This window comes from Bombina bombina, chromosome 8, assembly GCF_027579735.1.
Source record: "Bombina bombina isolate aBomBom1 chromosome 8, aBomBom1.pri, whole genome shotgun sequence".
NCBI lineage: Eukaryota > Metazoa > Chordata > Amphibia > Anura > Bombinatoridae > Bombina > Bombina bombina.
Window position 1 is genome coordinate 310,013,558 of NC_069506.1, and position 144,179 is coordinate 310,157,736.

Here is a 144,179-nt window from a genome sequence, read left to right on the forward strand (position 1 = left end):
CTGCTTGACCCGGATGAAGAAAAGGCAACTGGTGATCCGAAATAAATTCAGATCAGACTGATGTGCATCTAGCCAGCAGTATTCACGCTGATGCCAGATGTCCTCACGCTGCAAACTCACTGGTGCTGGGAACCTCATGAAACACTGTACTGTAAGGTGCAGCATCTGATGCAGCTGTTTGTTCTGCTTGACCCAGATGAAGAAAAGACAACTGGCAATCTGAAATAAATTCAGATCAGACTGATGTGCATATGGCCTGCAGTATTCGCACTGATGGCAGATTTCCTTCAAGGATTTTTATATTACTAAACTGTAAGTATCTAAGGTAAGATTTTCTGAGATTAACAAGTTTGTTAGCTCTTTGAGCAAGACATCCCATTACCACACTAGATTGTAAATACAGATCCTGCTCCAAGAGCCTACAGACATGTGCAGTGAGGTCAGATAATTTCTCACGCTTTTTCTTTACTTTCCCATTTCACAGAAATCTTTAGCTTTAATTTGGTTCTGTATGTTTAAAGCTTTCTGTACTTTTTAAGGCTTATTGATATACAATATACAAATCATCTCTGTGACACTAGAACTTGAGTCATAACACCAACAATAAAGCATAATTACACTTACACTGCTATAACTTTAATAAACTGATATTAAATCAAATTACTGCACATATCTGTCTAATGTAATAATGTTAAGGATCTTGGTGAAGAGAATACAATGATATGATTAATATGTTTGCACTTATATACTCAATGCAATGCCTTGACGTAGGGACACCAATAAGCACCTTGCAGCTGGTTTACAATTTTATCTGAGAACTGCAGTAACCTGGAACAAGGACTACTATATCTGTGAAACTAAACTTAAATGTCTACAGTCACTGTGGGACAAGTACTACTGTTGGATTTTTGAAGCAGAGAGTCCTAGTGAAGCACACAATTTGATAGGTCATGGGATGGTCCTGTATTTTATACCTCAGATTAGAAATGGAAAAAAACTGCATTATAAGGTACAGTGTGTCATGTCACCTATGTTCTTGCATTGGATGAAAAATCCTTACAAGATGTGCATAGACTGATTCATATCCGGCAAGCAGTATAACAAAGACTGGAATACTCTATGGCAGTGGCAGGAAGATTGAAGATTTCAGAGGGACTAGTGTTATGTCACATTCTGAGTACAGTACCCAGAGGTAAGTTCTCCTTAAATACAAGAATGTAAGCTCTTTGAGCAAAGCACTGAAACACTAGATTGTAAGCTCCTTGGAACAGGGTCTGCACTTACATCCATGGAAATCCTTTAGAGCAGGGACTCCCATTGTACTAAATCAATGCATTGTTGTTAATAGAGTGAGATAAACCCTCCATTTAATTAGTTCAGCAAGGAATAAATATACAATGCATAGAATATACAAATTATCCCATAGAGTATTACTGATTCAAAATGCATTTTAATATGGCACCCCTTACGCTCCTGTCAGTTTAAACCAGTAGTATATCAAACTGTGAAATACATGAGGCTTAAATAACACAGCATCAACCATAGGCAGCCTGTTTCACTACTTTGGGACTCTTTCTCACTCAAGTCATTATGGTTGATGCTGATGTCCTCGAGAATTCCACCCTTTTCTACAGAGCTGCCCATTATATTGAAATGGATTTTGAATTGTAAGTGTTGCAATTTTGCACAGATAAGTACATTTATTTTTTTCTAGGATTAATAGAATGGAGAAATGAGCCCCAAATGGGCCAAACAGGCTGTCTATGGTTGGTGCTGCTGTTCTGCTCAAGCATTAATTTCACGCTTTGTAAGTGTGGTTACGAAAATTAATGTAATCATCAGCAAAACTGGCATATAGCCATAAACCTAAAATCAATGCTTGAGTCCAATAACATAGCACCTACATCATACTGAAGAGCCCCAACAAGGGCGAAACAACGTGCCAATAGTGAAAAAAATCCTTTGTAGTATTACAATATATTATTCCCCTGCAAGACACCACTCTTTTTGTACTGGGTTTGTATGTAAGCAGAACTACTACAGAATAATAAGGCTTCCATATATCATAAGATTAAAAATTTTGCCTGATTTCCAAGTGCCCTTGTGAACAATGGAAAATAGAAAACAAACTTCACCCAGACCGGCTCCAATATTTGTAGGTAAAACGACAAAACTTTATTATGAAAATCTATTAAAAAAGATAGCTCACAAACCATTGGCAAGGGAACACCGCCCACACACCCAAAGGGCACACAATACGAAATAGGTGAACACATACAGCACAAGATATCCGGTGGGACTGCCCGGAGGAGCAGCAATTCAACAGCCGGCAAGGTGAGATGCTGAGTGAAGCTCAGCCAGTAGCGGTTATAAAAGACTGTTCTTTTTCAAGTTTTGTCTGGTATGTAATTTCCACCATCGTGAATGTATAAGGAATATGCGACAGTTTGGTGGAATTTATGAGAAGGCTTGGTATGCTTTACACATCAACATTACTATTATATACCGCTCTTATTCTCATATGTTTTAATGTATACTTATCGTTAGCTACCCCCCCTTTTTTTCTATGTTTCCAAGTGCCCTTGACATAGTAAAAGTGTTCCTACCTAAAACTATTAAATGGTCAGATGTTCTGCACATATCTGCAATAAATATGTTTGTATATTTAAATATGAAGACACAAAGAATATCTCTTAATGATAGCAGCAACTGGATCACCCGAATCACCCAGCAGTAACTGGATCACCCTGGATCACACGAAAACCTCTAGCAGTTATGTCCATGCTTAATTCAGTGCAGGCCTCCATTTACCAAGTTTCCTACAAGCTCATCATACTGTAACACACCTAGTAAAGAAGGCTTATTTACAGTATACTGAGAACTTGAAAACAGCCCTATTAAAACTTAGAAATCAGCTATTTAGATATTTTAAATTGCTCTTTTATCTGGTGTCAGATCAAAGTAATTGCCAAAGAAAGAGGATAACTACATTATTTGTTTACAAACTGAATAATAAAGTATGCATTTTTGTACATGTCTAGTAAAGTATTTGCCTTGTTAAAAAAAAATATAATGTTCTAATTCTTGAGAGCATTTATTTTTAAATGTTTGCAGTACACTACAGGTTACATTGTATGGGACCTACTAAAGGGATATAAAACCCATTTTTGTTCTTTCCGGATTCAGGCAATTTTAAATGATTTTCCAATTTACTCCTATTATCAAATGTGCTTAATTCCCTTGATATACAATGCTGAATTTACAAAACACATCAACATTTAAAAGTACAGTTACACTCATAATAACACTATCTGATACAAAAATATTAAATAAAAATATTGCATTAAAAAGTTATAAGGGCTCAAAGATATGAGGTCTCAGGTGTTATATAAAAAAAGACTGCAAAGGGCTTTAACATAGAGATACTGTACATTCATACACATGCCTAAATATGTATATGTATGTATATGTGTGTGTGTATTTATATTTGTATATATACGTATTTACAGAATATAAACACTTAAATACATATGCATACATATATAGACATATATATATATATATATATATATATATATATATATATATATACATACATATAAGTGCATTGGAGCCCTTTGCAGTTAAGTAGATGAAAACATGAAAAACCTATTTTTGCAATATTCATAAGTGTTTAACTATGTATTTACTATATAAATTTCCCATTCCAATGTTTTTTCGCAATGGGGAATATGTTCTATGTATTTTTAAATAGATAATCCTATATATCTGTATACATCTAGACCTATATATAATCAAGTTTTTTATATATATATATATATATATATATATATATATATACAGTATATATATATATATATATATATATATATATATATATATATATATATATACAGTATATATATATATATATATATATATATATATATATATATATACAGTATATATATATATATGTATATGTATGTATAAATATATATTTGTGCAAATATCCATCAGATATACATTTAAATATCTCTTTAAGAATACATAGAACATATTCTGCTATCCGCAGAACATTAGATTATGAAAGATGCACTATTATCTTCTTATGTTATGCTTTAAAATAACCGCCATCGTGTTTATGTGACTTGTGGGTGCTAGGTATTTTTTAGCTACATTGAAGTCTATGGGGGGAATGCGATTTTGTATTCACAACTTCTCAAAGTCTATTTTTTACTGTGACGTTATGAACACGAGAGAGCAAACTTTTTACTTTCAATTCATAATATGAGCCTGAAACTCTGAGAGCAAAAAATAATTAAGCAGTCATTTTATCCCCTTGGTTGCCAGTAACACATGTACAGAGCAGTGATATATTCCCCTTGGATGCTAGAGGTAACCAACCCAGCAACGATTGACCACCCTCATGGTTGCCGGTTGCCTGTAACCCATATAATAGAAAATGCACAGTGTAACTTCTTTTTGAGCGATATTTCTAATGCATAAAGGCCTAGAAGGTCCTTTACATTTAGCTGACAGGGGTCTTTAAAAATACTGAACATTTAAGTGTCCAGTATTTTTGTACAGATTTTGCTGGACAGCCTGTTAAAATACTGGACTGTCCGGTTGAATACTGGACACTTGGCAACCAAAAATGTGTGTGTTATTAGCACCTAAAATCTAGAATTCACCCACATTTTATACTAATGTTATTTTCTTAAATGTTTGTTTTTATAAAAGCTTATGAGCAGAAAAAAGCAACCATTTATTACAGAAATCAAATTGATTTATCTTATGTTGGATTTCCATTTATTTATCATAGTAAACTCCAAGGCAGTTATGTAGCTTTAATTGTAGTTACACACTTTCTCTCAAAACTGCACATCCACTTTATTTCTTTAGATATATCATAGATATGAATACAATGTCCTTGTTTCAATGAAGCCCAACTTGTAAAACTAATATTGTCACAACATAGCAACTCAAAAATGGCACAATTCAAACAGATTTGTACCTGCCCCTAGTCATATCGCCTATTTGTGAATGACTTTCCATTATAATAAATTGACCAGCATCTATCTTGACATTGTCTACCTCTCAGCAGATAGAATTGTAAAGAATAAAGGCATTATGAAATGCATCCAAAACATTACAGAACACATTTATTCAAGTGAGAAAGAAAAACCTTGTAAAACAGTCCAGTCTAACATATGCACAAAAGAAAAAAAAAGTAAGAGAAAAAAAAAAATCAAGATAACATTGTTAGTTTTGAAATAGAGAGACATAGCTGTCAGACAAGATATGTAACAGATAAAAAATAGAATCTTTATGAGTTCTGCATGTTCGATGTAGTGGAAAATCCTGACCGATCTCAGAGAATGCCCCCAGATTGCCAATGGTCAGCCCTTCTCTCTATCCAGTGACGCTACACTTTCATAACAAAACAGACAAGTGGATATTTTAGGCACCATTTAGCAAATCACAATAGAACTAATCCGCACATAATCACATGATGGAAGAATTTTCAAACATTGGGCGAGATTACATATGCTGTGTTGGCCACAAAAGTTGGCGTTGCCTATTTTTAGTCGGATCGAGCGATCACATACACAGTGCCGCATAAAAGTTAGGCACGTATATTTCACCCGTCACCAGCTGTTTTTACCCCCAGCAATAATTAATAACATGTAATAACCTCTAAACCGCCGTCCCTCACAATGCAAACTACATAATAAACATATTAACACCCCTAATAAACATATTAACCCCCACAATGCAAAGTGCTTAATAAAAGCATTAACCCCTAATCTGCCAACCCCCCCACAAGGCAAAGTACATAATTAAACTATTAACCCCAAAATCGCCAAATACCCACAACACAAACAACTAATTGACCTATTAACCCCTAAACTGCCAAACCCCACAACACAAAGTATTAATCTAATAGATAAGCACCATAACCTAATACCCCTAAGTTAACCCCAATTAAAATCAACTAATATAATAAAAAAATACTAGCTAATTAAAAATTAATTACAAATTACCAAAAATAAAAAAATGAATTACTAATAAAAATAAACCCTAATCTACCCATTGCCCCTAAAGGGGCATTTGTATGGGCATTGCTCTGAAAAGGCAATCAGCTCTTTTACTACCCATAAAAATATAAAATAAATACTCATCTAAATCCCCCCCCCAAAAAAAACAACCTAACACAAACCCCCAAAAATTTACTTACCATTACTGAAGTCCAGACATCCATCTTCTCCAGATGAAGAAAAGTCTTCATCCAGGCGGATCCATCTTCATCCATTGCGGAAAAAACTTCTTTCTTCTTGCCGGTGGTGCGGATCTGGAGTGGTGGTAATCCTCGGCGGAATCGGTCATCAGTGACGTGGAGGTCCTCTTCATGCGATAGTCTGTCGCACACTGATTTGAACAGCCAATAGGATGTAAGCAGCTCTTATCCTATTTGCTGATTTGAAATTTTCAGCCAATAAGAATGCAAGGTACCCCAATATAAAAGTGGTACCTTGCATTCAATCTTCAGTGTGCGGCGGACAATCGCATGAAGAGGACCTCCATGTCAGATGAATGCACTGCCTCCCCTCCAGCTCCGCGCTGCCAGGATGAAGATGGAAGATAATTCCGCACTGGGAGAAGACCTTCACCGCGTGGAAGAAGCCTTGACATCATCAATGGTAAGTACCTATTTCAGCGTAAGTGTTAGCTTTTTTGTTGTTTGTTTTTTTGTTTTTTTGGGGGGGCAGTAAAAGAGCTGATTGCCCTTTTAAGGGCAATGCCCATACAAATGCCCCATTATGGGAAATGGGTAGATTATTTTTATTTTTCAGTTAGGTCTTTTTATTTTGGTGGGTTGGGTGGTGAACTGTTAGGGGGTACTTTGTATTTTTTTTCCTAAAAGAGCTGTTAGGTCTTTTTATTTTGGTGGGTTGGGTGTTAAACTGTTAGGGGGTACTTTGTATTTTTTTCCTAAAAGAGCTGTTATCTTTAGGGCAATGCCTTACAAAAGGTCCTTTAAGGACTATTGGTAGTTTATTTGATTAATACTTTGCGTTGTGGGAGGTTGGTGGTTTTAGGGGTTAATAGGTAGATTGCGTGGGTTGGGTTGGTGGGGGATTCAACTGTTAGGGGGTACTTTGTATTTTTTTTTCCTAAAAGAGCTGCTATCTTTAGGGTAATGCCCTACAAAAGGCCCTTTTAAGGGCTATTGGTAGTTTATTAGATTAATACTTTGCGTTGTGGGAGGTTGGCGGTTTAGGGGTTATTACTGTTAATAGGTAGATTTCCTTGTGGGGGGTTGGCAGTTTAGGTGTTAATAATGTTAATAGGTAAATAGCATTGTGGGGGGTTGGCGGCTTAAGTGTTAACGTGTTTATTAGGTAGTTTGCATTGTGGGGGGATGGCGGATTAGGGGTTAATAACTTTATTAGGTAGTTTGCATTGTGGTGGGTTGGTGGATAAGGGGTTAATAGAGTAATTAGTTTGATTGCAATGTGGGGGTGGGCTGCTTAGGGGTTAATACTTTTATTAGTAGTTGCAATGTAGGGGGATGGTGGATATAGGGGTTTAGATGTGTCGGTTAGATTTTTTTGAGGTGGGTTAGATTTTTAGGTGTATTTGCCCTTTTGTTGTTTTTAACTTAGGTATCGGCAGATGATATACTGCCGTAAGTCTCTTGTGACGCCAGATATGTGTATTTCCGCACATTTCTGAATGTCGCCGGTTTCATCGACTTACGGCAGAATATCACCTGTATAGGTGATTCACTCGATGTGCAAAGTCAACTTACGGGCGATGTGGGGTTCAGCACTTGTGCTGAAACCTACGCCGCATATGTGATATCGCCCCTGATCTTGCCTTCACAAGACTCCTTGTAGTAATCAACCCCTGTAAAGTTCTACCTGTAGATGTTCTTTTCATAAAGAGTATCCCTACTGTATTACATGCACTAGCTTCAGTAATAAGACTTATGAGCAATTTAGTATTCTATTCTAAAAATCTTGACTTATTGGAATTGCTTAGAGACATCAGTGGGGCACATATGACTTTGAATATATGCAAAGTAACCTGGTATCCAGCTAAACAAGATCTTTGTAAATCACCTGAATGTAATGAGATCGGCTGAGCACCTAATTAACAAAACAGTATCCTAAAATCTTGGCCTGCTATATGGTGAACACAACCTAATCACACTAGTTGTTTTCAAACACAGCTCCTAAATAGAGGCTCTTACATTTACCTAATATCATTGATTCTTCCCCTCCTCATATGTGATAAACAACCTAAAATCAGCAACATTGAAGTACTTTATACAAGTCACAGTTACAGAGCTGTGTTTTTTTTACAATATATCTTTTTATTGTTTTCAACAAAGGAATAGTTTCTCATACAATATACAACTGGATTATATGTCATTTTTTTAACAACAACTTAATATGATTCAAGGAATGACAACACTTAGAATTACAATGTTTGCAGACTTTTCTGGCACGCTAGATATAATTTCTATTTCTGCTGCCTTTTTTAACTACAACTAGTAAAAGTAAAATTTTAAGTGGAAAAATATAAACTTTATGTGTAGAAAGAGCATACTTTCCCTATTCTCTTAATAGTTTTTTTTTCTTTGTTTTATATATATATATATATATATATATATATATATATATATATATATATATATATGATACTTGAGAAAAGAAAATGAGGAACCGGGAACTTGAATACCAAGTGGTTTATTGAGTACACAGAGTGAGTAGCACTATCACAGGTGTGCAAGGGGTGCTAGATCTGACGCGTTTCGCGCATGCTCACATGCGCTTCATCAGAGATCGAAGAGAGATATATATACATACAGAGATCGATATATATATATATAAGGAAATCTGTAAGTGCATATGCTGCTGATTAACATAATTAGAAAATGTTTCTACTGTACCACTGGAATTGGTCTTTTGTATGTAATAGCTCTGCAGTAACATATCTACAATACGTATCTGTACAATAACTAACTAGTGTCACTAGCTATTTTGTTCTTGGTGTTTTGGTAACTCAGAGAACTTGTGACACACAGCTTTTTAGGGGTGTATTGTTTTTTTTTTAATTGTATTGTGTTTCTGAGGGTTGCTATACAGTTCAAAGGAAATAAGAAAATACATGATGGACCTTTTGGTTCTTATCTGGCACCAAAAAATGTTTCTATATGGGATGAGTATTATTACTTGTAAGTTCTTTTGGTTTCTAAGTGACAACTGCACAGAACAAGGTAGATAAATTAGCTGAATTTGGGAAACCTTTTTGTAAACATTCTATTCACATGACAGAAGTAGATATGCAGAGTTTGTGACACTGCCTAGTTGGTTGATTAGCAAGTACTTTTATACTAGATTTCACATTACACCTGCATGGTAATATACCATTTTTCAAATCATGCTTACAATATATTTAAATTCCCTAACATAAAATCTACACATTCACTGTATTTTTAAAATGAAATCTAAACTCTTTAAAAATATGTTTATTTGTTTGTTTGTTTGTTTTCAGATTTAGATTTTCTGAAAACCACTAAATTTATGTTGATTCTTGCTTCCACAAGTCTATAACTCAATATCCCATAGGTTCATAATGCCTTCTGCAGATATGTAACTTGACACTCGCTATTGAAAGATAAATTCTCTTCTTTCTGCATATATTTATTTACACAACAGTGTACACAGATAAATTTATGATGTCTTAGGGAGCTCTCCAAATCACAGAGTGCTGGTAACTTCTTAAACTGGTATGCACTAAACTTGTGATGGTAAAGCAAAGCTGTGTGCATTATGCATATTCATTTAAATATGCTCTACGGAGAGCCACATGCTACAGTACCCTTGTCTGTCTTATCAGGCCCAACACTTGTCACTTCACAATTTACACATGTCACCCAGGAATCATCCTTATTAGGACAAAAATGGAACACTGTTAATTAAAGCACTGGAAATCAATTAACCTCAGCTGCAAACATGACCCTTCTGAAATGAAGGCAGGAGCCGTGAAAAGGCTTCTTCCTCCCCAAAGATGAGAAATATGAATGATTAACTCCATATCAGCAAATATAGTTAGATTACAATGATTAAGCTTCAGTATACATAAAGTCACAAGGCACAAGTGTATGCAGAGTACACATGAATAACAGAAAGAATAAAAAAGCAATATACAAATTGCTATAAATAAGAACAAAAAATGTATTTCTGGAAATGTTCCTTTTATGTAATCAAATAAGTTTACTGATCTAGCCCAATTTGTTTATTGCTATTATATTCTCACACTTGGGGCTGCATTTATGAAGCAGCGGATCTTGCTTTAGAGGCTCACCTGAAATGGAAGTTAAGAAGCAGCGGTCATAAGACTTTTAGGTGGCGGATTGAAATCATCTCAATACGACCGGGATGATTGACAGCCTCTGCTAGAGGCCAATTGGCCGTCAGTGAGCAAGGGGCGGCATTGCACAAGCATTTCACTAGAAATGCTTGTGCAATGATAAATTCTGACAGCGTATGCTGTCTGCATTTAGCGATGTTGAGCGGACATGATTCGCTATAGCAAATCCTGTCCGCTTGACATTTAGTAAAACAGCCCCTATATGTACACTCATTGCTGTACACTTGTCAATCACCCTGGATAAATCAGTCTGGGATGTTTGGCATCTACAACCTCTGACAGGATAAGAAGCAGCAGTTTTACTGCTTCTTAAAGGGATAGTATAGTCAAATTTAAATTTTAAGCAACTTTCTATTTTACGACTATTATCAATTTTTCTTTGTTCTCTTGGTATCTTTATTTAAAAAAGCTGGTTCAGCACCTGAGTAGCACTTGCTGATTGGATGGCTACATTTAGACACCAATCAGCAAGCATTACCCAGGTGCTGAACCCAAATTGGGTTGGCTTCTAAGCTTACATTCCAGCTTTTTAAAATAAAGATACCAAGAGAATGAAGAAAATTTGATAATAGGAGTAAATTAGAAAGTTGCTTAAAATTGCTGCTCTATCTGAATCATGAAAGTTAAAATTTGACTATACTATCCCTTTAACTTGGGTTTTGCTGGCTCTCATGAGAATGCTTGCACCATGAGGACTCCAACGCTGCATCCTCAGCTTAATAAAAGGAGCCTGGAAGTGAACTTGTTCATTTGAGGTGATTGACAGGCCCTGCTCTTATGCAATTGGTCACGTGAGAGCATGAGGTGGCACTGCACATTCATTTTATTGTGCAGTGATGACTGCAGGCAGATGGGCCGCAATCCCTGTCTATTTACCACAATGACAGACAGATTCCTATCTGTGAACCCTTTTCTTCCCATATCATGATAAAGCCCCCAAAGCCCTCTCATTGTTATCTAGACTAGGATATGGTCAGTGTTTGGAGGCTATGGATGTATGCCTCCTCATTTGCTCACCAACTGTATTCACATCTGGTGTGGCACAGCAGTACAACTTTGTATATGAATTTAACTCCTTTGCATGACTTTACTAAAATAGTCTAACAGAGCATTTTACTTTTGTTCTTGAAATCCATTTATGTTAATACAATTCAAAGAAAAATATATACAGGTAGAAAACTCTTTTTAAAAACTGCCTGTAAGCGGAAAAGGTTTAAATTTCAGAATAGTTTTAATTTTGGAGTATCTGCATCTTTAAAATGGGACAGTGTGGAGAGGGGATGGAACCAAGTGTAAACAACATATCTTATGTCATTTAGGCAACATTTACATGTCATTATACAGCTTACACATGCAACCTAGATTGTTTTATATAATTGTAATACTTTTCTATATATAGTGCTATCAGATAATACAGTGCTGTAATCAGTAAGGTAATGTTTGTTGTTTCGAATAACTATATGGACTAACATTACATAGTAAAAGACAAGCTTTCAAGAGTTACTTCTCTTCCTCAGGTGTTAAACAATATGGATTAATATGATAAAATCTGTTCATAGATATCTTGAACAAATTATATCATATTAACCCCTTAAGGACCAGCGACGTACCCTGTATGTCGCTGGCCTTTTTTTGGGACTTGATTGTTTTATAGCGTGGTCTTTCCACCAGCATTGAGACTGCTCTATTCCACAAAGCCTGCTGGAGGGAGTGCATTAATAGTGTGTTCTTGCTAGACTTGTGCTATTATGTCCTGAAAAACCCTTTAACGACCAGTGACATACAGGGTACATTGTGGTCATTAAGGGGTTAACCAGTATTGCTTAAGACCTGAGAAAGAGAGGAAACTCTTGAAAGCTTGTCTTTTACTATGTAATGTTAGTCCAATAAATAAGGTATTACTGCATACTGCAATACTCTTGTTATTTTAATATTCAACTCTTGGGCCTCTATTTAACATGGTCTGGCGGACCTGATCCGACAGTGTGGATCAGGTCCGCCAGACCTCGCTGAATACGGAGAGCAATACGCTCTCCGTATTCAGCATTGCACCAGCATACTACCTGCAGGCTCGCCAGAAACACGGGGCATCAAGCTCCATTCGGAGCTTGATAGATAGGCCCCTTGGTCTAAAACGGCTACTACAATCTACTTGTGTGTATATATATATATATGTGTGTGTGTGTGTGTATATTTATCTGTTTATAAATGTATATATGTATATACATACATACAGTATATACACATGTACATAAATACACTTATATAAATACTTTGGAGCCCTTTCCAGTCAAATTCCTTAAAATATATATTTCTATATATATATTTATCTAGATATATAGGTATAGATATATACTTTACAAAAAAAAAACTTCACACACACACATATATATATAAAAATATTTGTTACGGAAATGTAATCCAAAACAAAATTTTCTTGGTTGCACAAGTACATTTTCTGGAAAAAGAGTTGTTATTAATAAGTTTTATTTATGAAGTGTCAGAATATTTTACAGCACTGTACATATGTATTATAAGTGCATCAATGTTGTAATGTAACAAAACTGCATATTAATAAGAATTTACAAAAACATTATAACAAGTGATACTTTTTTAAAAAACCCTTATAAATAGGCTGATAAAATATTTCTGGATCCATGCACAGAAAGTCATTGAGATGCCAGAACACAATCCCAAACAAGCAGGATCAAAGGCACTTGTGAAGACTTTACTCATCCAAACAGCACATAAAACATCTAAATATTTTCACTGATCTGCAGAAAACTAGAGCCAAAATGAGAACAAGCTTTAGTTGTTGTACATCCATTTGAGTCTTTAAAGAGATGTAATCATGAAGCTACTTTATCATCTGTGCCCCAAGAGATATAATAGGAGAGCATTAATGTGTGAATAAAATATGTGCCATATAATTTTCTTTAATAAAACTTTGATTTCTGTTTGAAAGCTTTTAAGATTTCCTGCAATAGATGGTGAAGAGGTGTATGCTCTCTGTGTTTTGTACTTCAAGGGACATTAAACAAACAAATATAAAAAATTCCATATAAAATGCTTCTTTAACCATCTTTAAAAAAAAAACATTGTAATGTGCATTATTTATGTTTCCTGTTTACCTTGGACAGTTGAGAATTGTCCATTCCCCTAGAAGTATATAATGCAGTACAATACTACAACATTCCTTAGATTCATAGATACCAGTGAGGTTGCCATGAAGATTTGTTGTAAAATTAAGGTAATGGACTTTCCATTTATCATTTGGCTGGAGGACAAGATTTTCTATCATGAACCTTGTCCGCCCAGCCTCACGGTGAACTGATTGTGTAATGCTACCTCCTGCTTGAGCACAGCCAATAATGCACAAGCAGGGGCATCATCTTGTTTGGATCTGATCGGGATGATTGAAACCTGCCATACTTTAGGTGGCAAAGAGGTTAAGTAACAGCGACCTGAAATGCTGGGGCTTCAAACTGCTCTTGCATCTTGATAAATGGAGCCCCATGTTTGTAATTCATTGAGCAACTGCCTATCTTGCCCTTTGTTTTACTAGTGAGTGTTTCTATAATTGGGCGAGTTGCCCAATACATGATGTTTAAAAAGAACCGCCAACAATAGGGAAATACAATATTTACAACTGCAACACTTAGGAAATACATTGCAAAAGGGTTAATGCACATGTTTGTAAATGTAAAATATTGTCATGTCTGTTTTGTTATGGTGAAGGAATTTCACTGGATAGAACGAAATATGACTCCAAAAGTTGGCCATGAGAGTTTTGAGGTGATCAAATGGGATGGTTGTGAGGTTTAACTTACTACTCAGTGTGCATAATTAATAGGGATTTTATAAAGATTCTTGTCTCATGGTCATATCTCACTATTTTAAAACTGATGAGATTGTCAATGTTTTCTTTAAACTATTTTTGAGTTTTCTTTTGTGTAAGTCTTGGGGGCTGAATTATTAAATGCCAGGCGGACATGATTCGCTGCAGTGAATCATGTCCACCCGGCATTGCTGAATGCTGACAACATATGCTGTCGGCATTTAACATTGCACAAGCATTTCTAGGGAAATGCTTGTGCAATGCCGCCCCCAATTTAGAATAGCTTCAATATCTCTTATAGGTATGATTAGGTTTGAAGGTTGTCATTATTTTATATATTTATTATCTAATTGTCTATTTGCTGTCCTCTTCTTTCCTGACATTACAGGCTTTATTATTCTTACTTTTTGTCTAGTTGTTTTCATTCCTGTCTTTTCATATAATACAAAAGTTAGTATGTTTGCATTGCTGAAAAAGAGTTGTATGGCGATATTAGTTTTCCATGATGTTATATAGAAACTGTATTCTAAGCTACATTATTTCTTACTTTTTAATTTCATGTTCATTTAGGTTTCAATTTTTTTTATAACACGATCGGGATGATTGCAGTCCGCCACCTCAGAGGTGGCGAACGAGTTAAGGAGCAGCGGTCTTATGAATGCTGCTTCTTAACTTATGTTTTCGGCGAGCCGGAAACATCGAGGGTAGATTGCAGCATCTGCTACTTGGTAAATCTACTAATCGGCCGCTAGCAGGGGGTGTCAATCAACCCGATCGTATTTGATCGGGTTGAGTTTCCTCGATGTCTGTCCTCCTCCTCAGAGCAGGCAGACAGGTTATGGAGCAGCGGTCATAACTGGTGTTTCTGGCGAGCCTGAACACTCACCAGAAACACAGGGCTTTAAGCTCCATACAGAGCTTGATAGATAGGCCCCTAAGTGTGGACTGTTATAAAGAATTTTTTTTAATGTGTGTGTTCTGTAGTACTTTGAAGGCTTTCTGTGATGCTGGTGTTCTTCACCAAGAGGGGAACAAGTATGAGATAAGTTTAACTCCACTGATTAAAATGGTGCTTAACTAATAACTTACAGATGGGATATGGAGCAGATATGTCATTATGCAACCTATGTTGTAGCAATTTATTTCAATATATATTAGTTTCACAAAAAGGTTTTATTGAATCTAGGTTATTGATTTGCAAGTACCTCTTACAATAGTGCAATAGCTTCTTTATGTGTGGCCACTCACCAGCTACAGCCAATGGGACAAAATACACTCAATGCAGAATTGGTTTACAACTAAATTAAAAACATTTTTTTAGGAATAATTTTACTTCTCACTTTAAAGACAAGTGATTTTGTTTCTTAAAATTGATTCTGATTTCCACAGGAATACATTAATGAATAACTAAAGCATTAATTAATTAATTAATTAATGATAACCATCTTAGGTCTATTCACTATAGATGAAATCTAACCACAAATAAAGCCTTAGGGGACAATTTATGAGAGTGCGAGCGGACATGATACGATGTAGCGTATCATGTCCACCGCACATCGATAAATGCCGACAGCATATGCTGTATTTATCATTGCACCAGCAGTTCTTGTGAACTTGTGCAAATGCCTGAAGGCTCACACGGAAACAGAGGCAACAAGCTCCATTTGAAGCTTGATAATTCGACCCCTTAGTCCTTAGTATACTGCTTTTCAGGAAGTGCTACAAAGCAGAATAAAAAATAGCTATTTTACCTTTTTGTAATTGATTGCATATCGGTGCTAACTGGGCTTTGACTGATAAGTATGCACCATGCATTGTGTTGGAGTTCTGGTAACGCTGTTACAATGTTTTTACAATAATTAAATATTTATGTGGTTTTATGGATACCAATTAAAAATTGATGTTTTTAATATTGGATTGATTTTCCACTATTGCAAGCAGAACACGGACTGGGTGCGGATACTTAAGTGTTACATGTTGACGTAAGGGCTGAATCTACCAGAGTAGATTCTATCTATGGATACTCATTCAATGGGCGCTTGAATGGCACTCATAAAATGCATAACAAATGCTAAAGAAGCTTTTTTTTAACTAATTTTGTATTGCAAACTATCAAGCAATCATATGCTCGAAGATAGGACGTTCATGTTTCTTTAAGTTTTACAATATATCCTGGCCAAAATGCACAAGTACAGTAGAGATTTTCATAAGGAACTTGGAAACATAGCACATAAATGTCATCTCTGCATTAAACACTTCTGTATTTTGTAGATATTCTTTTTTTTTTTAATAATTAGATATGACTATTGATATAGTCAGTTCAAAATTGTATTGCCTTAGGGATAGTCAACAGAATTAAGACTGGAGAACATCTTCACTTGAGTACAGTCACAACATCATTACAGTAGGTACAACTTCATATCTTGGCCTGTTTCTAGGAACTAGACCAGACAGATGCACACACATAAATTGGTCTTGCAAAATACGTCTAATAAAAAAACATGCTCAGTTCTCAATCAATACAGCGAAAATGTCAGATTTGTATTCTGTCAGCTGGTATCATATTTTCAAGCCATTTTACTTAGACATCGCAGACCATAATGATTAATCCCCACAGTGTCATTTCATTGAAAGGAGACACGGTGCCCATGAAGGTCGGGTTGCTCTGTAAAATCTATTAGTCCTTCATTACCAAGTAATATGAATATTTAGCAGGCACAGGATCAAAACAATACAGTTATAATTGTTCCCATCTCTCTTGAAAAATACATTAACTGACTAAGGAGACCCTTCACACATAAATTCCTATGCATATTCAGGAGGTTCTTCTATAAAGAAATCAGTGATCATAGTATTCTCCTACTGAAGCAGCAGTCATTTTCAGTAATAGAGAACATATATTTTGTTGGCAGTTAAGAGTCAGTAAGGCTATTTATTCTAGCCATTAAACTAAAAAAAAATTAGATTAAATTTAACTTGAAAAATGGCTGTGTGCATATCCCATTCATTTTGAATTATTTTCCTGTAATGTTCTCAACATTTCCACTAAAAATATTCTGCACATATGAACTACTTTGTCTGTAAAGTAATGCAGGTTCAATCTTATTTATTCCTATAGTGCTACACACATAAAATGTATAATCATACTGTGAGATTAAAAAGATTTATACCCCATAACATATATGGGATTAATACACTGGGGCCGATTTATCAAGTTCCGTATGGAGCTTGATTACCCTGTTTCGGCGCCAGTCTTCAGGTTCGCCGGGAACAGCAATTATGAACCAGCGGTCTAAAGACACCACTGCTCTATAACTTGTCCGCCTACTCTGAGGCCGCGGACAGAAATCAACCCGATCGAATACAATCTGGTTGATTGACACCCCCTGCTAGCGGCCGATTAGCTGCGTAGCTGCAGAGGGCAGCATTGCACCAGCAGTTCACAAGAACTGTTTGTGCAATGATAAATGCAGACAGTGTATGCTGTCGGCATTTATCGATGTGCAGCAGACAAGATACGCTACATTGTATCATGTCTGCTCGCACTATGATAAATCTACCCTACTGTATAGTGATACTCAAGTGTCGGAAGCATTTATTATTTAACAAAACATAAAACTAAAGTTAAATAACTTTCTACTGAAACTTTTGAAATGTCTGAATAAACTAGTCGGTCTATAGCTCCAGACTTTAATGTAGTTTCAAGGGGCATGTATATAATATCTGTAATTATACAGTGACAAAAAACAAGAATTTGTTATAAAAAAAATCATGCAGAACTGCATCAAAACCTAGATGAACATAAAATTAAAAAGTAAGAAGTAATCGGCCAGATTACGAGTTTTGTGTTAGGATCTGTGCGGTGCTAACGGTGCTAACGTGCAGTTTTTTCTCACCGCTCACTAACCTGCAGCGCTGGTATTACGAGTTTTTACAAACCCGGTGTTAAAAGGCAAAATTGTGCTCCATTCCGCACTTCAATACCAGCGCTGCTTAAGTCAGCGGTGAGCTGGTCGTATGTGCTTGTGCACGATTTCCCCATAGACATCCATGGGGAGAGCCTGCTGAGAAAAAGTCTAACACCTGCCAAAAAGCAGCGTAAAACTCAGAAACGCAGCCCCATTGATTCCTATGGGGAAATAAAAGTTATGTTTACACCTAACACCCTAATATGAACCCCGAGTCTAAACACCCCTAATCTTACACTTATTAACCCCTAATCTGCCGCCCCTGACATCGCCGAAACCTGCATTATACTTATTAACCCCTAATCTGCCGCTCCGTACATCGCTGCCACCGACATATTTATTAACCCCTAATCTGCTGCCCCCAACATCGCCGCCACCTACATTATATTTATTAACCCCTAATCTGCCACCCCCCATTGTCGCCACAACCTACCTACACTTATTAACCCCTAATCTGCCGCCCCCAACGTCGCAGCCACTATTCTAAATGTATTAACCTTCTAAACCTAAGTCTAACCCTAACCCTAACCCTAACACCCCCTAAAATTATTATCTAAATTATTCCTATTTAAAACTAACTGCTTTTTCATCTTAACGCAAAACTTGTAATCTAGCCGAATGTAATTTAGAATACAGTCTCTATATAACATCAGAAAATTAATATGGCTATACAACTCTTTTCAGCAATGTAAACATACTAAAACAACTAGACAAAAGGGGAGAATGTAAGAAGAATAAAGCCTGTAATTACGGAAATGAAGAGGACAGCAAATAGAAAGATAATCAGAGAAAAAATATATAAAATAATGATAACCTTCAAACCTCATCATACCTATAGTAGATATTGGAGCTATTCCAAATACTAAACCATCCCCAGTTCAAAATGTAGGAGACATAATCCCAGCTGTTAAATTGATAAACATGTTAAAATCTAGTGTGAGTAATTTTAACCCTTATAGGAAAAATAAATGCTATGTATACAGCTATGCCATTAGATCAAACCATTGCAAGAAAGCTTATAATTTTGAATGAATTCAGCACATTGGACAACTGTATGTAAAGCATTTCGAAACTTGGACAATTGCAGTTAAACAATGCACTTTATGCAATGTCCGCACCATGGGCACATACAGGGCACTATATAAGTTTAGGTCTATTTTTTAGCACCATGGATATTGACAAAATGCAGCAAACTCAAACTTCAGCACCTTGGATAGTTACAGAAAACATGAGTGTGAAGTGACTTCAGTGCTTTCGACTGTCACAGGGCAAAATAGGGTCACTGCTATTTCAGCACCACAGACAGTGATCAGTGATCTACACTTTTGTTAGTTATAGAAACGGAACGTGCAGCAACTCCAGCACTATAGATAGTTACAGAAAATATGCAGTGTAGAGCCAAATCAGCACCTTGGACAGTTACTGAAAATATTCAGGCTTGGATTACAAGTAGAGCACAATTGAAAATCAGATCCCCAATTGAAACCTTTTACCTGATACCTTCAAGATTTATACAGTATATGCAGTTCAGTCATTTGTTCTGTTAAGAAACAACATTCCTTGTACATATATACCAGTATCTGGGAAGGTAACAGGAAAATAAAGTGCACATCCACTTAAAGGGATAGTTTACACCACTATTTAATATATAGATATAACTGCATGTAACAGACACTACTATAAAGAAGAATATGCACAGAGGCTGATCTAAAAATCCAGTATAAAAACTTTAAAAACTTGTGATGAGGAAGTCTGGGTCACCCACTGAAAGGGGCTGGGTAAACAAAAAGAGCAGACACCCCCCGCCTCCCCCCTTTCCCTGCATATGAAAAGACAGATAACATAAACAGGAGCCTGCAGGAGTCTGTAAACGCGCATATACATCTGGCACTTTGAGGCTTGGTTAGGATTCTGAAAAGAAGCACAATGTTCTTAAAAAATAAGCATAACTATGCATTTTTATAAAAACAATATTAGATGGATTATATAAATGGATCATCTACAAAACATTCATGCAAAGAAACATCTAGTGTGCAATGTCCCTGTAAGCACTTTGAACAGTTAGAGACTACTACAGCTTAAAGCCACATTCACACAATTGATAGTTTGACAACATACCTTGTACACACTCTGGAGTCCTTTTACACTAAACAGTAATACTACTGGCACTAATAGTGTCAAGTCAACTGTAAGTATTTAAAAGAGTTACTGGCAAATCCACACTGTAGAGACACTTCAGCATATGAGACTGGAAGGCACAGCAGAGAATGGCAAGCAATAGTATAAGAGGGCTCCTTATCCATTCTTAAAAGTAGCATATTATACTTTACCTTTACAAATGTCTTAAAATAAAAAAAAGTGGACTAAAGGAGGAAAAGGGAATGCAAAGGTAGTTGAAGCATTGTTGTGCAGTAAAACCAATGCTTTGCCCCCCTGCTCTTGGGATACTTAGGTTATATTAAAGGGACGCCCAATTTTCTAAAAATAAAAATATTAGCCCTTGTGCAGTAATAACAAAGTGCCACTTCTAAAGTGGATCATTGACAGTTTCCTTTCGGGGATCAGCAATGGTCTGGTAATTAAACTATGTGTTTAACACCTTTGCTGGGGTTAGACAGACAGTAGTGCAGGCTCAATAGTGTTAAATTACATGCTCTAACAAATTTGAGAATGTAAGACTATTATGGCCCTTTAAACGTGTATATATATATATACTAAAGTAAAACAGTTTAATTTTGAAATAGTATTAATAAAGGCACTGCAACATTAAAAGGGCCCTTATTTATCAAGCTATGGATGCAGCTTTGGGGTGCCATTGATTCAGGCTTGCATGAGTGAGCCTGCCAGCGACAGTTAAGAAGCAGCGACCATCACACTACTGTTTCCTAATCTATCCGCCAGCTCTGATCTGGCAGTTTGCGATCACACTGGATCAGTCCACCCGGTGTGATTAACAGCTGGGCAGATGCCAGAGTTGCACAAGCAGCCACTTATGCAATGCTAATGTGGGCAGTGTATGCTGTCTGCTCGCCGCAATGCAGAGGGATCAGGTTCTTGGGAGCAAACCTTGTCCACCTAGGTTTTGTTAAATGGAGCCCAAAGTCTTAGAGGGGCAATAAACTTCAAAAATTGTGTATCCTGTATTTTAAGAGCAGCACTTTTAGATGTTAAAATAGTTTTGTATAAAAGAGGTTAAAACTATTTAAACTTTGAATGAAATATGCTGTTATATGCAACTGAAACTGATGAATCTTCTACTGATTGGCTGGCAAAAATACATATCTTACAGCAATACTGGGGGACTAAGAGATGCCCTACAAGCATAAAATAAAAAAGAATCTTTCATTATCTATTCATTATTTTTATACTGTACTTCAAGTAAAGAATGCTCTTCTCACTATAGAGGTTTTATTTGAAGTTTTTCCATTAATTCATAATGCAAGGGACCTCATTGTAGCATCTTGTTAGGAAAATAATTTTGAATTAATCTTGGCCAGAATACCTGCAGGTACTTCATCATATTAGATAGTTATGGGCAAATATGTGTATGTTGTGACATATTATTGTTACAAAACACTTGTGAGAGTGTCACAGGGAAATAAAATGGCATAAAAGGAATAATATGTCACAATCTTACAAGTGTTCAGTTTTTTTGTGTATAATAATACTTGCACAAGTCCAACTCAATGTTGCCTGTTTTCCTACCACTAGCCCTGCACTAAACAAAGTAAACTTATAAATCAATAATCAATAACACTTGTCTTGATTTAAAATCAAAAGTGCTGAAATTGAAATGATGAATTTTAATAAATATTTCACACCTGAGGGGTATATTTATTATAATGCGGACGGACACGATATGATGTAGCGTATTATGTCCGCCGCACATCGATAAATGCCGACAGCATATGCTGTCTGCATTTATCATTGCACCAGCAGATCTCGTGAACTGCTGGTGTTTACCGCCCCTGCAGATTTGCGGCCAATTGGCCGCTAGCAGGGGGTATCAATTAACACAATCGTATTTGATCGGGTTGATTTCTGTCCACGGCCTCAGAGCAGGCGGACAGGTTATGGAGCAGCGGTCTTTAGACCGCTGCTTCATAACTTCTGTTTCTGGCGAGAAATACGGGACATCAAGTTTCGTACAGAGCTTGATAAATTGACCCCCAGGTCTCTTTAAGGATGAAAATATGTTTGTAAATGTAAAATGATTTGATAACAAATTTAAATATTTACATTTTACTATGGGAAGCATGACAAATACTGTATATATTTAGGGTTGTTACAAATAACATTTATGGGGGGCTGTGATATAGAATTCTATATTTCACACACATGCATGCAGTGTACAACCACTTAAAGGGACACTGAACCCAATTTTTTTCTTTTGTAATTCAGAAAGAGCATGCAATTTTAAGCAACTTTCTAATTTACTCCTATTATCAATTTTTCTTCGTTCTCTTGCTATCATTATTTGAAAAAGAAGGCATTTAAGCTTTTTTTTGGTTTCAGTACTCTGGACAGCACTTTTTTCTTGGTGGATGAATTTATCCACCAATCAGCAAGGACAACCCAGGTTGTTCACCAAAAATGGGCCGGCATCTAAACTTACATTCTTGCATTTCAAATAAAGATACCAAGAGAATGAAGAAAATTTGATAATAGGAGTAAATTAGAAAGTTGCTTAAAATTTCATGCTCAATCTGAATCACGAAAGAAATTTTTTGGGTACAGTGTCCCTTTAATTGCTTCAGACCTGCAGTGTATGCTTCTTTCGGCTTTCTGGACAGTTATAATCAAACATACAGTTTATAGACAAATTTACAGTTTACAACAATTTCAGAACTTTGGAGAGTTACGGCCTAACCTTTATTGAAATGTAATGGGCCAGATTACGAGTGGAGAGCAAACATTTGCACCCGCGCAATAAGGGGTTTATCGCGGAGGGTTGCACTTGTCAGGCTTACCACTGGTATTACAAGTTGGAAGTAAACGTGATCGCTTAATCGCAATAGTCATTTACGCTAGAATGATTACTGTGACTTCAGAGCTGGTGAACTGTTTTGTGAAACATAAAAGTTGCACAAAACACATCAAAAATACAATACAAAGTATAGTTACCTTCATAATAACACCATCTAATAAAAAGTATTAAATATATATATATATATTGCACAAAAAAAGTTTGGAAAAAAGGCAGGCAGAGGGCTTTAACATAGAGATACATACATATACATGTCTAAATATGTAAATGTATGTGTTTATATATATATATGATGTATTTATATGTGTATACATGTATTTACAGACATATATACACAAACACATAAATACATATGTATACATATATAGACATAAATATATAAGTACATTGGAGCCCTTTGCAGTTAAGTAGATGAAAACATGATAAAACATATTTATGCAATATTCATATGTATTAGTGTTTAACTATGAATTTAATGTAAATATTTCACATTCCAATGTTCTGCACATAACAGAATATGTTCTACGTATTTATAAATAGATATCCCTATATATATCTGTATATATCTAGACTTAAATATAAATCATGTATATATAAAGCTATAGGTATATATATATATATATATATATATATATATATATATATATATATATATGTATATATAGTATATATATATTGTACCAAAATATCATCAGATATATATAGAAATATGTATTTATGAATAAATAGAATATATTCTTGTATGTGAAGAACATTGAAAAGTGAAATATTAATATTTTCATGTCGGGTTAGCGCAAAGGAGATTATGTGATCGTTAGTGTGGATTCTGTTTATGACAAAAAAAACATATTGTCAAATAATTATTCAAATAGCTTATGCTATTTGAATGCTGAGCTAAACAATACCTAATGTAATAGGGCTATTACCTAGGATGTGAGTAACATGCAGTAATAATGAGTGTGGGAGTGATTCAAATGAATGAGATATTGTAGAAAAGACATGGCACTCTGTAGGATATAGGCTTAGTTATTTCAAAGCACTTTCAACCACTTCACTTACAGGTGGTTCAAAGGAATTCTTTTTAGACTATATGATTCCTGTGCTTTATAAACAATCCTCCCCAACTTACTGCAAGGTCTCTGTTCTTTTACCCAGTGATACTTTCTGGGTCACCAAATCTTCTCTTCAAAGCAAAACAAAAAAAATCATATTGCTAGTCTCTCTTTCTTTACCTATCATTCTTTAATATTTAGCAATATCTAATACACATAGGGTGTTTAATATTAAACTGAGCTGGTTATAGCTGTGGCATTGTTATGCATTGGTTCCCTTGATGTATGTCTGCATTTCTGAATCACTAGACAAAGGTGCACAGGTCTTTGAATCATTTCTTTTAAGAGACATATAATTGCACAGGCATATAAATATGGCATAAGGCAAAATAAATAGAAATATGCAGAATTTAAACTTCATTGCTTTGCAAGTTTTCATATTTAGTTTAAAACTTCAAACATTATATTCTTTCACCCTCACATTTATTAGCATAGGCTAGGAGTGATTAAACTTTAGTTTGTAATTATGACCTACTATATATATCTGTGAACTTGCATGTTCTGTACATAATATTCCTGTAGTAAATGATAAATTATTAATGCAAAATACTTTTTTTTTTATACAGAGATAGGTTACATATTTCTTCTAATTTAAACAAATATTACTGCTAGTGACCAGCTAGTTTGCTATTTTTTTTCATTCTACTATTTAGGCACATTGGACATAATCATTTGTTTTTAGATATCTTTCTTATAAATACAAATTCACTTATTAAATTTAAATAAATATAAATATATATCTATACATTGACATGTTTTACTTCTCTAGTACATATCTTCAGATGTAATTGTATATGTGACATTTCGTAATACTCTGCTTCAGTATAGCTATAATGTAATAATATAGAACCAAATATATCGGGTGAAGATTATTTTAGAACTATTGGATGAGATATAAGTTTTCTATCTGGCTTAAAATCATTCCTGTCCATTGAATGGTTAAAGGCAAGTTTGAAGACTTCTATTAGGATGAAATTCCAATTGCATGAGGACATAGCTGAAGAGCAATTTTACAAAAAGCCATCCCAGGAGTGCAGCCATTTGAAGGTTAGTTTTACAGCCCCATAAATTATTTACCTATGCCGAAGGTCCAAAGGGTACATAAGTCCATTCCCCTTTAAATCAAACACACGTCCTCAGGGTAAATACTTTCATAAAGTTATTTGCCCTTGCAATGCTATTCATATGTACACTAACATGGTTATATTACATTCTACAGCCATTTTAAACTAAAAATAAGGTTTTGCTTGCACTGCTGAAATGGTTTCTCTTAAGATAACATAACTTAGTATTAGCTAATCAAGCCTATTTAAATATAAGTAAAGATTAGATCCATACTTCCTATTAGGAGATAAATCATGATTTAGAAGGAGAGAGAGATTTGGATAAGGTGAAATCTATTCTGTTAATGGCATTTACTTTGAAATGTAAGTGTATACAGGAGAGCAATAAAAATATGCCTGCTTAAAAGATAATTCACAAAACTCGCTACTTGCACTATGATGCAATGTTTCCACTTCCAAATTCCAATCAATAACCTTTTCCCAAACATTAAACTAAGAACAAGACAATTACCTTTAGCAACACTTTATTTTTAAAAAACTATTTCTAAAATGTTGACCTATTAATCTCTGTTTTACACATTCTTTGCTATACAAATTATTTTAAAAGCTGGCTTATAAAAGCCTTAGATATGTGCATGATTGAAAAATTTGTTTCGGTTCGGTTCGGATCGATTCAGAGTTTTTCGAATTTCGTTTCGGATCGATTCGAATTCTGAAAAATTCAAATGAATTTGTTTTGGATTTGTTTCGGATTCATTCGGATTCGAAAAAATTTGGCTGGATTCGGTTCGAATCGGTTCGGAAATTCAGAATTTCGGTATGTGTTAGGTGGGATATGCTGTGTATTAGACTAGTATTATGTATTGTATATTAGGTGTAACCCATAGCAGAGTGATATAACCTTATATACTGTACAATACTAGAGTAATCCATGGCCATCCGAATTTACAGAATAAATCTGAACTAATTCGGATTTATTCGGTAAATTCGGCAGTATTTTAATTTGGAAATTTGAATCGATCCGAATCTCCGAATTTGCCAAATTTTCTGAATTTCCGAATCGATCTGAAACGAATCGCACATGTCTATTTTCTACCACTCATAATGATAATGATAATAATAATATGAATATGAATAATAATAATTAATACTACTACTACTAATAAAAATAATAATAATATATCACTAAAGTTTAAATTACATTTTTATGATATTTATGGCAGATGATGCAATTTGGGGAAAACATCTACTTCTATTATTAAATTATTTTGGTATTATTTGTTGACGACTACATCTAGGCAAGTTCAGCAGTGTGCACGGCTTTGACATTCTATGACAGTAGTGTGTATCATTGTAACAATTTTTATTTTCCTAGACAGCTAAAGACACAAGCACGCTCCTTAGCTCCTATGAGTCTACATACACTAGGTCTACTCTTCAATAAACCATGAAAGTTACATTTTGAATTTGCTGTCTCATAGCTGCAATCCAAATGTTAAAAAACAAGGTTATATCTGGTTTCAGCTCACTTCTAATAGCAATTATAAACATTAAACTCTGTGCCTCTTCTCAATACACTGCCTGCAAGAACAAATAAATCAAATGACTTCAGCATGATATCCAAGGATTCTTCACCTAACAGAAGGTTCACGTTTTTTGTTTCTTTTTTTTTTTATTCTTTTTTATTGAGGTTAAATAAAAAGAAAAGTATACACGTATAGGTACAATGAGTAAGTACAAAGTTATACAATCAGCATTCTTCATGACAGAATAATGAAATCTATATTAGTAAATACAATAGTATCAAAAACTGTCTTATTAGAACCTAAAGGCTAGTATAGAAAATCTTTTTCCCAGAGACTTCTTATTGTTTTCATAATCACGTCTACAAAAAACGTAACATACAATTTCTCCGACCCTGAGTCAGCAACATGTAAGAATACCAATCGGTCAACCGTTTACACAGTACCTGGCTCCTCTGTACCATGCCAAGGTATATTAGCAAAATAGCAGTTGACAGTACATTTCCATAATCATGTCTGCCATATTAAATCTCCTATATCTTATCTATGTGGATCAACATACATCACAAAATAATACATCACAAAATAATCATCATTTATAAGCAAGATTTAAGCAATATATTACATAGTGATATTGATACTAACATATAGCCTAATAATTCTTATATATCACAACTAAAAAGTACCCACATGTTGGTTTTAGTACAAAACTGAGGGCAATGTCGAATCACCCGAAAAAAGTAAGGAAAACCTTTATTCTGTCCATAATAAGTTATATTCTCAACTAAGCAGAAAGTATTTCCCGTAACCTAAATAATTTCTTAAACAATGACCTGTACGTAATCAGATTCTGAATTTGTTTCCCTCAACTTATAATAACTCCAACATGATATCTTCTCACATCCTAACCTCCTGTATCTAATTTTTCATCTTTGATTATATCCTCAACATATTCCTAGTGGCTCTAATCCCACTTCCCTATTCCCTCCCTTTCATACCTCCTTAATCTATTATATCTATTAGAGCATTGGAGCCTAGCAAGACAAAACAAAACAAAACACAAAAAAATTCAACAAAACACAACAAGACACAATAAAACAAAACAAGACGGAGAGGGGAATATTCCTACTTCTCATCCCTCACCTCCCCCGGGCCGCCCCCCACCCTCTTAGTCCGCCCAGGAGCAAGGCAATCTGCCTGTTAGTATTGCCATACTAAGATAGTCCGATTTCCTCAGTGGGGCTATTATCTGCTTTTGTAATATTTCTGGGAGGGATCTTAGCACCTCTAACCATTTCTGAAAAAACTTACATATATTTTTTCCTTTAGGGAGCGTAATCTCAAATTGCTCCAGGTGAATCTGTGAGAGAATTTTGTTGTTAAATTCCCTCATAGAGGGGCCCTTTTTACCTTTCCAAGACCTTAGCAGCAGATTGCGTCCTATCAGGATTGCTGTATTTATTAGGTCTATATTCTCACCGGCTTGACACTTCTCCCGCAAGAAGAGAACTGCCTTGGCGTCCAACCTGATTTTTTTTGTTTCAGAGAGCAGAGTATAAGTGTAAACACACAAGGGTCCTTATTGTAAAATAAAATGTAACAAAGCAGAACATTGTATTATTGCAATAACGTATCTATTGGCTTTTTTTTATAACCCTTCAATGCATTTTAGGAATTTAGAGGCTTTGAAATAGTTTTTTGGGTCCCAGAATACATCTAGCTGTCTTTTTAATGCTTTTCCCCCCTCTGCTTTTATCAATTACAATTTTCCTTTTCTTCATCTTCTTTATCAATTACAACCCAGCTCCTGTTTTCGGTACACTGACTGCCTACCTATAATGACTCACAGGGCCCTTTTCTGTAACAGCTGACCTTTTAAGAGCCACTAATCCTGTACTCTAATATAAGATCTGTGTGGCTCAAACACATGGATTTGTTGGCAATACTTTGTAGTTTTCACTCGTTTGACCACTCTTCTAATCTGTATTAATTGTTTTGGTTATCCTTCCTTGAAAATAAAACTGGTGCAGCGATCTGTACTAAGCCAACAGTAAAATATGCTCTCAAAGTTCCAGACCATTTGTAATCTTGCAAACATAAATATTTAATGGCACAGTTGTGTTATTTTATTTGTTCATGTGTTTAGGAAAAGTCTATTTATCTAGCTACACCGTCACCTGTTCAAACAATAAAATGAGTGATTGCTAATTTCATACACAATTCAATAATTATTTGTTAATCTTGTGTTAGATATTTGGATGCACAGTAATATATCGCCATATGTTTTTATTTATCTTTTTTTTTTTTATATTTCTATTAGAAAGACCTTCCATGCATTTTATTCATTTGCAGATAGGGCTGCAACACATTTTCAAAAGAAACCCACATAGTCAAACACTGTGTCACTGTTTTTACTAATAAATGAATATAGAAGTTGGAATTCTACTTTCAAGATTGAAATAAATCATAAAATGATAATATGTTCTTAGTAAAAATATGATCAAATTTACTCTTTGTTGATATCCTTTGGTGAAACATAGCTCAATTCCACAATAGCACGATGCTTAGAAACATCTATGTATTTTGAGGAATATATATATATAATAGAACTCAGGAGAGCACTCTCACTTCTCAACTTAACTGTCAGGGTGCTAGTACAAGATAAATAAAAGTAACAAAAACTTGCACTCGCTGGTCTTTTTAATACACACATTTTACTGTGAATAAATAGTGACGTCATTATTTATTGACAGTAAAAAGTGTGTTTTAAAAAGACCAGCGAGTGCAAGTTTTAGTTACTTTTATATATATATAATATTGCTACAAACATGTTTCAAACACTGCTGCTTATTAAGACATATTCACATGTCTACTTAGGTATGCTCTCAAAGAAAGGAGGTACACTTTAAAAAATGATGCTAATAAAAAGATTTACATCTGATAATCAAAGAGTCAAGTTTGTGTGTTTGTTTAACTGTATTTTGTATAAGAATTATGAAAGTTTAATTTAATCTTCCATGTCCGTTTAATAGCTGAAGTTGAAAAAGAAACATTTATGTTTAAATTATTTTTTATTGATTTTACAAATAAAAGACAAGACAGAAATCAATTGAAATGAAAAAAGAAACATTTATAAAGTATTTAATTTATTTTACCTCTCAGTATTAGATATTGAAAACTCAATTCTATGAACATAGACATCATATAATCAGATTACCCTTTTTATACTGCAATGTTGTGGTACAAAAGAAAATGGATACAGAAAGAAAACCAATCTGCCAGGAATGAACAATAGTTTAATAACTTGTTCTATTCCAGTTATCACCTGGGAGTAGCTTCTTTTAGCCCAATTGTGTCTTTCACAGAAGAGTACTTTCCCGAAGTATATTAGGCGTATCCCACCTAACAAAGTCAGTCAAGCCTTAAAATACCAGGTAATTCTCTACTAAACAAGGAAAATGGCAACCCCAGAAGACCGTTTCGGCCTCTTTTGGGCCTCGTCAGTGAGGTGCAGTCAAAAAAAAAATGGTACATCTTAATAAACACAGTTCATTAAGGCTAACAGGTTCAGCTCTCACATGTAGTCTATAACATATAACATCAAAGATAATCTTTAGTAACAAAGTATATGATACTTCATCAGTTTTAATCTAAGCCATGCATACCAGCATGTGAAGTCAAGCATTTGGCTGCGGAATCTGTTGGCGCTCTACAAATACCTGATAATAATAATAATCTTTAAACTACAATGTCAACAAGAAAAATATCAGTAGCTGTGTTACAATGTACCAACATTTTTTTTTTTTTTTAGATAATATTAGTAAATTAGAAAGCTGTTTAAAATGGCATGCACTATCAACATCATGAATGAAACACTTTGAGTTTCATGTCCCTTTAAGTAAATGTGTTAGGGATAAGGGTGGGGGTTGTGTTAGCATTATGGGTAAGGAGAAAGAATTAGGACTAGAGAGCAGGATTAGTCTTGAGTGTTTGGGAGTTTTGGAGCCTTGGTTTTAAAAGTATTATTAGAGTGTATTTTACATTGAAATAAATAAGAACAAATATATATGTGCGTGCGTGTATCTATGTGCATATGTATGTGTGTATATATATATAAGAGTGTGAGACAAAACAAGCGCCCAGAGGCACACTTCGTGTAGTACGTTTAGATAAATAACTTATACTTTAACAGTTGGAAAAAATCCGCTCTCACCTGATTCAACCTCAGCTTATGAGGTATGTAATAAGCGCTTCTGTTTATATACTCAGGTCTCGTATCGCCCTCCTATAGGTCCTCAGGTCTCCAGTTCCTCCTTGGAGTCTGCAGAGTGTTCCTGGATCTCTGCAGCCTATATCTAGAAGGGGACTAGGGCATAGGAGTACGATAGTGTGTACTGTTTAAAATATACAACTACCAGGTTATAGTGATAAAAACAGGTGTTTATTTATATATGTACACACAAAAAGATATCGTTTTTAACAGTGCAAGATAAAAGCCCCTACAGGTATTTCTTTGTAGGAGAAGAGAGAGAAATATTCCACGTTTAGCAGAAAAAACACTATAGAGCTGTAGTCATACAGGTGTTACATCCAGCATGCAGTGCTAGAAACACAAGTGACTAAATTGCTCTGATAAATATATAAACAAGTATGGAGCACCAAAGGATATTCGCAGATCTGCTTATATAAGTAGATATTAAAGCAGTCCAATCCTTTATGCAGCTCCGTGTAGGTGTATAGGCACAGCGTGCAATGTCAGCGTGTGGCGGGGGGCGGAGCCTAACGCGTTTCGTAACCAATGGGTTACTTCATCAGAGGTGTGGGCCGCCCCCCTACCTTGATCTATTTATACGCATTAGTGAGGCTAGTCTGCCTCCTGTGTGCCCCTCTATCGCCATTTTGAATAAGGGCAGACAAATTTGTGCTTATTTCGTATTTACATAAAGTGTGCAATATTACTTAGACACGCAGTAGTATCCCAAACATATAATCCATTGTGTACATGGTCTACATGTTCTTTCAGAGAATGCTAAAACATATTAGTCTCCTCACATGTTTAAATCCTATGTCAAATTCCTTCAGCTGCAAAGCATACCAGCTGGTGAATTTACATAAGACAACATAATCTTAGAGGCATAGTTACACGTTTTAAGTTTTACACAGATTAAATAAAAAGTGATTAGATAAATAGAATCTATATATATAACATTTTAAAACTTTATAAAATTATTTAAAACTTTAAAATAGTACATTGTAAAGAAGCATGTTATAAAATAATGTTTCATAGGGTTCCCTGTTTTTATTATTATTACAGGACCACTTAAAACCGCTGTTAGTTTGTAAGTAGATGATGGGTATATTGTTTTTGTATTTAAAACAATTTTTCTATAACTATCACAGCCTTTGTGTATAAAAGCTGATCATTGTTTATTATATTAGTATGTGTTTCTGTTTCTATTAACACGTATTAAGAATGGACACAATAAAATACTATCTTGGATTATTACAGAAAGGCTGCAAGGTCAATATCTCTGTTTAGCCCTTTGGGTTCTAGAGTTTCTAGTTTATGAATCCACATCGTCTCCCGTTTGCGTAATTCTAGGAGTCTACTACCCCCTCTTTTACCTGGTAGTATGTGGTCTATTGCTTTAATAAAAAATTCCTTGTTATTTTTTCCATGAACCTGAGAAAAGTGGGTTATTAGTGGGTTTTTTAGTATACCTGCCTCAATATTTTTCATATGCTCAAGGCAGCGAATTTTAAGACCCCGTGTCGTGCGCCCTATATACCTTTTAGGGTTGCTGCATGTGCATTCTAACATGTAAACAACAAAGTCTGATTTGCAGTTTAGTAAGCCTTTAATGGGGTAATTGTCTCCCTTTGTCCCGCTATCAATATATTTGTTATACTTTTTCTCTTTGTGTGTATGTGCACAACAGACGCAGTTCTTTCTATAGCACTTATAGAAGCCTTGTAGATTCGTGATCTTACCACTACCTTTTTTCTTTGTTAATTGTGTATCGCTAGGTGCCAAGAGGTTTTTCAAATTTTTATTTTTCTTATAGGTAACATTTGGTCTATTTCCTATAGTATCCTTAAGTATAGGGTCATTCTTTAGTATTGACCAATTCTTTTGTAATATATTTTTGATTTTCCAGTGTCCTTCATTGAATGTAGTGACAAAGTTAATTCTATTATCCCTTTTATGTCTGACAGTACTTCTACTTATGTTGTTCATATTAGCAGCTGGTTGTTCTTGACTAATATCCTTTCCTCGTATGAGTGTCTGCCTATCCAGTTTAATTACTTTCTCATATGCACCCTGGACTGTCTCTATAGGATAGTGTTTCTCTACAAACTTATCTTTCAGGGTATGTGCTTCTATTTTAAAATTATTGATATCAGTGCAATTACGCCTCAGTCTTTGAAACTGACCGTAAGGGATGTTTTCTATCCACTTAGGGTGGTGGCTGCTTCTTGCGTCTAGATAACCATTAGTATCCGTAGATTTCCTATAAAGTTTGCTGCATATTTTTCCCTCAGAAATATATAGTGTAATATATATATGTGTGTGTATCTATGTGCATATGTATGTGTGTGTATATATATATATATGTGCGTGCGTGTATCTATGTGCATATGTATGTGTCTGTGTGTATATATATATATATATATATATGTGTGTGTATCTATGTGCATATGTATGTGTGTGTATATATATATATATGTGCGTGCGTGTATCTATGTGCATATGTATGTGTCTGTGTGTATATATATATATATATATATATATGTGTGTGTATCTATGTGCATATGTATGTGTGTGTATATATATATATGAGGGAAAGGCATCAGTGTGAGCTGCTAGGTCATGTGTGGCCACCTCTACTAAACAAAACTATTCAACCGGAGGAATACCATACTCCTGAGAGATCACAAGCAAGTTCTTCCACAGAAGGAAAAGATCCATTGGAAGTTTCCATCCAACAAGCGGCACGCACAAGAACAGAGTATCCACACTTTCCTGTTGAAAATTATCAAAGACAAGGCATCACCGCCGTTCCAGAATTACCTGAGTTTACCTTTTGAGACCATTCATTACCTCATATGATTGAGGGTAAATTCGGTAAGAAGACACCCATTATAGTGAATGCTGTAGATTTTATTCGACATTAACATCGGAAACAAAATAAGACTTTGTAGGCATTTTTACCACGAATAGTATATTTATACTAAGAATTTATACTAAGACTTTATTATTACTGGTACGCCTCTTAATAGAATTATTATTTTTATATGGTTTTGTTGCGCTGAACTGTTTATATGATTCACTCTCTTTTGTTTTTACATTTTTATAAGTGACAAGGGTACACTTTTGATCATTTCAAGCTGCACTACCATTTAAACAAACAGGCAGTTACATTATACTAGTCTCTGTCCACTCAGCACATTAGGTACAATTTAGCGCTGATAACATATCTTGCCTAACTCTATATATATATAAAGGTGTGTGTGCTTGTGTATATATACTGTATATATATATTTTCTATGGACTATTTTGTATTTTTTATCGTATTTATAATAATTTTAATAATTATTATTAATATTTTTTAAGATATATATATATTTCTACAATGCACCTTAAGATAACTAATTTCTGATGTGTGCACTAACCCGACAATGTGTTATACCTACACTGCAAAACCCGAAGCATGTTATCCATATTTAACAATCCTATGATCTTCACATTGTTTTCAGTGTAAAATAGATTGCTATACATATCTGATAATGTTACTGTAAAATATATATCTATACCTATATATCTATAGGAATATATATATATATATATATATATATATATATATATATATATATATATATATATATATATATATATATATATATATATATAGGTAAAGGTATATACAGCTATATAAATATATATATATATATATTTTATTTTTTTAATAAAAATAACATTGTCCTGTATGTGAAGAACATTAGAATGTTAAAGGGAAAGTAAACCTTAAAAATAATGTTATATAATTTTGCACATACTGTCACAGGAGCGAGCTGCACTTAGTGCTATGGCGCGGTCGGGCCGGGCTGTGACTATACAGCTGGCCCGATGCGCTGACTAAATATTACAGGCCCGCTCAGCAGAGAGCAGAGAGCGGGTCTGTAAAAGCGCTGTCATTTTTACATTTTAAAAGGTAAAAAAGGGTTTTATGGCTATAGCACCTAAATAATGTTAGATAATTCTGCACTATGTGCAGAATTATATAACATTATTTTTAAGGTTTACTGTCCCTTTAAATATTTACAGTAAATACATAGTAAAACACGTTAAATATTATTATGGAATTATTATTTAGACACAAATGCACAAACATACAGTACCTTAGAACCCTTTAAAATATTTATTATGAATATTTATACAACGCAGATTAAACTCAAGCAAACACTTATACTTTCAACATGTGATATTTGCTTAAATTAGCACGCTCATGAAATTCTTATATTGAGCGTGTGCTAATGTTAGTGCGCCACTAGTAATCTAGCCTTATGTCTGTATATTTATAAAGAAGTATATCTCTATATAATCCTAACTAAAAGCTAATTAGTTATTTCCCTAATAACAACACATCATTTGGCAACACCATACCATAATGACTAAAAATCTTATCTTTAATTAATATATCAGACTTGATAAATCATCTTCTTCCCCTGAATAATTATTTGCACATATATAAATTAATTAAATATTATGATATTATCTTGCCTGATATTATTAGTTATTTTCCATAATCAGCATAACTACTAAACTCTTTAAACAATAACATAATTATTTTGTTGTTAATTCATTGATTTAAAAAATATTTATTTTTCCAAACGAGTGTTAAGAATTTGTATTTGTGCATAAGAAGATATATTTGTGTGGCTCATTAACTTTTTCTAATTTAACAACAAATCTTAACAGCAGTAACTCTTCATCATAAAAGTTAAACAAACAATTCATTTTGCATTTCAAATTTTTTTTAAACATTATTAATATTTTTTTACTTACAAAAGAAACATATTTCCAACCTTAGCTACTTAAAGGACCAATGCATACAGTAGATTTGCATAAACAACAAATGCATGATAACAAGCGTGAACTTCAAATGAGTAGTAGATTTTTCTACTTTGTTCTAATTTGTACTAATCAGATCATTGAACTCTTTTTTGTTTTCTATAGCATGAGTCTGCAAAGTCATAGGGTTACTTCAGCAATAAATCGAGAACCAATGTTTTTCATAGATTTTGATTAATTAAACATTAATAACTATAATAAAGAAGGTTGTGAAAAAAAGGTCTTCACTGGAGGATTAATTGGGATTTTGAAATTGAAGGGTCAATCTAATTGAAAAATGTTATAATTTAAAAAGATAGATAATCCCTTTATTATCCATTCCCCAATTTCGCATAACCAACGCTATTATATTAATACAGTTTTCGCCTCTGTGTTTACCTTGTATCTAAGCCTCTGCAGACTGTCCCCTTATTTTAGTTCTTTTGAAAGACTTGCATTTTAGCCAATCAGTGCTGACTCATAAATAGCTCCACTGGTGTGAGTGCAATATTATCTATATGACACACATCAACTAGCGATGTCTAGCTGTGAAAAACTGTCAAAATGCATTGAGATGAAGCAACCTTTAATGGTTTAGAAATCAGTTTGAGCTTACCTAGGTTTAGTGTTCAAAAAATAATGCCAAGACAAAAAAGCAAATTTGATGATAAAAGAAAATTGGAAAGTTGTTTAAAATTGCATAACCTATCGGAATCTTCAAAGTTTAATTTTTGGTGGATACAGTTACTATCTAATAGAAGTTTATCTTCTTTCATTCTGGTATCTTTTACTAAACAAGAAATATTGGACTTTTGGCTACGATACTCCTTGTTTGTCTAAGGAGAACATTTGTTAGACAATTTGCAACTATTAAATCATAGACCACAGGCATTTTATATTGTGTTCCTTTTTTCCATTTTCATTGTTCTGCTTATATATATATATATATATATATATATATATATATATATATATATATATATATATATATATATATATATATATATATATATATATATATGTGATGAATATATTGTTTTAAAACTTTTTAAGCTTTTGGACTTAAAATTAAATGTTTATAGACCCAATTTTTCAGTGATGCATATGGTTTTCCAGATTCGAGTAGTGTATTTATTTAAGAAGTTGGAGTTAACTCATGTTTATAGTTGTTTAGAATGTGTATAGCTTATTGCCTTTAATCTTGGTGCAATTGCAATTGAAATCTTTGGTACTGAATCACAAAAGAAAATATTTAGGTTTCATATCCCTGTATAAAGTTCTGTATAAAGTTCTGAAAACTTCTATAAATATAGCGTATATTGTCACTGTATTGCAAAATGATTCTGCAAGTGCACAATTGACTCAAGCTAAATACAAATGTATAAAGTACATATACATCAACACTACATGGTGATGAGAATAATATTATATTAGCATTCTATGCAAGCACAGCTCTTAGACTACATAACCTTACACCTAAACTAATATATATAATAGCTGGTGTTAAACCCAGGTATTACATATAGGGTTGTCTCATGCATTTCATGCCTTCAATTGACACGTCCCTCTCATTTTAGAAATCAGGTACACTATGGGCTAGAATACGAGTGAAAGGATAATTCACACTTCTGCTTGCACATTAGCGCCGCTAGAAGTAAGCATTTTGCGCATGTTGGGTAGCGCGTGTATTAGAAGTTTGAAAGTAAAACATTTTTGCACAAGATCTAACCCTACTTGCACAAGTAGCAGAAGTTCGAATATCTTGACCCCATTAACGTGTTCCCCCAGAGACTTCAATGGAGCATGAAAATTGAAAAAAAAAAAAACAAGTCGTACAAACCAAATCGTATTTTCTCAAGTGCACTAACGCGGTATGAAATGTTTTTCACATAGAAGACTGTTATATTTATTCATAAATACACATTTCTGATGCTTTTTTATTTTTTGGGGTAAAAATATATATCATCATTAACTTTAAACCTGTAAAATACCTGTGCAGGAAGAAATAATTTTGGATGACATTTTTGTAATAAATATTCATGGAACATCATTTCCCAGAATATTCATTGGCTGCACTATACGGTTTTCGTTTGGTTAAAACAAAACAAAAAACGAGTTTTCGTTAAACATTTACATTTGTTTTCTTTTGCTTTTGCTAAAACGAATGTAAATGTTTCAAAGCTACCGGTGAAAAGTTCACGTTAATGTAATTTCTAAGCTATTAAAAAAAGGAAACAAATGAATCCCTACGATTTTCTTCATTATGTTTTTGTCTTTTTTTTAATTTTGCAGGTGAATTTTTTTTTTATTTTGGTGAAGAATGTTCATTCATCCGAAAACAAATGCTCATCTCTACTAAGCAGTGCATGTTTTGTAATGATATGGGAATTTTATTACGAGCTCTGAGCTATTATTAGACTGAATTATAGTTGGGTTTAAACTTTGCATTAAATATCTTCTTCAAAGCAAATCAGATGTGTATTCACACAAGTCCTTTTCTGCATGTGTAAAATTTTCATATATATATCTATTCATATATCTATATATTTTTTTATGTTTTGTATATGTTTGGGAGATTACATAAGCCTGTGCACCCTCCATTTTTTTCACAGTTGCTTTTTTTCAGTTGTTTGATTGTGAGCCTGCATTGTATGACTGTTTAGGGACCCAGGTTTTTTGGAAAAGACCTTGACGAGGTACCTGGGCTTTTCCCATTTGGCCAGATGCGGTAACTAACTATTCCATTGCTGCTTTTTCTCTTAGTTGAGAGCTTGTGAGTGAGTGCTGGACGTTTTTTGTGTGTTATATTAATGTATTCTTTTTTTTGTAATTTTCCCTGTTTGGGCCTTGCACCCAGGCCTGACTGGGGTTAACTGCCTGTGGCTCTGGTGACAGTGCAGCTTCCTGAGAGTGCTGGTTTGCACCCAAGGCTGTGCATGTTGCAGGGTCATAGGATGTGTACCCGGTCCTGCCTGAGAGTGCTGACCCCACCCGTGTTTTTTTTATATATATATATATATATATATATATATATATATATATAGTTTCCAAAAAATAATGCACTCTCACCGTTTCTGATCTGAAGAAAGGGACTTGAGTTCCCTGAAACTTCATCTATTAAAGCTGACTTTAGTTCATAAAATCCTGATAGTGAATTATTTTTCGTAAACTATACTACTGGCTATACTTGCACCCAGGTGGCTGAATCTGGAGGGAGGGTTCGTTCTTTCTGAAATTTTATATATATACATATATATATATATATATATATATATATATATATATATATATATATATATATATATTTATATATACACACATGTATATATATATATGTATATATATATATATATATATATATATATATATATATATATATATATATATATATATATATATATATATATATATATATATATATATATAAATATATATGCAAAGACAGAATTATCTAGTATATGTTCACTGACTAGACAATTAATTTGTCATAAAATTATGTCATTTTTATATACAGCCATATAATATAAACCTTTGTAGTTATTATATACAGCCATTAAATTCTTCAAATGTATATTAAACTCTTTTTTCTTTTCCAACTAACATGTAGCTGCATGAAAAATGCCATAATGGGCCCACCTATTAAAGGGACACTGTACCCAAAAAATTTCTTTCGTGATTCAGATTGAGAATTAAATTTTAAGCAACTTTCTAATTTACTCCTATTATCAAATTTTCTTCTTTCTCTTGGTATTTTTATTTGAAATGCAAGAATGTAAGTTTAGATGCCGGCCCATTTTTGGTGAACAACCTGGGTTGTCCTTGCTGATTGGTGGATAAATTCATCCACCAATAAAAAAGTACTGTCCAGAGTACTGAAACCAAAAAAAAGCTTAAATGCCTTCTTTTTCAAATAATGATAGCAAGAGAACAAAGAAAAATTGATAATAGGAGTAAATTAGAAAGTTGCTTAAAATTGCATGCTCTTTCTGAATTACAAAAGAAAATTTTTGGGTACAGTGTCCCTTTAAGTCAAAATGCTGCTTTAAAAACATAAATCTGCTATATTTATAATAAAGCCATATGCACAAGCTAATGTTATATTTTTTAAATAAATATCTTTACGTATCTATATGAATAAATACTGGTATAGATATATACATATATATATATATATATATATATATATATATATATATATATATATAGGAATATATATTTACAAATACTATGTTTTCTACTATGTGAAGAATATTGGAATGTAAAATATTTACAGTAAAAAACAGTAAAACAATATATATATATATATATATATATATATATATATTTTTTAATGGCATACATTAAGAGAAAAGAATAAGTGAGAAACATTAGATAGGCATCAACAATATTCACCTGTGTAGAAAATCTTTGAAATAAGCGGTACTCCACTTAAGAGATCAATCCAACAAAACAACAATATCTAATCTGTTGAAGTTATATTAACGTTGTGAGCCATAGGCAGTGTCCTATAAAATATATCAATATAAAATATAGTATTCATCTTAGTCATATTCTTGTTTTGGAATTTCGAGGCAATATAGGATTTCTAGTAATACATGATGTTATGATATATTGTACTACGTCTAGTCTTAAAATAATTGTATTCTTCTAGTTTCAACAATCCATTACATGTATCTATCCAACTGGCTATTTTAGGGATTTCTGTTGATTTCCATTTCCTAACTATTACATATTTTGCAGTGTTACATAAAACTTTAAGTCATTTTTTGTGTTCAGTTGGCATTGAAGAAGGCAACCCATGGAGCAGCCAAACATTTGTTTAGAATGGTTGATGTCTCAGATGCAACTTCTTGCCAGAATCGTAACCTTTTGTAATTCTACCAGATATATGCCATATTTCCTATATTACTTTTGCACCTCCAACATGTATGTGTCCCTAATGGAAATATGTTTTTATGTCTACTTGGGGTTGAATACCAACTGTGTAAGATTTTATGGGTCATTTCTAATTAGGTTAGGTTTTTCTCTGTGTTTATTTATGTATGAGTGACATTGATAATATGGGTACCATAGTTGAAAAAATGAACGACCAATATCAGATCATTATTGTTGTGTATAACTTTTTGTTTCGGTTGCCTATTGAAGTATATGTAAAGTTCTAGTCTTACCCTTTAAGGCTTTTCCTATATAGCCTAATTCACGTGTAAATTCCTGGTTTTCGATTATAGGACTAAGTGTGGGAAAATGGGACGAGAGATATGGAAATTCTATCAAATCTTTCTCCCAGATAATATATGTTTCTTTTATTAGTTCATTAGTGGATGTGTTTAATGGATTTTTATTTTTGGGTGTCCAACATTGTACACCCAGATCATCCAATTTTAATATATTATGTTCTATTTCCACCCAGATTTTAGAATCTTAATTAAGGAACCCGCCTACTATTCTCTGGAGAAATATTGTAATTCTGTATTTTTGTAAATTAGAAATCTCCATCCCTCCTAAATGTGTTGGGAGAGAGTCATTATATGTTTATTAATTCTGGCTTATTTTTTGCCCAGATAAAATTTAAAATTTGTTGTTGCAATTGTGATATGAACATAGGTGTATATATGAAATATTTTGATCAGAAAGTAAATATATGAGTGTAAAAATGTATTTTAATGTATTTATGTTGTGTTTGATGAAAATGTTTGTTTAACCTTTACACTACACAAGGTGTTCATGCTCGTTAAGACGATGAGCACAAATTTTGTTTATGCTCAAGTGCAACTATTTACTTTCAATTTGTAATATGCACATAAATTAGCACAGTTGTTATATTGCTTATCACGACCTGCGCTAACTTTAGCATACCACTTGTAATCTAGCCCTTAGATATATATGCACAATAAAATGTTTAAATATATGTAATAAAAAAATGGGGGGGGGATAAAACCCTTATTTATATTGTCCCATTTTTCTATCCTACACAACTATTATTTGCTCATTCTAGTAGCATCTACATATTACTCTCTGGCTAATATTTGCCTTAAATACATTGATATACTACAGGAAAGTTCTTTGTGAAAAGCTCATACTAGAGAGATATTACTGTACCTCACTGACGAGGCCCACACTAGGCCGAAACATATATCTGGGGTTTTGCCATTTCTCTTGTTCAGAGAGGGATTGCCTGGTATTTCGGGACTGGACAGCACTGTTTAGTCAGGATCAGACTCATATACAATAGGAAAGTTTTCTGTGAAAGACACATATTGAGGAAAAATAGTCTGTTCCTAGGGTGGTAACTATCCATAGAACAAGTTATTATGTTATTGTTCCTTCCCAAGTTGAGCGCTTCTCTCTTTTTATTTTTATATTGTCTAATATGCACTTAGTGTTTTCATCCTATTAACTCGTTGATTAAAATTGAAAGCTACAATATATTGTTATGGGTATTTTCTGAGAACAATAGTTAATTGTTATTCAATATTTTGTTTTCACCCTAAAAAAACACAACTCGGGTCTTGTGATTCCAGTTTGCCTTTTTTTTCTATTTGTCCTTTGGCAATCTCTTTGGGAGCACTGACTTTCAATTAGCTGAGCCATCGTGTCTTCTGGGATTTTTAATTACCCAGAGATGAGATTTACAGTATAAATTGTGCCCCCAGCTATGAACAGGTGCTGATACCCAGGAGGTAGGTTTTCAATCATTGGTTTGTTATAATCTCTATCCTATAGCAATTCTTAGGTGTTTCAATGAATTCTGTCTGCTACAATATTTTTGGGAACTTAAATTGCTTTTGAAGTAGAAGAAACACAGATGTTATCTCCAAATAAACTATTAATAATAGTCTGGGATTAAGTGGAAAATACAACTTCAAGCTCCAATGTATTTTATTTGTAAATAATAATGTAATATTTGGTACTGATGCAGGTATTAAAAATAAATCTTTTTTTCTATATACAGTTATCCCTAGTTTTACAATGGTTTATTTCACAACTCAGAATAACAGCCATTACAGCACTGACATCATATACATAGGACAGAAGAAATGGCATATTGCCCTTTATGTGACATCTTTATTGGGATTAAATTACTAGTGGTACATATTTGTTTGAAACTATGTGAGAGAGTATTATTTTTTCATAGGAAGTGTAGAGATCTCCAGTTTTAAAAAATGGAAGCCCATTTATCATTGATCAGAGAGACTGGGCAAAAATGGTTACCAACTATGGGGAGAGTAAAAAAATGGTTACATTGTTCATGTGTCTAAAACTGTTACTCTAGCCATGGAAAGGGTTAAAAAGTTTACACACTTCAGGCAGGAAAGGTTTCTCCAGCAATGGTCTGGCCAGTTGATTGATTCCTGTTTCAACAAATTGTTCTTGGCCAATTCTGACCCCATAAGAAAAAAAAAATACAATTTAAAAATGTTCTTTTTTTCATGCTATTGCTGGCTTGCAGTCGTATCAGCTACTATTATTTTAACTTTATGTAAGTTAAAGCTGTTTTTCAGCTGTTCTCTTGCTTCCCTGAAAATGTTACCTATAAGAAATAAGGGTTAACAAATTTACATTAACAAATTAATTATGTTGTCAAAATTTGGTCAAAATGAACAACCAAATGAGCAAATTTTGGATGAAAAAAAAAACTTAAATCATGCTTAAATCATGCTTACAGCCCGTATCGGGTTCTGAATGCGGTGAGCCATTCATCACCAGGTCTAATTCTTATAACGTTGTACGCCCCCCTTAGGTCAAGTTTTGTAAATATAGTTGCACCTCTCAACCTTTCGATTAATTCAGGGATCAAGGGAAGTGGGTAGCGATTTTTTATTGTTCTCTTATTTAATTCCCTATAATCCACAATTGGCCGTAGGGAATGGTCTTTATTCCTAACGAAAAAGATACCTGCTCCTGCTGGAGAGGTTGAAGGTCTTATAAAACCTTTTCGCAGGTTATCATTGATGTATGTTTTTAAGTGTGACAATTCTGATTCTGATAGCGGGAATATGTGCCCATATGGTATGTCAGAGCCAGGAATTAAGTCAATTGGGCAATTGTATGGTCGATGAGGTGGAAGTGATTCAGCCTCTTTTCTACAGAAAACTAATTCAAAATCTGTGTACTGTTTTGGAATTTTGATTTCTGTGATTGCGAGTAGAGGTATATGCGGTAAACAGGTGGATTTACAGTAACTAGAAGTAAATTGTATGTTATTGGATTCCCACAGTATCGTAGGTTGATGTAGTCTAAGCCATTGCAGCCCTAAAACAAGTGGAAATATGGGAGAAGATAACACATCAAATGTGATGAATTCATGATGATTGTTTTGTAAAGTAACCTTAATTGGAATAGTTTGATGTGTAATAGGCCCGGATTCTAATTGTTTACCGTCAATGAGACGCACTAATACAGGCTTTTGCTTTTTAACAAGTGGAATTTTATTTAGCAATACAAGTGCAGAATCTATATAACAAGAATATGCCCCAGAATCAATTACAGCTTCAGAGCAGAGGCGGTGGTGGTCCCACTGTAAAGAGAGGGGAATAAGACAGTTCGTTACCTGGGTGTTAGTAAATTTCAATGTTAACTCAGTGTCTGTTTTCTTACCCTTTTTAACTCTTTTGAGTACTGGGCAAATAGAGACATCATGATCCTTTGATGCGCAATACAGACATAGATGATTAAGTCTTCGTCTGATTTTTTCTTCAGGGGTCAAAGGTCCTTTGATGGCCCCTATATCCATAGGTTCCTCTGTTCCCTTTGTATACTGTGGTGATGCTCTTGCGTCATGATATCTGATGTTGGTGTCATGGGAAATCTTTTCTTGTTTTCTCTCTCTAATTCTGTGATCTATCTTAATACTCAGCTGCATTAGAGCTTCTAAGTCATCAGGTAAATCTAGTCTGGCAAATTCGTCTTTAATAGGTTCTGATAAACCCAATCTAAATTGACTCTTTAAGGAAACCTGGTTCCAACCGGAGTCCAATTGCCAGATTTTGAATTCAGAAATATAATCCTCCACAGCCCTCTTATTTTGTTTTAGACTTCTGAGTTTATGTTCAGCAGTACTTTTTCTGTGAGGATCTTCATAAAGGGAAGAAAGAGAGCTAAGGAAATTATCCAAAGAATTTATAATTGGACTGTTTTGCTCATAAAGAGAATCAGCCCAAACACGGGGTTCCCCTCTTAGATAGGATATCATTGTTAAAACCTTAATTTTATCATTAGAGAAGGTTTTAGGTTTTAAAGTAAAAAATAATGTGCAAGCATTTATAAACTGTCTGAATTGTTTCCTGTCTCCACTGAATTTGTCTGGTGGACTAACAGGCGGTTCTGGAAGAGACTCAGTGTGTTGTGGTGCAGGAGTCAGACCTTCTTTAATTATATTTTTCAAGGTCTGATTTTCTACCAGTAGGTCTCTGAGGCCCTGATTTAACTGATCTACTTTTTGGCCTAGAGTAACCACATAGTGGGAGAGCTCCACAGGGTTCATCACACCTTATTTAGTTTGGCTTGGTATTCTGTAATAATTCAGACATGATAGGTTCAGTAATGTTGTTTTAAAGTACATAAATTCACTAAGATTCATATATCAAATTAGATATGTTATCCCAATATTGATCATATAAATAATGACTTGTATTTATATGTTTATATATAAGGATAGATTTATATAGTTAAAGGGAAGCTCAGTATATGAGTCTGTGAATATACATAGCTATCAGCAAACAATTATAAAATAAGAAGCATAGGATGGAACAAAGATTATATGCAACCAACGAAGTAATGCTAAACGCATGTAATTCAAATAGAATAATGTTACTGATATAGCAGATAAGGATCGCTTACCAAGCGTTGAATAAGGATATATTAGGATGGTAAAAGTTTGTCAGAGGTAAAGTCGTTACTTTGCAGAGCAGATCCGAGCAGCGGGAAGCGGCCAGGCAGGAAGTCAGAAGCGTGGCGTGTGCGGAGATGAACGGAGCGGCCGTCGGTGACGTCACCCGCCTGTCAGCTGAGTGCTCCGATGCTGTTCAGAGGAGCCGGAATGGAGAGTTGAATAGCAGGTAATACTGTAAGTTGAGCAAGAGGGTTAGACCTTGTGAACACAGACAGGATCTGAATTAGACCGAGTCCAGGAGGTAAGAGCTGGATAGGCTAGTACTAAGAAGTATTCCTCAATACCAAGCAAAGACATTAAGTGAGGGCGTGCCTTATAAAGATAAATAACTTGAAAGAGAGGCAAAACAATTTAACCCTATAGTGCACTGAAAAGTTGTTACACTCCCCCACTTCCCTCATTCCCCAGTCATTCTGCCAAGGGAACAAGGAACAGTAGGAGAAATATTAGGGTGAAAAAGGTGCCAGAAGAACGAATGACAAAAAATTTTTAAGGCTGCCCACCGAAAGAAAACAGGCAGGAAGATGTGGACTTTCCCCGTACAGGAGAAAAGAAAATTATCAGGTAAGCATAATTTAAGTTTTTCTTCTTAAAACAGGGGGAGTCCACATCTGCATTTATTACTTTTGGGAAATCAATACCCAAGCTTATAGAGGACACTGAATAAAAAACGGGCGGGAACAAAAAGGTGGCCCATTCTGATGGCACCTTAGCCTTGTACAACCCAGATACCCGACAAAAAAACTACTTCCACAGAAGCAGGAGAAAATAAAACATGGAAAGAGGACAAGGTAACTGCCCATCAATTAGAATCATAAGGATACCTGTTAGCGAATATAAATTCTGGACTCTGTTATAAATTCTGGACTCCACTGAGAACAAAAACCTCTGAGGAGGCAAACTCAGAAGCATGCAAAAATTAAACCCTCTCCCTGAACAATGGCAAGGGAAACAACAAAAAAGCTCCCCCCACCACATTCTCCCGAACTAAAAAGAAAGGAAGAATCAGATAAGAAGGTCAGATAGAACCTACAGAATAATCCCTGAAGACTCAAGGACAAAACAGAGAGAGAAGCCCCTAGCATAAATCGAAAAAAGAGCAGACTACCAGGCTGCAAGAGGACAAAGCCCCGTAGGGAAGACCCTACCGACGGAGGAGAGAATATTCCAGACCACCTCCTACATGGAACCAAAAGGAAACAATGTAAAACCCTAACCAGAACCGAAGTCCCAGAAGAACAAAAGTAGAACTATCTTCTATAGACATCATTCTGGTACAGAGAAACTGAACACCCGGAGGTCCAAAAAAAAAACCTAGAGCAGAACAGGAACAGAATAGTAATATCCGTTTATGCCCAAAACAAATGCCGCAGGCTTCCATCGGATGGGCAGTGAGACTAAACATCAAACCATAATAACTAGCCAACCGAGTTGCTAGCAAACTTGTACCAGGGCATTCCAGTAAAGAAACAAGAGAAAAACTCAGAAAGCAGGGTGGACCAACTCCCCTCTACTAGAAAACAGTTACAGAAAGCGACTGGCAAGGTCCAAAGAACAAGAGAGATCAAAAGAATCTCATCATCGACAATGCCCAGAGATCAGAGAACGAATCTCCAGCCATGATTTCCAAAGGAAAAGAAGGAGGAAAGAGGCACGGACATCCAGAGAGACTTCCAGGATATTAATCCTTACTTCCCCTCTGAAACCCGAAGGGAGGGTACACTTCAGACAAGAAAAACCCTCAACCCACTGAGCTCCTAGAGTCAGATGGGGAAAACTACCTCCGGAGGAGCCAAAGGAAAGGCGCAATAGTCCAAATCCTTCCAAATAGAAGGAAAGCGAAGAAACCCAGGAATACTCCAGCAGAGAAAATCCCAGAAAAATCTTCCTCCATCTCTCCAGAAGAGAGAAAAAGAACCGCCCCAGTAGGAATAAGAGAAAATGAGAGTTCCCTAGGCCAGTGAGAAACCAAACTTTCTACTGGACTAGACTATTAAAATCTGGAAAACAGATTAATCAAAATGCCAAGTCAAAGACAAGGGCTAGGTTAAAAACCGGAGCAATACCAAGAGTCGGATCAAGCCAAAACCTTGTGTAACAACCACAAGTTACTCTGTCTGGAAATTAAATTGCATAAGAGTTGATGCAATCACTGCCAATCCCCATGGGGTCTTGAACTCTGATCTCTCAAGATGTATCCCAGAACTGTTCACTCAGCCCCATAGGGCTTCTAGGATCACACCTAAAAAGTCCAACAGACAAGGAAGGACCCAAAAGAGACCAGAACTCCAACCTTAGAAATTAATCCCTGATTGAAAGAATATGACAGTCTCCAAAGATCCAATCTGGATCAACCCTGGAAAACCTATAGCACAAGGAATTAACAAATGAACGAGCATCCTAAAAACTCCTAGCAGGCGATGGCAAGAGAGACTGCATAACAATCCCCCAGATCCCCAAGTATAAGGATCAAAAAGAGGATACTGCAAGAGAAAAAAATGTTCGCGAAGAACCGGGTCTCCTCAACCCAAAAAGCAGGGGGGGAACGAAAAGTACAGCAATCTTAAAAAAGAGGAGAAAAGCACTGGCAAAGGAGATCCTAAATTAGGACAAGTCGATCCACAAAGGAGTACCAACAGAGGGGAACAATCACCCCCTACACCAGGTACTGAAGATCTCCAAACAGTCATCTGATCCCCCTCAGAAGAGAGGACTCTAGCTCCTGTCCAAAGGACACTCAGGAACTACAAAGATACTGCCACCGCAGAATTCATAAACCCAGCTAGCCATGCAAGCTACGCAGGGACAAAACACTTAGTATTGAGTATGATGCTTATGATAATGATTACGTTCCACTTGTAATGAAGGTCTACATAAGTAGGTTCATTTTACAAAGATTCTTTTCCAAACCATTTATTCAGGATCAGAACCCTGACATAAACTGAGGACTACCTGCATATGCTTCAGTCGTTTAATCTGCAAACTAATTATTGAGAAATCAATCATCCGCTTTCTTATGACAACAATAATATGGACAGAAAGAAGCGTAATCACAGTTGCATAAAAATATCCAACAGATTTATACTAAATGTTTTTAACTCTAGGTTAGTGCTATCATTTTCTTACAGTGGCCTTTACTAGTCAATGTATATTTATTTATATGGTTGCATCAGTTCAGATGATTCTTCTCTAAACCACAAAGATACATTTGACTCCAGCATTTTTCACTACAGTGACTGTGATGTGCTCTACCCTGAATGACTTATTACTGTATTGTATCTGCAAACTTGCAGCCTTTGAAGAGCCAATACATATGTGAAGTTATTTAAGTGCACATTTTGAGGGCTTTGGATAGTACTGGAAGCAATGGCACCTTAGGAACTTTAAAAATAAAAAATAAAGGACAAGGTTTCGTAAAGGAAAGTAGCATATTTAGTTTTGTCTATAAACCCCTTTATAAACCTTTTTAACTATTACAGACATGTGTTTGTTTGATCTGCACAATATGCCACATATGGCTGAGAATGTATTGTTTTTTTTAATTAAAAAAATATACTTACGGTATTCATATCCTTGTTAAATCTTTATTTTTATTCAAATATTTATTTTGATTCTATTAAAATAATTTGTGATTGGTTTGGATTTGATTTATTATTCATTTAGATTCTATTATCACATGTGCAAAACACTCTGAAATGGTGGCTGGAGACATTGTAGAGGTGCATTAACACGCATGGGGGCATATTTATCAAGCTCTGTACGAAGCTTGATGTCCCGTGTTTCTGGCGAGCCTGCAGGCTTGCCAGAAAAAGCAGTTATGAAGCAGCGCTCACAAAGACCGCTGCTCCATAACCTGTCCGCCTGCTCTGAGCAGGCGGACAGACATCGCGGGAAATCAACCCGATCGTGTACTATCTGGTTGATAGACACCCCCCTGCTGGCAGCCGATTGGCCGCAAGTCTGCAGGGGTGGCATTGCACCAGCAGCTCTTGTGATTGCTCGCCGTATTCAGCGAGGTCTGTCGGACCTGATCCGCACTGTCAGATAAATGATAAATAGAGGTCATGGTATCAATTCATTACAGCTCTGTTCGTCACTATTGTATAGGCTGTGTACAGTGACCAGAGCACATATTTAAATATGTATAGTTTTATATGTGGTAAGTACATGATATCCTGTATAGCTAAGAGGAACTGAAGGAAAAATCATATCATAAATGGTGTGTTTTTATTTGTCTAACAGGCGTCTTCATAACCAGGTATTAAAATGAGACTGCACAATAGTGGATCTATTGCAATCCGCTTCCATCTGCAACGCTGCTAAACCATCTGGATGACAATTGTATGTTAGCATGATGGAGACAGGGGGAACCATTTTTTATTTGTTTTAAATGTGATCAGAACAAGCAAAGAACAAAAGTGAAGCTTTCATACTTATTCAATATCACAGGAATTAATTAATTGAAAAAGGACATTGCTAAATTGCTGTTAAATAGAATACATATAACTTTTAAAACCTTCTCCGCCGAAAAAGTGAAAATCTGAATTTTTTTAGAGACATTTTCTGTCTTGAGAAAAGCTTTTCTCGCTTGCATAAATACTTTTCCCCTTTATAGTAATGGTTTTAACTGCACTAACAAATGAACTAAACTTTCTTCTTGCATGCATTTAATAGTTTTTTTTCTCATTAAAGGACCAATTGTTTATCATTTTGGATGGATGCAACAGATATGGGAACATTTGAGTTTTTTTTTTACATTGGTCTGAAAATGAATGTGCAGGTCTATTAATTATATCATGTGTGTTCATATAATTATCCGATTATAAGAGAGATTTTGATCGTATTGAAGAATACATTGGAGTGAGGCTGACACGTCACAAAGAATTCTAAGGTGAAAAAACCATACAGTGGTATTCCCTTAAAAGGACATTCCAGTCAAAACTGAAAGGCAGATAGGTGAATTAAATCTTTGAATAGAAACATATTTACAATATACATAAATTGGCAAAAATTATTGCAGAAAACACTATGGGGCCAATTTATCATAGTGCGAGCGGACATGATACAATGTCGCCTACGCTGTCGGCATTTATCATTGCACCAGCAGTTCTTGTGATTTGCTGGTGCAATACCTCCCCCTGCAGATTCCCTAGCAGGGGGTGTCAATCAACCCCATCATATTCGATCGGGTTGATTTCTGTCCGCCGCCTCAGAGCAGACGGACAAGTTATGGAGCAGTGATACATTCGGAAGCTTGATAATTCGGCCCCTATAACTGTTTTAGTGTTAGCATTTTCTGCTCCACTTGCATGTGGAGCATAGCTAGATATTCTCAGTGCACCAGCATTTTAAATACTGCAGCTGCTCAGAGAGCCAGTGGGGCTTGTATCATGTCAGCAAAAATGTAAATTGTGTCATTATCAGATGATACAAGCACCTTAGACTCTCAGAACAAGCAAGTTAAATACTTTGAGATTGTAATATAAAATTACAAATTATATATATATATATATATATATATATATATATATATATATATATATATACATTGATATATACTTTTATTATTTATTTTGTCCCCTTTTCCTGTAATTCCACTCTGAAATTGTGAGCTTTTCAGTTCCTGTTAGAAATGGAAGTGCAGAACACTGTTATATTCCACACAACCATTGGCTGCACACTCCAGTGACCTATTTATAATGGTCTCTCATTGGTCACAGCAGATAAGGTAACCTAAGTTACAACATGGCCGCTCCCATTGTTTTATAGACACTAAAACTTATTTTGTCAATATTTAAACATGACATTTTGAAAAATATATATCTACATGTTATTCTCAGACTACTCTTTTCTTTGCATCATTTTACCTAGCATTTATTTAGTTCTAGATTACAAGTGGAGCTCTAAATATCACTTTCAATAAAGCAATATTAGTGCTCCACTGGGTAATAATAGTGCACGCTAATGTGCGCTGGTATTTCAAGTTAACAGCAATTGCTGGGAAGCATTGCGCTCACAAGAGCACGCTTCCATAGGCTCCAATGGGATCCTTGTTATGATGCCATCATACACGGCATCAGAACCTATGCACAGCGAAGAGGTTAAGTATCGCAGCGATTGCAGCATTTGTAAGTATACAATATATATTTATGTGTTATTATGTGTATATACAGATATATTTATGTGTTACTATGTGTATATACAGATATATTTATGTGTTATTATGTGTATATACAGATATATTTATGTGTTATTATGTGTATATACAGATATATTTATGTGTTATTATGTGTATATACATATATATCTATGTGTTACTATGTGTATATACAGATATATTTATGTGTTATTATGTGTATATACAGATATATTTATGTGTTATTATGTGTATATACAGATATATTTATGTGTTATTATGTGTATATACATAAGTATTTATGTGTTACTATGTGTATATACAGATATATTTATGTGTTATTATGTGTATATACAGATATATTTATGTGTTATTATGTGTATATACATAAGTATTTATGTGTTACTATGTGTATATACAGATATATTTATGTGTTATTATGTGTATATACAGATATATTTATGTGTTACTATGTGTATATACAGATATATTTATGTGTTATTATGTGTATATACAGATATATTTATGTGTTATTATGTGTATATACATAAGTATTTATGTGTTACTATGTGTATATACAGATATATTTATGTGTTATTATGTGTATATACAGATATATTTATGTGTTACTATGTGTATATACAGATATATTTATGTGTTATTATGTGTATATACAGATATATTTATGTGTTAGTATGTGTATATACATATATATTTATGTGTTACTATGTGTATATACATATATATTTATGTGTTACTATGTGTATATACATATATATTTATGTGTTAGTATGTGTATATACATATTTATTTATGTGTTACTATGTGTATATATAGATATATTTATGTGTTAGTATGTGTATATACAGATATATTTATGTGTTAGTATGTGTATATACATATTTATTTATGTGTTACTATGTGTATATACATATATATTTATGTGTTATTCTGTGTATATACATATATATTTATGTGTTACTATGTGTATATACATATATATTTATGTGTTATTATGTGTATATACATATATATTTATGTGTTACTATGTGTATATACATATATATTTATGTGTTACTATGTGTATATACATATATATTTATGTGTTAGTATGTGTATATACATATATATTTATGTGTTACTATGTGTATATACAGATATATTTATGTGTTATTATGTGTATATACATATATATTTATGTGTTAGTATGTGTATATATATATATATTTATGTGTTATTATGTTTATATACATATATATTTATGTGTTAATATGTGTATATACATATATATTTATGTGTTAATATGTGTATATACATATATATTTATGTGTTAATATGTGTATATACATATATATTTATGTGTTACTATGTGTATATACATATATATTTATGTGTTAATATGTGTATATACATATATATTTATGTGTTACTATGTGTATATACATATATATTTATGTGTTACTATGTGTATATACATATATATTTATGTGTTACTATGTGTATATACATATATATTTATGTGTTACTTACTTTGTGTATATACATATATATTTATGTGTTATTATGTGTATATACATATATATTTATGTGTTAGTATGTGTATATACATATATATTTATGTGTTACTATGTGGATACATATATATTTATGTGTTAGTATGTGTATATACATATATATTTATGTGTTACTATGTGTATATACATATATATTTATGTGTTAGTATGTGTATATACATATATATTTATGTGTTAGTATGTGTATATACATATATATTTATGTGTTACTATGTGGATACATATATATTTATGTGTTACTATGTGTATATACATATATATTTATGTGTTACTATGTGTATATACATATATATTTATGTGTTACTATGTGTATATACATATTTATTTATGTGTTACTATGTGTATATACATATATATTTATGTGTTACTATGTGTATATACATATATATTTATGTGTTACTATGTGTATATACATATATATTTATGTGTTACTATGTGTATATACATATATATTTATGTGTTAGTATTTGTATATACATATATATTTATGTGTTACTATGTGTATATACATATATATTTATGTGTTACTATGTGTATATACATATATATTTATGTGTTATTATGTGTATATACATATATATTTATGTGTTAATATGTGTATATACATATATATTTATGTGTTAATATGGGTATATACATATATATTTATGTGTTACTATGTGTATATACATATATATTTATGTGTTAATATGTGTATATACATATATATTTATGTGTTAATATGGGTATATACAAATATATTTATGTGTTAATATGGGTATATACATATATATTTATGTGTTACTATGTGTATATACATATATATTTATGTGTTAATATGTGTATATACATATATATTTATGTGTTAATATGGGTATATACATATATATTTATGTGTTACTATGTGTATATACATATATATTTATGTGTTAATATGTGTATATACATATATATTTATGTGTTAATATGGGTATATACATATATATTTATGTGTTACTATGTGTATATACATATATATTTATATGTTACTATGTGTATATACATATATATTTATGTGTTAATATGGGTATATACAAATATATTTATGTGTTAATATGGGTATATACACATATTAACGCATATATATTTACTGGGAACACACAGTTCCCATAGACCACAATGCAAAGGCACTTTTCAGTGCCGTTTTTTTCTAACACCCCACTCCCACCAACTTTAGACCCCCAAAAATTGCTACTTTTTTTTAATAAACACTATAATGCCCTCTATTTTGAGGTCATTTGGGGCACATTTATAAAATTAACCAGAGATCGGCTGGTTAATTATTGTGCACCCGCAAACGGGCAAATTTACTCATTTGCGGGCGCTCAATAATTTAGTGCTACACTTGTAATCTAGCCCTTAGAGTTTAATGTCTCTTTAAATACACTTTTGCAACAGTTACAGCTTTTACCAGAAACATTTTTTTGCTAATACTTCTATATTGCATAAATGCTTATATTGAAAAATCAAATGCACCTATTTACATTCCATTGCCTGGAATGCCCCTTTAACCTAAAACAGAGTAATTCAGACTGATCAGTTGTAACAGCAAGGTACCATTTGTACTTTTTAAATCATTTTAAATGGTTTTAAAGAATGGAATAACAATTTGCAGACATTGACAACTCACTAGTTTACTACTTGTGCACCTAGGGCTGCTATCTATAATGTAAGTACAAATTCAAGCTACCCACAGCTATTGCCAATTAATGAAATATTAAACAATGTGTTTTCTCCTGCCCTCTTCTGAGATGTATCGATAGGGCTTCATTTAAAGAATACTGAGAAGCAAAATGACAGACTCTAAGGATTGAATAACTTAAAAGAACACCGGTTTTGCTTTGTTTTAATTAGTAGGAAGCACACAGCTAATATAAGTATAGTAGTTTTACAATAGATTTTAAAAGTTTCTTTTACTTTTCTTATTGCCAATGTTTAAACAAATGGGTGAATATGTTTACAGTTAAGTGTCTCTTTAAGTTCTTAAAGGGATACTGAACCCACATTTTTTTTCTTACATGATTCAGATAGAGCATGCAATTTTAAGCCACTTTCAAATTTCCTCTTATTATCGATCCGGAACATCTTTGGTATAGCTCCTGGGTAGTGCTTACTGATTGGTGGCTAAATGTAGCCACCAAGTAGCAAGCGATATTCAGGGTGCTGAACCAAAAATGGGCCAGCTTCAATGCTTACATTCCTGCTTTTTCAAATAAAAAAAAAACAACAGAACGAAGAAAAATTGATAATAGGAGTAAATTAGAAAGTTGCTTAAATGTCATCCTCTATCTGAATCATGAAATAAAAAAAATGTGGGTTCAGTGTCCCTTTAATACATATAGGAGTTTGACAGTTTCTCTCCCCACCCACCCTCACAGAAAAAAAATAAAACTAAACTATTTCTTTCTCTTCTGACATTCCTACTTCACAGAGCAGTATTTAAAAATATAACTCTGAAATATCTGTCAGTACTTTTTCATATTTCTATGTATTCTATGGTTTTCTTTAACCCCCTTGAACATAATTTAATACAATATTCTGCAAATCTTTCCCTTTCAAATGAAGGGTCATTAAATTCAAAATTCAACCTTCATGCTTCATATATGGGACCCCATTTGAAAAGCTGCACTAGACAAAGCTCCCAAGCAAGCAACCTGTCCCCTGAAGCTGCCATCAAAGCAAGCTCAGCTAGTGGAAGTTATGATTGTGCAAGACCAGTTAAAGGTGATATGTAATGCTGCTGCTTAATTTGTGCTTGCAGGAGTTTGTGTAGTTTTTAAAAAGTTACTAATTTACTTCTGTTATCAAACTTAATGTTCTTTGGGAATCCTTTGTTGAAAAACATATGCAGATTTCTTGAGCACTATATGGCAGCAGTGTTTAACATTTTATTCACTCTTTACAGTTTTATTACACCTCAAACACTTGGAGAAGTTATTTGTTTAGTTGTTGCAGTCTGGTTGAAGACTTTTATCTGTAAAACAGATGATAGTAATCAAACAATTGCTATCTGCAACTGTTCATTCTTGGAGGAATGTGCTTGATCATATGTGCACACTTTCTGAGGATCCGCTCCTACTGAGCATGTGCAAACGTTCACAACTCATGTACATAATTGTATAATAGATGTCATGTGATATAGAGCACAGGGAAATGAAAGGTATTTTCGAATTGTAAAAATGTAATGCTATTGTATTTAATAGTCATTTAAGATATTCTTTATTGGATTGACAAAGGGTTTGATGTTGGCCTGGCTAGTTAGTTAAACTGGTATTGGGTGCTTGTAAAGCGTGGCTAATCATCTGTAAGGGTCTAAAGGTGCTGCTTATTTTATTGACCTCGGAAGGGAAAAGGCTGAGTGGACCTCGCCAGGGATCAAACCTGCAACCCTCGGGATACTACAGAGCGCAGCCACAGTGCATTAGCATGCTGAGCTATATGCCATGATACTCAAATGTTGAGCACTTGAAAGTGATTCAGAATAGCTGTAAATAGCTGACTAGAAAATATAACTTGAACATCTCTATGTAAAAAAAGAAAGATATTTTACCTCAAAATCTCAAAAGTATTCACACCCCATTATAAAGGTCTTTAAGAAGCAAATCAGTATGTCTGTCCGGGACTGGCAAGGGAGCGTGCCTCATGCACACTCATGTTATTTCCCTTTTCAGCTTAAGGAAGTTTACTATGAAATCTCATGAGATTTAAGTGAAATCTCATAAGATCACTGTAAAAGAGTTCATGACTTCAGCAGTGCTAATGCTGATTGGCTGCTGTTCATTTCTTCTTCCTTCTTTTTTTTTGTTTACCTGCAGCTGAGCAGTAACTGAAAGATAACTTTTTACACAACACTTACTCTGGTGAGCTGAGGAAATTGTGAGGTAAAATATCTTCCTTTTCTCTTGTTAAGTGTATCCAGTCCACGGATCATCCATTACTTATGGAATATATTCTCCTTCCCAACAGGAAGCTGCAAGAGTCCACCCACAGCAAAGCTGCTATATAGCTCCTCCCCTAACTGCCATATTCAGTCATTCTCTTGCAAGCCTCAACATAGATAGGAGGTCGTGAGAGTCTGTGGTGCTTTCTACTTAGTTTATTCTTCAATCAAAAGTTTGTTATTTTTAAATGGCACCGGAGTGTGCTGTTTATCTCAGGCAGTATTTGGAAGATGAATCTGCCTGCGTTTTTCTATGATCTTAGCAGACGTAACTAAGATCCATTTGCTGTTCTCACACATTCTGAGGAGTGAGGTACTTCAGAGGGGGAATGGCGTGCAGGTTTTCCTGCAGATAAGGTATGTGCAGTAAAATATTTTTCTAGGAATGGAATTGACTAAGAAAATACTGCTGATACCGAAGTAATGTAAGTAAAGCCTTAAATGCAGCGATAGCGACTGGTATCAGGCTTATTAATAGAGATACATACTCTTATAAAAATGTGTTTTAAAACGTTTGCTGGCATGTTTAATCGTTTTTTAACGTACATTGGTGATAACACTGTAATGTTGGTATAGCCTTAAATGCAGTAAAAGCGACTGGCATCAGGCTTATTAATAGAGATACATACTCTTGTAAAAATGTGTTTTAAAACGTTTTCTGGCATGTTTAATCGTTTTTTAACATATGTTTGGTGATAAAACTTATTGGGGCCTAAGTTTTTTCCACATGGCTGGCTTAAATTTTGCATAGAAACAGTTAACTGAAGCTTCCCACTGTTGGCTGTGGCAGTTTGTTGTGTCTGTTTTTAAAAACGTCTATGTCGTTTTTTTGATCTGTTTTTTGCATTAAGGGGTTAATCATCCATTTGCAAGTGGGTGCAATGCTCTGTTACCTTATTACATGTACTGTAAAAATTTTGTTTGTTTTACTGCCTTTTTTTCACTGTTTTTCAAATTTTGACAAAATTTGTTTCTCTTAAAGGCACAGTAACGTTTTATATATTTGCTTGTTAACTTGATTTAAAGTGTTTTCCAAGCTTACTAGTCTCATTATTAGTCTGTTCTAACATGTCTGACATAGAGGAAGCTCTGTGTTCATTATGTTTTAAAGCCATGGTGGAACCCCATCTTAGAATGTGTACCAGATGTACTGATTTCATGTTAAACAATAAAGATCATTTTTTGTCTTTAAAAACATTATCACCAGAGGATTCTGTCGTGGGGGTAGTTATGCCGACTAACTCTCCCCACGTGTCAGACCCTTCGACTCCCGCTTCAGGGACTCACGCTCAAATGGCGCCAAGTACATCAAGGGCGCCCATAGCGTTTATTTTACAAGACATGGCAAAGGTTGTGAATAATATTCTGGCAGCAGTATTAGTCAGACTACCTGAAATTAAAGGAAAGCAGTTAGCTCTGGGGGTAGATACAGAGCATACAGACGCTTTAAGAACCATGTATGATACTACCTCACAATATGCTTAGTCTGTGGGTGATTTTTTTTTTTTGACTCAGGGAAGATGATTTAACCTGATTCTGATATTTCTACATTTAAAATTTATGCTTGAGAACCTCCACTTGTTGCTCAGGGAGGCTTTGGCTGCTCTGAATGAATGTGTACAATCGCAGGGCCAGAGAAATTGTGTAGACTGGATAAATAATATGCAGTGCCGGTGTGTACTGATGTTTTTCCAATACCTAAAGAGGTTTACTAAAAATTTTTTAATAAGGAATGGGATAGACCAGGTGTGCCGTTCTCTTCCCCTCCTATTTTTTAGAAGAATGTTTTCTAATAGTTACCACCACACGGGACTTCTGGCAGACAGTTCCTAAGGTGGAGAGAAGAGTTTCTACTCTAGCTAAGCGTACCACTACCTCTGACGAGGACAGTTGTGCTTTTTAGATCCAATGGATAAAAAATGTTTATTCAACAGGGTTTTATCCTGCAGCCCCTTGCATACATTGCTTCTGTCACTGCTGCTGCTGCAGCGTTCTGGGTTGAGTCTCTTGATGAGGCTTTACAGTTAAGCGACTCCATTGGATGAATATATTTGACAAGCTTATGCTAGCCAATTCCTTTGTTTTCTGATGCCTTGTTCATTTGACTAGACTAACGGCTAAGAATTCTGTTTTTTACTATACTGGCGTGCAGAGCGCTATGGCTTATATCATGGTCAGCTGTCGTGACTTTAATAAATAAGCTACTTAACTTCCCTTCAAGGGGCAGACCCTGGTTTGAAGGAGATTATTGCTTATATCACTGGAGGAAAAGGTCATGCCCTTCCTCAGGATAGGTCCAAATCAAGGGCCAAAAAAAAATAAAAAAAATAAAATTAAAAAAAAGTCTAATTTTCGTGCCTTTTAAAAACTTCAGGGCAGGTGTGGCATCCTCTTCATCTAAGGCAAAACAAGAGGGAATTTTTGCTCAGTCCAAGGCGGTCTGGAGACAATCGGACCTGGAACAAAGATAAGCAGGCCAAGGAGCCTGCTGCTGCCTCTAAGGCAGCATGAAGGAACGGACCCCTATCCGGTAACGGATCCTATAGGGGGCAGACTTTCATTCTTCGCCCAGGCGTGGGCAAGAGATGCCCAGGATCCCTAGGCATTGGAATTTATATCCCAGAGATATCTTCTGGATTTCAAAGATTCCCCCCCAAAAAAAGGGGAGATTTCGCCTTTCACAATTATCTGCAAACCAGATAAAGAAGGAGGCATTCTTACATTGTGTACGAGATCCATCCAGTTCCAAGAGAGGAACAGGGACAGAGTTTTTACTCAAATCTGTTTGTGGTTCCCAAGGAGAGGGAACCTTCAGACCTATTTTGGATCTAAAGATCTTAAACAAATTCCTCAGAATTCCGTCATTTAAGATGGAAACTATTCGTACCATCTTAACTATGATCCAGGAGAGTCAATAGAGGACTACAATGGATTTGAAGGATGCTTATCCTCACATTGTGATGCATAAAGATCACCATCGTTTTTCAGGTTTGCCTTTCTAGACAGGCATTACCAGTTTGTAGCTCTTTCCATTGGGATATCTACAGCCCCAAGAATCTTTATGGAGGTTCTGGGGTCGCTTTGGCGGTCGGGGCATAGAAGTGGCCCCTTATTTAGACGACATCCTGATACAGGCGTCAAACATCCAAATTGCCCAGTCTCATACGGACGTAGTACTGGCATTTCTGAGATCACATGGGTGGAAAGTGAACAAGGAAAGAGTTCTCTATCCCCAATCTCAAGGGTTTCCCTCCTAGGGACTCTGATAGATTCTGTAGAAATGAAAATTTACCTGACGGAGTCCAGGTTGTCAAAGTTTCTAAATTTCTGCCGTGTTTTTTTTGTTTTTTTTTCATCCCATCCGCGCCCTTCAGTGGCTCAGTACATGAATGAAATCGGCTTAATGGTAGCGGCAAGGGACATAGTACCGTTTGCACGTCTACATTTCAGACCGCTGCAACTATGCATGCTCAGTCAGAGGAACGGGGATTACACAGATTTGTCCCCCTGTTAAACCTGGACCAAGAGACCAGAGATTCTCTTCTCTGGTGACTATGTCGGGTCCATCTGTCCAAGGGTATGACCTTCCGCAGGTCAGATGGGACAATTGTTACAATAGATGCCAGCCTTTTAGGTTGGGATGCAGTCTGGAACTCCCTGAAGGCTCAGGGATAGTGGACTTAGGAGGAGACCCTCCTTCTAATAAATATTCTGGAACTGGGAGTGATATTCCATGCTCTTCAGACTTGGCCTCAGTTAGCAACTCTGAGGTACATCATACTCAGTCGGACAATATACATGACTGTGGCTTACATCAGCCATCAAGGGGGAACAGAAGTTCCCTAGCGATGTTAGAAGTCTTACAATAATTCACTGGACAGAGACTCACTCTTGTCTATCAGCTATCCATATCCCAGGTGTTGAGAACTGGGAGGTGGATTTTCTAAGTCGTCAGACTTTTCTTCCGGGGGAGTGGGATTTCCTCCGGAGGTCAAGACCAAGCAGGAGAGGGCTTTGGTGTTTTTGACAGCGCCTGCGTAGCCACGCAGGACCTGGTATGCAGATCTGGTGGACATGTCATCCTTTCCATCACAGTCTCTGCTTCTGAGACAGGTCCCTCTACCTCAGGGTCCTTTCAACCATCTAAATAGAATCAATCTGAGATGGACTGCCTGGAGACTGAACGCTTGATGTTATCAAAGCATGGCTTCTCCGAGTCAGTCATTGATACCTTAATACAGACATGAAAGCCTGTCTCTAGGAAAATTGAACATAGATATGGTGTAAATATCTGATTGTTATGAATCCAAGGGTTACTCATGGAGTAAAGTCTGGATTCCCAGGATATTATCTTTTCTCCAAGATGTTTTTTTAGAAAAGGGTTGTCAGCTAATTCCTTAAAAGGGGACAGATTTTTACTCTGTCTATTTTTTTTGCACAAGCGTCTGGCAGGTATTCTAGACGTTCAGGCATTTGGTCAGGCTTTGGTTAGATCCAAGCCTGTGTTTAAAACTGTTGCTCCACCATGGAGCTTAAACCTGATTCTTAAGGTTCTTCAAGAAGTTCCGTTTGAACCTTTTTTGTTCCATAGATATCAATCTTTATCTTGGAAAGTTCCTTTTGGGTAGCTAATTCCTCGACTCGTAGAGTCTCCAAGTTATCTGTGTTACAATGTGATTCTCCTTATCTGGTCCTTCGTATGGATAAGGTAGTCCTGCGTACCAACCTGGGTTTTTTCCTAAGGTGGTATCTAACAAGTACATCACTCAAGAGATAGTTGTTCCATGCTTGTATCCTAATCCTTCCTCAAAGAAGGAACGTCTATTACACAATATTGGACGTGGTTTGTGCTTTAAAGTTTTACTTACAAGCTACTACAGTTTTCATCAAACGTTCACCTTGTTTGTTGTCTATTCTGGACAGAGGAGAGGTCAAAAGACTTCAGCAGCCTCTCTGTCTTTTTGGTTAAAAAGCATAATTCATTTAGCTTATGAGACTGCTGGACAGCAGCCTCCTGAAGGGATTACAGCTCATTCTACTAGAGCTGTGGTTTTCACTTGGGCCTTTTTTAAATGTGGCTTCTGTTGAACAGATTTACAAGACGGAGTCTTGGTCTGCGCTTCATACTTTTCAAATTTAACAAATTTGATACATTGCTTCTTCGGAGGCTATTTTTGGGAGAAAGGGTTTTTTACAGGCCGTGGTAACTTCCGTTTAAGTACCTGCCTTGTCCCTCCCATCATCCGTGTACTTTAGCTTTGGTATTGGTATTCCATAAGTAATGGATGATCCGTGGACTGGATACACTTAACAAGAGAAAACATAATTTATGCTTACCTGATAAATTTATTTCTCTTGTAGTGTATCCAGTCCACGGCCCGCCCTGTCACTTTAAGGCAGGTAATTTTTTCATTTGAACTACAATCACCACTGCACCCTATGGTTTTTCCTTTCTCTGCATGTTTTCGGTCGAATGACTGAATATGGCAGTTAGGGGAGGAGCTATATAGCAGCTTTGCTGTGGGTGGACTCTTGCAGCTTCCTGTTGGGAAGGAGAATATATTCCATAAGTAATGGATGATCCGTGGACTGGATACACTACAAAATAAATAAATTTATCAGGTAAGCATAAATTATGTTTTTTACATAGAGATTCTCAGGTGATATTTTCTTGTCAGCTTTTTACAGTTATACTGCATTACTTTCAAGTGATTTAGAATATGAGTATTATGTCCCTTTAAACTATAACATTAGATAGAAGAATTTTGGTATCAGCAAATTGCCAGCATTAATTAAATGTGTCTATAAAACAAATGCACAACTGTAGAATTTCAGACAATAATGAACTGTTGTTTATACATAAAGAGAGAAAGTGGTATAAAATTGCTGAGTATCACAGATTTAATAGAGTAAATTCCATTTACTGCTCACTGGAAAATAATTGCATTTCATTCTGTCTTGCAAATGTACGTGTTTTTAATCTTCAAGGCATACATTTTAAGTGTTAAATCAAGTTGTAAAATGCTAACAATATATTTGAACTTTTTGCTTTTTTTTTAAAACTCATTTTCAAACATTAAGAAGTGACAGACTCTGTTAGTTTAGGTAAATGATAATCATTTTAGGATTAAAACAATTTTTTCTCTAGGATCAATAAGTCAATTTATAATAGGCAGTGTTACGCAATGAGCATTCACACTTTATTAAGGTTAGAGACATTTGCTGTGTTTACATTGCTAATGTAAAATTGGAGCTGCAACGTGCTACACAGTTTGGCTGGTGTAAATGTTATCGGCGTCTGTTTTTCATTAGGTTTACATACTACCTACAAGTGCATTACATTATTGTCAGCTGTTAGGGTAACACTACCCCATTTTAGAAGAAAGTGTGTTACTAACAACTTTAACTCAATCTGCCAGCATTCAACACCAGTGATGCAGCATCCACTGCCAGAATTTAAGCTCCACCTCCTGCTCTTAACAAACCATTTGTTCCAGAGCACCAAAATGGCTGCCAATCTGTGCCTGCAATTTAATAAATAGAGCCCTATGTGTTATTTTACCTTCCCATAAAAATAAGTATTATTATTTACATCATCACTATTGCTTTGTAAAGCTCTCATCTTACTAGAAGTTAGGATATATGTCTAAAATTCAAATAATTGATCACAGTTTGCCTCTGTCCATTCATTTGAATTAATAATGTTGTACTAATTGTACGTGGGGATTATTTGAAAGGCTTATGGGGTAAATTGCCATGACAACACCATATAATTTAAAATGTTCTTTATCATATATATATATATATATATATATATATATATATATATATATATATATATATATATATATATATATATATAAATACAGTACAATGCATCTTTTATCATTTTTGCTTAAGCTCCACCCAAAAAAGTATATCTTTCAAAATTCCTTTTTTGCATGCACTCAATAATAACAGTTTTTACTGAAGTTTGACTGCTGATCGTTTACTGACATCTTTTATGAATTAATATGCTGAACATGAAAGATACAATTTTAAATAAAATAGCTTTGGGCTGTACAATATTAAGCATACAACAAGAAAGAAAAAGAATACCGGAGCCAGGTTGCCAGTTCAGACGTAGGTTTATTCAATATAAGAATAAATAGACTGCATACATACAGGTGAAACTCGAAAAATTAGAATATCGTGTAAAAGTTCATTTATTTCACTAATGCAACTTAAAAGGTGAAACTAATATATGAGGTAGACTCATTACATGCAAAGCAAGATAGTTCAAGCCGTGATTTGTCATAATTGTGATGATTATGGCTTACAGCTCATGAAAACCCCAAATCCACAATCTCAGAAAATTAGAATATTACATGCAATCAATAAAACAAGGATTGTACATAGAACAATATCGGACCTCTGAAAAGTATAAGCATGCATACTGATTGTACTCAGTACTTGGTTTGGGCCCCTTTTGCAGCAATTACTGGCTCAATGCGGCACGGCATGGAAGCTATCAGCCTGTGGCACTGTGCGGTGTTGTGGAAGACCAGGATGCTTCAATAGCGGCCTTCAGCTCTTCTGCATTGTTCGGTCTCATGTCTCTCATCTTTCTCTTGGCAATGCCCCATAGATTCTCTATGGGGTTCAGGTCAGGCGAGTTTGCTGGCCAATCAAGCACAGTAATCCCATGGTCATTGAACCAGGTTTTGGTGCTTTTGGCAGTGTGGGCAGGTGCCAAGTCCTGCTGGAAAATGAAGTCAACATCCCCATAGAGCTCATCTGCGGAAGGAAGCATGAAGTGCTCTAAAATCTCCTGGCAGGCGGCTGCGTTGACCCTGGACTTAATGAAGCACAGTGGACCAATACCAGCAGATGACATGGCTCCCCAAATCAACACAGACTGTGGAAACTTCACACTGGACTTCAAGCATCTTGCAGTGTGTGCCTCTCCATTCTTCCTCCATACTCTGGGTCCTTGGTTTCCAAATGAGATGCAAAATTTGATCTCATCAGAAAAGAGGACCAAGTCTGTTTTTCTTTAGCCCAGGTAAGACGCTTCTGATGTTGTTTGTTGTTCAGGAGTGGCTTGACAAGAGGAATACGACATTTGACGCTCATGTCCAGTATCCGTCTTTTTGTGGTGGCTCTTGATGCACTGACTCCAGCCTCAGTCCACTCTTTGTGAAAGTCCCCAACACTTTTGAATGGCCTTTTCCTGACAATCCTCTCCAGGCTGCGGTCATCCCTGCTGCTTGTGCACCTTTTTCTTCCCCACTTTTCCCTTCCACATAACTTTCTATTAATGTGCTTTGATACAACACTTTGGGAACATCCAACTTCTTTTGCGATTAATTTTTGAGGCTTTCCCTCCTTATGGAGGGTGTCAATGATGGTTTTCTGCACAACTGTCAGGTCAGCAGTCTTTCCCATGATTATGATTCCTACTAGACCAGACTGAGAGACCATTTAAAAGTCTCAGGAACCCTTTGCAGGTGTTATGGCTTAATTAGCTGATTAGAGTGGGACACTTTGAGCCTAGAATATTGCACCTTTTCACAATATTCTAATTTTCTGAGATTGTGGATTTGGGGTTTTCATGAGCTGTAAGCCATAATCATCACAATTATGACAAATCACAGCTTGAACTATCTTGCTTTGCATGTAATGAGTCTACCTCATATATTAGTTTCACCTTATAAGTTGCATTAGTGAAATAAACTAACTTTTGCACGATATTCTAATTTTTCAAGTTTCACCTGTATATAAGCAAAAATTATACAAATGTCTGTACAATAGCAATAATGAATTTGAACTTCTTTCTGTAATAGCCTTTATTTTATAGTGTCAATTATTGTAAATTATTATTCGAATATGAATGGATCCAAATAACGAATGAATCTAAATAACGAATGATCTGAAAACGAATTACAGAATAACGAAACAAAATGAAAAACTAATAAAACCACATAACTACTGGATGAATAACGAAACTAAACAAGAAATACCGCCATGCACATGTCTATTCTTTATTTTACTTTAGCAAAATCTCTAATTTTAGAAATAATAGCACAAACATAAATACATATTATGAAATCTAATGTCACAAGTTTATTTTACTTTCTAATTAATATATTAGTGCATTTTATGTGAAAAAAAACTCAATAAAGTTCTGTGTAATAACCCAGAAAGAAATCTATTTTTTTTCCCCATTTTTTAGTAGTATGATTTTACTGATCGTTATTGTGGTCTGGAATCCTGCAAACCTCCAGTACATATATTTTCTTTGTTTGTTCATATTCGTTTTTTTAGAGGTACACTATAGAGGTAATTTATTCAAATTTACAGGGTAAAAAAATGTTCATACACATTTTGGGCCAGATTACGAGTAGAACGCTAACAGTTACGCGCAAGGGGTTTATAGTGGCTGTTTTCGTGCATCAGGTTTTTTGCTTGTATTACACGTTAAAAGTAAACACGATAATTTGAGAGCAATTCACGTTAACGCTCATCAGGTTAGCTCATCCTCAGAGCTCTGGTTAACTGTTTTGCAAAACAAAAAAGTGTCTATATAAATTTTTTTAAAAATAAATACACTCATAATGACACTATATAATAACTTTTTTTTTTAAAAGAAAAATATTGCAGAAAAACGTTATAAGGGCTTAAAGACATGAGATCTCAGGTGTTAGAAAAAAAGGCCTGCAAAGGACTTTACATACCTGTACATACATATAAATGTGTAAATATGTATATTTGTGTATATGTATGTATAAATATATAATAATAATAATAATAATAATAATAATATATACTGTATATATATATATATATATATATATATATATATATATATATATTTATATGTCTGTACATATATGTTATATATGTTTATGTGTATATATGTATTTACAGACATCTACACATATAAAAACATTATAACATATGTATACATATAGAGTAATGCATTGAAGCAATATTCTAAATTCGGCTTTTTACTTGCATCGGGTTAGCCTGCCAGCGGAAACAGTTTACTTGTAATACAAGCAAAAAGCTTACTTCTAGCTGAATTAACGCTTGCGGGGGAGTGTTAAATACCGCTCCACTTGTAATGTGGCCCTTTATAGGTTAATTGTGGCAAAATAAACACTGGTTATAACATACACTGCATAATTTTAAATTCAAACATGATCTTTTAGCCAATCAGTCTCTGAGGCACGTGATAAAATGGAAAATGGAACCTTTTTGCAGATGCGTTTGTTCATAGTCTTCATAAAAAAGACCTAAGCAATTTTTCATCTTCTGCGATTCACTTCACTTTTGTTGTGTATAGAAATATAAGAAAGACCGCTGCTCCTTAATATGTCCGTTTTCTCTGAGACCGCGGACAGAAATCAACCCGATCGAATACGATCGGGTTGATTGACACCCCAGGGGCGGCATTGCACTAGCAGCTCACAAGAACTGCTGGTGCAATGATAAATGCTGACAGCGTATGCTGTCGGAATTTATCAATGTGCAGTGGACATGATCCACTATATCGGATCATGTCCACTTGCACCATAGTAAATAGGCCCCTTGGTCTCTTCTTCAGATGTAGATCTGCATCTGAAGAAGAGACCTGTGAGGTTTTGAAAGCTTATGGAAAAAAAAAAATATTTTGTTGGTTCAATAAAAATTTTACAATATACTAAAGGAATATTCTCTGTGGGACCAATATACCAATATGGCAACAACTCTTTTTCTATTAAGTACAAATAGAATATTAAAGAAATGATGAATTAGAAGCAACCATTTAAAAATACCAATGAAAATAAAACCACACATAAACTAAAACTGTAATGAAAGAGAAGTCACATAAAAAGCTCAGACATGCTTCTATTCTCATTAAATGTACACTTTTGGTACATGAATCGGTTACCTCCTGTCTGGAAGACTGAAAGCCTGAAAAACAGCTGGAAACCCATTAAGCACAAACCTGATTAATCACAAATCAGACATGAAATCCAATCACGAAAACCAACAGGTGTCAATGTAATAAAAAAATATGACGAAGGGCAATTTTTAGATCACACAGTGTTGCATTGCTGTGACAAGGAGTACAGAAGATTCCTTATAGTATTTACTTTGCTGGCAGAACATGCCTTTATGTTACCCACAAGTGGGGACTTCTATCTCTACAAATGATTCATAGTAGTCTATCTGAAGGATTTTTGTATCACTATTTGTTTGCTGAAAATTGTTACATGAAAAGTCCAGTGAACTATTTGTACTGGAATCCACAATTAAATCAATTAATCAGTTAGTGTGCAGCACAATCCCTGGCACAGATTGTATAACATGAGTATATCAGATATGATAATACAGCAGAGAATATAACCACAGACAATGCACAACCATTGCAAAATACCTATACCATGGGATGCACATCTGTGTCACTCAGGTGATACAAGACTCTACCACCATTACTTAACAAAATTATTTTGTCTTATAGATCTTTGATTTTAGACATTATTCTGTACATAATACTTTAATAAAGAATCAACAATATAGAAAGTAAACCTCTTCACTGTAAAATGACATATTACATATCTAACTAATTACCAACTCAATTTATGTACATGATTTTATTACAATGAAACTATTGCAGTTATTTTATTCGAATACAACCTACAGGCTAACACAGTACAAGGTATTCTTGGTGTATTTTCACTGTGTAGAAGTTATTAATGTTTTAGTGTAGTTTATCTATCTAAACATATACTCTACATAACATTATGTATATGAAGAATTCTGAATATTCCAGTAGTACATTACCCAAAGAGTTATATGAAGAACAGGGCACACTGGGAGTGGCCAACTTACCACTGGCATAAGAGCTTCTCACTCCGACGCTTGTTGTAACAGGAGTCTCTGTAAATGAGGAGAAAATATTTGATTAGTAAATAAAAATAATTCTGTGTAGAGGCAAATAACATAACCTTACTATGTTCTAATTCCTTATGAGAGCTAGTGATCATCGGATGGTTTACCCTTAATGCCCATAGACCATATAGGAGTACAATATTTTATACACTACCTACACATATTATACATAGCTCTCTATGGTGAGTGAGTTATCAATTAAGAGGTGAAGTTAATCTGACAGTTGTATTCATACTAATGAGGAGCAGATATTCTCATGGATGACAGGGATCTAGATAGATAAGAAGATGTTCGCTGATAAAGTTAGCTGAAATATCAGAAATGGGTGATTTTTTTATATGAAGAAGTAGAAGATATGTTTGGTAGAGTCACTGGATGTCAACTTGTGAATGATTTAATTAAGTAATCCAGTAGTTACTAGGTTTTACTATTGCATGGGGGTTGTTCAGACTAATTATTATTACTTGTGAAACAGTCCAGCTCAGCACAGAGCTCTCAGTGCATATCTTACAGGGTGTTGAGACTGGTGCATAGTAAGCAAAGAGGTAGGACCGCAGTGTATATGATTTTAAAACAACTGGTGTGTTGTTAAATCAGTGATCCCAGCCATCTTGCATTTTATGGTATCTACCATGGTATGGGAGCTCTTTCATGTTGTTTAACCCCTGCTTTATCATTGCTTCACGCTTCTGTTTTTCTCTTCCTTATGTCTATATAAAACCTGCCTAGAATTGTTTTACCATTCCCAAGACCATAAGCCACACTCATGGGCTCTTCTTACACCACCCAGGCTAAGCCACCTATTTCCTGGCTTGCCATGGTACAGTATTGTACTGCAAGGTCAGCTCCATTTTCTATCATGCATATAAAAGGGCAGAAAACAAACATGTTTAAATGTAAAAAAAAACCTAGGTTGTTACGTATTTTTTTATTCAATAACTGTCAATTTGAAAATGCTTGTCTCTTTATTGTGTAAATTTACAAACTGTTGGATAAAAGCTGTTGAAGATGTCTTAATTTTAGCATTAAATAGGTGTTCCCCAATGTGAGTTATAACCTCTTGGGAGCTTAATCCCAAATATTGCAGGTTGCAATGTACATACATAATTAATTAGATCACATAAGTATATCTACAATTCGTACAGGACCTTTTTGAAACTGTTCCCCAGTAGCAGTTAATTCAAACCATTCCCCAAATTCCAGTTTTGCACAAGCTTTGCACAGATGAAAATTACACTTAAACATGCCCTTAAAATATAATCAGGAGGACTCACTTGGTTCTGTAGTTGTATTGGGGACACTATGTTCCCAATTGACCTTTTCTTCTTGTAAACAAACCTGCACCTATCCTTAACTACCCCTATTAAAGGATCATCTTCTGACAACATGGGGAAATGTTTGCGAATAATCTGACACACATCTGAGTACTGTTCTGAGTAATTAATTACAAAAGTTATTCATTTAAAGGTAGAGACATCCTGCTTCCTAGTTCTATTTTGTAGCAGGCTTTGTCTGTTAAGTATATTCACTGTATCTTTTGCTCTTTTTATTACTTTCCTGTCATAGCCATGCTCCCTAAGATGCTAATTCAAGCAATTCATTTTAAGCCGTACAAATTGGCCCTTGGACATTGCTTTGAAAACCCTGTTCAGATGGAACCCTCCGGTAAGTAACAGGGTATCCACGCAGATGGGCTTCCTGTACACTTCAGTTATAACCAACCAACCTGGGGTCCCACAAAGTGTAACATCCAGGAAGTGTACCTGAACTGTACTGTACTTAAATATAAAACTTATTCCTACAGCATTGTCATTCAACCTGTCAACAAATCTGTGTAACACTTGAATAAGACTATTTCATGTCTGAAGGGGTTCCCATAACAAGCTCCCACCAACCCATTAAAATTGGCATAGGATGAAGCAAATTATGCCCCCATAGCAGTCACACATCTAACAAATATATATACTTGTCTTGTTTCCTTTAAATCTTATCAGTTACACTGTCAGAGATATTTAATTATATACTGTGAAAAAAAAACTTTCTAAAAGCCTTCATAAATTATTTACTACACAACAGCAGAATTATATTAGATATTTTTTTACACGCAGCGCTGGTATTACAGGTTTTTAAAAACCCGGCGTTAAAAGGCAAGAAGTGAGAGTAGAGCAAAATTGAGCTCCATACCGCACTCCAATACCAGCGCTGCTTAAGTCAGCGGTGAGCTGGTCGTACGTGTTCGTGCACGATTTCCCCATAGACATCAATAGGGAGAGCCGGCTGAGAAAAAGTCAATCAGCCAATATGATTGAAGTTCAATCCTATTGGCTGATCCAATCAGCCAATAGGATTGAGCTTGCATTCTATTGGCTGTTCCAATCAACCAATATAATGCAAGCTCAATCCTTTTGGCTGATTGGATCAGCCAATAGGATTGAACTTCAATCCTATTGGCATACACCTAAGGCATAGATGTTATGCAGCATTCATCACTTATGTGCTGTATATTGTACTGGGCTGAGATGATGGTCTATTACAGTGATGGACAACTAGACAAGTAAGGTATTAAAGATTTGTCTTATCAGCATGGAAAATGGGAGATCTACACACAATAAAAACAACAGCTTTATTGATTCATGAATCTCATGATCAATTTTATTTAATTCAGTATAAATACAGTTTGTACAGTTTGCTTGTGGTAACAACACTCACATTATCTACATAAAAAAAACTTGATTCAATTTTAATTTGTGACTTTTCAGAATAGTGTCAGCTATGCTTATAGCCAGGTGGTCCAATCAATTTTCACATTATGGACCACTCTGGACAAATACTGGGTTAGAAATTGGGCCTTAGCAGTGGCATTATGGCTATTGAGAGTGGTTATAGTCAAAGACATCATGACAATTCTGTGTGGCCACCATGAGTCAACATGGTAGTCAGGTATAATGCTCCTTCAGTCCCCTCATTTAGTAAGTGCCATGAGCAGATAACATAATCCTAGGATTTGCAATTTGCATGTTTCAGCTTCTGCAAGTTTATAACACAACAATGACACATACTTGCTCATATGTTTTCCAGTGGTTAAATTACTGATGAAGAGCAACGTTTAACCATGTTATAATGTTTTTGCATGACTATGGTTATAGAAAACCTTTACAGATTTAAATCCAAACAAGCAGGAAATGCATAACTCTATTTAAGTAGAATGTACCTTTAAAGCACAGCTGCATATGTTTCTGGAAATCAAGTGGTTAAATCGCTGTTTCATGTATATTACACACTGTGATTTTAATACTTGACAGGCTATGTGTATTCCAGACAATCAGACATTTCAATAGCAGACAGTCAAAGGGTTAAATGACTAAATGATTGTTTATGTTTGTAGGTGTATTGTGTGTGCATGTTTAAGAATAAACAGGGTATATTAATAAATAATCACAGTTTTGGTATCAAATCTTACAGCACCTTTACAAGTCCGGTGAAGGTGCCAGATGAAAAAATGATTTTGGCACAAGACATACAGTGCTATCCCTTGTCTTTGAACATATTGCTGGTGAGAGATCTTTTTTTTATTCAGAAGATTATTGCTAATTTGGGCACATACTCTAAAAAAAGGTTCTTCACTCAAGCAGTAGGTTCTGCAAATGGTTAACTCTACATCCAGACACTGATTGATTAATTATACGGTGTAGTCTGTGAAGTCATTGTAACCTAATGCTCAGAGCTGACGGTGTGCAAGAATTACAATTAAAGGGACACTGAACCCACATTTTTTCTTTCATGATTCAGATAGAGCATGCAATTGTAAGCACCTTTCTAATTTACTCCTATTATCAATTTGTCTTCATTATCTTGCTATCTTTATTTGAAAAGCAAGAATGTAAATTTAGAAGCCAGCCTATTTTTGGTTCACAACCTGGGTTGTGCTTACTGATTGGCGGCTAAATGCACCAACCAATAAACAAGTGCTATCCAGGGTCTGAACCAAAAATTAACTGGCTCCTTGGCTTAGATGCCTTCTTTTTCAAATAAAGATAGCAAGAGAACGAAGAAAAAATGATAATAGGAGTAAATTAGAAAGTTGCTTAAAATTGCATGCTCTATCTGAATCACAAAAAAAAAATGTGGGTTTGGTATCCATTTAACTTGAAGTCATCATGAACAGTAAAGATTTTTGCTCTATACAAAAACGAAAATTTCTACAACCCCCAGTATATAGACTACTTGGCAAATTATGTAGTAATTCTTTCAATATGACTGTGTATACAGCAAAAGCATAATCGTTTCTAAATTATTTTACCCAACATGCACCAAAGTTTCACTATACTGTTTTTTTTTTTTAATATTTTTGAATATATTTTTAAAATATTGAGTATATCATGAATATTATATTTCCATTTCTGCATCCTTAATAAACATCACAAATGTCAGTTGCAGGCTGCAAAAACCTATTTAATAAGCAGCAATATTAAAAATGTAAATGTCAGGTGTGTATTTTTCAGTATGTGCGAAAATATTAAGAACAATTAAGTCTGACCTTACTTTTTTGGTTGCCGCCTTCACATAGCAGTGCTTACATTGTAAATAGCTTAATTAATGAATTAATCAATATATTAAGGAAACACCATTGTAATTGAAATAGCTATTAATTGTTTATTGTGCTTGCTCTAAAATACCAAGAAATGTGCATATATTGTTTTTATTTACAAGAAGGGAGACAAAATAAATATACTGACCAAGGATTTCAGATGGATTATAACTGTTTGTCTGTGAAAGGCACAATTGGGCTAAAAGAGGCTGCTATCAGGTGGTGAACCGCCAGAGTATAAGCTACTGAGCCATTGCTCATTACTGGCAGAGCACTTCTCTTTTTTGTATATGACCCTGGCAAAGTCTTCCTAATGGTGATGGGGAAACCAAACATAGACTCCCTGACCAATGTACCTAGAGGGTTATGGATGCACCTCAGAGAAGAGGCTCAAAGAAGGCCAAAACAATTGTCTGGTGTTACCATGTTCTTTGTTTAGAGGAGGATTGCTTAATGTTCCTGGGCTGGTCTGTCTTTTTAAGTGGGATCAGAACAATATATTTCTGAAAGTTCTTGTCTTGTCCAGTCAGTAAATAAGACAACAAATAGTTGTTTAGTCCTAGTACAGCGCTTCTCTTTCTTGTAAATTTCCATGATAGGTGAATGGAATAGCTTAATTTGGACTCAACTGCATTGTTGTAAATATAATAGCCATTTTCCTGACTATAAGGTAAGCAGTTGGAGGATAAAGTCTGACTAACTGCAGTCTTACTGCCTTCAATGATAGCTGCTGTGTACTCACAATAAGTATTCTGCAACATATATCATTGGGGGGGTAAGCAGTCTCCTAGACAATTGCCTAGCCGCATTCAAATTCATGCTCAAAATGGCGTCCAAACCTGCTGAGACAAATTCTACAGGACTTGATACCTGCAAATATGCCTCCATAGCCGTTTGTGGAAATGGTGATGCTCTGGGGCCCCAGTGTCAACCACCCACCTTACATGATATACGAAGAGGCATAGTAACAAGCCCTATGAACGCAGCACCTCAAATTGATAGGCTGGCCAGCAAATCTAAACAGTACAAGGCAGTGAGCATAACTACCTTGTCTACTACTTATGGAATAATAGAGGAAGTAGCCTTTACCACTGAAGTAGAGGAACAGAAGCCCTTGAAAATTAAGTATCAGAAACACCCCCAGCTAATGATGGAGTCTTCTTCCCGGGGACAATATCTGACAACATCATGTGAATTGACAATGGTATGGAACAGGTTTCCCTCTAATCTCGCATCTGGACTAGACAAGATTGTGGAACTCTTTACGGCTCCTCTTTTTGTGTGTTCATCCGGTAGTCCTGTTGTAGGATGTAGAAACCCCAACAGCCTCTACTGCTTTTACACCACAAAGGAGATGTGATGTTCAGGTTATAGACAGAACAGATTTGGTATTGGTTAATGAGACATATATGTTTATATTTGTTATTTGCAGCCTTTATTGACTAGAGCTCACTAGTAGACTTTTGAAGTAGTGCACTAGAATATCTTGATGTCTTAGCATAAAATGCTCCAGAATAACAGAGAGTAAAAGGTTAATTTATACCTTATATACAGGGTTATTTACAATATTGATAGACCCATTTATCCTTATATATAATATTTAATGTAGATTTTGTAACTCTTTTACTTTATTTCTAGCTCTATTACCCCCCCTCCCCTAATAAATAAAGGAAAATATATCCTATAGATGCTTTCCACCCCTGAAATATTTATATAGATATTTTATTACAGAAGCTGCAACATATATAATGGCTCCCAGGCAAATTGAACATATAAAATATATACACAAAGTTATACAACCAAACATAGTCCAATTATTTTGATTCAAGCATTACCTACTTCTAACCACAGTGGTTAGCAATTTGCTTCTATCTTTTTTTAGCTTATCCCTTACCCCCCAATTCTGATAATACTATTCCCAATTATTTACATTAGAAACATATATGGTCCAATAGTGGACATTCACCACAATGGGAAAGAGCCAAATACAAAAATAACATAATTTATGCTTACCTGATAAATTTATTTCTCTTGTAGTGTATCCAGTCCACGGATCATCCATTACTTATGGAATATATTCTCCTTCCCAACAGGAAGCTGCAAGAGTCCACCCACAGCAAAGCTGCTATATAGCTCCTCCCCTAACTGCCATATTCAGTCATTCGACCGAAAACATGCAGAGAAAGGAAAAACCATAGGGTGCAGTGGTGACTGTAGTTCAAATGAAAAAATTACCTGCCTTAAAGTGACAGGGCGGGCCGTGGACTGGATACACTACAAGAGAAATAAATTTATCAGGTAAGCATAAATTATGTTTTCTCTTGTTAAGTGTATCCAGTCCACGGATCATCCATTACTTATGGAATACCAATACCAAAGCTAAAGTACACAGATGATGGGAGGGACAAGGCAGGTACTTAAACGGAAGTTACCACTGCCTGTAAAAAAACCTTTCTCCCAAAAATAGCCTCCGAAGAAGCAAGGTATCAAATTTGTTAAATTTGAAAAGTATGAAGCGCAGACCAAGACTCCGTCTTGTAAATCTGTTCAACAGAAGCCACATTTAAAAAAGGCCCAAGTGAAAACCACAGCTCTAGTAGAATGAGCTGTAATCCCTTCAGGAGGCTGCTGTCCAGCAGTCTCATAAGCTAAATGAATTATGCTTTTTAACCAAAAAGACAGAGAGGCTGCTGAAGTCTTTTGACCTCTCCTCTGTCCAGAATAGACAACAAACAAGGTGAACATTTGATGAAAACTGTAGTAGCTTGTAAGTAAAACTTTAAAGCACAAACCACGTCCAATATTGTGTAATAGACGTTCCTTCTTTGAGGAAGGATTAGGATACAAGCATGGAACAACTATCTCTTGAGTGATGTACTTGTTAGATACCACCTTAGGAAAAAACCCAGGTTGGTACGCAGGACTACCTTATCCGTATGAAGGACCAGATAAGGAGAATCACATTGTAACACAGATAACTTGGAGACTCTACGAGTCGAGGAATTAGCTACCCAAAAGGAACTTTCCAAGATAAAGATTGATATCTATGGAACAAAAAAGGTTCAAACGGAACTTCTTGAAGAACCTTAAGAATCAGGTTTAAGCTCCATGGCGGAGCAACAGTTTTAAACACAGGCTTGGATCTAACCAAAGCCTGAACGTCTAGAATACCTGCCAGACGCTTGTGCAAAAAAATAGACAGAGTAAAAATCTGTCCCCTTTTAAGGAATTAGCTGACAACCCTTTTCTCAAAAACATCTTGGAGAAAAGATAATATCCTGGGAATCCAGACTTTACTCCATGAGTAACCCTTGGATTCATAACAATCAGATATTTACACCATATCTATGTTCAATTTTCCTAGAGACAGGCTTTCATGTCTGTATTAAGGTATCAATGACTGACTCGGAGAAGCCATGCTTTGATAACATCAAGCGTTCAGTCTCCAGGCAGTCCATCTCAGATTGATTCTATTTAGATGGTTGAAAGGACCCTGAGGTAGAGGGACCTGTCTCTGAAGCAGAGACCGTGATGGAAAGGATGACATGTCCACCAGATCTGCATACCAGGTCCTGCGTGGCTACGCAGGCGCTGTCAAAAACACCAAAGCCCTCTCCTGCTTGGTCTTGACCTCCGGAGGAAATCCCACTCCCCCGGAAGAAAAGTCTGACGACTTAGAAAATCCACCTCCCAGTTCTCAACACCTGGGATATGGATAGCTGATAGACAAGAGTTAGTCTCTGTCCAGTGAATTATTGTAAGACTTCTAACATCGCTAGGGAACTTCTGTTCCCCCTTGATGGCTGATGTAAGCCACAGTCGTGTATATTGTCCGACTGAGTATGATGTACCTCAGAGTTGCTAACTGAGGCCAAGTCTGAAGAGCATGGAATATCACTCCCAGTTCCAGAATATTTATTAGAAGGAGGGTCTCCTCCTAAGTCCACTATCCCTGAGCCTTCAGGGAGTTCCAGACTGCATCCCAACCTAAAAGGCTGGCATCTATTGTAACAATTGTCCCATCTGACCTGCGGAAGGTCATACCCTTGGACAGATGGACCCGACATAGTCACCAGAGAAGAGAATCTCTGGTCTCTTGGTCCAGGTTTAACAGGGGGACAAATCTGTGTAATCCCCGTTCCTCTGACTGAGCATGCATAGTTGCAGCGGTCTGAAATGTAGATGTGCAAACGGTACTATGTCCCTTGCGGATCCCTTGGGATGAAAAAAACACGGCAGAAATTTAGAAACTTTGACAACCTGGACTCCGTCAGGTAAATTTTCATTTCTACAGAATTTATCAGAGTCCCTAGGAGGGAAACCCTTGAGATTGGGGATAGAGAACTCTTTCCTTGTTCACTTTCCACCCATGTGATCTCAGAAATGCCAGTACTACGTCCGTATGAGACTGGGCAATTTGGATGTTTGACGCCTGTATCAGGATGTCGTCTAAATAAGGGGCCACTTCTATGCCCCGCGGTCTAAGGACCGCCAAAGCGACCCCAGAACCTCCATAAAGATTCTTGGGGCTGTAGATATCCCAAAGGAAAGAGCTACAAACTGGTAATGCCTGTCTAGAAAGGCAAACCTGAAAAACGATGGTGATCTTTATGCATCACAATGAGGATAAGCATCCTTCAAATCCATTGTAGTCCTCTATTGACTCTCCTGGATCATAGTTAAGATGGTACGAATAGTTTCCATCTTAAATGACGGAATTCTGAGGAATTTGTTTAAGATCTTTGGATCCAAAATAGGTCTGAAGGTTCCCTCTCCTTGGGAACCACAAACAGATTTGAGTAAAAACTCTGTCCCTGTTCCTCTCTTGGAACTGGATGGATCTCGTACACAATGTAAGAATGCCTCCTTCTTTATCTGGTTTGCAGATAATTGTGAAAGGCGAAATCTCCCCTTTTTTTGGGGGGGAATCTTTGAAATCCAGAAGATATCTATGGGATATAAATTCCAATGCCTAGGGATCCTGGGCATCTCTTGCCCACGCCTGGGCAAAGAATGAAAGTCTGCCCCCTATAGGATCCGTTACCGGATAGGGGTCCGTTCCTTCATGCTGCCTTAGAGGCAGCAGCAGGCTCCTTGGCCTGCTTATCTTTGTTCCAGGTCCGATTGTCTCCAGACCGCCTTGGACTGAGCAAAAATTCCCTCTTGTTTTGCCTTAGAGGAAGAGGATGCCACACCTGCCCTGAAGTTTTTAAAAGGTACGAAAATTAGACTTTTTTTTTTTTTTTTCCCCCTTGATTTAGACCTATCCTGAGGAAGGGCATGACCTTTTCCTCCAGTGATATAAGCAATAATCTCCTTCAAACCAGGCCCGGATAGGGTCTGCCCCTTGAAGGGAAGTTAAGTAGCTTATTTATTAAAGTCACGACAGCTGACCATGATATAAGCCATAGCGCTCTGCGCGCCAGTATAGTAAAAAACAGAATTCTTAGCCGTTAGTCTAGTCAAATGAACAAGGCATCAGAAAACAAAGGAATTGGCTAGCATAAGCTTGTCAAATATATTCATCCAAAATTGAAGATTTAGAGAACCGCTCCAGGAGAAACAATGTTAGAATAATTGGGGTTCCTGAGACGGTTCAACATACAGAATTGATAAAACTTATGGCTGAGACTCTTCCCAAACTGCTTGGCATTTCGCAGGAATTGTTACCCCTAGCTGTAGAAAGGGCTCACAGATTGGGGAGATCCCCCCTGTCAAGTAAAGATGGATTAAGATCGAGGCCCATAATAGCGAGGTACTTAAATTATCAGGATAAGTCTAAGCTTTTACAGCTATCCCGTAAAAATGCACCTATCCTCCTTGAAGGAAATAGAATTCTACTTTTTCAGGATTTTGCTTATGAAACCTCCCTGAGGAGAAGGGAGCTCTCCCCAATCTGTGGCAGACTGATTAAGGAGGGATTCTCAGCCACAGTTGTTTACCCAGCTAAACTTAAGGTAGAATTTCAGGGTTATACATATCTTTTTGATAACACATCCGATGCAGAAAAGTTCTATACGGAAAGATGTGTTAAATAAGGTTGATCTAAAACTCTATATAAGAGAGTAATCCTGTGATTATCACTGATGTTTCGAATGCTTTTTATCCATTTTTGTTGTTGGAGTTTGTTGGATTTTTTTTTTAGTGGAGGGGTGGGGGAGGGAGGAGGGGAGAGGGTCCTTAATCTTTTATCCTGCTATGATTTATGCACATATACATGTATATACATTTTTTTTTTTTTTTTTTTTTTTTTTTTTTCCTTCTTCTTCTTTTTGCTCCACTCTAAATTTCTCGATAAATGTCGACTAAAGTAAGGAAATTAGTTATATCCTCCTGGAATGTAGGAGGTATCTCTACTCCGATAAAGCGTAAAACGATAATTTCACATTTAAAGAAACTAAACACAGATATCGCCTTTATCCAGGAGACTCATTTGAACATAATTGAATCATTAAAGCTAAGATCCTCTTGGGTTAAGGAAGTATTTTTTACACCTAGTATAGGCAGAAAAAGGGGAACAGCTATTTTATTAGGAAAGAATATCCCATACGAGGTACTATTAGAAGTCTATGATCCAGAAAGTAGAATCCTGATTTTAAAAATTAAATGTTCAAACTCCGTATTTACCCTTTGTAATATTTACGCCCCTAATAAATTTGAAACTAAATTCTGGGAATCATTACAGACTAAAATTTTACAACTTGGTGAAGGCAACATAATTGTAGCAGGGGACTTCAACATGACTCCACAGATTCCCCTAGATAGATGTAGACAAGTACGCAACACTTATATCTCCAAAAGAGACAAATTAGAAAACAAAATGTTTAAGGCCATCTTTAGGAACCTGGCTCTCAAGGATATATGGAGGATTCATAATCCTATTCAAAGAGAATTTACGTGCAAAGCTAGGAGCGTGAACTCGCTCTCAAGAATTGACCTATTTTTAGTTAATGAGGAGATATTAAAAACAGGAGCCACAACTAAAATAACACAAGTTACTATCTCCGATCATGCTCCAATTATTCTAACTATTCCACTGCATAATAAAATATGTAAATCTCGCCGCTTTTTTTTCCCTAAATTTCTAATGAAAGATTCTAAATTCAAAAGCTGGTTGTCTACTAAAATGACAGATTTTTTTTCCTTAAATCTAGGGTCAGTTAATGACCCGAGCTTATTATGGGAGGCAGGCAAAGCAGTAATTAGAGGAGACATCATTTCATATATGGCTAATTTTAAACGGAAAGCTGAACATAGAGAAAAAGAAATACTAAGAACACTTACTAGCGCCTATAATAAATACCTAGCGCAACCTACCCCTATAAATTGGAGGAAATATACTTCCGCCAAGAGAGTGAGAGATACTATGTTGATTCATACTTCAGTACAAAATGAAATAAAATACAGAGCGAAGTTCTATAGATATGGCGATAAGGCAGGTAAATTACTGGCTAAATTGGTTAAGAATACGCAAGGAAGTCCTACTATTGACTCACTTTTTGAACAAGATACCATACTTAAAGACCCAAAAGAAATTATTGACGCTTTCTCTGTTTATTACGAGGACATATATTCCTTTAGGGATTCAGACCTAGAAGCTTCAGAATTATTCTGGAGAGGGCTTGAACACTCATGTTTAGCTGAGGAAGCAATAGCCAAAATCAATTCTCCTATCTCTGATCAAGAGATCATAGGCGCTATCAAAAATTTAAAATTGGAAAAAGCTCCTGGACCAGACTCCTTACCGAGTGAGTTCTATAAGATATTATCTCCTATTCTAATCCCTCACTTAAGAAACCTTTTTAATCACTATTACATAGAAAAAAAACCTGTCTCACCGAATTTTGCTGCATCTACTACAGTTCTGATCTTGAAGCCAGGGAAGGACCCCGTGAAAAAGGAGTCCTATCGCCCTATTGCATTATTGAACACCGATTATAAGATACTATCTTCTATTCTAGCTAAGAGACTCCAGGGTGAGATTGGAGTTCTTATTGACAAAGACCAGGCAGGATTCCTCTCTAAACGTAACTTAGCGGCTAAGGTTAGGGAATTGTTTCTTGTCCTTGACTATTTCAGTAATTTGCAAGAAACTTCGGCATATGACCATTCTGATCTTGCAATTATCGCGCTTGACGCAGAAAAAGCGTTTGACTCGGTACACCATCAACACATTCTAACCACATTGTTTAACTTTGGCTTTAAGGACAATTTTATTTCTCTTATTGACAATCTTTGTAATAACTCCTCTACCAAATTGGTCATTGGTAACCTAGAATCTAAGATAATTAAACTTCAGAGAGGTACGAGGCAAGGATGCCCATTATCACCCTTACTATTCGATTTAGCGATGGAATCTCTAGCTCTTAAAATCAGGCAATCTATTGAGGGAATAATAATTGGCTCATTAGAGTAAAAAATCGCCTTGTATGCGGATGATGTGCTGATTTATATGTCGGACACGGGAAAAAATATCCCAAGATTACTGTCGATCATTAACTCCTTCGGGTCCTTTGCTGGCTACAAGATCAATAACTCGAAATCAGAGTTTTTATGGGTTAGGAAAAATGAGGCTTCCCCGCAGTTGATACCCTTTAAGGAGGTAATCTCCCACTTTAGATACCTAGGAATTAATATATCAGCTGATCCAAAAGAGTGGTATGATCTTAACATTCCCCCCACATTATCAAAGATAATAGAGTATTTGAATAGTTGGCAAAATCTTCCATTATCCCTATCAGGACGTATCGCTTTATTCAAGATGGTTCTACTTCCAAAAATCATTTTTCCCCTACAGAACGTTCCGGTTATTTTAAAAGTAAAAGACTGGAAAAAACTGAACAGAGCTCTCAGATACTTCATATGGAAATGCAAGAGACCCCGTATCTCTCTAGATAAACTTTATCTCCCCAAAAAATATGGGGGACTCGCCCTGCCTGATCTTAGCAAATATAGTTTAGTCTTTCTCACACGCATAGTGATAGACTGGATTGAGAACAAAGACTATTTTACTAACAATAAACTTGAAAAAAATATCCTATATCCCTATAATCCCATAGCATTAATCCATTGCCCAATACAATTAATCCCAAAGAAGGTGAAATCTATTAACTCGATATACGTAATAATACAAGCTTGGAAAAAATTTGGACAAAAAGTAAACATTGATCTTTCTATTCCAAAATTTCAATGTTTATGTGGTAACCCAGAATTTCAACAAGGAACACAATCTCGATTATTTCAGACTTGGCAGGAGAAGGGTCTAACCTTTATGACGCAATTCATAGATCAAGATACCTTATCAGTAAAGTCATTTGATAGATTAAAACAAGAGTTTCAATTGAATAATAAGGACTTTTTTGCTTACTTGCAGGCGAGGCACTACCTTTTCTCTCTTATTGAGAAATTCGGATGGGTATGGACATGGGGGAAATTAGATAGCTGGCCTATTCTTGCAAAAAATAATTTAACCTCTGTTTCAATTTGGTATGAATTAGCAACTAGCTCACATGGAAACTCTAACTTAAGCCAGATAACGCAGAAATGGAATCTCATATATCCAGAATTAAATCTGGAGATAGAACAGGTAGAAAAATCTATATCTATAACGGCCCAAACTACTTTATCCGCAAGCTGGCGAGAATCACATATCAAACTATTGTATAGATCTTATTATACTCCATCAAAGGGACATAAATGGCATAACCATGAATTCAATATATGTCCAAAGTGTGCGTATCCAGCAGCTGATATTGTCCACATGTTATGGGCATGCCCGAAGATAAGACAGCTATGGCAAAGAGTAGAATTTTGGCTCAAAAAAACATTGAAGATATATCCTCTCTCTATCTCTCTGGCGGAAGTTGTTTTTCTCAAAGAATCACCTATGGTCATTGAACATTTGAAGGCTAGAAATATGACTATCTTGGCAACAAGAAACTTAATCCTTAAGAATTGGCGTACCCCCAAGATACCTAGTATTTTGGAAATTAAAAATTATATGAAAAAACAATGTATTATCGAGCAAATGGACACAACTCTAACATCTGAAAGAGAGATAATGCTCTTCTTCAAAAAGTGGTCGACATTTATTAAGATTTTTCCACCAGAAGAAATAGATCAATTAATCTACCCTTTTAGGCATTCTGAAGTAGTGTTACTAGATCGATGGTAACACCAAAATCCCCCCTGAGATTTTTTTTTTTTTTTTTTTTTTTTTCCCCCTTTCCCTCCTCCTGCCTTCCCTCTCCCCTCCTTCTCCCCCAATACTACAGTTATACATATCTCCCTTTCCTTGACAAGTTAACTGAGGAATATGAAATTGACTCTGAATCAAACTGTTTACCAATTGAATGAATATAGTTGTTTTTTCTTTTTTCTTTTTCTTTTCCTTTTCTCTCCCTAATTAAATGCATAAAATAAATAGAAAATACCTTCATTGAGTATAATATGTATTAATTCATTAACAAAGGATATGTACTATTATTATTATTTAAGTTAAGATAAAGGCATCAATTTCTTTTGTAATAGGCTATTACATTAAGCCTTGCATGGCGGATTTTGTGTTTTGTACTCATGTTGGTCCGTAAATAAATATTTAAAAAATATATTCATCCAATGGAGTCGCTTAACTGTAAAGCCTCATCAAGAGACTCAACCCAGAACGCCGCAGCAGCAGTGACAGAAGCAATGTATGCAAGGGGCTGCAGGATAAAACCCTGTTGAATAAACATTTTTTATCCATTGGATCTAAAAAGCACAACTGTCCTCGTCAGAGGTAGTGGTACGCTTAGCTAGAGTAGAAACTCTTCTCTCCACCTTAGGAACTGTCTGCCAGAAGTCCCGTGTGGTGGAAACTATTAGAAAACATTCTTCTAAAAAATAGGAGGGGAAGAGAACGGCACACCTGGTCTATCCCATTCCTTATTAAAAAAATTTTTTTTTAGTAAACCTCTTTAGGTATTGGAAAAACATCAGTACACACCGGCACTGCATATTATTTATCCAGTCTACACAATTTCTCTGGCCCTGCGATTGTACACATTCATTCAGAGCAGCCAAAGCCTCCCTGAGCAACAAGTGGAGGTTCTCAAGCATAAATTTTAAATGTAGAAATATCAGAATCAGGTTAAATCATCTTCCCTGAGTCAAAAAAAAAAAAAAAAAAAAATCACCCACAGACTAAGCATATTGTGAGGTAGTATCATACATGGTTCTTAAAGCGTCTGTATGCTCTGTATCTACCCCCAGAGCTAACTGCTTTCCTTTAATTTCAGGTAGTCTGACTAATACTGCTGCCAGAATATTATTCACCACCTTTGCCATGTCTTGTAAAATAAACGCTATGGGCGCCCTTGATGTACTTGGCGCCATTTGAGCATGAGTCCCTGAAGCGGGAGTCGAAGGGTCTGACACGTGGGGAGAGTTAGTCGGCATAACTTTCCCCTCGACAGAATCCCCTGGTAAAGAAACGCTATGGGTGCCCTTGATGTACTTGGCGCCATTTGAGCGTGAGTCCCTAAAGCGGGAGTCAAAAGGTCTGACACGTGGGGAGAGTTAGTCGGCATAACTACCCCCACGACAGAATCCTCTGGTGATAATGTTTTTAAAGACAAAAAATGATCTTTATTGTTTAACATGAAATCAGTACATCTGGTACACATTCTAAGATGGGGTTCCACCATGGCTTTAAAACATAATGAACACAGAGCTTCCTCTATGTCAGACATGTTAGAACAGACTAATAATGAGACTAGTAAGCTTGGAAAACACTTTAAATCAAGTTAACAAGCAAATATATAAAACGTTACTGTGCCTTTAAGAGAAACAAATTTTGCCAAAATTTGAAATAACAGTGAAAAAAGGCAGTTAAACTAACAAAATTTTTACAGTGTATGTAACAAGTTAGCAGAGCATTGCACCCACTTGCAAATGGATGATTAACCCCTTAATACAAAAAACAGATTAACAAAACGAAAAATATGTTTTAAACAGTCATAACAGCTCCTACTTTTGAAGCCCTTTTGAGCCCTTCAGAGATGTCCTATAGCATGCAGGGGACTGCTGAGGGAAGCTGTAATGTCACTGTTTGTAATTTTAACTGCACCAACTGTAACTTTTATACTATAACAGTGGAAAGCCTCAGGAAACTGTTTCTATGCAAAATTTAAGCCAGCCATATGGAAAAAACTTAGGCCCCAATAAGTTTTATCACCAAACATATGTTAAAAAACGATTAAACATGCCAGCAAACGTTTTAAAACACATTTTTACAAGAGTATGTAGCTCTATTAATAAGCCTGATACCAGTCGCTATCGCTGCCTTTAAGGCTTTACTTACATTACTTCGGTATCAGCAGTATTTTCTTAGTCAATTCCATTCCTAGAAAAATATTTTACTGCACATACCTTATCTGCAGGAAAACCTGCACGCCATTCCCCCTCTGAAGTACCTCACTCCTCAGAATGTGTGAGAACAGCAAATGGATCTTAGTTACGTCTGCTAAGATCATAGAAAAACGCAGGCAGATTCTTCTTCCAAATACTGCCTGAGATAAACAGCACACTCCGGTGCCATTTAAAAATAACAAACTTTTGATTGAAGAATAAACTAAGTAGAAAGCACCACAGACTCTCACAACCTCCTATCTATGTTGAGGCTTGCAAGAGAATGACTGAATATGGCAGATAGGGGAGGAGCTATATAGCAGCTTTGCTGTGGGTGGACTCTTGCAGCTTCCTGTTGGGAAGGAGAATATATTCCATAAGTAATGGATGATCCGTGGACTGGATACACTTAACAAGAGAAAAAAGAGGTTTATTATTCATTTTACAAGTTAGTTACTTATAATCAGACGTGTTGATGCTCAAGAATGTTGTGTTAGATGTGTTTTGTTAAAAGCTTGTATCAATATGTTACTTAAGCTCAAAAATACTTCATTGCATGTTGAGACTTTGATGTATAAATTGGACTCCCAACCAATATGTCAAAAAGCTGACCATGTACACATTGTAACATTGTTCTTCTCTGTATGTTTTATAACCTCAATAAAAACATAAATTAAAAAAAAAAAACATATAAAATGAAAGACTTGACCTAAATATGTGTAGCTTAAAGGAGTAGAGGGGGAGATGTGATATGATAGAAACTTTCAAGTTTCATAGGTGACCTAATGAAGATGAAGATGAAAGTTTTGTTCAGGAGTAGTCTGGGAAACCACTTCTTCTTAGAAAGGGTGGTTAACTCAAATAATAAAACATTAGATATAATAAAGACAAACTCTGACCACAGGCCTAGCTCAGGCCCCCTGACGGTAAGTTGGACAGCCCTTGTGTAGATATATGGAACAAACACTGCAGCTCTCACCATCAATAACACAAGCATGACCAACTAGAAAGGTAAGGTCCTCATATAATTGCACAAATACGTACAGTACCCTTTCATGCATATAAAGGATCATCAATCTTGCTAACAGTTTATTTTAAAGAAGCAGTCTCATGGGAAAAATATTTTTAACTGACTGTGCATCATTAAAGGGACTGCTTAAAACATGTCTTTAATAATTTAGTAGCTATGCCTAGCATGAATGGTTGCTAGATATTCCTATATGATTACTTCTGTTATACTGTCAATCTAAAATGAAATACTGGATCAATTTGGAGTATGATGGTGCATACATCTTTAAATTTCAGTTAACCGCATATTCTCTTTCTGGTACATTTATAACTATGAATTCATTAAATCATTCGTTAGTTTAATACATTGATGAAAAATGTTTTACTACGACAATGTGCTGTTCTACAAGATATAAAAATAGAGTAAAGGAAAAAACTAAATTAAAGACAGAATATGATACAAATCTTCATTTCACTTATTTTTATTTTAAAGGTGAATACACTTTTTTTCATGTCAAGGAACGTGTATCTTCAAGACCACTTTTTACTTGGTTGGAGATAGTTCACTGTGGTGTTGGAGACTGGAGATGAGAGGAAGTGTATGATAAAGATGTTCTATATATCATTTATGCTCAGTGTGTAAGTATTGTGAAATGATACATTGTGTTTGATGCTTCTTTGTGCATTTATTTTTCTTTACAGTGTATTGATCAGTGGGAACGAGATTGTTCATGGGAGTGAATGATATTCACTTTTGATGAATCTTATAGACCTGCTGCTAAAATATGGGCTGATTTAAGAGGGATTCTTTAAGAAGAAGTCTCTGAAATATTTTCTACAGCAAAAGAACAAAAGCTTTTTTTTGTAAACTGAAATCCCTAAGCTTTTTGTTTTATAACAAATTTGTTATATATCATTGTCGTTACTAGTCGTTTTATGAATAATAAGCTAAGAATACTTCTGATGTGCATTTGAATAGGCACTAAATAAACATGATCATTTTTCCATCATAAAAGATGACATTAAAGGGACATAAAGGTTTCTTATTGCTCTATTGCTTGCATATACCTATGTATTTAACCTATAAAATTGCATGCTTGTCTCATATTAATTTCCTTTAAAGCTGTTGAAATGATTTGAAAACTAACAGGAAGTGCAGGTTTGTGCTCATCACATCTCTATGGACCATAGCTCACTGACTTATAGGAACAAAAATAACAGCTTTATTGTTGATAAGTGATACACTCTCAAGAATAAAAAGTTTTTTTTTTCCAGAACTAAACCATTTGTTTATTATTTTTAAATCCAAACTGTAAAATTGCAAAACATGTATGTTATTTATTTATTTTGTGGGAAAATGCTACCTACATGGAAACTAATGTTAGAGATCATAAAATCTATTCAAAAGAAAATTGATATTCTTTTCATATGATGCTTCTAAAAGTCAATTACTGGGGCAGATAAAAGCCATTAAAGTTTTTATGTAAAATAATGTGTTTTATACCACACTCCCTAGACAGGCCAAACATCTGTCTCCTGGGTTTTCTAAAATGCTGCAAGTTGCCTAAACCAGCTATGTCATTTGCAGCATTTGCCGGTCACAGAATTTGCTTTTTGGTCTCTAGGGAATGTGGGACATAAAACACCTTTTCTAACACAAAAGTAAGGCCAGAATGACCTATCAGGACACCAGGAGATCTCCCTGTGGGCTACAGTAACTGGGGCTGGCAAGCTATAATTCAAAGAGTTGACACAGCTGGTGAAGTGATTCAGCTCTATCACTTCTCTTCTTCTCTGAGCTATACTTGTTAAGGTCACAAAATATTTTCTTGTAAGTTTTATTTCCTAGACTATGAGCCCCCCCTAGTGTCTAGTCAAGTCACACTGTGAGACAGAGTGACACACTGTTTTGATTGTCTTCTCCAGACCACAAAATAGATAATCATTTTCAAACTGTGAAAGGGAGTCAAGGATGAAATTGGGTTGTAGGGTGCCTATATAGTAACAATCTAGTATTTTTTTATTACAAACTAATATCATTTAATTCTAAACAAAAATATTAGGGGAAGGAGTATCCTGGTAATCTGCTTGGCAAATGGAGTGTGTGTGCATTCTACAGAATCTGAGGAAAAGAGGGCTGGTCTACAATGTTTCCAGGGATGCTTTTTATTTCAAGTCTGGCCCTGCACAAAAGAAAGAGGTGTTCTTTTATTTATTTATTTACTTTCTAAATATATTTTTCTATGATGCAGGTTTATAGAGTAAAAAAAAAACCTAGGTTAATAACACATTTCAATTAGTCTAATTGTTTTCCTTCAAACACTTCCCCTTTTATGCTTCCAGCACCCAACTAAAAATATTAATGAAATCTTAACTGTTACATCATCATAAATTCAGAAATTGTCTTTTCTTTCCTCTACTGCACATATTCTGAAATCTGTATTTTTAATGATTGTGCCATATCACACGTTATACAAGTTACATGGAACTTATATACATAACATGCCACGTAAAGCTCATTACCTTGAACATGTATAGCCAAGAGTACCTTCCAGCTAGGAGATTTATAAATGAGCTGTAAATGGCTCTTTATTGTGACAGTAAAGGTGAGTAAACAGGCTGAGAGCACAAGCCATGACTATCTGCTTCCTTACGGCACTGACATAGTATTAAATCAAATATTCAAAATATATTTTGCATTTTAATGTAAAAAGCCTGACATGACCTCAATAACATCCTGACTTACCTTCCCTATCTGAGAAATTCTAAATAAAATGTATTAAAAAAATAAAGTTTTATCGTGGCTATAAACCAGCAAATACATGTAATTTGTACATTTGCCTTTATGAAAAAAAAACCAACAGATTTATTTGGTTATCTGGATTAGCTGAGACACATCCCATTTATTCTCTTACTGTTTTTACCAAACCTCTTTAATGAAAGGCATAAAGGTGCCATAAAAAATGCATTATTTCCAATCATGAGCTGAAGACGGCAAGCAATTAGTGGCTATGCACATATGCCTCCCCTGATTGTCTTAGCCGCTGTGTTCTAGACCAGTAGTGCATTTGCAGACAAGAGATGATTTGATTGAAGTATGGGTTAGATTCAGTAAAGATCTCTGATAAAGCACACGTGTATGCAAAAAATGCATCAGATCAGCTGGACGATACCTGGTCAGTTAAATAAATTGCTACTTAGGGGCCTATTTATCAAAGTGTCAACCGAAAGTACGCCGAAATTCTGCATTGTAATTGTTGCAAGATTGATCCGACCTAGTTATCAAAGTGGCAAAATCAGCAAATGTTGAAATTTGTGACATAACATATGATCCCGCGATCTCAATCCGACGCAGATCGATGCTTACATCACTACAGATGTTCCGAATACACATTCAACTCTATTTGACACTTTTTCCAATTTATCAAACTTTTAACAGGTACGCTCGCGGCTATTCCGATGCACCGTACCTGGTTTTCAAACCGACACCCTTGAGGCAGCGGATGCTATAGAAATTAATTGGAGCATGAAAGCCATGAAAGCTTATGTTCGATGCTGCAAGAGAATGAAATATAACCCATTGATTTCTATGGTTGAAAAAAAGATACGTTTACACCTAGAACCCTAACATAAACCCGAGGGGCCTATCTATCAAGCTCTGAATGGAGCTTGATGCCCCGTGTTTCTGGCGAACCTGCAGGCTTGCCAGAAACAGCAGTTATGAAGCAGCGGTCACAAAGACCGCTGCTCCATAACCCTGTCCGCCTGCTCTGAGCAGACGGACAGACTTCGCCACAATTCAACCAGATCAGGTTGATTGACACCCCCCTGCTTGCGGCCGATTGGCCTCGAGTCTGCAGGGGGCGGTGTTGCACCAGCAGTTCTTGTGAGCTGCTGGTGCAATGCTGAATACGGAGAGCATATTGCTCTCCGTATTCAGCGAGGTCTGTCGGACCTGATCCGCACTGTCGGATCAGGTCCGACAGACTTTGTTAAATAGAGACCCGGGTCTAAACACCCCTAATCTTCCGCCGCTGACATTGACACCACAAATAAAATATATTAACCCCTATCCTGCCTCTCCCCGACACCGCCACCACTAAATAAGGTTATTAACCCCTAAACCTCTGAACTCCCACATCACCACCACTAACTAAACCTATTAAGCCCTAAACCGTCAGCCCCCCACATCACCAAAAACTAAATTAAGCTATTAACCCCTAAACATAACAACCCCTTAACTTTAAATTAAAATTACAAGATCCCTATTGTAATATAAATTAAAACTTACCTGTAGAATTAAAATAAAATATATTTTTTTTTGTTTTAAATTTTTTTATTGAGGTTATAAGAATAGTACAACCAATATGAAATACCAAAAAATATATATAACATATGATATGACAAACAGTTATATGCAAGATAAAGCAACAGTATTACAGTGGGTCTGTGTAAGTAATCATCTTGAACCTCATTTTTATATTTATATTAAGTTCTATAGTGGGTTCCTCAATTGATAAGGAAGGTTACTCTTGAACCTTACATAGCTTATGAACATTTGAGGAGGAACTTGGCATTGGAAGTGGCCACTTTTGGGCCAGTGTGGGGATAGAAAGATGGGGAAAATCAGCAGGCGAGAGCTGCTTTTAGAGAATAAGAAGAAAAGGAAAAGAGAAAGAAAGAGAGCGGGGGGTGGTTGGGTCCCTGTTGTGGATGTTTTCTATCTGAGGGTAAGAACATAAAGGAGATGTAGTGAGTTGATGGAACACAGTTAGGTGGGATAATTAAAGAGGAGGGTATTATGAACTAGAGGTGCAACATTATTAACAGTTAACAGAGTAAGGTGAATTCTTACAGAATAGGCTCAGCGGGCCAAAATTGTGTAATATCTAAAGCTGGGACTGGAGCATTTTACATACAGAAAGACTTTGATGGTAGGATGTTGTTATGTACACAGTTACCTTACAAAACAAGATGTATAAACTACAGTACAGATATACGTTTATATAGATTATTAAACTTAAGCTAGCTGATTATATGAGTATCTCTCAACTGGTGGCAATAAGAACATGTACAGGGTATATGAGGCTACCGTATCCATGAAGAGTTCAGATATGTCTTTTGCGCTATCTGTAGTTAGCCCGTTCTAGTTTTATACATAGTATGAGATAAGTATGTTTCCCTTAGTAAAGAGCAATTTTATTGACAAACACACACATCTGTGATAATATTGGTGTAATAACCACGTCTGGTGTGATAGCCATTAACATATGGGGTGATATACCTGTAGCCCATGTAGTTTCCGGATACAATTGCTAAACCCACTCATCTATAGTGATAACTGTATAATACCTAAGATCAGAATTAGAATATATTACATACAGGAAGACCATGGTAGTGGTATATTGTTATGCACACTGTTATCTTACTAAACTAAGTATGTAACCTGCAGTAAAAAGATGAGGCTATATTTCCTTATACATAAACTAGCTGGCTATATGAGTATCCCTCAACTGGGGACAATGAGAACAGGCTCCGGGTATGCAATGCCAAACACATTGTGTGCCAGGATATCATAGTGGTAGTATGATTGTTGAGAGAGGTTAACACACATATCAACATGCATAGCTCCATATATAAGGATAAGCACAATGCACCTTTAACTAAAAAATGTTCTAACTTCTAATGGCAGACTTGGCAGAGACTGAGCCCCAGAGAGAGAGGATAAAACTGTATAACATGAGCCAATAGACTGGTCTATAACTAAAGTAGGATATGTGAGGACAGAGCACATTTCTAGGGGGGTATATGTAAACAAGGGAGCATCAAGTAAGATTTCAAACATGCAGTTGTCATACTATTGATTCCTCATGTTAATAATGGATATATTATCTGTAAAAAGAGTGGGCGGCTAGGAACATACCTATATAAACTAGGACTATATGGTGATATTATCTCTGACTGTCAAGAAATATGGTGGATCTCCCTTTACTCTTATTACACTTATTATAACCTAGTACACCTCTTAGACAATAAACTCTATCAATTATAGCTCCAATGGTCAGTATAATAGTGGAAGATATACATTACCTTAACATATATTCTTTTATCCCAACAAATGCACATTTAACAGGTATAATAAACATATATGCGGTAAGACCTAGCTGTGCAGAAGTATATACTGAATATGAACCGCACCTACTCATAAGATAAATTTGTGTGATTGAAAAATAGCAAGGATAGAGATGTCCACATGAATGTGATATTGGAAAATGTGCATTATGTGAGCATAAGCCTTAATTAGATAAAATTAAACATAGTTCCCTTATGGATAGAGTGTCTCAAACATATAAACAACGAGTAAGAAAAGTGGGTTTAAACTGAGCTACAATCTGGCTTTCTAACCAGGGTAAGCAGTTTAGTTTCAAAGAGCCAAGGTATCGATCCTCCTATATGGCTAGAGCGTGTTCTCCCATGTGGTAAAGGGTTACAGATTGACCAGGGTCCCATAGAGACCTCGGCATTTTATTCGGATCTCCTGCAGCAGTCCAGCAAGTACTAACAGCGCTCAGCAAAAACGCATCCCGAGAGGAACCTGAAACCCAGCATACCCCAGTCCATGTGTGATGCAGCCACTCGTGGGTGAGATATATAAAGCGGCAATCTTCGCCTACCTGATAAGGGCCGCAAGAGTTCCCGGCAAGTGGGTGAGGGCTTAGGAGCTTTGCACTGTGTCTGAGCCTCTTAGGATTTTCTGTGTGAGAGAGCTGAAGCCCAGTATCAATCAGTCGAGCTGAGGTTGCTGCAGCCTTCCACTGACCACTAGAATTTGGCACAGCATACCGGGAGCCCGTAGGTGGTGCCTCATTGTGAGGATTACATTGCTTTGGCCTTGCGAGGACTGGGGCGTGCTGTAGGGAACAGCTCAAAACAGAAATTTCCATCTGTGTTGTTGATCCCGAAACTGTAGCTATAAGATGACAGTCTGCCGGGACTTGGGGCAGCTCCGTGTTGCTTTTCGGTGGGTCAGGTTCAGACCAGTCTACCTCCGCCTTCACTTCTCCAGTCAGTGCAGTCTGTTGTGGTGGATCTCTTGCCAATCTCAATTCAGCAACAAGAGCTTGCTGGTGGCGGTCCATGGAGCGCATTAAAGCGTGTATTGCCGAAAGAAATTGTCGCTCCATTAGAATGCTGAGGATGCTATTGTAAGAAGTATGGTTCTACTTGTTAAGGCAGTGCGTGGGCAATTGCGAGTATAGTGGTGAGAGCGTTGCAGCAGTCCCAGCTAATTAATAGGCCTCAGTGTTAGTAACATGCCAGTTACATGTCAGCTTAGTCTCACACTTTACGATCAACCTCCCAAGATATAGTAGGAGCCAAATATGAAGTTATATTAAGTCATAGGGTGCCATAAAATAATATCTTAATAGTCAGATTGCAGGAGCTCTAAAATGGCACGTCCTGTTGCTTCGGCAGCTGGCTCCGCCCCCCAAAATAAAATTATTTGAAACTATAAATTAACCTACTCTAACTATTATACTAAAATTAAATTAAAAACTCACACAAAAAATTTTAAAAAAATCCTAACACTAACCCCAGAAGATCCACTTACAGTTCTGAAGTCCCGACATCCAGGCGGAGAAGTCTTCATCCAGGCGGCGATGTCTTCATCCATCCAGGCGGAAGAAGTCTTCATCCCGGCGGCGATGTCTTCATCCATCCAAAGGAAGAAGTCTTCATCCAAGCGGCATCTTCTATCTTCATCTCTGCGACGTGGAGCGGGTTCATCCTGAAGCCATCCCACTCGGTGCTCCTCTTCTTATGATTGCCGTCGTAAACTGAAGCTTCAAAGCAAGGGACGCGATTCAAGATGACGTCCCTTGCATTCCTATTGGTTGATTTGAGTGTTAAATTCAAATCAGCCAATAGGAGGTGAGCTTCTGAAATCCTTTTGGCTGTTCAAATCAGCCAATAGGATGAGAGCTACTGAAATTCTATTGGCTGTTAAAATCACTTCTTCTGCCTGGATGGATGAAGACATCGCCACCTGGATAAGGACTTCTCTGCCTAGATTTTCAGGGGTTAGTGTTAGGATTTTTTACTTTTTATTTCAGATTAGGTTTTGGGCTTGTAAAAGGCAATGGGTAGCTTAGGTTTTTTTTAGAGTTAGGGTTTTTATTTGGGGGGGGTGGTTGGGTGGTGGGTTTTACTGTTAGGGGGTGTTTGTATTTTTTTTTTACAGGTAAAAGAGCTGATATCTTTTGGGGCAATGCCCCACAAAAGGCCATTTTAAGGGCCATTGGTAGTTTATTGTAGGCTAGGGTTTTTTTTTATTTTGGTGGGCCTTTTTTATTTTGATATGGCTATTAGATTAGGTGTAAAAAAATTATTTTGGATAATTTTGTTGTTATTTTTCGTAATTTTGTGTTTTTTTGTAACTTGTTTTTTTGGTAGTTTAAGACTATGTAATAATGTTTAATTGTATATTTAAATAATTTTAGTAGTGTTAGTGTTTAGTAGTAATTTTTATTAAGATAGGGATCTTGTAATTTTAATTTAAAGTTAAGGGGTTGTTAGGTTTAGGGTTTAATAGTTTAATTTAGTTTTTGGCGATGTGGGGGGCTGAAGGTTTAGGGGTTAATAGATTTAGTTATTGGTGGTGATGTGGGAGGCCAGAGGTTTAGGGGGTTAATAAGTTTATTTAATTGCGGCGATGTAGGGAAGCGGTGGAATAGGGGTTAATATTTATATTAGTGGCAGCGATGTCGGGAGCAGCAGATTAGAAGTTAATAGGTTTATTAGAGTGGCGGCGATGCGGGAGGGCGGCGGTTTAAGGGTTAATAGGTAGTTTATGGGTGTTAGTGTACTTTGTAGCAGTTTAGTTGGTATAAATAAAGTTGTGAAAAACAAGAATAATAGCGTCATCGATGACTGTTAGTTAACAACAGTCCGATGCTCATCGCACCGTACTTGGTACGCGTGTTTTTGACGGCTTTTTTAATAAATATGGAGATAGTATTCAGATCCGCGGCCGCAATGTTTGCCGATTTTTGACACCCAAGAATGCAACATAGTTGACGTTTTGATAAATATCCCCCGTAGCATTTACTGCCCTTTCTTTTTGTCATTTATACACACCAAAAAAATATATCAGCGCTAAAACAGCCAACAACTTTCCTATTTAAGTATATTAATAATATAGACCTCACATATAAAAAATATATATACACACACACAGCAAACAATGAGCAAATTCATATAAAAAATAAAAACATTAATACATAGGATAAAATAAACAAATTACCCAAATGTCCATAAAAAATAGCACGAGAAAAAAACGTTTTTCAAGTCCTTTGTGGAAGTGATATAGCACAATTACCCAAGTTGATGCAGCTCCTCTTTGGATGATCTTTTCTTCTAATCACCCGGATATGGAACAACTAAAGCAAGGGAGTACAAAGAAGCGCAAAGGAAAACAAGCTTGAGTAATTTACTATAGCAAGTGAAAAAATAAAACATAAAAACTTACACTCAGGTAAGTAGCAATGATCATCTGAATAACACAATCATCCGGTGTAAAACTGCAGCGGTCTGAGTCCTGCTCTACCTTAAGTGCGAGCGCCCTCTATTGGCCAAATGTAATACATTTAAAAGATTAAAACACACTATCCTAAATCATCATTTAAATAACAACATACCATCTTAATAAATTGATAAACACCTAGCAGAACTTGCAGCATTAACACAATCAGGATAATATGTTAAAAAGTTCATTATAAAAACTAACTTCACAACATTCATATCATCAAGTGTCAAACTAAATAAAAAATAATCAATAAATTATTTGATAACAGATAATCAATAATCCTAACCTATATATGCAAAGTTGATGACCAAACCACACTATAAACTCATAGCCAATTGATAACCTAACAGCACTAAATATAACAAATTTTATAACCAATTTTAAAACCAATTTAATAAAAATCTGATATAGAATCTCATAAAAATGCAGTGAAAAATTCTCATAAAAAATATTATTATTTTCCCATAAAAGATTTAAAAGGTCAAAGATTCAAAAACTAATTCATTCACATATGAGCAGCCAAATCTAAATCTACATTAAGGCCCCTAGGATGTAAACTCCCAATCTTATAGATCCAATAGGTCTCCTGTTGTCTTAAAGCAAGGAGCCTATTATGTATATTAGTGGGTATCCAATCAATCACTTTGACCTTAAGAGATACAAGATTACAATTATGTTTTTCTAAAAAGTGAACCGGAATACTATGTTTAATTGGTTTATCTTTCTTAGGCATTTTAATATTATAAATGTGTTCATTCGCTCTGGTTCTTTTTTTTCTTTTTGTGCGTCCTACATAAAGTAGGCCACACCCACAGCTAATTAAATAAACCATAAATGTGGTATCACAGGACGTCCTATGTTTGATATTAAACTTCTGTGTACCATCCCAGTTTGTAAAACTAGTTGAATTGTCAACATGACTGCACATATTGCAAATGGGTTTCATGCACCTAAAAGTTCCCTTCTTAGAAGTTAGCCAATTACGACTATTGTCCACTTGCATTGTGGGATCCCTCAATCTACTGGGGGCCAATAGATTTTTGAGGTTCTTACCTCTTTTAAAAACCACCTGAGGTTTATCTGCCAAAATATCACCTAAAATAGGGTCATTCTCCATTTCCCTTTTCCTTTGGTGTTCTTGATTTATTAAGTAGATCTAACCTATTAGTATTCAGGGCCCTATTCTTGTTCTAACCTATTAGTAATAGGGCCCTGAATACTAATAGGTTAGATCTACTTAATAAATCAAGAACACCAAAGGAAAAGGGAAATGGAGAATCTGACACCCCAAGATTTATTACCAGATATAGTGAAGGGGCCACTACTATTTTAGGTGATATTTTGGCAGATAAACATCAGGTGGTTTTGTAAAGAGGTAAGAACCTTAAAAATCTTAAAAATAATAATATTTTTTATGAGAATTTTTTACTGCATTTTTATGAGATTCTATATCAGATTTTTATTAAATTGGTTTTAAAATTGGTTATAAAATTTGTTATATTTAGTGCTGTTAGGTTATCAATTGGCTATGAGTTTATAGTGTGGTTTGGTCATCAACTTTGCATATATAGGTTAGGATTATTGATTATCTGTTATCAAATAATTTATTGATTATTTTTTATTTAGTTTGACACTTGATGATATGAATGTTGTGAAGTTAGTTTTTATAATTGATTAACTTTTTAACATATTATCCTGATTGTGTTAATGCTGCAAGTTCTGCTAGGTGTGTATCAATTTATTAAGATGGTATGTTGTTATTTAAATGATGATTTAGGATAGTGTGTTTTAATCTTTTAAATGTATTACATTTGGCCAATAGAGGGCGCTCGCACTTAAGGTATAAAAGATGGACTAATTGTGATCACAGTATACTCTTTGAATTCCTGAACACTTGTGTTACCCTTGACAAAGTTCGGCCGAGATCCGAACGAAACGCGTAGGGATATCGTTTTTGGGGACTATTTTTCCATCATCAGCTGTGTGACTGTGCTGTCAGAGAAAGGATCCATCTGAGCGGGACGCTCCAATCCAGCTCCACACTGACGTCAGACGCCGAATCAAGTTTTGCCAGCTTGTTTTCTCCATCACAGACGTTTCAGCTTGCTGTAGAGCAGAACTCAGACCGCTGCAGTTTTACACCGGACGATTGTGTTATTCAGATGATCATTGCTACTTACCTGAGTATGTTTTATTTTTTCACTTGCTATAATAAATTACTCAAGCTTGTTTTCCTTTGCGCCTCTTTTTGTCATTTGCTTAGATTTAATAAAACACATTTGTGAAACTAATTTCTCATCGAAAAAAACATCACAACTCAAAAATTGAGGAATTCAGAAAGATTTTATTTACCCACCCATAAAACAGTTACAATACCCAACTCTTGTCACATTGACAATACTCACCGCTCATCACAGCTAAAATACCCACCCTTCATAACAGCTGCAATACCCACCCCTCATTGAAGCTACAATACTCACCCCTCATCACAGCTAAAATACCCACCCCTCATCACAACTACAATACCCACCCCTCATCACAGCTACAATTCCCACCCCTCATCACAGCTACAATACCCACCCCTCATCACAGCTACAATTCCCACCCCTCATCACAGCTATAATACCCACCCCTCATTACAGCTACTATACCCACCCCTCATCACAGCTACAATACTCACCCCTCATCACAGCTACAATACCCACCCCTCATCACAGCTACAATACCCACCCCTCATCACAGCTACAATACCCACCCCTCATCACAGCTACAATTCCCACCCCTCATCACAGCTATAATACCCACCCCTCATTACAGCTACAATACCCACCCCTCATTACAGCTACAATACTCACCCCTCATTACAGCTACAATACCCACCCCTCATCACAGCTACAATACTCACCCCTCATCACAGCTACAATACCCACCCCTCATCACAGCTACAATACCCACCCCTCATCACAGCTACAATACCCACCCCTCATTACAGCTACTATACCCACCCCTCATCACAGCTACAATTCCCACCCCTCATCACAGCTGCAATACACATCCCTCATCACAGCTACAATACCCACCCCTCATCACAGCTACAATACCCACCCCTCATCACAGCTACAATTCCCACCCCTCATTACAGCTACAATACTCACCCCTCATTACAGCTACAATACTCACCCCTCATTACAGCTACAATACCCACCCCTCATTACAGCTACAATACCCACCCCTCATCACAGCTATAATACCCACCCCTCATTACAGCTACAATACCCACCCCTCATCACAGCTATAATACCCACCCCTCATTACAGCTACAATACCCACCCCTCATCACAGCTATAATACCCACCCCTCATCACAGCTATAATACCCACCCCTCATCACAGCTACAATACCCACCCCTCATCACAGCTACAATACCCACCCCTCATCACAGCTACAATACCCACCCCTCATCACAGCTACAATTCCCACCCCTCATTACAGCTACAATACCCACCCCTCATCACAGCTACAATACTCACCCCTCATTACAGCTACAATACCCACCCCTCATCACAGCTGCAATACACATCCCTCATTGAAGCTACAATACTCACCCCTCATTACAGCTACAATACCCACCCTTGTCACAGCTAAAATACCCACCCCTCATTATAGCTACAATACTCACCCCTCATCACAGCTACAATACCCACCCCTCATTACAGCTACAATACTCACACCTCATTACAACTACAATACCCACCCATCATTACAGCTACAATACTCACACCTCATTACAACTACAATACCCACCCATCATTACAGCTACAATACTCACACCTCATTACAACTACAATACCCACCCATCATTACAGCTACAATACCCACCCTTGTCACAGCTAAAATACCCTCTCCTCATTATAGCTACAATACCCACCCTAAATCACACCAGAAAAACTCACTCCTTGTCACAGCTGATTGGTGGATAAATTCATCCACCAATAAACAAGTGCTGTCTAGTGTCTGGTCTTTGTTTATCAAACAAACGGATAGATTTAGAGTTTGGCGGCCAAAGGGGTGCGTTAGCTACGCGTGCTTTTTTTCTCCCGCACCTTTTAAATACCACTGGTATTTAGAGTTCACAGAATGGCTGGGTTTTCAGTGCGTTAGGCTCCAAAAAGGGAGCGTAGAGCATAATTTAACGCCACTGCAACTCTAGATACCAGCGGTGCTTACGGACGTGGCCAGCTTAAAAAACGTGCTCGTGCACGATATCCCCATAGAAAACAATGGGGCAGTTTGAGCTGAAAAAAAACCTAACACCTGCAAAAAAGCAGCGTTCAGCTCCTAACGCAGCCGCATTGTTTTCTATGGGGAAACACTTCCTACGTCTGCACCTAACACCCTAACATGAACCCCGAGTCTAAACACCCCTAACCTTACACTTATTAACCCCTATTCTGCCGCCCCCGCTATCGCTGACACCTGCATATTTTTATTAACCCCTAATCTGCCGCTCCGTAAACCGCCGCTACCTACATAATCCCTATGTACCCCTAATCTGCTGCCCCTAACACCGCCGGCCCCTATATTATATTTATTAACCCCTAATCTGCCCCCCACAGCGTCGCCTCCACCTGCCTACACTTATTAACCCCTAATCTGCCGAGCGGACCGCACCGCTACTATAATAAAGTTATTAACCCCTAATCTGCCTCACTCCCGCCTCAATAACCCTATAATAAATAGTATTAACCCCTAATCTGCCCTCCCTAACATCGCCGACACCTAACTTCAATTATTAACCCCTAATCTGCCGATCGAATCTCGCCGCTACTGTAATAAATGGATTAACCCCTAAAGCTAAGTCTAACCCTAACACTAACACCCCCCTAAGTTAAATATAATTTTTATCTAACGAAATAAATGAACTTTTATTAAATAAATTATTCCTATTTAAAGCTAAATAATTACCTGTAAAATAAACCCTAATATAGCTACAATATAAATTATAATTATATTATAGCTATTTTAGGATTAATATTTATTTTACAGGCAACTTTGTATTTATTTTAACCAGGTACAATAGCTATTAAATAGTTAAGAACTATTTAATAGCTAAAATAGTTAAAATAATTACAAAATTACCTGTAAAATAAATCCTAACCTAAGTTACAATTAAACCTAACACTACACTATCAATAAATTAATTAAATAAAACACCTCCAATTACCTACAATTAAACCTAACACTACACTATCAATAAATTAATTAAATAAAATACCTACAAAAAAATACAATTAAATACAATTAAATAAACTAACTAAAGTACAAAAAATAAAAAAGAACTAAGTTACAAAAAATAAAAAAATAAAAATAAATAAAATAAAAAATAATTTTAAACTAATTACACCTACTCTAAGCCCCCTAATAAAATAACAAAGCCCCCCAAAATAAAAAAATGCCCTACCCTATTCTAAATTAAAAAAGTTCAAAGCTCTTTTACCTTACCAGCCCTGAAAAGGGCTATTTGCAGGGCATGCCCCAAAGAATTAATACCCAAAATGTGTAAAATCAGTAGCGCCTAAAAACCAACAAAAATCTAAAGTGATGCTGTTATAATAAATATAAAGAACATGTATGTGCAAAAGAATATGTGCAGATAAACATATGCAAGTGCAAAAACACAATAAACTTCCCACACACTGAGTGGTGTGAGGTGAACTCACAAACAATAATGTCAATCAATCAAAGACTCAGGTGTGTGAACCCAAAAGTCCAAAGTTCGAATAATGATGGTATGGTGGCAAAGACTTCTTCCAAAAGTTGAAGGCAAATCAAACGTGGGAAATCTGTATAGAATACAAAAAAGAAGAAGGCGCCAACATAGTGTGAATCTATATTAAAAGTAGTTCACTCCCCACACATGAATTGTACTTACAAAAAGTAAAGCACTTGAGAAGTGCTACAACGGCTTTCTGGAGCATTAACAGCTGTCCAGGTAGCTGGTCTCTCGTAGTCAAAATGTGCTCCTAGTGCTGCGTACGATCTGCAGCAGTTATGCAGCTTGAGCCCTTTCACCTGCTACTTTCTCTCGTTGTGTTCGTAATAAGAGAGATGCCTAAACCAGGTAGGCTGGTAGCTATGATCGGGTGCCAAGTACTTGATGGTAACAAATCCTGAACAAATAATATCACTCAGCCGTGATAAAGATAAGGTTAAAAACAAATGTTTATTGCATAAACATGTATCACAACGCGTTTCCCGGTCTACCTTGACCGCTTCCTCAGGTGAATTACCGAAATTAAGGTAGGAAAATTCTGATTGGCTGATGGAATCAGCCAATCAGAATCAAGTTCAATCCGATTGGCTGATCCAATCAGCCAATCAGATTGAGCTCGCATTCTATTGGCTGTTCCGATCAGCCAATAGAATGCAAGATCAATCTGATTGGCTGATTGGATCAGCCAATCGGATTGAACTTGATTCTGATTGGCTGATTCCATCAGCCAATCAGAATTTTCCTACCTTAATTCCGATTGGCTGATAGAATCCTATCAGCCAATCGGAATTCGAGGGACGCCATCTTGGATGACGTCATTTAAAGGAACCATCATTCGGCTAGTAGGCGTCGCTTGAAGAAGTTGGATCCGCGTCGGCTGGGAAGAAGATGGCTCCGCTCCGCTCCGGAAGAAAGAAGATTGAAGATGCGGCTTGATAGAAGACTTCATCCCAATGATGGACTTCCGACTTCAGCCCGATGATGGATTTCTTCAGCCGCCGCTTGGATCCAGACTTCAGCCCGAGGATGGACGTCACTCTTCAGCCCCCCGCTTGGGCTTGGATCAAGACTTCGGACCCTCTTCTGGACAGATCGGGACCCGGTGAGGTGAAGACAAGGTAGGGAGATCTTCAGGGGCTTAGGGTTTATTTAAGGGGGGTTTGGGTTAGATTAGGGGTATGTGGGTTGTGGGTTGTAATGTTGGGGGGGGTATTGTATGTTTTATTTTACAGGCAAAAGAGCTGAATTCTTTGGGGCATTCCCCGCAAATGGCCCTTTTCAGGGCTGGTAAGGTAGAAGAGCTTTGAACTTTTTTAATTTAGAATAGGGTAGGGCATTTTTTTATTTTGGGGGGCTTTGTTATTTTATTAGGGGGCTTAGAGTAGGTGTAATTAGTTTAAAATTGTTGTAATATTTTTCTAATGTTTGTAAATATTTTTTTAATTTTTGTAACTTAGTTCTTTTTTATTTTTTGTGCTTTTGTTAGTTTATTTAATTGTATTTATTTGTAGGTATTTTATTTAATTAATTTATTGATAGTGTAGTGTTAGGTTTAATTGTAGATAATTGTAGGTATTGTATTTAATTAATTTATTGATAGTGTAGTGTTAGGTTTAATTGTAACTTAGGTTAGGATTTATTTTACAAGTAATTTTGTACTTATTTTAACTATTTTAGCTATTAAATAGTTCTTAACTATATAATAGCTATTGTACCTGGTTAAAATAAATACAAAGTTGCCTGTAAAATAAATATTAATTCTAAAATAGCTATAATATAATTATAATTTATATTGTAGCTATATTAGGGTTTATTTTACAGTTAAGTATTTAGCTTTAAATAGGAATAATTTATTTAATAAGAGTTAATTTATTTCGTTAGATAAAAATTATATTAACTTAGGAGGGTGTTAGGGTTAGGGTTAGAATTAGCTTTAGGGGTCCAGTAGGCAGATTAGGGGTTAATGTTTGAAGTTAGGTGTCGGCGATGTTAGGGAGGGCAGATTAGGGGTTAATACTATTTATTATAGGGTTATTGAGGCGGGAGTGAGGTGGATTAGGGGTTAATAACTTTATTATAATAGCGGCGCGGTCCGGTCGGCAGATTAGGGGTTAATAAGTGTAGGCAGGTGGAGGCGATGTTGAGGGGGGCAGATTAGGGGTTAATAAATATAATATAGGGGTCGGCAGTATTAGGGGCAGCAGATTAGGGGTACATAGGGATAATTTAGCTGGCGGCGGGGTACAGAGCGGCAGATTAGGGGTTAAAAAATTTTATAGAGTGGCGGCGATGTGGGGGGACCTCGGTTTAGGGGTACATAGGTAGCTTATGGGTGTTAGTGTACTTTAGAGCACAGTAGTTAAGAGCTTTATAAACCGGCGTTAGCCCAGAAAGCTCTTAAAGGGACACTAAACCATGAGAAAAACTAATCTTCAATTGCAAGATTAATACATTTCCCCTATATTTGTAATTGGCATTGTGTTTCCAATTACTACCGTTTATTATATTTATAACATTGAAAATAAATTGTTTTCCAAACCCACCGTTCTGCTAGTCTTTAGCATCCTCAAATCATTAACGATAACCTGGGTTATGAAAATGGCGGACAAATGTAGCTTTGCGCATGCGCGATATTCAGGACTCGTCATAGTATACGTCACGTAGCTTTGTGCATGCGCGATATTCAGGACTCGTCATAGTACACGTCACTCACCATCAATCCAGCAGGTAAATGTGGTAACAGAGATAGTATATGCGCATGCGTGAGTGAGCGGATCGCAATGCACATGTGAGGGGTGACAGAATTGTCAGTTAATGATATTCAAGAAATCTCAATAGGATTGGCTATTGAGTTTGGTAGTGATCTGCCCAAAATAGAGGGTTGGATTTACTGACGTTTTCATGGAAACATAAATTATAATTTTATATTATTATGAACGATCGTTTTCCTGTAAAAAAAAGTAGGTAAGTTATGCAATATAAACGTTGGTGATTAGAAATTGATGGTCATGTTGTGCCGAAAATAGTAAAGTTTTGGAATCCTTTAACTACTGACTTTTTTCTGCGGCTGGAGTTTTGTCGTTAGATTTCTAATGCTCACTTCAGCCACGACTCTAAATACCAGCGTTAGAAAGATCCCATTGAAAAGATAGGATACGCAATTGACGTAAGCGGATCTGCGGTATGGAAAAGTCGCGGCTGGAAAGTGAGCGTTAGACCCTTTAATGACTGGCTCTAAATACCAGAGGGCGGTAAAAACCAGCGTTAGGAGCCTCTAACGCTGGTTTTGACGGCTACAGCCCAACTCTAAATCTAGGCCAAAGATAGCAAGAAAACAAAGAAAAATTGATAATAGGAGTAAATTAGAAAGTTGCTTAAAATTGCATGCTCTATCTGAATCGCGAAAGAAAAAAAATGGGTTCAGTGTCCCTTTAACATAAACATAAAAAAGCAAACTAATTTTAAAAAAAACACACTTTATAAAAAAATTAAGTAAAATTAAAAATGAAAAAACTGATAGCTTTGATATTGCTAGATATGGCCACAAGACAAGATAATTCAATTGAGTTATCACTTCTTTCTAAATAATGCACACAGAGTCAAAGTTGTGGTAAAAAATCTCAACCACACCTCAAGAACACCTAAGAACATCTTGGAATGCCCAAAATCAGTCCCTTGATATCAGTCAGTCAGATTAGATAGACATACACAGAGAGATAGATAGACAGATAGATAGATAGATAGATAGATAGATAGATAGATAGATAGATAGATAGATGATAGATGGTTTCAGACACAGAGAGATAGATAGATGATAGATGATGATAGATAGATAGATAGATAGATAGATAGATAGATAGATAGATAGATAGATAGATAGATAGATAGATAGATAGATAGTCTCAAACACAGAGAGATAGACAGATAGATAGATAGATAGATAGATAGATAGATAGATAGATAGATAGATAGATAGATAGATAGATAGATAGATAGATAGATAGTCTCAGACACAGAGAGATAGATAGATAGATAGATAGATAGATAGATAGATAGATAGATAGATAGATAGATAGATAGATAGATAGATAGATAGATAGATAGATAGATAGATGATAGATGGATGATAGATATATGATAGATAGATAAATAGATAGATAGATAGATAGATAGATAGATAGATAGATAGATAGATAGATAGTCTCAGGCACAGAGATATAGATAGATAGATAGATAGATAGATAGATAGATAGATAGATGATAGATGGATGATAGATATATGATAGATAGATAGATAGATAGATAGATAGATAGATAGATAGATAGATAGATAGATAGATAGATAGATAGATAGATAGATAGTCTCAGACACAGAGAGATAGATAGATAGATAGATAATAGATGATAGATAGATAGATAGATAGATAGATGATAGATAGATAGATAGATAGATAGATAGATAGATAGATAGATAAGGACAGATATATATAGATAGATAGATAGATAGATAGATAGATAGATAGATAGATAGATAGATAGATAGATAGATAGATAGATAGATAGATAGATAGAGAGATGATAGATGGATAGATAATAGATGGATAGATAGAGAGAGATGATAGATAGATAGATAGATAGATAGATAGATAGATGGATAGATAATAGATAGATAGATGATAGATATATAGATAGATGATAGATAGATGGATAGATAAAAGATAGAGATAGATAGAGAGATAGATAGATGATAGAGAGATAGATATAGAGATAGATAGAGAGATAGATATATAGATGATAGAGAGATAGATAGATAGATAGATTTCTGGAAAAAGTTAATGCCACTAAGCCATATCTAGCTTATAGATTCAGAGCATTGGTTGTAATTTATATTCTTCCAACCCTTGTTATGTTCTGTGAGTTTAAATTGTCTATTTCTGTTCCTTTCGCATTCGCTCCCTCTTTTCCCCCACCAGCCTTTTTCATCTAGCCACAGAAAGCTGTAGAGAGCACTAATGCTGTAATGGGTCCCCGCAGGTCGATTTCAAAAGGATAAAATTGCCATAAATCTGGCCTTGTGCTTATGTGCAACTTAAAACAAAGTATTCTACTCACTTTCAGCAAAGGTCTCACACACTCAGCACACTAGGGTATGCTTGTAAGGGCGACCCAGGAAGTTCTGTGGCCTGAAGCCAAGGAAAAAGGCCAGAAGTCAGTGTACATTATGCAGAAAAGCAGTTCTGATCTCTGTCCTTCCCCAACAATCACATCCAACAAGACCCTGTCAAATATGAGGGCTAGACATGAGATTTAGTAATGCCCTTGTGTGGCCAATGTGAATTAAACTTAACATTACTATCATTTTCTTATATTTGCACAGCATATAGCAGCAATTATGCCCTAAATTGCACACAGACTGCATACAAAAGAAATGTTTTAAAAACACTTAAACTCTGTAATTTGGAAGCACAATTTAAAAAATTTAAAGGGATATTAAAGGAACAGTGTACTTGAAAATGTTTATTTTTTAAAGGGATAGTCAAGTCAAGATGAAACTTTCATGATTCAGATAGAGAATGCAATTTCCTCCATTCTCTTGGTTTCTTTACTTGAATGTAAGCTTAGGAGCCAGTTCATTTTTTGTTCAGCACCTGGAGGGTGCTTGCTGATTGGTGGCTACATTTTGACAACAATCAGAAAGCGCTACCCAGTTTCTGAACCAAAAATGGGCCAACTCCTATGCTTACATTCTTGCTTTTTCAAATAAAGATATCAAGAGAACGAAGAAAAATTTATTATAGGAGTAAATTCAAAAGCTGCTAAAAATTGCATGTTTTATCTGAATCATGAAAGTTTATTTTTGACTAGACTATTCCTTTATTATCCATTTCCCAGTTTTGCATAACCAACACAGTTATATTAATACACTTTTTACCTCTGTGATTACCTTGTATCTAAGCATCTGCAGACTGCCTCCTTATTTCGGTTCTTTTGACAGACTTGCATTTTAGCCAATCCGTACTGACTCATAAATAACTCAAACAGGCTAAGCGCAAAGCTAAATATCTGGCAAACATGAACTAACACGGTCTTGCTTTGAAAAACTGTAAAAATGCACTGAGATAAGATGATGCCTTCAATGGCTTAGATATAGAATTAGCATATGAGCCTAGCTAGGTTTAACTTTCAACAAAAATACAGAGGGAACAAAGTAAATGTGAGGACAAAAGTTAATTTAAAACTTGTTAAAATTGCATGCCCTATCTGAATCATGAAAGTTTAATTTTGATTAGACTGTCCCTTTAAACAGTAAATGCATTCTAGACATGATGTGGTATTCAGCTCTAAGATTAGCATTAGAATAACATGGGCGTGACCAAGTGTGTACTAGTTTTCTATTTTTATATAAATATTTATATAAACCAGGCGATAGAGTTTGTGTAAACATGACTGTGTGGATACCCACATAACATTGTTTGGATAGTCTATTTTATTGCCTGATTTATATTTCTCCCTAATTGTTAGCAGGATAGTGAGATAAGGTGAAAACTATAACTTATGGTAAATCCAAGCATTTAAAAAACATTAGGATTTACTGTCACTAAAAAATAAAATAAAACATTTCTAACACCTGAGACCTCATATCTTTGAGCCTTTATAACTTTTGTCTGCAATTTTTATTTATTTATTATTTTTTATTAGACAGTGCTATTATGAGTGTAACTGTACTCTGTAATGTATTTTTTGACGGGTTTTAAGCAACTTTTATGTAAATTGCTAAGCTGTTTAAGATGTTTGCTCTATCTTGTCCATTTCAGTTTGATTTTTTACTGTCTCTTTAAAATATGCCCCGTAGTGTGTATAAGTAGCTAATCAAATGGAACCCTCATAATTCCATTTCTGGAGGTCTACCAAGTAATTAGTTCCACTTCCTTTTTAACCTTTGGTGTGGAGGAATTGGTTGGAATGGAGTAATGGTTATCTTCAAAAATACTATATACTTGTTTTGCAGCTTTTTACTAAAACCACCTAACATGGCAGACAAGTGATAAGATAAAAAAATATTTTTAAAAATACAACCTTAAAATAAGCTCCTTGGCTACACAATGGGTGGATTTCTCATTAGCACACCGGAAATTAGAAGTTAAGGGCAATGCGAACGCGAGCTGCTAGGAAGCATTGCACTCACGAGAGCGAACTTCCATAGCATCCAATGGGATCTTATTTCTGATGCCATGATAGCAGCAAATATAAATATATTTATATATACAGTATAAATGTATGTGTTAATATATGTACACATATTAACAGAATTATATATATAAGCATATGCTGTACATATATATTTACTGGGAACACACAAATCCCATAGACCACAATGTAAAGGCACTTTTCCCCACACCTGCTCCCTTTAGACCCCAAATACTGCTTTTTGGAGTTATTTTATTAAAAAATAAAGATGCACTATCTTTTTTTTTTTTTTTTTTTTTTTTTTTTTAAATCATACTTGATTTTGGGGGCATTTTGTGGACATTTATAAAATTAACCTCTGATCTGAACTCTGGTTAATTTTATATGTGTAATGGCCGGTTATTTATTGTGCACCCGCAAACAGGAAAATTTGCCTGTTTTTGGCAAGCAATACATTAACACTCCACTTGTAATCTAGCCCAAAATAGTTATTCTCTGCCTTGACTGAAGCCTCCATTTCTGAGTGGCTTCTCTCTCTGTTGTCATTCTTGATGGCATCCAAAAACTATGGGAAATGTCTTCGAAACTCATACACTTTAATTAGTTAGTTACCTTAATTGGTTAGTTAATCAAGTCAGCTTCTGTTTGGTTGAAAACCAATATAACACAAATGGTAACAATAAAAATGACCGGAAAAATAAAGAAATCCCTGGAAAGAATCTTAGATCAAAGAGAAGATAATCTGTAGACATTTATGAAACTAGATTTGTAAATTTGTTATTTATATTTTTATTATTTCTATCAGAGGTTTTCTACTTGTTTTTAAAAAAAACTATAAAACATTAATTCTTAGACACTCAGAGTCTTTTTATAGATACAAAATGTAATTACTGTTGCCGAGATGTCATGCCACGGAAGCAAATCAATGCAATTCTTCAGGTTCTGGGCCAATATGTTGCACTTTTAAAGAAAACTGTGGATGTCTAATAGTGAGCTGTAAATGAAGTCTCTCAGCATGTTAAAGTTAGGAATGTGAAATAACTGTTTCCTGGGCAGTGTGAATCTCTGAGAACCAGCTGACAGGTAACAAGAGTCACATAAGCCCTATGTTGCTGTGTTGTCAACCAAGCCCAATTTTTAACCTCTTATGTGCAAGAAAGCACTGCAATGTACTACTTTGCAATGTGTGTTTACAGGGGGAAGGGTGTAAATTTTAAATGTCCTGAACATCACAATATTAATAGAGACAAACAAATACAGGTGTTAATATAGATATAACACTCATCTAAATTTCAACTCTCAACAAGTTGCTAGAAAGATAATTGATTTGCATTTTTAAATCAAGCAAATAACAGAAAGAGGATTCAGTGCCTTATCAAGTGAAGATAAGAGATTTAGCTCTTTAGAAGGTGTCATCTCATATGAGGTTTGGTTTATTTATTTTTTATTTAAAGGGACATTAAACCCACATTTTTTTCTCTCATGATTCAGATAGAGAATACCATTTTAAACAACTTTCTAATTTATTATTATTATTATTATTATTATTATTATTATTATTATTATTATTAGGTATTTGTAGAGTGCAACAGATTCCGCAGCACTGTAAACATAGTCGGTGTACAGGATAGCTTTTGTAGGGGTCAAGTGGGTAGAGGGCCCTGCTGAGAGTTTCATTGTTGTAGTTGGCTCTTATGAAGCGATCTGTAAACAGCTGGGCCCATAGGCTTACATTCTAAGGGGTTCAAGGGGAAAGCAATGGAGTTAGGAAAGGTTAGTGTTGGTTGTAAGCATCCCTGAATAGTAGAGGGGAGAGTCTTGTGGAGCGAGGCAGGGAGTTCCACAAGATGGGGGCCAGTCTGGAGAAGTCCTGTAGACGGGAATGTGAGGAAGTAACAAGAGAGGAGGAGAGGAGGAGATCCTGAGCTGATCGAAGGGGACGGGAGGGAGAGTATCTAGAGACAAGTTCTGAGATGTAGGGGGGAGCAGTGCAGTTGAGAGCTTTGTATGTCAGAGTGAGGATTTTATGTTTAATCCTAGAGGCAAGAGGAAGCCAGTGAAGGGATTGGCAGAGAGGCGCAGCAGATGAAGAACGACGAGTAAGGAAGATGAGCCTGGCAGAGGCATTCATAATGGATTGTAAAGGAGCTATGCGGCAGCTAGGTAGACCAGAGAGGACGGAGTTGCAGTAGTCGAGGCGGGAAAGGATGAGAGAGTGGATTAATATCTTGGTTGTATCTTGTGTAAGGAAATGTCTAATTTTAACAATGTTTTTAAGGTGGAAGCGGCAGGCTTTAGCCAAGGACTGAATGTGAGGAGTGAAGGAAATATCTGAGTCAAGTGTGAGCCCAAGACATCGGGCGCGCGGGGTAGGGGTAATGATGGAATTATCAACAGTTTTGGGGGTGACAGACATTGGAAGAAGGGGGAAAAATAAGGAGTTCAGTTTTGGAGAGATTTAGCTGAAGGTAGTGAGAGGAAATCCAAGATGAGATGTGAGAAAGACAGTTAGTGAAAATAGAATTTACTTCTATTATCAAATTTGCTTCATTCTCTTTATATTCTTTTCTGAAAAGCATATCTAGATAGGCTCAGTAGCTGCTGATTGGTGACTGCACATAGATGCCTCATGCGATTGGCTCACCCATGTGCATTGCTATATCTTTAACAAAGGATATCTAAAGAATGAAGCAAATGAGATAATTCTGAATGTTGTTTAAAATTGTATTCTCTGAATAATGAAATAATTTTTTGGGGTTTAATGTCCCTTTAATTTTATTTCTGTTTATTTTGTGTCTAGTGGTTACAAAATTAACTATTTCCTATCAACCATGCAATCTACAGAATCATCTTAGCTTTCATTTTAAAGATGAGACTCTTTTCTTTTGAGCCTATAAGAGTATAAATGTACCATATAAAAATGTGCATATGAACAGGAATTGGAAAAAATTATATTTTTATATCGTTAAAGAGTAGAAAACATAACTGAATTTAGGTCTGTTAATAGATGCAAATAAGAATATAAATTATAAAAAAATATTTAAATTAAATGAGCAGAATCAGTGTTAAGCTATCAAAAAGGAAAACAAGAGAGGAGGAATTCACACTCTCTGGCCTCCATTACATATGATAGAATTCTAACAGCCAATCAGAATTAAGGTAGGAAAAATCCTATTGGCTGATGCAATCAGCCAATCGGATTGAAGTTCAATCCGATTGGCTGATCCAATAAGCCAATAGGATTGACCTCACATTCTATTGGCTGTTCCAATCAGCCAATAGAATGCAAGCTCAATCCTATTGGCTGATTGCATCAGCCAATAGGATTTTTCCTACCTTAATTCCGATTGGCTGATAGAATTCTATCAGCCAATTGGAATTGAAGGGATGCCATCTTGGATGAGGTCATTTAAAGGAACCTTCATTCTTCAGTTGGACGTCGAACGAAGAGGATGCTCTGCGTCGGATGTCTTCAAGATGGAGCCGCTCCTCGTTGGATGGAAGAAGATAGAAGATGCCGCTTGGATGAAGACTTCTGCCCGTCTGGAGGACCTCTTCTGCGCGGATTAGATGAAGACTTCTGGCCGGATCGGATGAAGACGGCTCAAGGTAGGGTGATCTTCAAGGGGTTAGTGTTAGGTTTTATTAAGGGGGGATTGGGTGGGTTTTAGAGTAAGGTTGGGTGTGTGGGTGGTGGGTTTTAATGTTGGGGGGGTTGTATTTCTTTTTTTACAGGTAAAAGAGTTGATTATTTTGGGGCAATGCCGCGCAAAAAGCCCTTTTAAGGGCTATTTGTAATTTAGTATAGGGTAGGGAATTTTATTATTTTGGGGGGCTTTTTTATTTTATTAGGGGGCTTAGATTAGATGTAATTAGTTTAATCTTCTTGTAATTTTTTTTTATTTTCTGTAATTTAGTGTTTGTTTTTTTTTTGTACTTTAGTTTATTTTATTAAATTGTATTTAATTTTAGGTAATTGTAGTTAATTAATTGAATTTATTTAATGATAGTGTAGTGTTAGGTGTAATTGTAACTTAGGTTAGGATTTATTTTACAGGTAAATTTTTATTTATTTTAACTAGGTAGCTATTAAATAGTTAATAACTATTTAATAACTATTGTACCTAGTTAAAATAAATACAAAGTTGCCTGTAAAATAAAAATAAATCCTAAAATAGCTACAATGTAATTATTAATTATATTGTAGCGATCTTAGGGTTTATTTTATAGGTAAGTATTTAGTTTTAAATAGGAATAATTTAGTTAATAATAGTAATTTTATTTATATTTATTTAAATAATATTTAAGTTAGGGGGTGTTAGGGTTAGGGTTAGACTTAGGTTTAGGGGTTAATAACTTTATTATAGTGGCGGCGACATTGGCTGCGGCAGATTAGATGTTAATAGATTTAATAGGCTATGTGGGCTATGGCGGTTTAAGGGTTAATACTTGAATAGGTTTATTGCGTTGTGGGTTAATGGCGGATTAAGGATTATTAGTTTTAAGAGGTAGTTTGAGATGTTGGGGTTGGCAGATTTAGAGGTTAATAATTTAGTTATTACTTGCGGTGTGGGTTTGATGGCGGATATAGGGGTTAATAGTTTAAATAGCCATATTGCACTGTGGGGGGTTGACGGTCTAGGGGTTAATACATTTAATATTAGTAATGAGAGGGGGGATTGCGGATATAGGGGTTTTATGTGTCGGGCTTATTTTTGGGAGGCATGTTAGACTTTTAGAGGAGATTTGTTATTTTCTTTACTTTTCTTAGGCGCCGGCAGTTTCTAAAGTGCCGTAAGTCACTGGCAACTCCAGAAATTTGTCTTTACTCTCATTTCTGGACATCGCTATTTTATCTAACTTACGGCACTTTATGAGCTGCCAGCGGGGTTTATGTAATACCCAGATGTGCGAGGTGAAATTGCGGGCCGCGCAGGTTCCCACGCTTGCGCCGAAACCTGCGCCGTATATTTGATCGCGCCCTCTATTTCTACTGCCCATGTGTGAGCAGAAATGTATTTTCTTACACCTTATATATGTACAGGGTTGTTATTTGTTAGAAAAGGTCCTTTTGTTTTTTGAGACAGGGAAATTAGGGAAAAAAAAATAACAAAATACTAATTTGACAAAACAAAAAGATTCCTAGCTAAGAGTCTGCGGCACTTTCTATTTCTATATCCCTTTAATATACAGAATTTGGCAGTGCTTTACAAATAAATGATAATAATAATAATAATAATAATAATAATAATAATATAGTACATTCCTATTGGATAAATATCCTCAAAATACATTTTCTGTTGTGGTCTGGAGACTGACTATACATCTTTTATTCTGATTACTCATTCAACATATGTTTTCCTTGCAATCACTAGAAGAATAAAAGACTGTCTGAAATCCATAAACAGGTGCAGTGAATGAGGTTTAATACAACGCCCCAAAAGAAGCACTGATGCATTCTCCAACATAAAACTCTAGTTTGCTTTTTTTCCCATAATCTCATAAAAAATGCACGGTTTGTTGTCCAAACAAAGACACAATGAAACTCCTGTATTGCTCTAACATTCTCTGCATGTGATGATTACTTAAAAGTGAGACCTTTTAGCGTAAAAAGAGGTTTTAAATTGGTACAGGTGTGATCCAATCACATTAAGGAGCAGAGAAAAAGATATTGCTAATGGACAATGCTGTAACAAATACAGTAAACAGTGAAAACCGTACGCAAGGTGGTCAAATCATTTCCACATGTGAAATATGAAAGCAATTATAATACAGAGAATAAATGTCTTGAACAAGCAGTTAATAATGTGGCATTAAATCCATCAATGTAAAGCAATGAGCACATAGTTTTTTTCTCAACAGTTTTAAACATTCATTTAGGAACTGTCTGTTCTTTACAGGATAAAGAGGTAATATTAAAATGAAGACCTTGACACACACAGTGATTACATATCACCTTTAAAAAACAGGAAACCCCAATTAATTTGAGATCATTCTCCGCTGTCATTTTCAATTATTTAAACAGTTAATAGTTTAATCACTGTCTTGCGCTTGTATTTCGGCAAACAACAATTTTGTCCCGTATTGTCAGTGTGTTTTTTCAGTTATCACAATCCTAAAATGCTTCTGCAATTAATACCTCTAAAGGTCAAAATCATTCCCTCCCGAAAACAACACAAAATCTTTATCTTCATCAGTAATCACCCGATTTTGGGCTAGAGTGGCGCTCTGACAGTTGCTAGTAAGTGATACTGGGTTTACTGCAACTGTTTGCATGAGTCAGATTTAGAGCTTGTATTAACAAGTTGAAAGTAAACGTGATCGCTTGAGCGCAATTTAAGTTAGCGTTCAATGAAATAGCGCATCCTCAGAGCTCTGGTTAGCTGTTGCACAAAACAAAAAAATGTCACATCAAAAATACAAAAATGCATTACAAAGTACAGTTACACACATAGTAACACTATCTAATACAAATATTATCAAAAATGATTGCGTTCAAAAGTTATAAGGATTCAAAGATATGAGGTCTCAGAAAAAAAATTCAGGCAGAGGGCTTTAACATAGAGATACATACGTATACATGTCTAAATATTTTGTGTTATATGAACATACTAAGCTATGGGCACCTTCTTTTGATTTGTTTTAGAATTATTGTAAAGTGATTGGCCATCTCACTCTAGAAGAGCTGCCTGCATACCTTTTTCCATTCCATTCCCTTGTGGGTTGATCTTCCTATATCAGATACCTTTTGGGGAACACAAGGGATATATGAGAACCTACATGGAAGTAACTTTATATTAACATCTATTATATGAACACTTGATCGAGTATCAACCAGAAGTTGGACATTTTATATTCCATACTTTATATGTGTTTGTCTGGTGATATATTTTCTCTTATGCACTAATTAGTGTGTAACACTATTTGGTAATATTGATTTTAGTGTTTTTTTGCATTTTGTACAGGCACACCTATTATCTTCCTATCTTCCTTGTTTGGTAGAGTTTGTTGTAATATATATATATTCATATATGCGTGTAAAGATGTTTTTATGTATTTATAGACATATATACACATATAAACACATAAATACATTTGTACACGTATATAGACATGTATAAGTGCATTGGAGCCCTTTGCAGTCAACTAGATGAAAGGGTTATACTGTGTATTTACGGTAAATATTTCACATTTCAATGTTCTGCGCATAGCAGAATATGTTCTCAGTATATTTAAATAGATATTCCTATGTATATATCTCTATATAGATCTATAAATATATATAACCATCTATATATAGGTATAGATATATATTGTACCAAAATAGCATCAGAGATATAAAATATGTATTTATGAATAAATAGAACATATTCTGCTATGTGAAGAACAGTGGAATGTGAAAAAGTCATATTTTCATGCCGCGTTAGTGCACTTGAGAATATGCGATCAGGTTTGCATGTGAGTAGGGTGTTAACTTTTTATGGTCCATTGACTTCTATGAGGGAATATGTTAACACGATCGTGATATTCAAACTGGCCTGATTTCAGAGCCAGATTTCTACTTGAAAAGGTGCAACACACTTAGATCTGTGCAAATGCAGATCTTAGTGTGTTGCGCTTTCACAAGAAGAAACACGATTTAAAAGAACGGAATGCTGTGAGCATCCGTCTTCTTCCGCATTCAGCAATTAATTAAGTGCCGAATATCACATGTCCATGTATAGTTATCCTGTTGGGCTCCAAAACTATAGATCTATGTATGATATTTTTTTAAGCATTTTGCACAGGGGCATTGTTGCAGTGTAGTGACCATGTGTGTTTTTTGGGTTGTCAACTGGCTAATCATTATTAGTGTAAAGGTGTTTTAATTAATTATTTACCTTTAATTGATTGAGCAGGTAATGTTTCTATCTGTTTGGTGAGGTTACTTACCAACATCATCCATATGGTGGGGGTAATGTTATGCAAAACTTAAATTATATAGGTGGTAATAAGTCAAATAATGTTGTCGGAGGCTTATAAGCCGTTTTAGCTGTGGAATTTGGTAAGTTAAAAATGGACCTGTAAATGTGCCATTAAGTATTGAGAATTTGGATTATGATCAGAAAAATCAGGATTTTTCACTGAAATAATAATGAAATAAGTGCTGTGGATAAACAATAGAAATGGGGGATTGTGGTTGCACCTATTTTGAGAGAAACTCCTTTGCAGCCTCTAACATGTAGTTAATTAGCAAACAACGACCTCTTAGTTATTACTTTTATATTTGCAAATCTCCCAACATTTACCAGAGACTATCAGGGAGACAGAGAGATCTAGGGGTGGATTTAAGTTGGCTGAAGAATGGAAATGGTGTTGATGGAAATGGGTGCTATAGGTGGCTAGTGGGTCAGCAGACAGAAATCCCAAACCCACAAGTTTACTGATGTTTGGAAGCTCTAATGCCTATGTAGAGGCCCTACAAAAGAAACCACATAGAGTAAATAGTAAGGCTTATGATTGGCTGTAAGAATTTTTACATAAAAAGTGAAGAACAAAAAAATGAGGGACCATTAAATAGAGCAACCACTTTCTAAGGGACAGATTTCAAGGTGAGCGCAAATTATCACTCCTGCGAAAGAGATATATAGCAATACTAGTGCACGCAAATGAGCGCTGATATTAAAAGTGAGGGCAATGCAAACTCGACCTTGTGTTTGCAATACACAGAAGAATTGCACGCTTCCATAGGCTCCAATGTGAGCCTCGTTCTCATGCCGTAAGACATGGCATAAGAACTAGCACAGTGAAGGCAGTAAGTCACGGAGCGATAGGCAGCAGATTTAAATATATATGAATGTACACATATATATTTATGTGTTATGTGTATATATATATATATTTATGTGTTATGTCTATATATATATATATATATATATATATATATATACACACATATTAACATATAAATATATATGTATATAAGCAGATACATATATATTTACTGGGAACACACAGTACCCAAATAACAAAATGTAAAGGCACTTTTTGATGACGTTTTTTTTTCTAACACCTCACACCCGCCAACTTTATCCCCAAAAATTGCGTAGTTCAGGCTTTTTTTTAAAAAAATTTTTAAATACTGCATTTTTTAAATTTAGTTTTTTAATAAAGAGACATCACACATCTAATATTTAACAATCATCAAAATGCATTCTATACATGAATGCAATATAACACCAAAGGGCCCTGGCCAGGACCCAGTCATGCCACAAAACGCCTGACGCACGTTTCGCTCCTGTTTTATCAAAGACAAATTGTTTATGCCTTGTTCTAGTTTAAATAGGCTGTATTAGCTAATCATCATTTCTCACCATGAATACACCAATCATTCTTTACTTCCAACGGTTACAATCAGCTTGTCTAGTTAGAAAAACATCCTTGTTATCCACTAGCCATTGGTCCATTATTACAAGCTCTATGTCTATACACTCCTCTTTATGACACAGTGTTTACAATAATCTAAACATGTGATCCACTCATTGCTTATTTATATTCTGTCTCTGAGATGTTCATGCATGTATGGTCACATGAAGAATTACACAATGTAAAGATAACATAATTCGTATAGTAGTTCAGAACTGAGGCACGTATTATTCTCATGCTCAAACTCTTAATAGGAAATCAACAGTATAGTAAAGGTACTCTCAAACACCTAGATTACAAGTTTTGTGCTAAAGAGGGTGAGAAATGAACACAACAAAAGTTGCATTATTTCACCCTCCATAGCGCTGCTATTACAAGTTTTTGAAAACCCGCCTTGTGCGTGCAATATGGTGGCGATGAGCTCCATACCGCACAAAATCCAAGGGCTGCTTTGACGTGCCTGTGCACGCTTTCCCCATAGACAGCGTGTTAGAAAAAAAAACTAACACCTAAAGCGCAAAATAGCGATCGCCTTAACGCAACCCCATTGTTACTTTTAAACCTAACACCCTAACATAAACCCCAAGTGTAAACACCCCTAATCTGCTGCCCCCGACATCGCCGCCACCTAAATAAAGTTATTAAATATTAGGGGTTAATAATTTTAATTTAGTGTTTGTGATGCGGGAGTGCTTCGGTTTAGGGGTTAATAGGTAGTTTATGTGTGTTAGTGTACTTTGTAACACTTAAGTTATGAGTTTTGTGTAACAGTTTTGTTGCCCAAAACTCATAACTACTGGTCTCAGATTGCGCAATGGATTGTGTCGCTAAAGGCCTAATGCAAAAACGTAATTTTTTGGAGTGCGGGACTGACGTTGCGTTACAGGCTAAAATGCTTGCGGTACAGCTATACCAACAAGACTTGTAATGGCTGTGTTCCATTTTATATGCTGAAATGGCCATTTTTTCATTGTTAAAACCGGAATGCAAAACTTGTAATCTAGGTGATAGTGAATATAATATTGGTGGTATACGTCCCTCTCATACTAATAATATATCATATGAACATAATAGTTCAGTCAGAGGGAAGCAATTTTGTCAAAAAAAATGACACAGCAAAAGAATACAAAGGAGGGGGGGTAGTGGTGATCAAAGGCTAAGAAATCGCAATAGGTGGGGATACAGAAGGAATAAGCAAAACAGGGAAGATTGGGGGAGGAAACCCAAGTGGTAAACTCATTTCATGTGATCAATCTCTCCAACAAAATTCTCACAGAGGCACATTTCAAACTGTAGGAGAGGGACCTCTCATTTTTTCCATCCGGCAATATGGATTACTTTGACATTATCAAAGACCTTAACCTGTTCTTAAGGAAAATAACATTACGGAAATCTCTTATCAGACATGATGACGTGCCTGATGAAGAGCAAACCCTGAACGATGTGATTGACCTCCTGAGGGAAAATGAGCTTACAGAAAATAAGCAAGAATGGACTAAGACATTAATAAAAAAAAGTCTACATTTATGCCATCATTATCAACGTATCCTCAGATTGAAACATATCTGAGAGTTGTGAGCAAAGATTTGCTCAGTATAAGACAGAAAACCAATTCAAATGTATCCAAAGATGAGATGGTTGCATTAAAAGAATTAAGGGAACTGGATAACATTCTGATCAAACCATTCGATAAGGGTGGGAACATAGTGCTCCGGCCCCTAGATCAGTATGAAAAGGAAGCATATCAACAACTTTGTGAGAAAGAGTGCTACAGGGTTCTATAGAGTGATCCTATGGATCAATTTATGAAAAAATATCTTGATCTAATCAAACATGCTCTAGACAATGATTTGATTACACCTATGGAATTTGGATTCCTGAAATGTGAACGACCAAAAGTGGCAACATTTTATATGCTACCAAAAGTGCATAAACTTAAAGAGAGCCCTCCAGGGCATCCCATCATATCAGGGATTTAATCTCTATGTGAACAACCAAGCAAATAACTGGATGTTAGATTAAGAGGCATAGTTCTCACATTACCCTCATATGTTCGAGATACGATGGACATTTTAAACAAAACTGAGGATGGAAGATGACACTTTTCTAGCAAGCTGTGATGTGGAAGCTCTGTATACTTCCATTAATCATAAAATGGTTGTCAAGCAGTGGAATATGTTTTATTTTTTATGTGGAGTGTTTTAAACTATAATTATTTTGTGTCCAGAGATATATTTTATCTTCAGACTAGGGGGACTGCCATGGGGGTGGCTTTTGCCCCCACGTATGCAAACATTTACTTGGGATGGTGGGAGAAAGAAATTGTGTTCCATGACAATATGAGTAAATATACAGATCATCTTATACTATGGTTACAGTATATAGATGATAATTTCATTGTGTGGCAAGATGACAGAAAACTATTCCTTGAATTTATAGAAATCTTGAACACAAACACCCTAAATCTTAAATTAACCTATAACTTTGATTATCACACTAATAAAAAACCTAACATTACTTTAAAAATAAAAAACTAAGTTTAAATTAATCTAAAATTACAAAAAATAAAAAGTCTAACATTACAGAAAATAATAAACCAAATTATCAAAAATTAAAAAATTAAACCTAATCCTTATGAAAGTAAAAAAGCCCCCCAAAATAAAAACACCCCCTAATCTAAACTAAGCTACCATGTAGCGTGGAGGATACTCTTCATATGATCACCGCCGTACACTGAGCCATGTAGCGTGAAGGATACTCTTCATATGATCACCGCCGTACACTGAATATTAAAGGCAAGTTACACGTTTAAATATGGCATATCTTGCATTCCTATTGGCTGATTTGAATCTTCAAATTTAAATCAGCCAATAGGATGAGAGCTACTAAAATCCTATTGGCTGTTCAAATCAGCCAATAGAAAATTAGGGTTTCCCGTAATTGGGAGGAATTTTGAAACATACGGAGAACAACTGGATTCTAAGCAATATTTCTGCCGTGCTACAAAACTATTTTTAAAAATTAATAAATTAAAGACATTAGATGGAAGAGAAGCTAATGGACAGTGCAGTAATGCATTCAAATTAAATAGGCCGATAAGATTGGGTTCACAGGTCAAACAAGGGACCTGTTCCTTTTCAGTAATCTAGTCTATGGCTATTTTAGTCAGTGTAGCTAAATTGTAATATTTAATATTTGGTAAGGCCAATCCTGCCGAGAGCTTGGTGTTCATAAGTCGCTGAAAAGCTATCTGAGGTTTGGCACCTTTACAAATAAACCTGGAGCAGGATTTATTGAACATTTGAATATCAGATTTATGCAGAAATACCGGGATATTTTGGATTAAATATAACAGTTTAGGGAACAATAAGGTTTTAATCAACATGGCCCATGCTAAAAGGGATATGGGTAAGTTAAACCAGTCATCTAGTTTCTTTATACAATCATTAAAACATTTGGGAAAATTTAACCTATACCAATCTTGAGGATTGGCACTTAATCTTATACCCAGATAAAGGATCTGGCGCGTCTCAATAAAGGGATGATTGATTGTCGCCCGTTTTATGTAACCATAAGAGTTCTGATTTCGACAGGTTGATCTACCAAAAAAATGGATATCATTTAATAAACTAGGCAGATTAATCTTTAAATTACTTAAGAATTCTTTTGTAATTTAATCTTAATTTTTTTTTAAGTACTTTTAGGATTTTTTATTTGTTGTTAAATTAGTTATTTGCGTTGTTGGGGGTTGGCGGTTTACAAGTTAATAGATTAATTAGGTTTTTTGCGATAAGGGGGTTTGGCAGTTTAGGGGTTAATAAGTTAATTAGTTACTTTGCGATGTGGGGGTTTGGCGGTTTAGGGGTTAATACATTTATTAGGTATATTGAAATGTGGGTGAATGGCGGATTAGAGGTTAATACATTTATTAGGTGGATCGTGATGTGGGTGAATGGCGGATTAGGGATTAATAGTTTAATTATGCATATTGTGTTGTGGGGGGTTGTCGGTTTAGGGGTAAATACTTTTATTATTAGTTGTGATGTGGGGGATTGCGTATATAGGGGTTTTTACGTGTCGGGTTTATTTTTGGGAGGTGGGTTCGACTTTTACAGGAGATTTAACTTTTTTCTTATGCACCGGCAGTTTCTAAAGTGCCGTAAGTCACTGGTGACTCCAGGGAATGTGTATTTATGCACATTCCTTGACATCGCTAGTTAATCCGACTTATGGCACTTTATCAACTGCCGGCGGGATTTATGTGTAAAATTACGGACGGCGCGGGGTTTCAGCAGTTGCGCTGAAGAATGCACCGCATATGTAATCTCGCCCCAGATTTACACAGAAAAGTAATGGCAACAAACTTAGTCTTACATTACACTAGCTCCCACTATCACACTACAAAGAAAGCAATACCAGTGGAAGAATTCCTATGCTTAACCCCTTAATGACCACAATGTACCCTGTATGTCACTGGTTGTTAAGGTTTTTTTCAGGACATAATAGCACAAGTCTAGCAAGAACACGCTATTAATGCCCTCCCTCTAGCAGGCTTTGTGGAATAGAGCAGTCTTAACGCTGGTGGCAAGACCGCGCTATAAAACAATCAAGTCCCAAAAAAAGGCCAGCGACATACAGGGTACGTCGCTGGTCCTTAAGGGGTTAAGGAGGAATTGTTCTGACAGAGATATTCAGATTTTGAGCTAAAGAATTAAGAATGAGACTGAAGGAGAGGGGGTATCCAGCAAAAACAATCAGGAAAGCATATCAAAGGGCCATCCACACTGAAAGAGATAATCTCCTGACCATCAAATCAAAAAAAGGATTCAGGACAAAAACCTGTCAGATTTGTAAGCACTTACAGCAAGTGTCATAGAGAAATTATCAATATTCTCCATAAAAATATGTTGATCTTTAAGTCAGATGATGAAATATCGCATATGATTGGGGATAGGATTGCTGTGAGTTGGCGGAGGTCAAAAACTATATGAGACAAACTCGTTTCCAGCTGTCTGTCCAGAAAGAAATCAGTAAGAAGAGACGGTATCAAGGGTACACACCCATTTGGAACATGTTCTTTCTGTAAATATATTACAAATGTGACAGAGTTAGAGACATACCCAACTGGAAAAACATATATAAATGACTTCTTCACATGCAGATCAAGGAATGTGATCTATTGCACTGAATGCTCATGTTCAAAAGATATGTTGGCATGTCCTCACGCGAATTGCGGACTCGCATAGGGGAACATATTTGTAACATCAAAAACACTGAAAAAGACAAGGAGAAGGATAAAAAACTGGCATCTGTAGGCAGACATTTTTTAAATAAGCATCAGGGAAAACCGGATCTTAAATGCTGGATTCTCCAGAGGGAAGAAGGGGTGATCTCCAAGAAGTATTCAGAGCAGAAAGCAACTGGATTTTTCAACTAAACACTCTGATGTCTAATGGCCTAATTATGTTAGCAGTTGTATAATCATGAGGGGTGTTCCATTCAAAACTTGATCATAAAAATATATTTGCTGTGACCGTGATTAAGTACCCTCCTTTGAAGATGACTTAAATGACCCTATATTCATGCTTATTATTGTGATATCACAGAGTATTAGTAAATCACAACTGTATTATATACTCAGACGATCTGAAATAGTATGACTTTAATAGTAGTGCATATCTGTTAGATAACATGTCTTTGAAGAACAAATTCTCCTAAACTTTCTTAATTCAAAATATGTAAAGAAAATGAAGTAATAAATACTAAAAGCACTATATTTTCTGATTTTTTTGTGTCACTTTGCATAAGTAATTAGTATTATAGAGAATGGTAAAAAACTTTATTATGAAGTATGATTAATTATTAGTATGAGAGGGAAGAATACCTCCAATATTGAATTCACTAAGTGAGTACCTTTACTATACTGTGGATTTCCTAATAAGAGTTTGAGCATGAGAATAAAACTTGCCTCAGTTCTGAACTATTATACAAATTATGTTATCTTTACTTTGTGTAAATGTTTCATGGGACCACACATGCATGAACATCCAAGAGACAGAATAGAAATAAGTAGGGTGACCATATCGCCGCTTTGAAAAGGGACACATGAAAAATACATATGTCAGGGCTGTTTATAGAAATGTTTTGTATAAGAACCCTTGTGAAAAGAGAGATAGGAGTGTCTAAAGAATTAACCAATCCTGCTGTAACTCAGTTAAACCCCTCAAGTTTCAACTGGATATGGTGCAAGAAACCAATATCAGTGACAAGTCACGCCATCTAAGGTATAGCTATTGATTTTTGTGAATTTTGTTTTCCTTTTTTTTTGCTCTCATATACACCTTTAAGCGTAACAAGCTCCAATTATTCTCAACATTAGACTATATAATCTGAGTCATAGAAGATTATTAGTCTATAGGCTATTACACACATTTTGTATTTGTATGAGTCTATAGGCTATGTCATAGATTTTATGTTTGCACTGAAACATGATTCTTTAAGATTTTAGCTCTATATAGATGTATACACTGGCAGACGTCCCAGCACATAATTTTATTTTTTATTGGTTATTCTGTTTTTTGCATATTTTTTTTATCTGATTAAATAATAATTATATTTGTTCATAAACTGTGTCCTCTCAACCTTCCATCCTAAGCTTTTATTTAGCGCTGTCTCATATTTGTTTCTTGTATAAGAACCCTGACATATGTATTTTTAATATGTGTCCCTTTTTAAACCGGCAATAAGGTCACCCTAGAAATAAGTAATTAGTGGATCACATGTTTGGATTATTGTAAACACCATGTCTAAAAGAGAAGTGTATGCTTATTATATTGTCCAATAAATAAAATCCCCTGTAGCCACTAAAAACTGACTAAACACTATAGAAGTGAAGCCGTAAATATAAAGGGCACTATGTGTATTCGCCTTTCTTACTTTTAGAGTTTGGATAGATAATGATGAGATTATATGATATGGTACGTTGGTATTGTGAGTGATATAAGGGATTGACTTGTTGGTGTCTGGATTGGAATACGGGGGGTCACTTTAATGTGATCTGGTGTACTGTTGAAGTTGGTGTGCCATAGTGAATTTCCAGTCATATGATCGTAAAGGCTGTGACATAGACAGATAAGTATCACGGTCGACAGGTTCACCATAATTGGCTGAGAATACAACCCCCCCCCCCCTTTTTCCTCACTGCCAATAAACGAGAAGATGCAGATGACGTCTGTATGAGAATTGAATCGTCACTAACAACGGGCCTATCGATGAGCGTGTCCCATGTGGGCTATGTAGGTGTGGATACTAATAATGTTAAGGATTGGCTACTCCTGAGAGACACCATTCATGCCCCTGTATGTTGAAATTTCTTTTAGTGTTTTTAATGGTTTTTAACTTTTAATTTTTTATCTTATTGATAGAATAAAAGCTAAGTTTGTTTGCATTTTTTTTCATTTTCCTCATTCTTTTGAGGACTGAGAGCCCTCTTTTTGTGTGTTGTTTGCTTTTAACTTATTGGATTTTGTTTCTTTAGAATGCTTATGGGATGCTACTTTTTCTTTCCTTGTATATGAATCTTCCCTAAGTGTCTGTGATCTCTGTTATTTCAAGGGGAAACATACTTATAAATAAGAAATGTGTGAAAAATGTACCATAACCAAATATTAGTATATTGGCCCTTTACTTTTTTTAAAAAAAGGTTTTCAAACTCAGTCAGCAAAGCATTTGGTTGGTCACATTGGAAAATATTCCAAATCATTAAATCTTCAACTTGTACTGGAGCTTTATGTAAGCAATTTACAAATACATTTTTCTATTGCACAAATGTATTAAACAATGAAAATTTAAATAACTTGTTTAAAGCTTTTTATGTAATATAGAAGCTGAAGACTGGACTGTATTTGTTTATGCTAATATGAAGTGCTAATATCTTTGTATATCATAGTATAATAATGCTTAAAAAGAAAGTAATATGAAAAAGCAAACACACTATCCAGTTCTTTAATCAGACGATTCATGAATATCACTATGTTATACAACTGATATTTTAGACTACACGTGTATGTATAGGTATAAGAATGGAGAATACACCAAATACACCTGGTAAAGAAGGAGGTAGAAATAAAAGAAATTAGCTAGAAATGAAAGAAAATGGAAGGGAAGGATATTAAAGGGACATGTAGTAAAAAACAAAACAATCAAAAAATAAATTACCCATAACATTTTTATTGTACGTGGTAAAAAAATGTAAAGTACTTTCATGATTTATTTTTTCAATTTTTTCCCTGTAGTTTGATTGCTTGAAAATAGTGTTTTTGATATTCCCAATAAGAAGTTAAATGAAATATTCTAAACTGACCCTGCTACATGCTATATCTTAATTGTTTGATCAGTACAAGAGCTAATTAATATCTAAACGTAAGCAAAAAGTAAACCAAAAGTCTTGTTATAGGCAATTCTAATGTAATTCCTCTATAGTGGAGGATTTCAATCTGTTTATCATCAGGGTGGTGGGATTTCTGCTGACCCATACATGTTTCCAATTTGAGGGGGTTTACTATCTCCAGAGATGTATTACAGCCATAGGAGCAAAATTTGCTCCTTCTTTTGCAAACTTGTTTCTTGGCTGGTGGGCGTTTTTCCACATCTTTGGAGATAGTAACCCCTTTAAGCATTACATTTCTCTTTACAAGTGGTATATTAGTGACTTGCTATTCGTCTGGTCAGGTCCTAAAGATTGTATACAGCCTTTTATCGAATATTTTAACAATAATGAGATTGGTCTGAGGTTTACTTATGAGCATGATATGATGCAAATCAATTTCCTAGATCTTACGTTGATAGGACAGGAAAATGGGACAATCAAGTCCACAGTGTACCGCAAACCAATCTCAGTTAACTCTCTTCTATACGGCACTAGCTGTCATCCAAACCATGTTCCATTTGCAATAGCCAAAGGAGAGTTTACTAGACCTAAGAGAAACTGCTCTGACCCAGCAGACTATTTAAAACAAGCAGTTGATCTAGATCTAGAACACAGACTTATCGCTAGAAAATACCCCCGTAAAGCCTTCAAAAAAACAAAGTGAGCGGTACAAAATAGATCTAGAGAGAGTCTTCTAGAGTCCAAAGAATCCCACAAAGATGGATTTGGAGGTGTTACTTTTGTAACTGGACACTGTGCCCAAAACCCCCAAATTTGTCAAATAGTATGCAAACACTTTTCGATTTTTACTGCAGACGATAAATTAGTAGATACTGTCAAAACGGGATTGAGGTGTTTCTATAGGAAAAGCCCCATGCTAGGATCTATTCTGTCACCTACCTTACTTAAAACACGCAATAAACCGAGCAGCTTTTGGCTCAAACATTTGGGCATTTTTAAATGTGGGCATCAAAAATATAAACCATGTGACTTGGTCAAAGTTACTAAAACCTTCTCAAGTATGATCACTAACAGGTGCCTGCATGAATTGTACATCTAAATAAGTTGTTTAACTAATTGAGTGTACCCAGTGTAGGATTCAGCATGTTGGACTCACGTCAAGGGACGTTATCACCAGGATGAGAAAGCATTTTTCTTCCTTTAAGACTAGTAGATCATCCACCCCTTTGGTACAACATTTTGGAATTTATAATAACGGCAATCTAAACACTTTTACATGGTGTACCATTGAAAAAGTAAATTTTTCCAATTTGAGGGGGTTTACATATCTCCAAAGATGTGGTACAGCCATGGGAGCAAAATTTGCTCCTTCTTTTGCAAACCTGTGGGTTGCAGTACCCGTTTTACCCTAATAAATTTGGATTTTTGTATTGCACAACAAACTTTTGCTTTTTTTTTTGTCCCTGTTGCTTATTAATATCTATCCTATATTTAACATTGAGAGGATTAGTTTTTTTTTTTCTTGTCTGTTTGATATTTTTATATCTCTATATAATATAGTATAATTTAGTATACATTGCATAAGTGTAGAATATATTTCCCTAAATCACCTGCTAATTTATCTCTATAAGTACACACACAAAAACATACATACATGCACACATACACATATACACATACACAAACACACATACACATGCTCACACATACATACACATACACACTCATGCACACACACACATGTACACATATACATACACACAAATACATGCACACACACAAACACACATACACACATATGCACATATATAAGCACACACACAAACACATGCACAAACATACACACACACACTCATACCTCACATGCACATACATACACACACATACATACACACTCACATACATAAAAACACACTCACAAACACTAATACACACACACACAAATACAAACACACACACACATATATATATATATACACACTCACATACACACACTCACATACACTCTCACACACTCAAATACACACACACATACATACACACACAAACAATCATACACACATACAAACATACACACATATATACACACTCACATACACACACATATACACACACATACACACATCCAATATACTTTGAAGCCTTCCAAAAGCTGAATGTGTAAAACAATATCAATGTGTGGTATCCAGTGTTCTCTAAGCCCATGGTATACTCATACAATTGAACTCTATGCATCCTACTAAGGGGAAAGAAAATAACTTAATGAACAAATTCAGCTGAATATCTCCCCAGGGACATGATTCCTGGGAACAGGACTGAGAGATTATCGAACTGAAGACGCCTTCACAGCCACCAATTCCATGTGTACAATATATTGTTTCTATTAAAGATTCACCTGTATTCTACACTCAGAAAATCCTGCTGTTTGGCTTCTCTTTTCTATTTGTGTTTTTTCATGCACAGAAGGAATTGGCTCAATCTGTCCAAGGCATCAAGCTTCAGAAAAAAAGCTCTCTTGAGACCTCTAAAATGGACTATTAGTCTCTGTAAATTGGTGAGATACTTAGGGTCTACTGGTATCATGCTGGTTTCTATTGATTTATTGATGCTATTGGCACTACATATGTCAGCTTCCAGTTTTACATAATATATAGTTCTTTATTTTGCTTTCCTTTGGATCAGAGTTAAAAGAATGTTAATGTAACTAAAGCATTCCATTCTGTGAAATTTATGCTGGAGTTTCATAAAAGAGCAGTAAAGCTACCTTAAGGAGCAATATTAATATGCTCTAATATGCTAGAGCATTTTACTATTGCACTTTTGCTTGAACATGAGAGATTAAACCCCACAAAGAGGTTAAAAACAATGTTTATGTCAACTATGGATTGAGAGTAAATAACTATGTTGAGCTGAATACAACTGTTGCTAGCAGCTATGTATATATATACCATCACCCAGTGGCATATTTAGGTTTTGTGCTGCCCTAGGCACTCAAAATTCTGCTGCCCCTCCCCAGACGGCATAATATTTTTTGGTGAGTGTGCAATGTGACTTTATTTTTCAGGACATTTCCAAAGTAAATGTTAATGTTCAAGTGCATGTGTGTGTTTATGTTTGTGTGAATATATGGTAAGTGTGTGAGTGTGTATAGTGTGAGTGTGTGTAGTCCAGTGTGCGTGTGTAGTGCTGTGAGTGTATAGTGTAGTGTGAGTGTATGTTTGGGTGTAGTGAGATTAAAAAATTGCTGCCCCCCCATTCTGCCTCCCTAGGCAAGTGCCTTGTTTGCCTTGGGCAAAATACACCCTTGGCACCACCAATTGGCCGATTGTCCGTATTCAGCTCATGACCAGCAGTGTATTAATGATCTGAAGTTGACATTAATATATGGTGAAACCCCTTTGATGTGGTTAAATGCATAGCTCTGTTTAAACAATAGTGAAATAATACAATGTTTTAGCACATTAGTGCAAGCAATTCTTTTCTCAATGAGAATACAAAAAATGCAATATAAAATGTCCCTTTTTGAATCTGGAAAAAGAAAATCCTTAGATGCCGATTTACTGAATATTTAATATACTTCACCTTCAAAAGGATTTTAAAACATAGCCAAAACAAGGCAATTTGCATAACTGTGTCCTAACCATATTATTAGCCAATCAGAGAAATCATTTTACTAATTTTAATGAGGTTCAACCTTGGAGAAAAATAAATAACCCATAAATGAATAATAGATATGTGCACAGGGGTAATTAGAGAGTGACAAATAATAATATACTCTTTTTACTTATGTACTAAGGGATGAGTTCATGGAAGGTTGGGAAACTAATGTCGTTCTTGATGAGATGTATAATATTGTGAATCCATTTACATTATTTTTCAATTTCAGTCTACAATAAAGATCTTACTCGATCTGGGATATCATTAATTTTCATACTGAGATATTTGTTTTCATGAAGTTAAGAATAAGAAGCACAATTTATTCTGTGAAAAATCATATGTCAGAAACTATATTTTTAATTAATTCCCAGGATAAGTTTATACAAATCCCACAGATTCTTTATCAGTCTTCAGTGTAGCACTGTGCAAATACTAGGTATTCTTACCTAATCCTCAGAATAGCTCTTGTTGCATACCTCAGGTAAACTAATATTCACTTCATTTGCTGCTAACACTTATGCTGTTAGACTATTCTCTATATCTATCACCTTTTCTAAATATTTAGCAGTACAGCTCTTGACAGGACTCTCTACCCATGTGTCACCTTTAAATGCCACTTTTGCATATTAACCGATAATAATAATAATAATAATAATAATATATTAATAAATTTCAAAGCACAACTTTAGTATGGGATATTTGGTAGGTTTAGACTGTCTAGCTGGTGGGGAATCTAGCACACCTGAAGTAAACTTTATCCCAAAGTTTAAAGAGTTATAGTTAGTTGTAGTAGGTGGCGCAAAACAAGTTGCTATTCCCAATGTGTCTTACTGTAAATATCTGTGATAATATGTGGGCTCAATATATGTTAATGTTTTGATGAGTCCTAATTTTATATTCTCTTTTGGAAAAAATGGATGTCGAAACTATTTAAGAAATAAATATGATCCTTTATTTGATTATGGTAAATTTACCCAATAGTAGTGATGCTAAAAGTACAGTTAAACAAAAATTATTACAATTCCTTCAAAGTTTAAAAAATGACACCGGTGTCTCTATGTATAAAAATGTACATAATATATAAAAAATAAATTAAATTAAAATAATAACGTTGAAATCTTATAATTTATACAGTTTTGGGTTTATCACAAGTTGTAATTTCTAACAGAATGTTTGTAGATACAATTTTATAGTGGATAAAACAATAGTTGCTGTATAGTTCATATAGGATACTTTGTTTCAAGTTCAGCTATGCAATTGAGATCTTATCTTAGGCAACTATATATCAAATGTAGAGGTATGTTGGTGCGATTTTTATCACACTATAATATAAGTATACAAATTAGTACCTTGAAGTGTATCTGTTTGATATCACTTTTGAGAGATAATTGCGGTTAAATAAACGCCGCTATGCCAGTGTTTTGATTTAAGTTTCAAGATCAAGCTGGTGGCAGTTCTATATGAGCTGCTGGCGGTTAAATAAATGCCGCTTTGGTTTCCTCTTATTAGGTGGGCTTATCTGTTTGCTGCGAGAAAATTCACTTTTATATAAGTGTTTGGGTAGTTGTCGTGGCCGCTCAGTTACCTTATCCTTTGTCGGTCAGTGACCGATCGCGCTCTTAAGGGTTTCTTGGTGGGATCTTCGTTGCGGTTAAGTGCTAACCGTTTGCTGATGTTTTTTAAGTATCTCCGGTTTTTCTATTCTGTGGCTTGTCTGCCGGTCAGTGACCGATCACGATGGTATGGTTGTTGGATAACCTCCTGATGTGGAATTTTTGCGTGCCTTTCCGGTCTGTTGTTCCCAGGTTTCTTAGATGTCGGTCAGTGACCGATCTGGGTGATGAAATGTGGTTATTGGGATAAGTTGAAAGTTTGTAGGATAAGTAGAAAAAGGATTTCTAGTTATCAATGTGATCTTTGCGGTTAAATATATGCCGCTCAGTGGGAACTTGAATATTTCAACTGGGTATAGCTGGTATTCACTTTGTCTTCTCAAATCCTGTGCAGGTGTGCTCTGGTATCAACATGTTTCGGCTGGACAGCCTTTTTCAAGATACCAGATGTGGGGATTCAAAGGCTATTTAAAGCCTCTCTAATTTAGCAATAAATCACTAATTGATGATATACATAAAATAAAAAAAATCAGGAACAATTATAAAATGCTGTTTTATTATATAACATAGGTATCCTTGGGTCTTAATTATAATATAGTTGGGTGTTTTTATGTAGCGATAAACATTTTAAATGATTACTTTTAAAATAGAGAAAGATATTATATATCTTAATGTCAATTACTTTTAGAGTGTATATTTTAGTCACTTTATGAAACCATGGATATTTTTAAAAGGTTTCTGTAATTAGAGCGTAATATTAGAGTGAAATAATTTGTCTATACTTATCGTTGTATGGATATTTTAACCATAAAATATAGTTAAAACGGGGCCAATGATGAAATTAGAATTTAGTGAAATAAAAGTTAGATGGGCCAAAAGAGAATATAAATTTAAGTGAATCTTTTGACTCTAGTTTGAATGTTTCTATTTGTTATCTGTGGGCTACAATAACCAGATAGTGGGTATTGTAAAAATATAGTAAACTTTTCTAGTTTTTGTGGATATTAGTATTATCGGATGAGAGATTAGCCTTCTTGTATGAATTTTTATAATTATTGTAGGAATTTTAAGACTGTAAAACTAAGTTGTAATTTTGTCAAATATATATATATTTTATTTTAGAATTCTATTGTATTTAATCAACTTGGTTTGTTAGTGTGATGGCTTGGTTTTTATGATCTTAAAAAATGGCCTATGTGTTAGTTTACATTTCAAGTGGTGTGTCCTTAGACTGTAAAACTATATATTTATTTATGATATATATATATATATATATATATATATATATATATATTTTTTTTTTTCTTGAGTAGTTTTATTATGTTTAGTAAATATGTTTTAATGGTGTGTTTGCGTGTTTTCGTGTCTATACTTATCGTTGTATGGATATTTTAACCATAAAATGGGGCCAATTGTGAAATAAAAATTAGTGAAATAAAAATTAGTGAAATAAAAGTTAGTGAAATAAAAATTAGTGAAATAAAAGTTAGATGGGCCAAAAGAGAATATAAATTTAAGTGAATCTTTTGACTCTAGTTTGAATGTTTCTATTTGTTATCTGTGGGCTACAATAACCAGATAGTGGGTATTGTAAAAATATAATAAAGAGCTGTATGATCCAATGAGTGCGTTGTACCAATACTTTTCTAGTTTTTGTGGATATTAGTATTATCGGATGAGAGATTAGCCTTCTTGTATGAATTTTTATAATTATTGTAGGAATTTAAAAATTTCAAGTTGTTTGTCCTTAGACTGTAAAACTAAGTGGTGATTTTGTCAAATATATATATATTTTATTTTAGAATTCTATTGTATTTAATCAACTTGGTATGTTAATGTGATCGCTTGGTTTTTATGATCTTAATCTTTATAAAAATGGCCTATGTGTTAGTTTAAATTTCAAGTGGTGTGTCCTTAGACTGTAAAACTATATATATATTTATATATATATATATATATATACATATATATATATATATATATATATATATATATATATATATTGTTGAGTAGTTTTATTATGTTTAGTAAATATGTTTTAATGGTGTGTTTGCGTGTTTTCGTGATATTTATCTTATAGAATTGCATTGAGGTCTAGTTCGCTATTGAGGCCTTTTGGGTGTAGAGTTTTCATTTTGAAAATCAATTCTGCTTCATGGTATAGTAGCTTTTTTTCCGTATTTCCGCCTCTACCATCTGTCTTTATTTTCTTAATGCCACAAAATTTCATGTCATTTGGGTTACCTTTGTGGAATTCTTTAAAGTGGGCATAAAGTCTGGTATTATCTTTTTCTTTTTCTATGCATCTGATGTGTTCTCTTATTCTTTCTTTCAGTTATCTTCCCGTTTGACCTAGGTACTGTAGTTTACATGAGCACTGAATTAAATAGATTATGTTGGTGTCAGTGCATCTTATGGTGTCATTAATCTTCAGTTCTTTCTGGGTTACATTAGATTTCACCTTTTTGGTTTTGGTGCTAAATTTGCATGATTTGCATACATGACATGGAAAAAATCCTAATAGTTTTTCATTGTTTAAGTTGTATTGCTGGGGACCTGTTTTTGATTTAAATTCGCTTGGCGCTAAGATATTCTTTAAATTAGTGGCCTTTCTGAATATAAAATCAGGGCGATATTTTAGTCTTTTCCCTATTATGGGGTCACTTCTGGCTATGTGCCAGTGTTTCTTTACAATGTTCTCAATTAGTTTATGTTGACTAGAAAATGATGTAATAAATGGAATGTCATATGGATCTTTTCCTGCCTTGTTAGTCATATTGCTGTCTTCTAGTAGTGACCTCCTGTCTATTTGTCTAACCAGTTTGTTGGTTTCTAGTAGTTGTTTGGGGTGGTATCCTTTCTCTAAAAATCTGTTGTGCAAGATCTCTGCTTGTGAGTCATAATCTGCGATGTGTGTGCAGTTTCTTCTGATTCTTGAGAATTGCCCTTTTGGTATGTTTCTTTTCCATTTATTATGATGGCAGCTTTTAAAATCAATATAGCTGTTGGCATCGACTTTTTTAAAAAAGGTGGTTGTGGTTATTTCATTATTTATTATAGATATTTCTATATCCAGAAAATTAATTTTTACCTTGTTATATTCATATGTGAATATTAATCCGAAATCATTGGTGTTAAAATCTGAAATGAATTGTTCTAGTAGTTCCTCATCACCTTTCCAGATAATGAATATATCATCAATAAACCTTTTGTAGAGCACGAGATTCGCACCCCACGGAGTTCCGGACAAAAAAAGTTCTTCAAAATGCCCTACGAACAAATTGGCGTACCTGGGTGCGAATCTCGTGCCCATGGCTGTGCCCTTTTTTTGCAAATAGTAATGCCCATTAAATGAAAAATAGTTATTCTTAAGAATAAACTCCATACAGTCTAATATGAATTCTTGCTGTACTTTTGACATTTCTGTATCTCTTAGTAGATAGGAATGAGTAGCCTCTAGACCTTTCTGATGTTCTATGCAAGTGTATAAAGAACTCACGTCACACGTGACTAAGATGTAGTTATCTTCCCATTTTAAATTTTCTATTAGATTTAAAAAATGTTTGGTGTCTTTGAGATGTGATGGTATAGATTTCACATATTTCTGTAGGTAATAATCTGTGTATTGCGATAGGTTAGATGTTAGGGAATCAATTCCTGAGATGATTGGTCTGCCTGGGGGGTTGCTGATGCTTTTATGGATTTTGGGCAGGAAATAAAAGACTGGTGTTCTTGGGTGATCAATTTCTAGAAATCTACTTTCTTGGTTATTAAGAATACCTTTGTTTTTTGCTGTAAGTATCATTTTGTCCAAGTTTTTCTTCATGGATTCTAAGGGGTTCCCAGTCAATTTTTTTATATGTTGCCTCATCTCCCAATAATCTATATGCTTCATTAAGGTAGTGTACAGTGTCCATTATAACCACTCCCCCACCTTTATCAGCTTGTTTAATCGTTATGTCTTTGTTCTCTTTTAGATCTTTTAAAACTAAATTTTCTTTTTTGGTTAGATTCCATTTTAAGTCTTTTTAATCGTCTATTTTTTCAATATCTTCTTTTACCTTTTTTTTCAATTATTTCTATTGCACTACCTTTTTCTTGTGTGGGGTTGAAATCAGATTTCTGTTTGAGATTAGTATGAATGTATGTGGAAGTATAGTTAATAGTACTTTCTAAAGGATTTTTTAGAAAATATTTTTTAAGTGCTAGTTTCCTTGTGAACTGGTTGACATGGATTAGAGTCTCAAATTTGTTGATTCTATTGGTTGGTGCAAATGATAGTCCCTTACTTAATACAGATTTCTGTTCATTGTTGAGAGCTACTTTACTGAGATTAAAAATGCCTTTTGGTTCTATTTGGATTTTTACGTGGCTTTCTTTGGTTCTACCTCCTCTTCCTCTGTGTCCTCTAATCTTCTTTTGCCTTTTGGGGGGTCGTGGGTTTGGATTGGACCCTCTTCTAAAAAAGATAACCTTCAACTGTGTGTTTTTGCTGGAACTGCTGGTGTTCTGTGATCATCATTTTCGTGGGTTAATGAACTGTATCTGTTATTAGTTTCAATATTTCTGTCAGTCTGGTGGTTGTGTGATTCTTTGTGTCTAGGTGAATGTGTTTTCCTCTGGTGATTTGTCGGTGTTTCCCAATCTTTTTGTTCTGTGTGCTGATATCTCCAGTTAGTGTGCATATTGTCTTTGTTGTGTCTGTTATTCCTATCTCTGTGGTTAGTTGGTGCTTCCCAATCTTTTTGTTCTGTGTGTTGGTATCTCCAATTCGTGTGCATATTATCATCATTGTGTCTATTATACATATCTCTGTGTTTATCAAAGTGCCTATTGCTGTGATTATGTGAATTTTTGTGGAAATCTCTTTCATTTCTAAAATCATCATTTCTATATTAATCATTGTTTTGATTTTGATAGTCTCGTTGATTGTCATTAAAATGTTTATAGTTGTGGTGTGTAGAGAAATATCTTTGTTCTCTATTTTTCAAATCATAATTTCTATTGTGATTATAATTATATCTCCAATGTCCTTGATTCCTATATTCGTGGTTATTTCTATATTCATAATTATGTGATTTGTGATCTCTGTAATTGTTATAGTAGTTGTTGGTGTCATGTTGTCTATTGAAATTGTTTCTATTATTTCTATTGTAATCATTGTTAGTATATTGTCTCTCATTGGGATTCCTATTTTGCATAGTGTTTCTATTTGTAATTCTTTCTCTTTGGTCATTTTGTGAAGTTTGGTATGTTGTGTTGTTTGATGCTTCTATATCATTCATTGGTTTTCTACTGCTGAATAGAAGTTTATGATTCTCCAATTTATTATCAGGGTCTTGATTATCTGTTCCCTTATAGTCACTTAAATCTCTGTTGAAAAACAGATACACTTCAAGGTACTAATTTGTATAATTATATTATAGTGTGATAAAAATCGCACCAACATACCTCTACATTTGATATATAGTTGCCTAAGATAAGATCTCAATTGCATAGCTGAACTTGAAACAAAGTATCCTATATGAACTATACAGCAACTATTGTTTTATCCACTATAAAATTGTATCTACAAACATTCTGTTAGAAATTACAACTTGTGATAAACCCAAAACTGTATAAATTATAAGATTTCAACGTTATTATTTTAATTTAATTTATTTTTTATATATTATGTACATTTTTATACATAGAGACACCGGTGTCATTTTTTAAACTTTGAAGGAATTGTAATAATTTTTGTTTAACTGTACTTTTAGCATCACTACTATTGGGTAAATTTACCATAATCAAATAAAGGATCATATTTATTTCTTAAATAGTTTCGACATCCATTTTAGTATGGGATACATTTGCAAAGTTCCGATAGTGTACTAACTTAATGTCAAATTATTTAAGGATGGGTAACATCCTCTGTTAACACTGACATACAAGTACAAGTTAGTTCTAATCTGGTTTGTTATAAAAGCTGTAAACATGCAATTGAAAATACAGGGTCATATTATGAGTAGAACGCAAAAATACGCTTTCACAAATGTAATATTTGCACTCCACGACCTCACATTCGCATTGCATGGAAGTTTTGCTCTCATGATGAGCATGCTCCCATAGGGGCATATTTATCAAGCTCCAAATGGAGCTTGATGCCCCGTGTTTCTGGCGAGCCTGCAGGCTCGCCAGAAACAGCAGCTATGAAGCAGCGGTCACAAAGACCGCTGCTCCATAACCTGTCCGCCTGCTCTGAGCAGGCGGATAGACATCGCCGGAAATCAACCCGATCAAGTACGATCGGGTTGATTGACACCTCCCTGCTGGCGGCCCATTGGCCGGGAGTCTGCAGGGGGCGGCGTTGCACCTGCAGCTCTTGTGAGCTGCTGGTGCAATGCTGAATATGGCAAGCGTATTGCTCGCCGTATTCAGCGAGGTCTTTCGGACCTGATCCGCACTTTCGGATCAGGTCTGATAGACCTTGATAAATAGAGGCCATAGGCTCTAATCAGAGCCTTTTTCTCATGCTGTGAGACATGGCATAAGAACCTAGCGCAGCAAAGGGGTAAGTCACACAGCGATCGGCTGCAAATTTAAATATACTGTAAATGTATTTGAATATATACATATACAGGTGGCCCTCGGTTTACAACGGTTCAATTTGCACTGTTTCAGAATAACAACCGTTTTTTCAGTCATGTGACTGCTATTGAAAAACATTGAGAAGCAGTGCGTTGATTAAAATAGCCAGTAGGTGGAGCTGTCCGCTTGTGTTGCAGCAAAGATATGCAAGCCAAGCAAGCTGAAATTAATCAGTTTAACCAGACCTGAGCTATTGAGCAGCTTGCAAAGGAACAAGATCTTCCTGTCTATAAATCAGTCCAGATTGGAATGCATAGAAAGAATCATTTGCAGAAAAATGCAAGTAAAGTCTGTGTTGTGTGATTATTTTATTAGGTTTATAATGCTGTTTGGCAAATGTTTTTTGTTCATTTAACTTAGTTTAATTACATATTCTGTGTTGTGTGATTATTTTATTAGGTTTATAATGCTGTTTAGCATTTAAAGTCTTCATTTCAAAGCTTTAAAAATAATGTATTAGGTGTTACTTATGCCAATTTTGAGAGGGGCCTGGAACCTAACTCCCTCACTTCCCATTGACTTACATTATAAACTGGGTTTCAATTTACAACGGTTTTGATTTACAACCATTACTTCTGGAACCTAACCCCGGCGTAAACTGAGTGCTACCTGTATATTTAAATCTGCTGCCCATCGCTGCGTTACTTACCCCTTTGCTGCGCTTAGGTTCTCATGCAATGTTTACGGGCGTACGTTTAATTAGCGCTCAACTTGTAATCCAGCCCATAGTAAGTCAGCTACACATTTTGAGTTTGTAGGACGCTGTAGTCAAGAAGATATGTCACATTTACATACAATACATACATGACACAAACACACTACATGCGCAGTACGCTCACTTCATCTAACTTTCACACTGCACTCATACTATACACACATATTGTCACCCCCCCACATTACACACATACTACACACATTTATATGTGCAAACACATATACATTTCAAATATAAAAAAGCATTTCAATTCTGGTATTAAACTCCCCCACCCCAAAGCATATAATACAGCCTAAAATACAATATATTATTAATGATTGGGGAGTTTAATTTGGTAATTTCCATGCTTTTAACAGTTGATTGGGAAGTTTAAATTTGACATTCGTATACAGACTAGGCGATAGGCCTGCCCAGAGGGTAGTCTATGCTTAAAATACAAACCCCAAAGGTTATATTACAAAAAATAAAAAATATAAATTACAGAAAAAAATAAGCAAAGCTTTTCAAAATAAAAAATTTAGACCTAAACTAATACCCCTGTAAAAATAAAAAATTCCACCCCAAAATAAAAACACTGCTTAATCTAATACTAAACTACCAATTGCCCTTAGTTAAACTATTCTTTTTCCAAAACAAATAAACAATTACCACCTAACAGTAAACCCCCTCACCCAACCAACCCCCCAAAATAATAAAAAATAAGTCTAAAAAAACCTAAGCTACCCATTGCCCCTAAAGGGACATTTGTATGGGCATTGCCCTTAAAAGGGCATTCAGCTCTTTTACTGTCCTTAAGAGGGCAATAAGCTCTTTTACAGCCCAAAAAAACATAATCTAAAAAAAAGCCACCCCAAAAAATAAAAAAAAAATGCTTAAGACTAAGCCCAAAATAGGTACTCATCGTTCCTGAAGTCTGGTCGGAGGTCTTCTTCCAGGCAGCGCCATCATCTTCTATCCAGAGCGAACGCAGCGCAGAGGTGCAGAGCTGGCTTCCCTGATACGCGGATCCAGAGCGGCAGTCCTCAGCAGCGGTCTTCAGTGGCGCGGTCCAATGCGGCGTTGAGGCTTCTCTTCATCCGATCTCCATCGTACACTGAAAAATGAATGCAAGGTACCGCATTCAATTTGGGGTAACTTGCATTCCTATTGGCTGACATTTTGAAATCAGCCAATAGGATTAGAGCTACTAAAATCCTATTGGGTGTTCAAATCAGCCAATAAGATTTCCGTAGCTCTCATCCAATTGGCTGATTTTCAAATTGCAGACAATAGGAATGCAAGGTACCCCAATAAATATGGGGTACCTTCAATTTAATCTTCAGTGTGAGACGGATGATCGCATGAAGAGTAGCCTCCATGCCGCTTTGGACTGCCGCCGCTGACTACCACCGCTGAGGATCCTTGCATCAGGGAAGCCAACCCCGCACCTCTGCTCTGCGCTGCCTTTGCTCCGGATGAAGACAGAAGATTATTTGGCTGCATGGAAGAAGACCTTCTCCGCCGGACTTCAGGAACCTTGAGTACCTACTTGTGAGTTAGATTTAGGATTTTTTTTTTTTTTAATTGTTTTTAAAATTAGGGATTTAATGTGCTTGTTAAAGAGCTGAATCCCCTTTTAAGGGCAGTAAAAGAGCTGGATGTACTTTTAAGGGCAAGGCCCATAAAAATGCCTCTTTAGTGGCAATGGGTAGTTTAGTTTTTTTTTAGTGTTAGGTTTTTTTATTTTGGGGGGTTTGGTTGGTGGGGGGATGTTTGTTAAGGAGGGGACATAGTATTTTTTAAATGTAAAAGAGTTGTTTAACTAAGGGCAATGCCCTACATAAGGCCTTTTTAAGGGCTATTGGTAGTTTAGATTAGGAGGTGTTTTTATTTGAGGGGGGGGGGGGGCTTTTTTATTTTCATAGGGATTAGGTTTAATGTTTTTATTTTTGATAATTTTTTTTATTTTGTTCTGTAATTTAAGACTTTTTATTTTTTGTAATTTTAGATTATTTTTTTGTAATTTAATGTTAGGTTTAATTTTAATTGCAACATAGTATTTTTTAATTTTAAATAATTGGGGTTAATTTAGGGGGTTTTAGGTTAGGGGGCTTAGTAATTAAATTAGTTATTTGCATTGTCTGTGGTTGGCGGTTTAGGAGTTAATAGGTTAAGTAGGTTTATTGCGATGTGGGGGTTAGGCGGTTTAGGGGTTAATAGATTAATTACGGTATTTGTGCTGTTTAATTTGCAGATTAGGTATTCATTTCTTTAATATTTTTCAATGTGGGGCTTAGCGGTTTAGGTGTTTGTTAAAACTTTGTGCGGGCGGTTAGGTTTTTTTATTTCGTGCAGGGGGTTCGTATTTTTTTTTAATTATTGGGAGTGGCTACGTGTTTTTTCGGCATTTCGTGCGGTTGCGTGTTTTGTTTTTATAAGGCTTAATTTGCTTACGCTGCATCCAGGTGGATTCTTTTGGCTGCACGCGTAGCCAACATTCTTTTGGCTGCCTCGCACAGCCAACATTCCTTTGAGGATGTGTGCACCACTGGCGTCACTGGTGGATGCTTTACAAATGCGATAATAGTATAGATATATTTATGGGGGATATATCAGTAGTTTTCAAATTAAAAAATTACACTGTTACTGTGGCTCGAGAACGGTTTAAACTGACACTCTGTCTTGTAGGTACAACCCAAGAGGCTCAATTTTAAAATAAACCCTTTTCATCTAAATGAAAACTGGTAAAATAAAAAAAAATAAAAAAAGTTCACAAGATATCTTACAAATTTTGATACTCAGTATTTGTTGCTGAAACCAGATGCTGAGAAAAATACTTATGCATGACATTAGATTTGCATAAAATGGTTAAATCTGTTTAAATTAATGCTGAAATATCTGACAGGAAATTCTCACAGCCTGAAAAGCTATAGACAAGTAAACAATAGAAAATATATAACAAATAAATAAATAAGAAATAATTAAGGGCAACTCAGTGAGAGCCTCTGATGAAGTGCATGTGTGCATGTGTGAAATGCGTTAGGTGTTCCTGACCTATTTGTACTTGTTGTCCTAGACCAATAAACCTTGAACTTTCAGCTGAATTATTCCAGTTTGTCAACAATAATAAAGAGACAAACAGTTGTTGTTTTTTTTATGCCAGATACACAAATATATGCGTCTGTATTTTAATATTTTCAATTTTTAAATGCAGAAAGTGCAGAAAAATATTTTTATGAACCATTAAGGTGAGTTAGGTAAGTTTTTAACACAATCATATGTCGACTGTCACATTGCCATTGGAAATTTAGTGAGTGAATGTTGAATCAACATTCACTCTTTGTCTGGTGGCATCTTGTAAGTAGTTAGCACAAAGTAGTTAGCACATTGTGGGCTACATTACAAGTGGCGCGCAAATGATTGTCCTAGGTTTTTTGCGATCGCTTGCGCACTGTTTAAATAGCGTTGATATTACAAGATGAGCAAAATTGTAATTACTCTAGTGCTATTGTGATTACTGTGATTTCAGAGCTGTGGTTAACTCTTTGCCGAAAATAAAAAGTTGCACAAAAATGCATTACAAAGTACAGTTATATATATATTTTTTTTTAAATATTGCACAAAAAAAGTTATAAGTGCTCAAAGATATAGAGAGAAAAAAAGGGCTTTAACATTAAGATACATCCATATATATGTCTAAAGATGTACATATATGTGTGTATATATCTATATATATTCATTCAAATTGTGGTG